Below are 118,669 nucleotides of genomic sequence, written 5' to 3'. Positions count from 1 at the left end.
ATTTTTTTAAAAAAAGTTCTCAGAAAATTTTAAAAAACCCAAAAGTGGGCTAAATGATGGGTTTTTTTTAATGGGTTTTTTCAAAAAAACCCATTGGGTCCAACCCAATTGGGTCCAATCCGGCCAACCCTGAAAGGGATGCAAGTGGCAAAAGTAAAAATTTGGAGATAACCAGTACAAATGGTAGGTGAACCTCTCCTCTGCCTTGGGGCAAGAGATGGTACTAATAGCCCTCGTAGCTGCTGCTGTACAGCATGATTTAGAAAAAAATTTCAATGAAAGCCTACTTGATCTGATCTTTAAATGCGTTTTACTTGAAACTTTAAAATAGTCCACTTACACCCCTTTGCTTCTCACTGCCCCCTATGACTTGTTCCCATTGCAGCTGTGTCCCATTAGGAGGTCTCTGCACCCACTGTAGTCTCTTCATAGATTTTTGAGCTAAAACTAATGGTTTTTGAACAGCTACTCTGCCAAGAATGTGCCCAACATGCAACTCCCGTTGAATAGTTTTCATTGATTGAGGGGCTCTGAGGTGGGTATTCATTTCGGACGTTATCTGCGGTAGTGCAATCTTGTGTTTTTGGGAGTCAATCCTCTTTAACACTCGTCTATCATGGCACTTGGATTTCGACTTTCGCCCATTGTTGTGCTTCGCAGAAGACACCTTACCCAAATTTGTAAAGGCTGTCATAACCATTGATACAGTGGTCCCTGAAACACATATGACAGATTGTTCTGGACACTGATGCTCCAGCGAGACGGGATGCCTCTTTTCAGGTCGGAGAGATCTGATCCCAGTAAGCAAAATATCTTGCGCCCGTGATGCATAAAGGTTGACATGCAAGAAAAATCTACTTGCATTAATGCTGCCTCGGTATTGTTATGTTACTATGTATGCTGTCAGCAGGCTGCCATGATATTGACTGACAATGTGTATACAGCATAATATCAGGAAAATAACAAGGTAGGCTGCTTTTGTAATCTTGCATACATATTGATATGACAGGATACTATCAAGATATTGTCATGAGAGCATAAAATCAAGGTTTAGGCAAGATGATCTTGATTTTGTAATCTTGCATACGTATTGATATGACAGGATAATATCAAGATGTTGTCATGAAAGCATGAAATCAAGGTCTAGACATCTTGCATACATATTGATTTGACAGGAAAATGTCAGGATAAATTGACATGACAGTATGAAATCAGTACGTTTGCAAGGTATTTTATTTATTTATTTGTATTATTCACTTCAAACTCGAGAATTAAATTTCATTTGTTAGTTGTTTTTGTTATTCTTTTAAGACTGAAGCCCAATTTAACTTAAAAAATGAAAATTTCTTCGTTTTGCGTAATACTTGAATTATTTTTTAAATTCATGCTTCTAATTGTATTCTAAAGACATAAAATGCCTAGTTAGGAATAATTGTGGAAGTTTTTATAGTACATTAAAGAGTAAAGATAGCAATAAATAAATAAATACAATAAAGGACAGTTCCGGATGGATGTCAACATTGAAAATATCCCCTGGACAATACATATGAATTTATCTTAAAGAATAACATAATCATTGAATAAAATTAATCTTACTCGTGAGATTGAAGTGATAATATGAAATTCTGGGCTGCATGTTCTTTGTTTCAAAGTCTAGGGTCGAAAAATCTTTTTTTCGGCCATTGTATCATTGATCGCACATCTTCTGCAATATGGCTTGTCTAGTACAACATTAATAAACAAATGCAGTTGTCATTCATAAGTTATTCTTAAAACAATCTTATTTCACATTAATAACTAAGAAACCAACTTAGCGAAGCCTAAAGAATGCAACGCAGCTTCTGGACTGACTGTATTGAATGTCAAAGGAAAAAGATAACATGCCAGCAATGCAAGGGATGCTGGGTATAAAGAACTGCGCATGCAAGTATCAACGAAGGTCCACCTGTTCTATTGTGTACTAATTACCTTGACAGCGACAGCATGAAATCAATACCATCTTGATGGCATCAACATGTATGTAATGCTGATATTATAAGGTGATATCAATATTGGTATTTTAAGATGAATGCAATGTTGCATACGTGTTGTTATTGCAATATTGCTTTTTAATCTTTATGCAGTATGAAACACGTCAATATTGATGCTGTCAATATAATATCAAGATCTGTCAAAGTTGATGCAAGAAATTTTGCTAATAGGGATATAATCATACTTTGCTAAATACAGAATTTTTCCATGCAACCCTCACACTGCAAAATGCTTGATCGATACCTTCACCACCATTGCCACTAGGTGGCAAACTCTTGCCACTCGTGGCGGTCGTTTATTGGACGGCCGAAGAAAGACTCAATTTAACTGGGTATTCCTATTAGTTTGTCCTGTACCTGTATATTACATTTGAACAAATTAAGTGGATTCTAAATTCCCCCCACCCTCTCCAGTTTCCTCAGCCCCTCCCGAAACGAAATCTTGGATTCGATGCTGGTTTGAATTAATTCATCTCTATTTCTACCTACTAAAAAAAAAGAGAAAGCTTTATTTTATTTTATTTTAATTACTTGAGGACAAAAGTTATATTTACAAAACAAGTATTAAGTATCTGTTTTTGAAAGAAGTAAGTACCCTGTACAATAAACAAGATGATGTTGTGGTAATGATCATACTTAGTTGAATGGTTTTGAGAATTAATGGATTTTTCTTTTCTTCACTCCGAGTCATCATCGGTCTCGGGTTGAACACATGTTGCAAGTTTCGTGGAGAATATAAGATCTTGACCACATCGCTTAACTGAAGGTTTCCAGTTGAGGCAGAAAATGAACAACCTGTTGCTGCTTGGATGCTCATAGGCTCCCATATCCTCTGGACACGTGAACCAGTTGTCTGGATCGCCAGTCTCTCTGACTATGCAGTCTACGTCGTCTTCGTTGCAGTCGGTCTCTGGTGGACCTGTTGGTTTTGTTGTCGTAGTTTCTATTGTTGTGGGTTCTTCCGTTTCGATTTCTGTCGTTGTCGGCTCTTCTGTTTCGATTTCTGTCGTTGTGGGCACTTCAGTTTCGATTTCTGTCGTTGTGGGCTCTTCTGTTTCAAGTTCTGTGGTTGTGGGCTCTTCTTTTTCGATTTCTGTCGTTGTCGGCTCTTCTGTTTCGATTTCTGTCGTTGTCGGTTCTTCCGTTTCGATTTCTGTTGTCGTTTCAAAGTCAGGCTCGGTCGACTCTGTCTCCTCAAATGTAGTTTCTTGTTCTGGAGTAGTAGAGGGCATAATTCGAGTTGTTTTCGAAACTGAAACATTTGAAAGTCATGTAAGTATAATCATAAACTTAATCAACCCAATGGCAATATTTTTCTGTTCTGTCTGTCTTTATTTGCATGTGTGTGTTACTGTCATGCAAACAGGAAAACTATTCTACAGAAGAAGATAGATAACTAACAGTTAATTTCACTTTTTTTCAATAAAAGCTACGAAAAGAAAGAAATGGGGTTTTTCACCTTTTCATGTGTTTTAAGTGCTTTTAATTTAACAATTGAAATATTGTTCCAATTCCACTCAACTTTTAAGTTCTTTCCTACCAGTTAATTTTGTTCACTGTTCCATAATCTTAAAAAAAATTTATAAAAAAAATAGGGGTTTTAGAAGAAGCCTTAACTTTTGCTCTGCAGGTTTTAATTTCAACAATTTACACGATCGTGTCAATAATTAATAATATTGAACACTTAAGCTTATTAAAACGCAATTCTAAAAATTTTTAACTTATAAAATTAGTTTATTTACATTTTTATTCTTTTGATATATTCACATTTTGAAAAATTCTAACTTATGCATCGGCTATGAATTCTATGTTTTCATTTTTGAAGCCTATTAAGCTTTTAAAAGCGCAGTTTGTAAAATTTCTTTTTATCTTTATGAAAACTTTAATTTTGAAATATTTTAAACAAAATTCCGTTTAGTGCATATTTTGAAGTTGAAATTTATTCTTTCAATTCCATGTTCTAATACATGCATAAACATCGTTTTAATAAAATAAAACATTGCGCAGTCATATTTGAAATTGTCTGTTTTGAAAAGTTTTTTTTTTTTTTTTTTTTTTTTTTTGTATATTGAGTGAATGGAATTGTTCATAAAAATGATAAAAAGCGAATTTGAGTGAAAAGTTTTCATTAAAAAAAGGCCTAAATTCCGTCAGAACATTGAAGTATTCCTACAGGTTGGAGACTGCTGAGTGGAAAAGTAAAGATGTTTAAAGTGGCCATATTGCAGAACTAAGTTGGTAATGAAACCGTAGAATTGTACAATGCAATTTCAACTTAATGAGGTCCAACAAAATACGTATAAAGGTGTATTAACTGCTTTTGAGAATTATGCAAGCCAGATGGAACGAAAAGAAGTTAATTTCGTAATGAAAAAACAGGAGAAAAAGGAAAGAATATGGAAATTATAAATGTGTTTCGTGAAGGAACGGGTTTCTTTTTGTTCATATTAGTTTGTAGCAAGATGTATTTCCTATCCTTTTGCAATGATAATTCATTTTCAAATACCATTCGGTGAAAGAAGTCTCAAGTCTTAAACAGTGGTGCCAGACCTACGTGCCAGCCAGGGCCGGATTTGGAAGTGTGGAGGCCCCAGGGCAATGAAGGAATGGAGGCCCCTAATCAGGGTTCAAAAAGATCATATTTTCGAAAATATCCGATACTTTGATATATATCCGAATATTTTGATTAGTGATGTGGATCGGGTAAATACCCAGCGGGTAGGTAAATATTTTTTGGGTATTTACCCAAGGCCAGGGTAGATACCCAAAAACTGGGTATTTTACAAAAAAAATGCAAGTGAATGGGATTTTTTTTTTAAAAAGCTAAATTGAAATAATTGGTAAAACTGATACATACATATGTATTACACAGTTTATAATATTTTTTATAGAAAGACTTGATGAAATTATGAAAGAAACATATTGTGAACCAAAGAATCTCTTTTCAATGTCATAATTGAAGAAGTATAAGCAACTCAATGATGAACTTCAGGATTTCAAAATCACAAACTAGGTTAGTCATATTCAAAATGGAAAAAAAAAGAAGCATGAGGGATGTTTAGAAGAGCAAACTGAGAAGTTATTAAGACTATGATGTTATTTATTTATTTTATTGCTGTTTAAGTGATAACGTGGCAAATATAGAAACAGTTTTCACATTAACATTCTGCAAAAGATATAGGTAAATAAATAGTGATAATAAATTGAGCAACATTTGGTTACATTTTGATGTCATGCATTGACTTATTACTGGGTTATAAAATACTAGGACTTTAAAAATTTGTTTGCTTTTTTTATAACCAGTTAAGCTTTTTATATCTGAAATTTGGCTATCAACATTGCTTAGGCATATCCAACACATTTAATGTGAATATCATATAAGATTGCCAAGTTGTTTCACACAATGATTCTTGAAATGTGATCAAAATACAACTTTTGGGCAAAAATTTATTGTTTTGTATATGGTTGGTTATATATATACATAGTGGAATACATACAGAAAAGTATTTTAGTTGAATATAAATTTTTGAAATAAATACCTGGGTAAATACCCATTTTGGGTATTTACCCCTAAAAATAAATACCTGGGTATTTTACATCACTAATTTTGATATATATTTATTTTTCCGATATTTTCGACCCGTGAAAGTTAGGATATTTTGTAAAAATATTATTGCGGGGGCCCCTCTGTTGTTGAGGCCCCGGGACAGTAGCCCCGCCTGCCCTCCCCTAAATCCGACCCTGGTGCCAGCTAAGTTGATCTGTTCCATATACAACAATGATAGCTACAATTTTTGCTTTGTAATTTTCTTTCCTTTCTGATTTTTCCCCATGTTATCTAAAAATATTTAAATTATATTTTAATTTTATATGTTTTCTGACCTGTTAGAATCATCTTAGTGTGAGGTGTGGCCCTTAGGGTGAAAAAAAAAGGTGAGGTACACTGGTCTAGAATGTTTGAATTCCCATCAAATCAAGGATGTTCAATCCTCCCCTTCCAACGCAGTTTCCAAATGCTTTCCTGGGGAATTTTTATGACAACCCAAAACATTTTCCCCCAATAAAATAGGGCTCTCGTTTCTAAAAGTTTATTAATTGGAGAACAATTAAGTCGACAGCCGTCCAAAACACTTGCGCCTGGGCTTTTCGTACTTAGGCTTCACTGTAGTTCTAGTACCCTGGTGAAAAAGCCACATTTACAGTAAGCGTTGTCGGCTATTTTGATTAGCGTAGTATACAGTGAAGCCAAGATTCAGTAAAGGTTAGATACTTTTTTAAAAAACAATTTGTGTCATAAACATATTGAATCAGCCATAAAATATGCTTCAATTGCTTCTCGATGCAATGATCTTACAAGGTCATTCTCAAGGCTGCAAATTGCTGTTTTTCAAGTTGAACGTCCGCAATATTTCTTTGTTTTTTTATCAAGCTTTTATTTTATTACTCAGTAATTAAGAATGAAATTAGTTTGCAGTTTTTTAATCCTGTAGGATAAATATGATAATAGCGAACTAAATATTACGCCAAATTAGAATAAACAGATTGGGTAAACACAAAGAAAAGAGTTTTTCCATTTTGTTGCCTTTGTATAGTAACAGAGTGAGCGAATTTCAGTGAGTAGTTTGGACAACTTTATTCAATTAAAGAGATTATTGCGCATTTAATAACTATTTATTATCACCTACCATGTAGTAAAATATTTTTTAATGTATATAATGAGTGTTGACAAGAGTGCATTATACTTTTTAATAAGCAATTAAGATGGAAGCCCATCTGGTTCATTAAGAAGTTTCAGAATATTATTCTTAGGGGGATTAAAAACCTTTTCTGTGCGCGCGCGCGTGTTTTTTTTTTTTTTTTTTTTTTGCTTTTAATGTTTGAATTTTATTTGCCAAGGGGAACTAAATAATTTAATTTTACAAAAGTAGGGTTTATATATATACTAGTGGTACCCGCACGGCTTTGCCCGTAGTAGAAAATGAAAGGGTCATTTGGTTCGCCTGTATATTAACAAATAATGGATAATGAATTTCTCCCAACTTGCTATATTCATTTGCTTGCCCATGTTACAGTTCCACGTTATGATAACTTGGTAATTTACTCGTCCATTTTATGATAATTTTGCTCGGGAAAATGTCCTTAAAATTGGAATGGAAAAAGAACAAAATCGATTTTTCAAAAAATCGCTTCGAGGTGCACACCCCCATGCTACGAACTAATTCTGTGCCAAATTTCATGAAAATCCGCCGAAGCGTCTAGGCGCTATGCACGTCACAGAGATCCTGAGAGAGACTTTCAGCTGTATTATTATTAACTAGTGGTACCCGCACGGCTTCGCCCGTAATAGAAAAATTAAAAGGTCTTTTGGTTCGCCTGTATTTACAAATATATGGTGAATTTTCTCGCCAATTGGCTTGTGCCCATGTTACGGTTCCACGTTATTATAATTTCGTAATTTACTCTTCCATCTTATGATATTTTTGTTCTTAAAATTGAAATAGAAAAAGAACCACATCGAATTTTCGAAAAATCGCTTCGAGGTGCGCACCCCCATGCTACAAACTAACCCTGTGCCAAATTTCATGAAAATTGGCGGAACGGTCTAGGCGCTATGCGCGTCACAGAGATCCAAACAACCATACAGAGAGACTTTCAGGTTTGTTATTTAAAAAGAAAAGAAAAGAAGAAAGGTAAAGAAAAGAAAGATAAAGAAAGAAAATTTTAGAACAAATTATTTCCCATTTTATTAAATTTCTGTGAAAAATGGGCTTAAAATTGGAATAGAAAAAGAACCACATCGAATTTTCGAAAAATCGCTTCGAGGTGCACACCCCCATGCTACAAACTTACTTTGTGCCAAATTTCATGAAAATCGGCCGAACGGTCTAGGCGCTATGCGCGTCACAGACATCCTCCGGACAGAGAGACTTTCAGCTTTATTATTAGTAAAGAAGATATATATAAATAATGAAAGAGTGATCAAAGTAAAAAAGGTCAACAAGCAAAATATTGCAGGGAGCGACATGCATATATTTCAGGGTTGAAGCACATCTGAGTTACATAGAAAGGATAATTGTGTAGTAAAGAACAAAACGTGATAAATAATGATAAAACCAAGATTTGTGCGTGGAAAATGTTTGGTTTAGTTAACTGCAGTATTTCTCCTCAGACCTCAAACCAAAGTTAAAGCGGACACCTTACTAAATAACAGAGGTTCTTTACTTTCAGGCACTACGACCGCCTTCAAACACTGGTGTAAGGGCCCCCTCGTCTTAATAAAGAGATATGCAATCGGAATTTTAAGCTGGTTAGTGAAAAAATACACATAACTTCGTACTTAGTTAACAATATTTAATATTAATGCTCTGCTGCACTTTATTTCGAACATGTTATAAGTTAGAACACGCAAAATCAAAGAACTAAATACGAATTAAATTGAAGTATTTAGATGGGCATTAAATACCAGTCACTGCATAACATTGATGGGAGGGCTGTTACTTTATCCTTGCCAAGTTTTCGAATGTTAGGTAATGATTGTAACTAAGCGCAACTCAGGCCACTTTGACTGTTCAGCCTTGCTCAATATTTTGAAGTTACGTATGCTAATGCTGGAAATCGAAATTCATACAGATATAAGGATGAAAACTTCACAAAAACCTCAAAAAAAAAAAAAAAAAAAGGAAAGAAAGAGACGCAGTAACGTCGAAAATGTTTATGTGTGACCATAAAATTAAGTAAATTACATTTTGTTTTACTGCTTTTCATGATTTTTTTCTATTCATTCACGATTCCTTTGACATACTTTGCCAATTCTACTGTTTTTAACGGGAGACTCCCGTTTTTTGCTTCCATCTCCCGATTTCCCGTTTGTTACTATTTTCTCCCGTTTTTGCAGTTTTTTCAGTCAATCATCAAAAAGTTTCACTTTCTTCTCAATAAATGGCGCCCTTTTCTAGTTGACCAATGTCAGGGAGCAAGAATTTTTCCAGTTAATACCTCATTTAGTAAAAACTAATTTTTTGGAAGCTTTCCACATTGCATGTTCAACAAAACACGTGGTTTGCCAAAAATTGCAGCAGATTTCAATCTTTTTGCATCTTGAAAATACTTTAATTATTTTGAAAGTTTGAAGTTATTTTAACATGTGCTACCCTTTACCTACTCATTTTATATTCATTACGTATTGATTTTTTTTTTTCGAATCGTAGTAATTAAATTTTTGTAGCTACTTTTTTGGTGGAGACTGAGGAATGTACAAAACGTAAAGCAAATTCACTCCTTACTATTTATTTTTTCATTTGCAGTATGTTTTTCTTGCTGCTACCAATTAGCTTATCAGCGAAAAATCCCCAATTTCACTTTAAATTTAGTATTTGTGTTATTTAAAAGCATAATTTAATAATTCTGTTGTGAAGATATGTCGCTGGTGAATCACCTATATACTTCTAATGGAATCTCCTGTTTTTTTTCTTCGAAGATTGGTAAGTAGGCTTTGAAATCCTTCTACCCCCCCCCCCCTCGGAAAGCAAGGTGGAAGTCCAGAGGGGAGGGGGTCATGACCCTTCCCCCCAAAGGGACCGAATATTGCCTAAAGTTGTATTTTGGTTTCCTATATTTAAAAAAAAAATCGCATCATACCCCAAAGCAGAGAGTGCAAAATTGACCCCTCCCTTTCCAATAACGACCCCCTCCAAAACCAGAAGCTGTATCCACCCCTGAGGGAGAAGTCCCCTCCCCCAGGTTAAGAATCACACTGTTTTACATTTCGTGACACTTTGTTCCATCAACGTTGTTAATTTTAACTCTCCTGTAAAGTTCAGAACTTCTACGCTGGCTTGACACCAGAAAGCAGTACTTACCAAAGGGTCTTTCTCTGTTTCCGCAATTCACTTTATCTTCGCTCATGCATTTCTTTTTCGCTACATCAAACAACTGATTTTTCGGGCAAGTCTGCAGAGTTGCCATATAGATGACACAAGTGTAGTACTTTTCGCATTTTGTGGGATGTGGGTACGATCCATACAAGCTGTTGCATTTAAAGTCTCCATCTGTGAAGTAAAATTAGATACAGAACACAATAATTCGGTTGTATCCTTAATACAATAGAGTCCTGAAAACTCGGCACGCGATAGCTTGGTTGAATCCAGAAAACTCGGCCACCCCCTGGCAGAACGAAAAACCATTTACTTCGCACTTCCGATAACCCAGTACAGTAAAACCTGTCAACAACGATACTGTTGGGACTTAAAAAAAATATCGTAATAGACAGGTTATCGTTATAGGCAGTTTGATCATTCATGCTGACATTTTGCTGGGGCAAAAAAAAAAAAATGTTATAGACATGTTATCGTTATAGACAGTATCGGTATACACAGGTTTTGCTGTATTTTCACAAAAATGGCCAGTTTTCGGTTCACATTAGGCCAAGTTTTCGGGACTGAACTGTATTATGGATAGCTTTTGGGGAAACAGTGTAGCGATTACAAACATTAAGATAACGTTTAAAATCCACAAGTAGGGATAAAATTGCCGACACGTGTTTCGAGGTTTAATGAAACCCCTTTATTTTACTGTAAAGAAATGAGTTTATGAATGAAATAATGATCCTGGGGAAAAAAAAGCTTTCATCGGATGTCTTTCCGTCCTTCAACTAATTTTGAAGAAAGGGTTACTTATAACCCTGAAACGTGTGTCTGCAATTTTATTGCAGCATCTGCATTTTTGACATTATTTTAAAGGTTGTTTTTCTTACAAAGGTAAATATTTCAATAGTATTTAACACAGTTCTACGAGGGCAAATCAAAAAGTCTTTGCGCCTTTTTTTAGCCAAAATACAGCTGTGAATACAAAGTAAACATATACATTCCCAACAGTGACAGTTCCTTGAACCGTATCTGCTTTTTGCTCGGAAGAGCGGAGCTGCTATCAGTCATTTAAGATGACGGTCCGTCTTCAGACGTCCACAGCTTATGAGCAGCGAAGTGTTGTTCGTTTTGTATGCAGCAATGGACAAAAGCCCATAGCAATTCACAGAGAAATGCATCTACAGACCTTGCTCTGGTGATTTTCACGTTTTCACTCCACTGCAAAAGTTTCTGGCTGGACCTATTCCTATTCAGAGTCACAACTGACTACAACTGTATTTATGTCGAGGACTGCATACTAAGTGCCTTGCCTCCATTATTTTATATACCGATAGATGGCAGCACCATCACCGGATCGAACAGTTAATGAGAATTTAGAACTAGTCCAAGAGCTAATAGCTACCTACCCTAGCACCCCCAGAGGTATCGTTTCACTTGGAGGACATTGAAACCACGAGCATATTTAACGTCGCCCAGTCCCCTTTAATGACGACGGTGGGTCTTCGACCATCGAGGTTCGAACCCAGGACCCTGCGGCCCCGAATCCGACACGCTACCGATAGGGCTACCACGGCCCCTCTGGTTGGACAGAGATTCACATGTGACGAAGAAGCCAAGAACGCGGTCCGACGATGATTCCACAGGCATCCGGAAGAATTTACCACAAAGGGATCTCTAATAGGGAAGTTGCAACCCATTAAATATTCCTAGTGGAGCCGTGGTAGCCCGATCGGTAGAGTGTCGGATTCGGGCCGGAGGGTCCTGGGTTCGAACCTCGATGGTCGAAGACCCACCGTCGTCATTAAAGGGGACTGGGCTACGTTAAATATGCTCGTGGTCTCAATGTCCTCCAAGTGAAACGATACCTCTGGGGGTGCTAGTACTAGGTAGCTATTAGCTCCTGGACTAGTTCTAAATTCTCATTAACTGTTCGATCCGGTGATGGTGCTGCCATCTATCGGTATATAAAATAATGGAGGCAAGGCACTTAGTATGCAGTCCTCGACATAAATACAGTTGTAGTCAGTTGTGACTCTGAATAGGAATAGGAAATATTCCTAGTTTGACTATTGGATATTCTTAATTGACCCCTAAAACTCAAAACTTCACCATCGCCGAATTTTAAAACACCATGATTGATTTTTAATGATTTTTTTAAAAAACCCACGCGCAAAAGTGCGCTCTTCTGAGATGTCACGAGCTTACGTCACAGGGCTCTAGGGGGCAGCCTTCCGCGGAAGATCCCCTGTTGTCGCTACGGACATTTTGAGCGTGCCGATATTTTTTATATTTTAGAAATTTAATAATCCTTTTCAACACACTATGGAAGCCGTATTCGTTAAATCACAGTCTAATAATCTTCCTCAAGTAACATCAATGATGGTGTTCGAATATTTCCGAGAGGATTAGAGATTTAATATTCCAGAAACACGATTTCGAGTGCGTCTTAAACGAAGCCAACTGTACTTTCGTCGGCTTCTCCTTGTCCGCTGAGCGTGGGGGAAGAGCGGATGACGTCACTTCCCGAGCCATTTGACGTCACATTCTCTTGAACTTAAAAAAATTATTTAAAAAAAAAACTACTTATCGTATCACAAAATTTTTTTTCCCCGATGATGTTCATGTGCATGTCATTCTACCATATAAAAATAAAATTGGAAAATCGAAAACTTCCCTATTTAATGCTACGATGAGACAAATGTCTGAACCGGTGTCGTGACTATGTGGAGAAGAAATGAAAGGGACGTAGTACACTACGTTAGAACCCCTATAACAGGAGAGGCCGACGCATCCGCCATTTTGGAGCAAGCGTACAACAGGGAAAGCTACTTTATTGGCAATTATTCGCCAAACAGGAAGCCAGAGAGTCGGAGAGCGGATGTGAACATTGGCGAAATTTTGGAAACATTTGGCGTCGTTTCCAGGCAGCCAGTCACCTTGCGAGATATTAATTATCCATTTCTTTTTTCTTTCTGCATCTGCTGGAAATCTGAAGAGCTGAAATCCTTTTTTGGAGCTGTTTACGCAATTAACAGCCGAACAACCACCTATTTGACTCAATAAAACACATGCTAAAGAAATGTAAACATCAGCAGCAATGCTATCGCTACGAAGCACTGGATCAAGTTTGCTCCAAAATGGCGGATGCGTCGGCTCCTCCACTATAGGGGCCTTACACTACGTATATTAGTAAATACCTGCATGTACCTATTTTTGGCGAATACAAACTACGCGCAAAGACTTTTTGATTTGCCTTCGTATAAAGTTGTTTGTTATTATTATTGCTGTATTTCTTACTATTATTTCAAATTTCATCACGTTTAGAGCACTACCAGTAGAGATAAAAAATATTAACTAGAAGATATACTATTACTATGGTTGTCATACCGTTATCACGAGGAGTACTTCCAAATCTAGTTGTCGAACGGGGATTTCTTGTGCTGTGACTTTCTGTGAACAAAAGATTAAAAATCATCAAAAATTCAAACATTAATTAATGGTGAGTAACAAAGATTAAGGTATACATGTGTAAAACAGAAAAAAAAAACTATATGGAACTCATAAGAAAACGAGCTGATGTGTGCATCACATGATTTCCTTTTACTCCAATTTAATGTCATTTCTCCATTATTGGCATTTTTAATGTCTCAATAGTTTGCTCTCTAAATATCACCAACAGTGGCCAAATTGAAACTGGATTTTAAAAAAATAATAAAATTTAAAAAAGTGTCAAATTTGTCGCCAAGTCAGCGTCAAAACTTGGCGATATATCGCCAAGTATCCGCCAAATTATTACACCACTTGAGTTTACTTCGAAATTAACAATAATTTCCCCCAAAAAGGGGCAAAAGACCCTTTTAAAAGCGCCCGAATGCAACCAAAAGGGAAGGTGCCCAACTAGACCCCACTAGGAGTCTACGTACTAAGTTTCAACTTTCTAGGACATACCGTTCTTGAGTTATGCGACATACATACTTAAGTACGCACATACAGACGTCACGAGGAAACTCGTTGTAATCAACTCGGGAATCGTCAAAATGGATATTTCGCGTGTGTATACGTTCTTAGGCACTTATCCACGTGTGGTCGGGTTGAAAAAAAAAACTCAACATTCATTCGGGGGTGAGCGAAATGGAAATTAAGGCCGATTTTTGAATGAAAAATTTTTCGCGAATGCAATACTTCCTTTTTTGTAAAAGGAAGTAAAAAGTGTCAAATATAGTCCGTTGTCTGTTATCGCTACAACAGTAAGAATTCTTCCTCTTTCTCCCCATAAAGAAATAAAATCCATCAAGGACAAGCGTCTTGCTATTAGAGCCATGCTATTCTACATACAAATGCTCCAATATTTTTACTTCCTTTTACAAAAAAGGAAGTATTATATTCGAAAAAATTTTCACTCAAAACTCTACCTTAATTTGCATTTTACTCACCCCCGAATGAATGTTGAGTTTTTTTTTTCGACTCGACGACACGTGGATAAGTGCCTAAGAACGTATAAACACCCGAAATATTCATTTTGACGATTCCCGAGTTAATTACAATGAGTTTTCTCGTGCCGTCTGTATGTGCGCATGTATGTCGTATAACTCAAGAACGGTAGTCCTAGAAAGTTGAAATTTGGTACGTAGACTCCTGGTAGGGTCTAGTTGTGCATTTCCCCTTTTGGTTGCATTCGGGTGTTTCTAAAGGGATCTTTGTTGCCAAAAGTTTGGCGATTTTTGAGCAATCACGATTGCTTATTGTTCTCACTTAACAGTTTTTGGCGTCCAATCATTTTATTTTCCCCACTTGCACCTTCCGGCTCCTCACGATGCTGCTCCTATAGCGAAAGCCGTCTCCAGGTTGCATCCATGTCCTACACTCACGCGCATACATACACAACTACACACACACACACGCACATACACTTGCACACACAAACACATACACACACGCATACATGCAGACACATACACATACACACAACTACCCACACATTCATGCCTGCACACAGACACAAACACATATGCCTACACACGCATTTACCCCCCCCCCCCACACATTCATACACACAACTACCCACACTTACACATACCCCCTACACACAAACACACATGCCTACACACACATACACATACCCCCTACACGCAAACACACATGCCTACACATACACATATCCCCTATACTCAAACACACATACCCCCACACACAAACACACACGCCTACATACACACACTCGTGATTGCGAAAAACATAATTTGAATTCCAAATGTCAAAATTCAAATTGTGTTTTTTTTTTTTCGTTTTTTTTTAATTTAATTTTTACTATTTTTTTAAAATCCGGTTTCAATTTGGCCACTGTTGGTGATATTTAGATTGTAAACTATTGAAACATTAAAATTGCCAGTAATGGGGAAATGACATTAAATTGGAGCAAAAGGAAGTCATGTGATGCACACATCAGTTCGTTCTAAGACAGTATCAATCTAATCCTACCTTTTCCGTCCCCGCAGACTGCCAACCACCTTGGCAGGCACGTCCTCCTATGCACGTCGAACAGCATGTTCCGTTGACACTTCTTATGACTACTCCTCCCGTTTTTGCAAACGTAATAACTGGAGCAGTCTTTAGGATCCGGAAAAGCTCCGTATTCGTTAGGACATTTGAAATTGTCCCGGTCACCACGCACTGCAATGAACTCATCTGCATCTGAAACAACAGAAAAAGCACATATACTTCATTTTCAAAAGAAAGCCATCTCTGTACATGAAATACACCCCTAGCTCAGTCAATTCCAGCCGAGGACTGCAGTATCCATATATATAAAAATGAATGTTTGTCTGTATGTCATCCATGAACTCAAAAACTACCCGGCAGATTTGGCTGAAACTTCCACCGTTTGTTATTTTTGGTACTGGGAATGTTTATAGACCGGTTCGAAAAAAATCCGATCCATAGTTCTTTTTTTATTCCAATTTAAGTCACAATCCATTGGATAAATACGAATGAAATGATCGGCTGCAGAAATTAATCTCATTGATAAGAAGTTAGCTGTTGCCATTTTTCTTGAGTTTGAACAAATAAATTCTTTCTTTATTATTTTATGGCTTTTCATGCAACGGGGGGATTTAAAACTTCTTCTATTTGATATTTTTAGCGATGGATTGATCTTGCAAACTGCGTGAGTACAAAATTTGAGTATAGTCACGGCTTCACTTGATACCTGGATTATTATGAAAATTGCTATATATATATACGTATTTTTCCACGGAGAAGGTGCATAATATGCTCATTGAAGCCACTCGCCACCAGGTGGTTCGAGTGGCTTCAAAAACGATACCAAACAAAAACGTTCACATTGAAAAATTTGAACCATTCCTAGACGATAGAAATGATCTTAGAGGTGGCACTGCAGAGTAGCAACTTCTGCCCCGTTCAATCGATTGTCATGAAAATCAGTATAATGATGTATTTTTTTGTTGGCGTAGCAACGCGCGTCGGGTACAGCTAGTATTAAATATATATATTTTTAAAAAATACCTGCGTTTATAGGTGCGATTTCCAACTCCACATTTTCGTCATCAAATTTGCTAAGAAACTGGATGCCCGTTGCCTTGCTCTCTACTAAGAAGCATGAAACTGCTAAAGAAAATAAAATGGAAATATTAAGTAAATATATTAATTTGTCTTGACTTAATATCATTTACGAATCATGAAAAAAATGAATAAATACGTAAATAAATGTAAAGAAAAATGCAACAAGCTCTAAAATTCGGTTGATCTCTAAAATTTCAATGTACTAAATTTTAGTACATAAGTTAATGTAAGGAAGAATATAGTATGGCGCTGATAAGTTCAGCTGTGACCTTGACAATGTTTACACCACTTTTTGGAGAAATTGTCAAAGAGTTGAGTTGGAGCAAGTATTTTCCCACCCAAAAGTTTAACCAAGGAAATTGCAATGCTGAAACTTTTTTTAAAAAATGAGAAAAGAATTAAATGTTTTGAGAAAGCAGATAAAAATTAGACAGTCGGATTTAAAAAAAAAAAAAAAAACGAATTATTGCTATACATAAATACAGTAGACCCTCGTTTTACGCGGGTTTATTTTACGCGGTTTCGATTATGCGCGGTTTAAGATTTGACACTTTTATTTTACGCGAATGAGTTTCGGTTTTACGCAGATGCGGTAGTGCAAACAGATAAAATCTTCCCCCTTCAAAACTAATTAAGATTATCTCACACAACACAAACTGGTGGAATAGACGTCGAAAAGTCGTCGAATCTGGTCCAAACACTCGTCTATAACTGATCTAAAAACCTTCCCTAACTCGTCGAAATGTCCCCTCAGAACAGTCGAAAGTCGTTTTGTACACGTCGAAAAGACGACTACAATGGATGAAAATTATTAAACTCACACTTCAGAGATCACTGGAAAAAGAGTTTTTAAAAGTGACAAAGGATAAAAAAAAAAACCAACGAGGATACCGACATCGATGACACAGAATCAAAAACGTTCACATTGAAAAATTTGAGCCATTCCTAGACAGTAGAAATGATCTTTCTGATTTGTTAGTGAAGGAAGATTCTGTCATGGAAATGACGCAAGTGATCACGGATGCGTTAATGCTCTGCAAAGAAGTACAGAGAAAAAATCTTAATGACTGCCAAAAGACCAGCTTCTTTATATAAACAGGATACGAAATTAATTTATGTTTTCATTATGCATGTTGTGCATAGAAATCGATATAAGTACACATTAAACTTATTATACAGGGTGTCCCAAAAGGTCGTTTACAAACTTAACATGCTGGTCTGCCATATCATGATGAACAAGATTTACATAGTAACATACGTTCACAAGCCCAATGCTGGCGCACTACGCACACCAAGTCAGGCACTAACGGATGCAGAACATGTCGCATATTTATTACACAAAGACGATTTTACACAACATTTTAGTTTTCAAGGAAGGCTTATAGCTGTTGTTGAAATTTGCTGCCTTTAACTGTCAGACACCGTCGCAACGAACGAAGTACCGACCGTCGTAATAACGATCCATTCTGACAAGATTTCTCTGATCGCTGCGTTGTCGTTGCAACGTGATTATGAGAGCTGGCAGGACTCAAATTTTAGCAACTGCTTTAAGCTTTCCTAAAAGACTAAAATGTTGTATAAAACCGTCTTTGTATAATAGATATGTGACATGTTGTGCATCCGTTAGTGTCTGACTTTGTGTGCATGGAGTGCGCCAGCATTGCGTTTGCGAACACATGTTCCTATGTCAATCTTGTTCATCATGATATGACAGACCAGCATGTTAAGTTTGTAAACGACCTTTTGAGACACCCTGTATGTACAATTAGTCATCTCTAAATGATTTTTTTTTTAAATCTACGAAACCTAATCCCTATTTTAACACTAATATTAGGTCTCCATTTACGTAGTTTTGGTTTACGCGGCACTTCCGTGGTCCGTAACCCCCCCCCCCTTAACGAGGGTCTACTAGGGTCTACTGTACATACAAAATGCCCGCTTCCCCTCCAACCTTTACCTTCTGTAAATTGCTCTTTCCAGTTCAGATCCTTCTCCATAAAGAAGCCCACTTTAAGTAAAAATGGTTTATTTTCGCCTCGATCAAGACTGTTAATTGAAATTCATATGGGCGATTGTTTTTTTTTTAATTGGGGGGGGGGTTACAATACGGAAAAATGAAACTGTTAAGTAGTTAATGCTTCTACCTTTCCCAAGCATAAACTAAAGCGGGGGTAGCTAACCTGCAGTGTGTGTTGGCACAGTTGAGTATTAACAGAAACAAGCTGATTTGTGCACAGCGGCGTAGCGTATGTTTCTGCCGCCCGGGGCAGGCACCAAATTTGCCGTCCCTCTTACATTGTCCTGCTATATGCCCCCCCCACCACCACACACACATACACAACAAGAAAAACGACATGATTAATGTTTTACAAAACGAAAACAAGATTTTATTATCTGAAACATGTTTTACATTTTAATATAATCTTACTTCAACAGGAAATACCGTTGATCGAAAAATTCTAATAAATATTTTTCAAAAATTATTGCATTATGAGAGAATATATTTTAACTAGATAAAAACATCTGTGTATACTGGTATAGTATTCCTTAAACCTTTTATTGAAAAGAAGAATAAGAAAAAAATATGATTATAAATTACCTGATCGATACATTTTCTTTTATTCTTGAAAAGATTTTTTCTTTTTAACCTAAAATTTTAATTTTCTACTTTTTATCAACGGAAATTCTTTAACAACACTATCAATATTGATTGTATCAGTCATTTCTGTGAAATATTGCATAAAATGTCGTTTTTTTAAATAACCCCCAGAATCCAAATGTGCTGGCCCGAATCTGCGTACCCGCAGTATCCGCAGTGCAGGGGGGGGGGGGGGCACGGCCTTAAGGGACCCGATGACCCAAGAAACTGAAAAAAAAAGAAAAAAAACAGCACTAAAACTTATCAACGCTGCTGGCCTCTAGGAAGAGGCCCCGCAGATTTAGTCGCAGGGGGTCCAAAAATTGCAAATATAACCACTTTTCCCCCTATTACCCACCCCGTTTTAGAGTTCTGGTGATAAACCTCCTCCCCCTTCAAATTTTTTCTATGGCAAAATTTTTATTTGGAGTGGGAAGGAGCATTATATTAATCGTTAACATTCCTCTGGGGGACTAGAGAAAAGAAAATTTTAAAAAGATGAGCATTTGTAGCAAGGAGGGACCCTCTCAGGGAGGTACTCCGCTCTAAAATATTTAAAAAATTATCATAAAAACTGGTTTTTCTTTTTTCCACAGTTTGTTTTCGATTGTACTTTTTGATGTACAATCATTTACTTTTCGATGTAAAATCCAAGCATTGGCTTCACTTCTATGAGCCCCATGTCCGGAAAAAAGTTCAGGTTGAAAAAAAATAATACTAAAAATTTATATAAATAAATAAATACCTAAAATGAAATAAAGATAAATTTAAAAAATACTAATTCTTGAAGCACCGTATGTTGCATATAAGTCGCATCACAAATCTTCAGTCATAAACCTTCCCGGATTATGTATATATTGAAGTTACGATCTTACTGAAGATTACAAATGAAATTAAGTGTGCCTATAATTTAGCATTAATATCTTCTTTACATTTACCTAACTTTTATGAGGTTTTGTTCGCTTCTGAGATTGTTCATAATAGGTCTAAATAAAAGTTTTTTGGAAAAAAAATAGAACCGACTTCACAAAATTGCTCTATAATTTTATTCTTCAAACACCATCGATAATACTCTTAAACATAATTTTTAAAGGTGGCGCAAAAACAAAAAATAAAATCCAGTGTAACCACGCTTCGTTCAGATTTTTTTCAGAAAATCATTCAAAGTTTAGAACGAAACATTTATATCGTTACTCAAACATGCTGTTATCAACGCATAATGTGTGTGGTAGTGAAAAAACTGAGGCTGCTTAAATTTATAGTTGTAGTTGAGTTATGACTGTGAATGTTTTTAATCTATCGTTTTTGCATCAACTTCAAAAATTATGTTCAAGAGTATTCTCGATGGTGTTTAAAGAATAAAATTGTTTTTTACTTTTTAGAACAATTTTGTAAAGTGTCGGTTCCGTTTTTTTTTTTTTTTTTTTTTTTTTTTTGAGCAATCACGATTGCTTATTGCTTTCACTTGACTGTTTTTGGCGTTCCTATAATTTTATTTTCCCGCCAGCACCCTCTGCAGCATCACCGTCGACCGGCTCCTCAGGATGCTGCTCCTATAGCGAAAGCCGTCTCGAGGTTGCGTCCATATCCTACACACACACGTATACATACACACACCTACACACTCACATATATATACATACATACACCTACACAAACACATACACACACACGCATATATACATACACCTACACATACACACACATGCATACAGACACATGCACACACCCACGAATACCCCCCCCCACACACACAAACACACATACACACAACTACCCGTACACTCATGCCTAGATACAAACACACATGCTTGCATACATATACACACTCGTGATTGCGAAAAACATAATTTGAATTCAAGATGTCAAAATTCAAATTAATTTTTTTTTTCAAAAATTTTTATTTCATTTTTTTTTTAATGTGAATGTATTTCAGAAATAGTAAGACGTTAACATCACGAAACTTCACCTTATTTTTTTCACAAAAATGCTCCATACTAAAAAAAATATATAAACAAGCCTAAAACTTTAAGCGATTGGCACTAAAGATTTTATAATTCTTATTTGTATTATTGTTTGTAAAATATTCTTTGTAGAGTAGCCAGTGAAATGTTGTTTATTGTTCTTCCTGGATGTCCTGTATCCAACGATACCAACAGTACATTGCCAGTCCAGAGGGGATAGGGTTGGCTATATAGGGTTTTGTCTGTGACACACACAACACAGACAAAAGTGCACAGAAATTAATGGTACAGATTACAGAAAGAAATCAATATTCAATATTTATATACAGTTTAAGTTTCAAAATTGCTGTCTAAAATCGTATTTTCACAAAAATAATAATAATAATAATAATGAAATTCACTTACCTAAAATACATAAAACATATGCTTTCATTGTTACTAATTTAATTCCAATTGCCAAAGTGTTTAGAAGGTTTGCATAAACACGTCAAGTATGATCAAAAAAGGAATGAGCTTTGTTTAGGGGTATGCTTTTTAATGCCTTATCTGCTCTGATAAGGGAAAACAATTCATTTTTACCCCTGACTCATTTCGAATCTGTTAAAAGATAATCATAAAATGTTCCGGATAGTTCCTGGACTTTTATGAATAAACAAGTTTGGGTGAAAGTTTCATTCGGACTTGTATTTTGTACACAATGGGGTTGTTTCCTTCAGTCAAAAGTAGTATTTTTTGTCACTGAAATTGATAGAATACGCAAAAAAAATAATAATAATAATAATTAAATTAATTTGAATTTTGTCATCTGGAATTCAAATTATGTTTTTCGCAATCACGAGTGTGTGTATGTAGGCGTGTGTGTGGGGGGGTATGTGTGTAGGAATGTGTGTTTGTGTCTGTGTGCAAGCATGAGTGTTGGTAGTTGTGTGTATGAGTGTTTGTGTGCGTGGGGGAGGGGTATGTGTATGTGTGTTTAGGCATATGTGTTTGTGTCTGTGTGCAGGCATGAATGTGTGGGTAGTTGTGTGTATGTGTTTGTGTATGTGTAGGTGTCTGTATGTATGCGTGTGTGTATGTGTTTGTGTGTGTGTATGTGTTTGTGTATGTGTGTAGGTGTATGTGTGTAAGCGTGTGTGTGTGTGTAGTTGTGTATGCATGCGCGTGTGTGTAGGATATGGATGCAACCTGGAGGCGGTTTTCGCTAGAGGAGCAGCATCGTGAGGAGCCGGTCGACGGTGATGCTGCAGAGGGTGCTGGGGAGAAAATAAAATGATAGCACATCAAAACAGTCAAGTGAGAACAATAAGCAATCGTGATTGCTCAAAAAAAAAAAAAATAATAATAATAATAATAATAATAACATGGACCCAGAAAATTCTTTCATTTTTCCATTTTTTTTTTAATTATTTTTTTTAAATGTCCGATTTTTGAAACAAAGCGTGGGCGTGGTCTTGATGACGTCACAAATGATGCACTTTGCCGCAGCATCTATCTATATGATAATCAAGAAGCGAATTAAAATTGTGCTCTACGCTTGTTTTCAACCATATCGTTGCAATACACGTGAGTAAAGAAGCGAATTAAATATTTTGCTCCGTGAGTGGCAACACAGAATGGCATTTCATCATTTGTGATGTCATCGGACAGAAGCATAAACATTGAAAGCGCGCCGATTTGAGTAATTTTTTTTTTAAATATTAAACTTAAGCAAATTATTTAATAAATGGTCAGATCCTATGTTTTTAAGCATGCTCTTTCAGAAAAAAATACTTTTAAAACTTTGGAAACGACCCCATTTTTTCTATAAAAATGTAATTTATTAATTATTAAACTTAAATTATGTTCTAATCATAATTGATAGAGTTTCAAGATGATTTGTTAAAAAAAAAATGTTGTAATGTACAGCTGAATAATATTTTCTAAAACATAATATTATTTTCTAAAAATGAATAGGCCAACTAGGCCTGGGCCTGGGGCCCCATCCTCCTAAGGGGCCCCGAGTTTTAAAAAAACTTATACATAGCACTAAAAAATCATGTATTTTTGGGAAAATAATAAAAAATCCTCTTTTAAGTAAATATTAAACATTATTTTGCATCGATTTAAAGTGATAAAATGGAGAGGGAGGCCTCTAAAGCATTGAGGGCCTAGGGCTTCACTTTTATTTAGTCGGGCCTTGCCCTTACATGCATATAAGCTGCAGTATTAGGATCGGTATGCATGTTGAAACTAAAGGCCCTGGAGGCAGGGCCGGATTTGGAAGTGTGGAGGCCCCGGGGCAACGAAGGAGTGGAGACCCTTAATCAGGGTTCGAAAAGATCATAGTTTCGAAAATATCCGATATATATATATATATATATATATATATATATATATATATATATATATATATATATATATATATATATATATATATATATATATATATATATCCGATATTTTGACTTGTGGAAGTTAGGATATTTTGTAAAAATTTTATTGTGGGGGCCTCTTTATTCTGGAGGCCCCGGGGCAGTAGCCCCGCTTGCCCTCCCCTAAATCCGGCCCTGCCTGGAGGGTTGGCACATAAAACCCCTTTGCTGTGCCACTGGTCACCTCACACGCATTCCGCCAATATGCTCAACACTAGAAGCAAAACTACCAGAAACAAAGCTGTTAATGAAATGGAACAGCCAAGAACAGTAACTGATTTCATTATGGTTGCAGCAAACGGTAAGTTTCACAGCTAATATAAAATGCGATTTCGTTTTTCGCAATCACGAGTGTGTGTGTAGGCGTGTGTGTTTGTGTGTGGGGTATGTGTGTTTGTGTGTAGGGGGTATGTGTATGTGTGTTTGTGTGCTGGTATAAGTGTGTGGGTAGTTGTGTGTATGAATGTGTATGTGGGGGGGAGGGATATGTGTAAGTGTTTGTGTCTGTGTGCAGGCATGAATGTGTGGGTAGTTGTGTGTGTGTATGTGTAGGTGTCTGTATGTGTGCATGAATGTGTAAGTAGTTGTGTGTATGTATGTGTGTATGTTTTTGTGTGTGTATGTATATGTGTGTGCAGGTGTATGTGTGTAGGTGTGTGTGTATGTGTGCGTGTGTGTGTGTAGTTTTGTATGTGTGCGTGTGTGTGTGTAGTTGTGTATGTATGCGCGTGTGTGTAGGACATGGACGCAACCTGGAGACGGCTTTCGCTATAGGAGCAGCATCGTGAGGACCCGGTGGACGGTGATGCTGCAGAGGGTGGCGGTGGGAAAATAAAATCAAAGGACATCAAAACAGTCAAGTGAGAACAATAAGCAATCGTGATTGCTCAAAAAACATATTAAACAATCAAGATTGCTCATTGACTTCCCTTTTCTGTGCCTTGTTGTTTTTCTTTCTATTGTCTTTGCGATTGACAGATGACGAACATGTGATCCATTCCGACTTGGTCAATGAAATTATTCTCTGGAATAATTATACATTAAAGTTTTATATAAAGGTCTTTTCATCGCATTTATAAATACAGTGTTTATTTTTATTGACCCTTTTTTTTTCAGTTTTAATTTATTTACTAGGGGTATCCGTCCTCTGCTCGCTTCACTCGTCAGCCCACGTTCGTAGGTTCAGAAGAGTTCGACAAGGCGGAATGGCTTTCCTTGGATGTCCTGTATCCAACAGTACCAGTACTGCCCTGGTAGACATTGACGGTCCGAAACACAAACACACACACACTGACGGGCACAGATTTTAATAGTATAGTTTAGGATTGATTGTAACTATTTTTTTGCTAGTAATGAATCTCATCTTCTTGATTCCATTTTTTATGTATAGATTTTTCTTTAGCAATCTCTTTCGGATAGGATTGGAAGTTCTCCGTATGTTTTTATTTTCTTATTCGACATTAAACGCTTTAGATAAGGTGCTTATGCATAATTACTTTTTAAATCATAATTTTCCAAAAATATGACCTCAAAATTTTCTTAAGCTATAGACACGTAAATGAACTCAATTAGACTTCGTTTTTCCATTTTTAATTTTTCTCCTTTAAGGGGTCTAAGGACCCTTAACCTTCAAAATTTTCGATTTTCTGGAAAAAATATATGTTATACATAGTTTAATTCTGAACAATTTAATACCTTATTTATTACCATATTCCAAAAACTTTTCAAGTTATCGTAAAAATGCGTAAACTTTCCCCATAGAGATTTATGTTAACAGCAGCTGTTTAAGCCTCTTTTTCTCAGGAGCCGGTATCTTCGGTTTTCTCGTTTTGCGCACATGATATCTCAGAAAGTTTCTTATGCAGGGTGTCCCAAAAGGTCGTTTACAAACTTAACATGCTGGTCTGCCATATCATGATGAACAAGATTTACATAGTAGCATACGTTCGCAAGCTCAATGCTGGCCCACTACGCGCACCAAGTCAGGCACTAACGGATGCAGAACATGTCGCATATTTATTACACAAACACGATTTTACACAACATTTCAGTTTTCAAGGAAGGCTTATAGCTGTTGTTGAAATTTGCTGCCTTTAACTGTCAGACACCGTCGCAACGAACGAAGCACCGACCGTCGTAATAACGATCCATTCTGACAAGATTTCTCTGATCGCTGCGTTGTCGTTGCAACGTGATTATGAGAGCTGGCAGGACTCAAATTTTAGCAACTGCTTTAAGCTTTCCTAAAAGACTAAAAGGTTGTATAAAACCGTCTTTGTATAATAGACATGTGACATGTTGTGCATCCGTTAGTGTCTGACTTTGTGTGCATGGAGTGCGCCAGCATTGCGTTTGCGAACACATGTTCCTATGTAAATCTTGTTCATCATGATATGACAGACCAGCATGTTAAGTTTGTAAACGACCTTTTGAGACACCCTGTATATTTCCGTAAAGCTTTTAATGTATGTTTATCTGGTTTATATTTATGACTTGAACATAAATTTAATTATATTTTTAAAATTTTTATTTATTTTTTTTATTTTATTTATTTATTTATTTATTTATTTTATTTTATTTTTCTTTTTTTTTTTTTTGAAATTTCATAAGTTAATATCAAAAATTTCCAAAATTTTGGGCAAAAATATTTTTTTTTTTGATTATTAACTTCGATTTTTAGTTGAAATCTAGGTTCAGATCATAAAAATATACCAGACAAACATGCATGAAAAGCTTTACGGAAATATATAAGAAACTTTTTGAGATATCATGCGCACAAAACGAGAAAACCGAAGATACCGGCACCTGAGAAAAAGAGGCTTAAAACAGCTGCTGTTAACATAAATCTCTATGGGGAAAGTTTACGCATTTTTACGATAACTTGAAAAGTTTTTTGCGTATGGTAATAAATAAGGTACTAAATTGTTCAGAATTAAACTATGTATAACATATATTTTTTTCCAGAAAATCGAAAATTTTGAAGGTTAAGGGTTCTTAGACCCCTTAAAATACCCTGTGGCACGACAGCCGGTGAAAGCCAAGGCCTACTGTGCCCAACTCACTTTTCCTGACCAGGGGCTCTGCGGTGGAAGTCAAATGCTCCGGTTAGGTGGTTAGCCTAACGCGGAACCCCCAGTGTTTGATTCCCAAGTACGCTTGGTGCTCATTCTATCGAGCCACTGAAGGGATGAACGGCTGAGTCAACCATGTCCAACCCGGGCTTGTGGCGTGCGAGCGTGAAGCGCACCGAGCCCCTGGGCTTCTCTCCTTCAAAATAAGTAGGTTTATTTTACTTTTTTTTTAACCTACTTTCCCAGTAAAAGTCAGAAAAAGAAGAGAAAAGCATGAAAGAAGGCTTAATGCATCTTTAAAATATCGCGAAAAAAAAAAAGTCAAAAATAAACAAAATAATTAAATAAATATCGAAAAATTAAAAATTGGAAAGTAGGGTATTGAGATGGGGGAAAATGTCTGTCGGTCTGTCTGTCTGTCCCCCCCCCCCCTAATAACTTTTGAATGAATAGTCTGATTCGAACAAACTTTTTTTGTTCGAAAGATCTCGGCGAGGACACCTCATTCCCATATTTCAATTTTTGATTTGAACTATTTTCTCTTCAATTTTGAACAGTTCAAAAAAACTTAACATTAGCGCCTACGGGGAAACTGAAAGTCAATGTAGATTCCGTACTTGAAGGCGGATTTATTTCAAACAAATTTTGTTGGAAATAGCTCTTGACGCCAAACTCCAGACTCCGACTCCGAGAATTTAGAGGCACGTGACTCCGACTCCGACTCCTGTGCCCGACAGTTAATCGGACTCCGACTTCGCGGCTTCGACTCTGATTTCGTAGCTTTGGCAAAAATTTATACACGGAGGACAAATGACTGACTCCGATTCTTGGATATTCGACTCCGACTCCTTTATCCCAAAATGAAATTGACTCCGACTCCGACGCTATGATTTTCACTGTGAAATAATTATTGTTGATATGATTTGTTTTTATTTTCACGCTAAAGTTTTAATTTAGGTATTCAGTTTTCGACGAATAAACTCGAAGTCATTTATGTTTCTACATAACGATATGCGCAGACGATTTTTTTTTTTTTTTTTTTTGACAATGAAAAGTATTTCTCTAAGTTGACATTTTATTGAGCAATCGCGATTGCTTATTGCTTTCATTTGACTGTCCTTGACGTTACGGTTCCTTTTCAGCTTGGACCAGGCTGCAGCACCACCGTCCACCGGCGGCGTCGCGGCTGCTCCTGACCACTCTCCCCCGCAATCCACTTTTGCTGGTCCATGTCCTACACACGCATGCGCATATACACCCCCCTACGTGCGCACGCCTTTACACACATACACACGCCTACGTGCACACACGTAAGCCTACACACACAACTATAACACACGTAACCACCCAATAGAAGGGACATGCTTGGGGGGGGGAGCCTTTTCTAGAAACAATAACTCTAATCAGTAGGGTCTTGTCGCAACTCGTGATTGCGAAAAACATAATTTGAATTCAAAGTTTCGGAATTCAAATTAGAATTAATTGGGGGAAGTAGGTCACAGATTTTACTTTTTCTCTATTAATTTCTTTTGTTTTTATTTATTTTGGTAAGTGCATTAATTCATTAAAAAAATTCTTTTTGGCAACAGGGGGAAAAGAAACGATTTTTTTTTTTTTTTTTTTTTGATATGATGTATTTATTTTAATAAGCTTATTAATTTTAAATATTTTTTCGTTTTGAAAGCTGTTAAAGATTTTTTTAATGTAAAAAAGTGTATTAGCTGCTTTGTTTAAAAGGTGCTGCTTTTTTTTTTAATGTGTATACGGGAAAGTAGGCTCGTGTAATTCTAGACGGAACTTCCTGTTTTAGTGTTACAATGTCTTAGCAGTGGCTTTTATGGAATAACAAACATCTTATACTGCACAGATAATTTATGATTTGATTATAACTTCATGTACCTTGGTATAACTTTTTGATTATTACGATTTATTTTTGTTTTTGTCTGATTTTTAGTATGAATAAAAAAACTGAATACCTAGACGGAAATTTAAGAAAATTCATGACTTTTAGAAACAAGGAATAATATCGCCTAACTGCAATCCTTGATTGTGAAGACATTAAGTGTTTAGAAATGAATTCAAATTATTATTAAATTAACTATTTTAATCAGTATTGTTTAAATATTTAACTAGGATTGCATTTCCTTTATCTTTATCTTATATTATACTAATAATAAAGCTGAAAGTCTGTTCGGAGGATGTCTGGATCTCTGTGACGAGCATAACGCCCAGAACGTTTGGCCGATTTTCATGAAATTTGGCACAAAGTTAGTTTGCAGCATGGGGGTGTGCACCTCGAAGCGGTTTTTTCGAAAATTCGATGTGGTTCTTTTTCTATTCCAATTTTAAGAACAAAAATATCATAAGATGGACGAGTAAATTACGAAAATATCATAACGTGGAACCGTAACATGGGTACAAGCCAATTGGCGAGAAAATTCACCACACATTATTTGTAAATATACAGGCGAACTAAAAGACCTTTTAATTTTTCTATTACGGGCAAAGCCGTGCAGATACCACTAGCATTAAATAAAATATGAAGTGCTATATTGTATTTAGAAAGAAACTCCTTTTCATCTGTTGCATACTTAGAATATTGATGTGAGAAAATGCAAAGAATTCTAACTCGTTACTTTGCTTCTTTTTTCTAGATGAAATAAATTTAATCTCCTCGAACAAAATACACAACACGATGCACTGTTAAACAACTTTGCAGACGAGTTGCGAATGTGAGAACGCAACAGCCGACTTATCATTGCTATCGAATTTGAAGGTTAAAAGTAGGAACTGATACTGAAACACTTAACAGCATTATCATCCGATGGAAATTTAATTGTCTGTCGATACTAATCACTATGTCTTATAAGGTATCTTGGTTCTCTCATACGTTTCATCATATCAGCATATTTTTTATTTATCAAACTCAGATCCGAAAAATGTTTGATATTATTTATCAAAAAGAGAAATTTAAGCATAGCGCATTGTAGCGGAAATCAAATGCTTGTTGAAGCGCAGAAGAATGTTGGAAATAATTTTTATCACATTTATCCTCCCCCCCCCCCAAAAAAAAAATGAGTTAGAAATACAAATTTCCACTGCTTTTTATTGTGCAAAAGAAAAAAGATGAATAAAAAACAGATGGGAAACTTCCGCTGGTGTCCAACCTTCGGAACACACGAGGCTTGAAAAACTGAGAAATATGGTCTTCATTTTTATAGTCAAGGTTACAAATCGAAAAATGTATTCCGAAAGCATCCAAAACAACTAATCGTCCTCATTTGTCAATAAGAACGATTGTTGCAAATTTAGAGCCAAATAGTAAAATTACTTTTAAATTTTTTTTAAAAAAAAGAAACCGCCTCCAAAAAAAAAACACCTACGAACTAAAAAGTAAAAAATAACTGATTACACTTACATACTATTTCCTACCCAAGCCTATAAATGAAATTCTTTTTTCAATTACAATACAAAAATCAACTAAACCAAACACCCAATATAAAATAAACACTGATTTTAATTTATATACGATGAATTATTTTAAATACACAACTAATTATATACGAAATCGGGGCCTCCTATAAACTACTATCTAACGTAACTCACAACCCACCGAATCCTGAATTAGACACTAATTTAACTAAACGCGAAATTAGTCTTTGAAACTAAACCTACTCAGTTACGCTAGGAAACGAGCTTGGATTTCTCCGAGACCCCTTATCAGATCCAGACCAAATTACCCTGGGACCATCTGGAAAGTATACCCTTCCCAACAAAAAAAGAATTTTTCAAATCGTTCCAGTATTCTTGGAGAAATGCGAAAACATACATAAAAAGCCGCAAGACGAAATCATAACTCCTTTTTTGAAGTCGGTTAAAAAGGGTTTCTAAAAGAAAGCTGAAAGCTTCGTATGGTTAAGATAAAAACTTAGTCGTGACAACAACGTTTCTTGGTTTGTCATTTTCTCTTTTTCCGTGTTTCCCCATGCTATTTAGAAAATTGTTTTCAATATACAGGGTGTTTCAAAATGAATAGCGGGGTTTTAACATGTTAAAATATTTATTACACCAAACTTACAGCCACAAGTGATATATCAAATGAAAGAGAAAATCAAACAGTTTTACATAATAGCTTACAAGAGTTCAATGTGAGCACCATTCGTCACTCGGCACACGACAAGACGATATGCGAGTTCTTCCCAAACTTTGATGAGTGCCTCATTAGTAATTGCTGCAACAGTTGTTTCAATCCTGTTCCTTAATTCGGGAAGGTCGGCTGGCAGTGGAGGCACATACACACGGTCCTTAATAAACCCCCAAAGATAGAAATCACACGACGTTAAGTCGGGTGACCGTGGAGGCCATAGGAAACAAGCCCTGTCATTAGGCCCCTTACGGCCAATCCAGCGGTCGGGTACAGTTAGGTTAAGCCAATCGCGTACCTCATTATGCCAGTGAGGCGGCGCACCATCTTGCTGAAAGATAAAACACAAAAAGCTTTCTGTTCTTTAGTCGCCATCTTTGCTACAAACGCTTTCTAGCGGATTGCAGCAGAAACATTCCACGCGCATGCGCACTGATGCCAACAAACAAAAAAAAAACTGTTTGAGTTTCTCTTTCATTTGATATATCACTTGTGACTGTAAGTTTAGTGTAATAAATATTATAACATGTTAAAACCCCGCTATTCATTTTGAAACGTATATTTGAATTTTATTTGTGCTTTGGCCCGAGAGATTCGACTTAACATGAGATGCAACCCTCTGCTGAAACAAGTTGGGCACCACTGTGTTCTTCAAGGTATTTTTAAAGTTTTTAATGTAATATTAGTTCTTATTATCTTAAAGAAAATACAAGCATTTGATATTTTTATTGCATAATGTACTATTTAGCATTTCAAGGGTTAAAACCTCGATATAACAACACTTAAAATACTTAAATGCATCACTGGTGACAAAGAGCTGTCCACTATTCAATCTTTTAGAGAACTGTACTTGATGGACATTGATCAGTCGTCCTGAAATTCGTAATCTGGATTCACGCAGGCGAGAAGTTCCTTAGAAAATATCAAATCCTGGCCGCATCTTTTGACGGACGGGATCCAGTTCAGACAGAAAATGAACAGTCTGTCGCTGCTGGGGTGGACGTGATATCCGATGTCTTCGGGACACGTGAACCACTTGTCTGGATCGCCAGTCTCCTTGACGATGCAGTCGACGTCGTCTTCGTCGCAGTCTGTCTCTGGAGGTCCTGTTGGCTTCGGGGTGGTCGTTATTTTGATCGTGGTTGGCTCCTCTGTGGTCGTCGCCTCTTCGGTGGTCACTTGCACTGTCGTCGGTTCTGGAGTAGTGACTTCCTCTGTTTGGGTCGTCGTGGGTGTTCTGGTGGTCACTGCTTCGGTGACCTCTGTTGTTGTGGTTGGCTCGGTGATGGGTCTGGTTGGCTTAATGTCGGTTGTTGAACCTGAAACATGGTGGGAAGATTTGTTTTTTGAATTTCGTAATAATAAACGCGTGGAATCTTTGCGAAGTTTGCACAGGCAAGTTGACAACCAAAATCAACCAGATCAGTTATAGTGTTGGACGATTGAACTTAATACATATACATGGGATACTCGAACGGGTTGAATAATCTTCCCCTGTCGTTTTAGATCAGTCACGTGGGTGAAACCGCATCCGATTCACCAATCAAATGTCGAATTCTGCTCGTGACTGAGTCGAAAACGATATCGAAGGTAAGCCAAAGCGTACGACAGTCAGACTGATTGTCATTACAAAGTTCCAAAAGTTCAAATACTTAGTATTCTAGGTCCTTAGAAATTAACGCTACGAAGGAGGTAACGGGTTCGATTCCTGCCTTCCTTCTCATTAGGGTCGTTTCCATGGACACTTTCGACCCCGGAAAAAAACCTGCTTTTCACCGCATTCCGGTTATTTGCGGGGTATATGTGGAATATTTCTCCTCCTGCTTGCTTCTGGAGGGAAAGCGTAGTTTCGTCTACTTGCTGGGTGTAGCCGCTAAGGATGCTGAGTAAAAACCGCTTTCTCTGGTACCATAGAAAACCTCTTTATGCATCGAAACGGAGAATTTTTCAATCGTTTTTTGCGAAGCCGGGGCGGGGATTTACGGGGTCGAAAAGTGTGTTGTGAACGCGGCTTTTGTGATATAAATTTCATTCTGACTTGAACTACTTGTGCCGCGTAGTGTAGTACTCGCAGTGCAACACGTTGAAATGCCTGAAATACAGTCGACTCCCGCTACAACGCGATTCGACTTACGCGAAATGGCTATAACGCGAGTTTTCCACGAGTTACGAATTTTAGAGATAACGCTAATTTTTCGTCTATAATACGAATTTTTTAGAAGGAAGTATCGGCTTCGTTATTAGCCGCTAAATATTGATTTCGTGATTACTATTACATACCTTTAGGCATCATTTACAGCGAAAGTTTCCACATCAAACTAGTCTATGCATCGCGTTGTTAGTCACTCAGCATCATTCATTTATTTATTAAGCAATCACGATTGCTTATTGTTCTCATTTGACTGTTTTGATGTGCTATCCTTTTATTTTCCCACCGCCACCCTCCGCACCCTGTCGCCGTCCACCGGCTCCTCACGATGCTGCTCCTCTAGCGAAAGCCGTCTCCATCCATGTCCTACACACATGCGCATACATACACAATTACACACGCACACACATATACACACACACAAACACATACACACATGCATACATACAGACACCTACACATACACACACACATACACACAACTACCCACGCATTCATACCTGCACACTGACACAAACACATATGCCTACACACACATACACATACCCTCTCCCCACACACATACACACATTCATATACACAACTACCCACACACTTATGCCAGCACACAGACAAACACACATGCCTACACACACATACACATACCCCTACACACAAACACACATACCCCCACACACAAACACACACGCCTACATACACACACTTGTGATTGCGAAAAACATAATTTGAATTCAAGATGTCAAAATTCAAATTAATTATTTTTTTTTTTCATTTGAAATATTAAAGTTGATGAAATATAATGGTACCTTAGTGGTACCTTCATCTAAACTTTGTGAAAATGGGAAGAAAAACAAAGTTTCTGATTAAAAAAAAGGGGGCGGAGGGAGCTAACATTCTCGGAGATGCTTGAACAACTACAAAACGTCGACGGTAGCGCGACAATAAATATGAGTGAATCTTCCATGCGTGCTAATAAATATTGTTACAAATCCTGTAAATAGTAAATATTGTAGTAACGTAACCTGTAAATAGTTTCCCGTAATGAATATACAACCCCTTAACATATGGCTAAAGTATACGATCCCCCTATTTCTTTTTTTGTTCATTGATAAAATTTGATAACGGTCTACTATTTTCCAGAAGCGTGTGGAATATTTGAGAGATTTCTTTTCGCTGTGTATATAAACCGTTACGCTGGATAAAGAGGGGAGTTTCGATTGAGATTTCGAACTGAGAGCGTATTTGCTCTGTTTATAGCGAGGCATTTCGCTGTGTTGTTTTCGTATTTGGAAGTAAATACGTGTGTAAACGTTGAGTTTACGGTGTTGTGTGATAATTGCTTAATTGCTGATGAATAATTTAGCAGTTGTTGACGATCTTTCCTGTACATAGTGTAAATAAATTTCCTGTGTTTTGATCAAGAACTGTGTCTTCATTTCAAGAAAGTGGAAGTCGCACCGGATCCGTTACAATATGTTACTGTATACTGTATAGTACTATTATCGTGCAACATTTTATTATTGCTACATACTGTGCATACTGTGTTGTTTCATTTTATATCTTTCCCTTCCGTTGTTTCATTTTGCGATCTTAGTATTTCATCTTGAATAAAACAGTTTTTTTATTTTTTAAATACAGCAAAAGTTCAGTTTTTTATGTAAGAAACAGTAGAGTATAGTTGAGGAATGCTTTAAAGCAGTTTGAGAGTGTTCATAAGTGTCTAAAAGAATTTGGTATGCTTCAAAAAATTTGTATCACGTATTTTTTTACAACGCGAAATTTCGACTTACGCGAGGAGTCTTGGAACGCATCCCTCGCGTAAGTCGGGACTCGACTGTAATAACAACAACACTAATAATTATACTGTACCTCCGGGTCTGTGCCTGTTCCCACAGTTGACATCCTTCGCTGGCAAACACTTCTTCTTCGCAGCGTCGAACAGTTCCGAATCCGGGCATGTTTTGAGGCTCGGCATGAAAACAGTACACCGGTAGTATTTATTGCATTCAGTCGGATGTGGGAACGAACCAATTATGGTGGGACAGTTAAACTTATCGTCTGAAAAGAAGCAAAATGAGCACATTAATATTATTCTAAGAAATCATGTTTTGATTACTTTGCTTTTTCTTTATTCTGCCCTCTACATATTATCATTATTATTTTATTATCATTACTACTATTATTGTTGTATTTGCATTTTGTGCCCTTTAGCTCCACTTTGTTATTTTTACTGGTTCAATTTGACTTTTGTATGTTGACGCATTCACTCTTATTTACTCTTTGGTTGCTGTTGTTGTTTGTTAGTAATGGTACTTTGGAGACTCCTAAGCCCCATTCGCGTATCGGGTATGAATTTGAATCTGAAGGGTGCGGCTCCTGAGAAAATGAGCCGCCCAAATTGGGTAAGAGTCCGACTTGGCGTCAATAGATGGCAGCACAGCCTCCGCAGCTCAGGCATACCTAGGAAGGGGAGAGGGAACTCTGCACTCAGGGTAACTGCTAACGACCAGCCATGGGACTTTCGGACTCACGGATTCATCCAGCGTGTACCCTACATGTACGACGTCGGGCTTCGAACCCACAGGGGTGCCCATCCCCCCCAAGTTCAATGGCGCAAATTCTCCCCCCCCCCCCCCCCCCCAAATTTTCTCAACACTCTTTTTCTTTTTTATTTTTAATTTTCTAATTTATTTTCAATGTTTTATTTATTTACTTATTTTTTTTAATATTTTTTATTCATTTGTTTATTTATTTTTTTTTAAATTATTGTTATTATTATTTTATTAGAAAATTCTGTGCTACACGAACGACATACACACACACACACGAATTAAATAAATAAATGATATAAAATATAAACAGAATAAGATAAATTAAAATAAAATAAATAACTTAAATTAAAAATAAATCAATAAATAAAATCAATATATAAAAAATCACCCCCCTCCCAAATTTTGATGGCGCAACTTGCGCCATAATCCCCCCCCCCCCACAGGCATAAAAGGCGGTTGGTCTTTTAATGAAACTATAAAGTTAGTTCTTTTTCCTTAAAAAGGTCTCAAAGAATAAGTTAATAAATTTTTCAAATGCAGGGTGCACTAGAAACACATAGAAACTTGACAAATTTATACAAATGGGGAAAATAGAAGAAAGGAAAATTGGTCTGCAGGGTTCAGCCACGGGAATATTTTTGATTGGAGCAAAGATAACTTAATTCCGTGATATCCAGTCTGTGAGACCCTATAAAATCAAAGAATTATCGTAAGGAGAGGGGGGGGGGCAAGCAGCTGTACAAAAGAATTTCAGTAATGGAAAAAAAAGTAAAATTGGTGTCGGAAAATAAGAATCGGCGAAACGTAATCCATATGGCATTTGGATCGGCCAACCAATCACATATAGTTTCATATTCATTGAATTACTAAAATGGAAAAAAAAATGACACTAAAATACCACACTGACGTTATATACTCTTGTGTAAAACACATGATGAAAAGAAAGATAAGTTTCTGACCTTTAGTTGTTGGTGTCATCGTACTTGATTTGGAAGGTGCTCCAGTTGTCTTTTCTGTAAAATATGGAAACATAAATATAAGGAAAAATATCATCGAAAAATGTGGGGAAGATAAAATTAATATGAATAAATAAAATACTAGATAAATGAATAAAATTCCTAAAAAATTAGAACTGAACAAAAAGGTTTAAATTTAAATATGCGATTCTTTTGTTCAAAAACAGCGAAAATCACTCCCACGTACATTAGAGATGAGACTGGCTCGGACTCGAGCAAAGATATTCAATCGTGAATCTCCAAACAAATTCACAGGAAATAAACATTTTCCTACTGTGAGAAAATGAAAGGAACATTTAAATCAGTTCAATCATTGTGAACATTTATTCCCCCTCCTCCCCCCCCCCAAAAAAAAATTAACGCTAATTTATATTGTTTTTTTTTTTTTAACGGTTACTATTGCAGTATGTCATAGAGTAATGCATTTGAAGTGGAGCATTTTGAGAAAATTTAAATTTCTGCTAATAAAGAACATTTGACTTAACATTTTTCATTAATAGAGAGATCATGTCAGACTGTAGAAGACTCTGTTTTTGATACAAGAAAGTTTCCTTCGGTCTCGGGGGGGGGGGGGTCGGATTTTGGTCCGAGACAATATTACCCGGGCTCGGGCGGGCTCGGTCACAAGTTTGCGTGCTCGGGCGGGCCCGGGCTCTCAAAAATGAGCCCGAACTCATCTCTAACGTACATGTAAATGTGTTGCGTTTTCAAAGCAGAGGGGGAGGGGGGAGTCAGTTACACCCTCCTGATTCTCATACATGAAAGCACTGAATGAGTGTAAAACTGGACCACACACGCCCCAGTACGATAAACTATCAAATTAAGGGTAGATCAAACTGTTTTAAACTAAATCCTGGACGAGCTGATGTCATCACATGACTTCCTATTATTCCAATTTAATGTCATTTCCCCATTTCTGACAATTTTAATTTGATTCAAAAGTTTACTCTCTAAATATCACCAACAGTGGCCAAATTAAAACCAAATTAAAAAAAAAAAAAATCGCCAAATTTGTCGCCAAGTTGGCGACCAAAATACTGGCGGTACATCGCCAAGTGTCCGCCAAATTATAACACGACTTGAGTTTACATCGAAATTAAGAATGATTTCCCCCCCCAAAAGGGGCAAAAGACCCCTTTAGAAACACCCGAAGGCAACCAAAAGGGGAGGTGCACAAGTAGACCCCACTAGGAGTCTACGTACCAAATTTCAACGTCCTAGGACATACCGTTCTTGAGTTATGCGACATACATACGCACATACAGACATCACGAGAAAACTCGTTGTAGTTAACTTTGGAATCGTCAAAATTGATATTTCACGTGTCTATACGTTCTTAGGCACTTATCCACGTGTGTTAGAGACGAAAAAAAAAAAAACTCAACATTCATTCGGGGGAGAACAAAATGGAAATTAAGGCTGATTTTTGAGTGCAAATATTTTCGCGAATACAATACTTCCTTTTTGTAAAAGGAAATAAAAATGAAAAAAATGCAGTTACTGCCCTTTACCTGCCCACAGCAGTGTACAAGTTCACACTAAAATATTGTGTCACTTTTGTTTTAGTTTTTAAAAAAATTTCAAAAATTATTTCTTCATACCTAACAACTAACTCTACTGGTTTTTCTGGGAGGTTCCTTCATTTTGAGCATTTCTCTCGATTGTGTATGTAATGTAAAGAATTTGCACTTAGTTGTACTTTGGTGGATAGTAAAAAAGATCTATTTTTCTCTAACTAACAAATGAAAAATGTGATATTGCTGTACGTCTCAATCATCTACAGGATTTTTTTTCCAGATGTTGGCAGGGATGTATTTTTCTTCAAACTTTTAAAATTACAACAATTAATAACTTAATAATCATGTAAAAAATCAAACTGATACAACAATTACCTGGATCCAATTTACCCTACCCTCGAGTTTTGAGTGAAAATTTTTTTCGTGAAAACAATACTTCCTTTTTTTGTAAAAGGAAGTAAAAATAGTGAAAAGATTGTGGCAACGCATAGTGCGAAATAGAATATTTAATAAACAAACTTACCTTGACCCCAACAAATGGCTATTGGTATCGGCAAGCAAACTCTCCGGAGAACGTCGAATCTCCTCAAAAATCCACACTTCTTCCTGCTGGAATAGCCAGCCACACATATGTAATAGTACGAACAGTCGGTGGGATCCGAGTAGGTGCCGAAGGGCAAAGGGCATTTGAAGGTGGCTTTTGCAAGTTGTGTGTCATCGTCAGACCCTAAAGTGCAAAAGCCGCTTTATAAGGCAGAATTGTCAGAACGTCGAATCAAATAAGAAAATGTAATTGTATGCACAAACGAAAAATATTATAAGAGACGTACAATAGGGAAGTTGTAACCTATTAAATGTTCATACTTTGACTATTGGGTATTGTTAATTGACCCTCAAAACTAAAAAATTCACCATCGCTGAATTTTAAAACACCGTGATTGATTTTTAATTAATTTTAAAAATCCACGCGCAAAAGTGCGCGCTTCTGAAACGTCACGAGCTTACGTCACAGGGCACTAATGGGCAGCCTTCCGCCGAAGATCCCTTGTCTTCGCTAGGGACATTTTGAGTGCGCTGATATTTTTATTTTTTAGAAATTCAATAATCCTTTTGAACACACTATGGAGACCGGATTCGTTAAAGCACAATCTAAATAATCTTCCTCGTGTAACATCAATAATTTTATTCGAATATTTCCGAGAGGATGAGAGGTTTAATGTTCCAGAAACGCGAGGAGTTAAATGCGAGGAGATAAGCCTTTTGCGTTTCGTCTTCGAAGTCGAATGCGTGACCTTCGCTTCTCCCCTATCGGAAGAGGGCATGACGCCACTTCCTATGCCATTTGACGTCACAAGCACTCGAACTTTAAAAATTAATTTTTAAAAAAATACTTATCGTATCGCAAAAATTTTTTCACCTATGATGTTCATACATGTTACTCTATCATATAAAAATAAAATTGAAAAATCGAAAATTTCCCTATTGGCAAACAAAGTACGCCTTTTTTCATCAGTGCAGAATGGAAAATATTACAGAACCCACGAGAAAAAACTAGTGAACAGAGCAATACTACAGGAGAGGGAATAGGAAAAGGCGGAGAATACAGGTAGTTATCAAAATAATGGAAACACTCTGTGACAAGTGTGTTATGAAAAGCTACTCTGCCATAAATATTCTGTTGATAAAGTAGCCTTTTGACTCTAATCACTCACACTGGTGAATCCAGATGGTGACAGAGTTCTCTGGTCATTTTTGCTGATATTGTTCGCTTTTTAGACATTACAATCCTCTTCAATACCCGTCCGTCTCTTTCACTGAGCTTCTCTTTCCGCCCACTATTTTGCTTTGCCGAGCTTGTCTTACCGCGCTGCGTGTCTGCTGTCATGACTTTAGATACTGTACCTCTAGAAACACCAAAAAGTTGAGATGTTTCAGTTACATTTGCTTCAGCTAGACGCGCTCCAACAGATTGGCCTCTTTTAAAATTTGAGAGGTCCGATATTTCACGCGCTTGAACAAAATCCAAGACGTCCAGAACTTCAATTAATCCACCATATACTACAAGAATATGTACATTGCTATTTATTTAAAAAAAAAAAAAAAACAGATATTTAGTTTTATTCTTTATTACGTACGAAGCTCATTCCAAAATTTTACTTTTATAAACAGGTGTGTCCATTATTTTGATAACTACCTGTATATTGTCTCTCAGGAAAAATAGCAAGTGAACAGTTCAAGTGAAAAAAAAATTACAAGAGAGTAAAAATCTTACTACTATTATACATGCGAAAGTTTGTCTGTATGGATGGATGTTTGTTACTCTTTCACGCAAAAACTACTGAATATATATATTGTATGAATAAATATTTCTGACGCTTCTTATAATATTTTTTTTATTAACTTCTTGATATTTTTTTAATTTAAAATAAATGTAATATTATTTATTAACTTGTTGCCATGCTATCACGTAAAATTTAAAAATACAACAATACAGAGAATGTATTCTTTCTCGCAAAAGCGGGCTGGTGAAAAGGAAAAACAGAAGAAAGTGAATAGAAAAGTAAAACAAGAGAGAGAATTTTAAAATACAGCAAGAGAGACAATGTATCACCTCTACAAAAACGGGCAATTTATCTTTTCTCTTTAAAATTTATCTTTCTGGCACTAAGCCGCCCCGTTGTATAGGTCGTAGAGTATGACTCTGGTAAAAAGTCACTTGACGTTGAGAGAGTTTATTTCTCCTCGGAGAGAAAGAAGATAAATTACCCATTTTAAAAAATAAATTAATTGTTTAAAAAACTAAAAAAAAAAAATACGCTTTTGTAGCAAAATGAACTAAAAAGTTTAAAATAATTTTTGGATGGTGAGTATATAAAGTAATTGACCAAACACTTAATTTTAATGTAATACAAAAAACCGCGGGGTGCTGTCTATTTACATTGCATGGACAACAAATGGAAAGAATTCAAGACAACTGATAAGACGCCCCCCACGCTTTTTTATACTACATCAATGTTAAGTGTTTGGTCAATTACTTTATATACTTATCATCTAAAGATTATTTTTTACTTTTTTGTTCATTTTGCTACGAAAGTGTGTTTATTATTATTATTATTAGTTTTTTGAACTATTAAGTTAATTTATTAAATTTTTTTTTCTGTTTAGTTTAACTTGTTTCACGAAAAAATATTCATTTCAACATAATTCAAAACCTTTTATATTCATGAAATCCCGCCCCCTAAAAAACCATTAAAGGTCTCGGGAGGCATTCGAAACGCGGTCTCTCGAACTCCAAAAAGAATAATTGTACTCCTTGTGTGTAACAGCCGAGCTCCAAAAACATTCAACTGGGCCGATAAATTGCCTGTCGAGAAATTGTCTACTCCAGCTAATCCATCTCAGTCATCGATGCTTGTGTGCGGAAATCATATCTATATTACTTTGAAAATTTGAGATTCATTGTTCTCAACAATGGACCGATAAACCCTGAATTGACAATTGAAGGCTCGCCTAAATTTTGGGCAGGAAATTAGTTAAAAATAATTATAACTCATCTTCTAATTACCTTGGAACATTGGAACAAATTTTCCTTGTGGGTCATATCTTTCTAGTAATATTTTATACTTTATTGAAAAAAGTCAAAGTTTTGATCTGTGTGTAAACATAGCAGTTTTTAAACTTCTTCAAACCAACTTAGGACACCTTAAATTTTCAAATTTAATCAATTATTCAAGCATTGAATTGTTGCCGCGATATTATAATACAAATTTACCGACGAGAAACAATATTTTAGTTTGTTCGTATATCCAGGTTCAATGGAGTTGTTTCCTTCAGTCAAAAGTACCATTTTTAGTCACTGAAGTTGAGAGAATGAGTAAAAAAATAATAATAATAACATGGACCCGGAAAATACTATCATTTTCCCAACAGTTTTTTTAATTAGTTTTTTTTAAATGTCCTTTTTTTTCAAACAAGGTGCGGTCTTTACATCACAAATGATGTACTTTGGCACATTCCACTGGTGCGCTGAATGTTTACGCTTGCTGTCTACTGCATTTTCAGGGTATGATAATTCAGAAGCGAATTAAATATTGAGCTCTACTCTTGCTATCAACCATATCGGTGCCATTACATATGAGTAAAGAAGTGAATTAAATATTGCGCTCTGCGCTAATGGCACCAGTGAATGGCAGTACATCATTTGTGATGTTATGAGCTGAAGCGTAAAAAAATAAATTGAGTCTGCGCACCGATTTAAATATTTTTTAAAAATAGTAAACTTTATCAAGTTATTTTTAAAAAAATCAAACCCTATGTTTTTAAAAGCATGCTCTTTCAGAAAAAAATACTTTTAAAATTTCGGAAACGATCCCATTATATTTCACTAATTACCTTGCTCTAATATCAAATAACGTAAATACTTTTAATGGTTTTGAAATTGATTGATTGATTGATCTATAGCGCATAAGAATATTGGACTGATCTTTAATTTAAGCTGCAATAAAAATGTTTTTGACGTAAAATAAGTTTGAGTGGAAATAGATTTTGTGGCCATTCGTACCTCTTTTAGGGGAAAAGGTAAATGCGATTAAAGGATTTGAAACAAACTACTACTGATTTTAAACATTTTTAAGTCACTCACCTTGACTTTGTTCTTCGGCTCCCTTTGCCAACAACGCCAATAATAATAACGCACAAATGGCTATATGAATAGAAATATTTAATATTATTTTTCAGCATACATAGTTAGTCTGTTCAGTTACAGTAAGGCCACTATAAAAGGGTAGCCGACTTATCTGACATTTTGGTTTCAAAAGTGTCGGGGGACAAAATGGATGCTTGTACAAAAGCCTCGTTACAAAAAAACTGGTCCCAAGCTTTAGATTTGTTGCCTCATTGATGTTTGATTATTTTATTCTGTAAATGGATGAAGGTTTAATTAATAAAATTAAAAACAAAAAAAAAAGAAAATTAATTTGAATTTTGACACTTTGAATTCAAATTATGTTTTTCGCAATCACGAGTGTGTGTATGTAGGCGTGTGTGTTTGTGTGTGGGGGTATGTGTGTTTGTGTGTAGAGGGTATGTGTTTGTGTGTGCAGGCATGTGTGTTTGTGTCTGTGAGCTGGTATAAATGTGTGGGTAGTTGTGTGCATGAATGTGTGTGTGGGGGGTATGTGTATGTGTGTGTAGGCATATGTGTCTGTGTGCAGGCATGAATGTGTGTATGTGTGTATGGTATATGTTTTGTGTGTGTGTGTGTGTGTGTATGTGTAGGTGTCTCTATGTATGTATGCATGAATGTGTGAGTAGTTATGTGTATGTATGTGTGTATGTTTTTGTGTGTGTATGTGTAGGTGTCTGTATATATGCGTGTGTGTATGTGTATGTGTGTATAGGTGTATGTGTTTGTGTGTGTGTGTGTGCGTGTGTTTGTGTAGTTGTGTATGTATGCTCTTGTGTGTAGGACATGGATGCAACCTGGAGACAGTTTTCGCAAGAGGAGCAGCATCGTGAGGTCGGTCAACGGTGGTGCTGGGGGGGAGGGGAGGCGGCGGGAAAATAAAATCATAGGAATTCAAAACAGTCAAGTGAGAACAATAAGCAATCGTGATTGCTCAATAAGTTGTGAAAATGTGGTTCATTGCAGTAAACATTTCCCGATACACTTTTGTTGAATTTGTGAACTAAGTTATTTTTCTAGATTTACTTTAAGTGGCATTTTACTCAATTTATCATCAATTGCTTGACGACATAGCAACCGGCGAATAGTGTAGCTTAATTATAAATACTAGAACTAAGGTTGGATTCAAAGCTGTCTTGGAACCAAAATGTCGGATAAGTCGGTCTGTCCTTTTCAAGGGGTTCTAAGTTACACTGTAAGAGAATTCCGAAGCGTCACAGATTATTTCCGAGCAACGTTTTATGATTTCACCAGTTTTCTGTGAAAATCAAATATCTTTGCAAATACGTTTCCAGGCTCGCTTTAAGTTGTATGTATGCAGATGTCACACTGTTGTGAAAAACATTTTTAGCTACCACTGTGAATATGTATTCAACTTTTTGTTAGGTGTTTAGTTTTCAGCTCCGTTTAGCTTCAGCTGACCATTCCAGATTGACTGAGGCCCAAGCAAGGGAAAAGGCAGTCTCTGGATAGTGTAACTTGGAAAGGATTGCAGGCAAGTACAGTACTGTTAAAAAAAAAATTGCATCACCCTCGCATCTTCACAACAATGGGATTATGTGAGAAGTTTTGGTCGACCGATTAACGATGAATGTATGCGAAATTCTGCAAAACTTATGAAATAAACATTTAACAGCAGGAATCCGATCATTGTCTACGTGGATCGGGGCTGTTTCCAGGCCAAGGCAAACTGCTGACCCCATGCTCATTTTTCCATTTCTGAACCTGCGTGTGAGTTTAGAGAGAAAAAATTACTTAACCCCACGCCAATTTAAGTCTAATGGCAGAATAAAGGTTTTGGAGTTGTTACTTACCAGTTTTGCCCTGTGGCACGGAGCAGAATCATCCTGGCAAATGACGTTTGGAACTGATGCAAAGGGATCCCGGATAGTAGGAAGCAATTTCTCCTCCAAAATACCAATATACACCTAAGCGTTTACTGTTCCTTGCACAAAGGGAAACCCACCAACTCCTTGATCAGAAATCCATCCCCAAATCAGCTGGGATACGGGTTGCTTGACTGTGTGTTGAATGCAGTCAGGATGATATGCCTCTCCTTTGCGGCGCGGGTGATGCAATTTTTTTTACCACTACTGTATGTTGTTTTGTATCTGCTTGCAATTCTGCCTTAGCTTCTGCCATTTTTGCTGCAAGAGCTTTTCCGATAAATCAGGAAGGTACCAAGCTATTGCTGTTAGCACTTCTAGTTTTCAATGAAAGCTCGCGATTTCTTCCAGAAACAGGATTTATTTGGACGGTTTCTGGATTTTCTAGATATATTCCAAGTTAATTTTAAGAATGTTGCTGACTTTTAGCGGGGAACATTCGTGTTTTTTGCCAGATATGTTACTGGCAGAAATCTGGTACATAGGCTGCCCATTTTTTCCCAGGAACTTTTTGGATTTTTTTTTACCGAGCACAGAAAAAATAATATTAAATTGAAAACTAAAAAAAAAAAAAAAACGACTCGAATGAATGATAGCTAAAAACTGGTGCCCAAATATTTTTACGCGCGGTCCTTCATCAATAAGCAGTTTCCATCTGTTTGGGGTCAAAATGTCACCGCCGAAATGTCGCGGGGCAAAATGTTGCGGCCAAAATATCGCCGGAAGTTAATGCAAAATTGAGCATCGTACTATTACAAAATGTAAATACGCATTAAAAAGACATTTTCTCCTTAAAATTTTGATATTTTCGCAAATCGCAAAGACGTTTCAGGCTTAGCTTAGCTATTATTACATTCAAAAGTTACATAGTAGAAAATTTTCGTATTTGCATCTTATTGCTATCAGGCAAAACATTTGACGCGTCACTAATGAATAATTATGATATATCGCTTGAAAATATTTATCGTCACCAAACTTTTCGTGGGGTTTTTAAATGCGTTGGTATCATAATATTTTATTACTTCTCGTGGTGGTGGCAGGGGGAGGAGGTACCGAATAAATATCGGGGCAAATCTGCTCACAAGCAATTGTCAGGCCCTGCTAATATTCCACGATGGAAAGTATGAGTGTGTCTCTATATTCTCTTTCTTAAAAACTTGTGATTTTATTCAAAAGTTGAAAATGATCACAGCCATGTACAATTCTTGTAGTTATAATATTTTATTACCAGTTCTACTCACTGAGAAAATCGTTTTTGGTGAAACGCTTTAATATCGAGTGCGTATATACCCATTTATTATTGCTCATTACTACGTAAACTCAAAGATTTGTTCCTTTTATCTATGTTTTTGAGATAGATATAGGGGGTAGTCTGACCAGTAAATGAACAAGTGCACAAATTAAGAGAACACATTTTAAGAAGCTCATAATGATTTTAACAACTGTAACATTTAGCACATGACAAATTAAATACAGTGGAACTCGGTTAATACGGACTGTCAAAAATCCACGAATTTGTTCATATTAGCCGTTATTCGTAACAACCGTGAATATGTAATATGTGAAAGAAAAAATGCATACATATAATTTTACTACGTATGTATTAGTTATCTATACTAATAATATAAAGTAGAAAAGTTTGTTTGTTTGTTTGAACGCGGTAATCTCAGGAACTATTCGTTCGAACTGAAAAATTGTATGTTTATTGATACGTGATGTAATTATTGAGAAATACAACTTGAAATATTTTGAGGTTCTACTACAGGATTTTTTTTTGGGGGGGGGGAGGGGGGGAAGTATGAAAAAAAAGGGGAAATGTGCGGCAATCCAGTAAATAAACACGTCTAAAATAGTGTATGAACAAAAATATTTCTAATCATTTCCCTTTTAGTAACTTTCCCGTAAAAGTAAAAGAAAGAAAAAAATAAAAATCATTTGAACTTTGACGCCTTGAATTCAAATGAACTGGATACAATTTTAACTAATTGTTTGGCCCAAAGAGGTTTTTGAGATGGATATAATTTTTACGAATTATTCAGCAAAACATGAGAAGAATTAGTTTTGACTGCGAATGAACGGTGTACTAAAAGGGGTAAACTTACCGTACAGCCACTTTCGAGTGTACTCCATTGTATATGCTATTTGTCAGAAAGATTGCCGCGATGGTAAAATATCAATATGTAGCAATCCTGTGAGAAAGAACAGAAGGGTGTTGAGTGCTCAGACGGATTTGATAAAGCAACTCCATTTATCTTCAAAAAGGAAATTCCGCTTACATGAGATACAAGTTGTTGTGGCTTGTATTTTAAGCGATGTCAATAACAATATTTTGATAACTTCTGTTTTATTGGTGTTCTGATGAGATATTTTTGTCATATTGAGAGAAAAGACAGTTCTTACAGTGAAGGAAAAGTAAAAGCTGGGCAATAAAGAAGTGACTTTCAAATAATAATAATAATAATAATAATTAGAGACGTACCGAGTACTCGGTAACTACTCGGTACTCGGCCAATTTGCCGAGTACTCGGTACTCGGCCAAATTCTGATCAGATACTCGGCCAATACCGAGTAGTTGCAAAAAGTTGAATGATGTCCAAGACAGATACTAAAATTTATTAAAAAAAAGAGCAAGCATTATATTCTGCAATCATTTACAATTAAAATTTATAAGTCAAATTTAAATTTTGAGATAAATGAAGTTTGTAATGCTTCAATGGAATAAATCTTTATTTTAATGTCCCCAAAGTTAATAAAACTTATTTATTAAAAATTATGCAAAAAAGGTAAGTATAGAAAATATGGAATTTTTATATTAAGAATGAATTTTTGCTACAAACAAAAATTAGTTATAAAAAATATAAAAATACCTTTGCTGAAAAAATAAAAGGAAATAAAACAACGTTAAAAGCACAGTGCAGGAACACTGCAGACACGTATTTAGTGTTACAAGGAATTTCTTTTTCAATGCACAAAATGGGAGCTCGTGGATTTAAAGACAAAACTCGGATTTTTTTGTCGTATGTCTTTACATTCTTTAGCTCACATGTTATGCACTGAAAAAGACGTTCCTTGTAATGGGGGGTCAGAAACACGTGTCAGCAGTGTTCCTGCACATTTGTTTTATCTGTTTTTAAAAATTATTTATGTTGACTAGAACTGTAATTGATTGGTATACAGTGAAACCCCTCCTAACGGACATCCCTCTTATGCGGACAATTTTCAATTCCCCAGTTCCAATGCGAATAACATTATTAACCCCTGTCCTGCGGACACCTCTCTATTGCGGACAAAAAAAAATTGTCCTGTTAGTGTCTGCATTAGAGGGATTTCACTGTAATTTGTTTTAATTCCAACTTGATAAATCATACTTTTTATTTATTTTTAATTTTAAAAATATTTTTTTTTTTTTTGTAAAATTTTTGACAAACAAAATTGTTTATATAATGCGTAATTAAATTTCAGCAGGAATTTAGTTTTAAAAACTATTATATGGACAAGGAGGTCTATACTACTATTCCAATAAGTTCAAAATTCATCACATGTGTGTCGGTGGTTCTTCTTAAAACATAATTGGTACTTGGTAACTCGGCCGAGTAGTGAAAAGCCGAGTACTCGGTAACTCGGTACTCGGCCGAGTAGTGAAAGGCCGAGTACTCGGTACTCGGCTACTCGGCCAAAGTGCTACTCGGTACGTCTTTAATAATAATAATTGAAGGTTTGTTCCTCTTAAAACAGTTCAAAACTTCAATACAGACAAAAAACAAATTCATTTAAAATCGCTCGAACAAAATAAAGTTTGCTGAAAAAGATTATTCCATTTCAGTTTTCAAACAAAAAGCACCCATTTCTCAATGTCTATACAGACATAGTTGAGATTAGTGCAGTATGCAGATCTGCATTATATGCAGATTTTTTTGTTAGCTGCAAGAAAAAGTTGTTTTGCTTTTCATCTTTTAGTTTATTATAGTAAATAATAGTTCAAAATAGTAGCACCGTAAAAATAGTTTACTTCATTTTAAGTTTAATAAAATAGAATAATTAATTCCAATCTAATAGTAACTAGTTGATTAAAAGCTACTTATTCCAAAATTAAAGGTGACAAGAGCTCTGACGAGTGTGTTAATTCTTTGCATGAATAAAAATCATACTGAAGATAACGAAGATGATTAGAGGTTAGAGGTTTCAAACGGTTCCAGTGGATGGAGCTGAGTGTCCACTAAAGGGCAGTTTACATATCGGCCGGCCGTCCCGTCCATCTCGTTTTTTGACGTGACGGACTGCCGACGAAAACAGAGTAGCATTCACATACGGTCGCCGCACATCAATCACGTGGCTGAAATCACCCACCAGAGCGCGCTGCTTGGCGGAATCCGGTGAAATGCTGTCCTACTTTTGACGGCCGTCAGATATCAAGGTTTTTCTGATCGAATCCGGTCCCGTCCAAGATGGCTTGCTGTCATGGCAACCAGCAAAGAAAACCTGTTTCATCAGGAGGAGAAAAACGGGACGGACGGCCGATAAGTGAACAGCCCTTAACAGGGTAAAATGTTTTAAAATGTTGCATTGACGGAAGTATGTCCCGAGTATGAAACAAAAAGTGTAATATGGTTTTTGCGTTGGGAGGTATTGGACCACTTTCCTTACTGTACCGACCTCGCACCAAGTGATTTTCATCTCTTTGAACCTTAAAAGAAACGCTTGGAGGATCAGCAGTTCAGAACCGATGCCGTGGTTCAGCAAGGCATCTTGACGTGCTTTCACATTCTTGACGATTTCATTGACATTCTTCAGCAAACAAAAATGCTTTTATTCAAAATATGCTGTGTCTATTTTGTGTTCTTTTTGATGAACTTCGTAAAAAAAAAAAAAATGCAAAAGAAAGGTCAATTAAAAAGTAATAAAAAAATCATGAAATTAATTCATCCTTTGGGGGAGGGGGCACAGGCCCCCTGGGCCCTCCCTAAAATCCGCTACTGAAGAACAATCTATCCCAACTCTTTGCTCCAAAAGAGCTGTGGATCCAGCTTTGTTTCAAGCATTGAGAAGAGATAAAATGGAGGGAGTTAAAACTTTCATTCGTGCGACAACCATTCGTCGTTGTTAAGTCACGTGACTTGAGATCTTTGTCCAAGCTTTTGCTAAGCCAATGATTAGAATGGCTCCCTCCATTTATAATTCCTGCTGTAAGGTTTCAAGTCACGCTAGTCATGTCGCTAAAATAACTGATGAGAGGTTGAGTAAAACGCCATTTGGAGCACAAATCTTGTATTAACCGATTTTTTAAATTTAATACTAATGGCATACAATTTTATACCAGAATTGAATTAGCTTAACGATTCAAATCCGCTAGATACAATTCTTAAGCTTCAGAATTTTGTGAAGTATCGTTTGCATAACAGAGTTAGAGATTTTTTGAAATATTTGTTTTTAAGAGAGTTATCTATTTCGTACAAGTCTGTTTCAAAGTATCAACTATCAAAGGGACCTCTGGCCCTCAAACTATGAAGGACTGCGTGCCAGGCGCTTTGCCTTCAGAAGACAACACAATAGATGGTGGTGCCATCTGTAGACAGTTCGAGAATTTAGGACCAGGTCAGGAGCCAAATAACTTTCTGGTTTGGCACCCCCACAGGTATCGTTTCACTTGGAGGACAGTGTGACCACCAGGGGCGGACTGGCTCGCAGGCCCGCGGGCCGATGCGCCCTCCCGCCTATGCGCCCTCAAGCCTAAAAACCTTTTTTTATTTTAAAAAAATTATAATTTTTATTTTTGGTGTAGCTTCTTTATTTTTATTTGTTTATTTATTTTTTCTGCTAAAACAAACCTGTGCAACTTCACTTCGTTTTTTTTCTTTTCTTTAAACCCGTACACCTGTGTACCATCGTTTTATTTATTTATTTATTATTTGTTTATTTATTTATTTTAATTATTGCATCTTTTTTTTTTTTCTTTTTGCACTTTTTTTTTTTTGCGCCCTTTGGAAGCCAAGGTTGGCGCCCTCTTTCGGGACCCAGTCCGCCCCTGGTGAGCACAAGCATTTTTAACGTCGCCGAGTCACCATTAATGACGACGGTGGATCTTCGACCAGCGAGAATCGAACCCGAGACCCTCCGGCCTCAAGTCCAATGCCTTACCAATTAGGCCACCACGGCCCGTTTCAAAGTAACTTCGTGAAAGGTCCGGAAATGTGAGAGACTTCCCTTCTTCTAAAGAAAACCCTTAATGTTATATACAACTTCTCAACTAAAAATATGTTCTAATAAAAAATAAAGGAAAATAAACTTTCAAATGACAGACGGAATCCCTCTGGACAGAAAAGTGGCACTCATGAACCTGTGTCATTCTGGAAGAATGACAGTGGTCATAACCACCGAAGAGCTTTAAGACTTTAAATTGGATATACTGCAGCATATTTCGTGATTTTACTGACGAGAGAAGTTGCTTTCCCGAATACTTCTATGGATAACTGCCTTGAATTTCAGTGTCGTCGATTACGACAAAACCAGAAAAAACTTAACAAGAAAATGTGAATGTAAAGTTAACCATGGCCTACAACTGCGTTTAAAAAGCTGAGGGGCAGTTCCTGAAACTCTATATCTCTTCACTTAAAGCTACCTATGAGGAACGGCTAACAATCGCGTTTTTAAGACAATTTCTGGTTAAATACACCCAAATTTCCTGGAACCAAAAATTGTCCAAAATTTCGTTTTTGGACCCTCAATGTCGAAAACTTTTCGGGAGACAGTTCCGAACCTCGTTCGCTTTTTTATTTCGGAACATTTCCGGAGAAGAGCCCTTTAAGCCGTTCTTCCTCTATCTTCGAACATCATTGAAGGTTTTCTAAACTAAAGTTGCGTTTGTGGAACTTCAATTTCGAAACATTTTTGGGGAGGAGTTCTGAATCCCATGCCTTCTCCCAACGTTATCATGGATGGCCACAGTTGATTGTTTATGACTTCAATTCCGAAATTTTCCGGAGGACCGCCCCCCCCCCCCCTTTTCTATTCCTTAGTATAACTAAATATCGAAAAGTGACTGGGGAGAGTTCCTGAATCCCATCCCTTCCTTTCACACCAACAAAGATCGCCAACAGTCGCGTTTTTAAGCCTTCGATTTCGAAACATTTCTGGAGAAGATCCTTCAAAAGTTCCTCCCCTTAATACCACCAAAAAGATCGCTCAATCAAATTTGCGTTTTTTGAACAAAATTTTCGGGGGAGAACTCGCGAACACTTGTGTATCAAATAGCTCAATCGACTAACGAATCCATAGCTATCTTCAAATTTTATTTATAACTCCCGTTTTTGCAATACTCATTCTTCTGGCTTAAATCTTTATGTCCAGTACTAAAATTGAAAAAAGAAAAAAAACAGATGCCATCTTGATACTGCTATCTTTCTTTTACAACGAAAAAAAGTACAATTTAGGACCTGAACTATTGAAAATTGCTTCCTAGTCCTCAAACGAATCATAGGGTTGGAATCAAAGAAATCTAGCATACAGGTAGAAATTCATTTTCCTTTTTTTTTCTTTTCTTTAAAATAGAAATACTTAAAAACTATTAACTTTCATAATTTAAACTATTTTAACCACACTAAAAATAAATAAATAAAAATAAACGATATGCTTCAGTTCTTTGCCTTGTTTTTTTTTAATGCTCATAAGTGCCGCCTCCCCCCAATATATATGGCATTAACCATTCGCCCCTCCCAAAATAATCGTCTGGATCCGCCACTGATTTTAAAAAAAAATTAAAAAAAAAAAATAATAATACATCTAGGCTTTTGAAGCAAACTCTAGGTAGGTTCAAACTATTCAAACAGAATAATTTCAACCTTGTAGTTTTAATTAAAATGACTAATGGTACCAGATTCATCTAAGTGCAGACTAATGTAACTACTGTCAATAGTTCATAAATAAATGAGGCGCGCTAAAGTAGAGAGAATCCAAAATTAAAAAAAAAAAAAAAAATTATTTCCTGCAGATTAATAATATTTAATTGTAAATTTTCAAATCAAAAGTGAATCAAGCCCTAGTTATTGTGATTTACGACTATAGTTACTATAGCTACACGATCTAAGTAAATCAAGTCCAGTAAATTTTGATTTAAAAGTTGAACTGACACCAAAATTATTATTTTTGAGCTACAAAAATTTCAACCAATTTTTAAGTTAATCGTTATACAACAATGAAATCATTCTATAATGCAAAAAATATACAGGGTGTTCCGTTTTAACCTGCAAGACCTTTACTTTGGTAACCGTTAGATGTATTCTTTCAATTGCAAAAATGTTCAAAATCAGATGCAGTGTTAAGATATTGAAAGTTTGAAGCAAAAATTAAAATGAGTCAAAGAATACAAAATTTTACTTTTTATATGGCCCCAGGTCCCCTAACATATTTAGGGAAATAATCTCTATTGAAAAATTATTCCAACACAAAAAGTTTGAAATTAGTACGACCAATCTTCACCAGATATTAAACGCAGCGTTTTGTGACTTACACCACTTTTTTTGGGGGAAAATATAGTGGTTAACAAGTGTTTAAAATCACATGTGTGCATAGAGTAATTTTTAAAATTATTCGAGGTTTTCTAGTATGTTTTTGCGTATCACGGCATAACATTTTCATTTATTTTTGAATGGCAATGAAAAATATAAATACCTTGTTTTTCTTACTTTGATAACCTGTCATTCTTCTGAAAGTGCGAAAAGTTCCAAACTCATCTTCAGTATGGTAGCTTAAAACTTTAAATTTGAATATCTCCTGAGTTTTGGTCGCACAAATGTCAAGTTTTTGTGTCAGTAATAGTTTTCAAAGGAGATTATTTCTCTAAATATTAGTTAGGGGACACAGGGGCAGTATAAAAAGTTAAATTTCGTATTTTTTGACACATTTTTATTCTTGCTTCAAACTTTCAATATCTTAACTCTGAATCTGATTTTGATCAATTTTGCAATTGTAAGTATACATCTAGGACTAATGGTGGGGAAAATCTTGCAGGTTAAAACGGAACACCCTGTATATATATACTTTTAGTGATTATATCTCTTAAAGATAACAGAGGCAATAAACTTTTACCTAGATTATCTCAAAACTGTCATTTATCAACTTGATCCACTTTAGCTCTGAGTGCCACAATTATACTGCATAGATTTGCTTTGGAAATACCACAGAACACAACAATGATAAAAATAATGAGTTTATTGCAACAAGTAAATAAAAACTTACAAAATATAACTGGAAATGTACTCATGAATACATATTTTTCAGTTAATCAAAATAAGGTTCTTTTTACATTCTATACAATAAATATGATCTGCATAAATATTTGTACATTTATGTATTTTCATACAAAAATATATTAGATAGTTTTAAAAATAGTAAAATTAACTTTCAAGACCTAGAGCTTGACTAATCTGAAGCATGTATTTTGGCTTTAAAGGCAACAAAAATTGTCTTTCATCAGGTATTCTTTCACACTGAAAATAAATAAATATAAAATTTTTGTGATTCAACTTCTGAAAATATCATAATTATAAATTATGAAATGAAGAATGAATTAGATATACATTACAAGATTTTCCCTTAAAGCTTTCAAAGACTAAAGTATTGGCATGTCCACCCCCCGCCCCCCAATATTTCCTAGGATCATGATAAGTCGCATTTGTCATTGAAAAGACATTAATGTATTGGAAAGGGTTCAAAGGCGGGCTACAAGGCTAATAAGTGGACTTTCTCACTTAGACTATGATTCCAGGCTTAGAAGGCTAAAAATGTAGTCTTGAGCAAAGAAGAGACCGAGGGGACATGATTCAGCTGTTTAAATTTATTAAAACGAAAGATGTTCCGGGGCTGAAGTTTAGCACTGAAAACAGGACAAGGGGTCATTGTTTTAAGCTATTTAAATCTCAGGCTAACATGGATATTAGGAAAATGTATTATTTTAGCAGGGTAGTGGAACCTTGGAACAGCTTACCGGAAGAGGTGGTAATGAGCACGGGAGTAGACAGTTTCAAGAGGGCCATTGGTCTTCACTGGGGATTGTAAATTGACTAGGACCAGTCTAGCTGAGCCCAGAGCCTGTTGCTGGTCATCGTATTTGTATTTGTAAAATATATAAAATACTCTGGCACACATAAAAAAAAACTTTTCCTTAGGTCCATTGAGCTTGAGCCCTGATCAGTGTTACAGTACTCAATTTCAGAAACAAAATGAAGGAATATTGGAGGAGTTTTGAAGGAGTAAAATGAGAATTTTGTAAGGAGTACTAATGGGCTGTCCTTAAATGATGTCGCAGTTTTTTTTTTCAACGTATTTGACCCTATTCCCCCTTTGTCACACTTCGCCTTACTCCTCCTCTTGTCACATGCCATATTTTTTAAAAACATATTGTAAAAATAACTGTGTCAGGGTTCGTACTCAATTTCAGAAATAAAATGAAGGAGTTTTGGAGGAGTTTTGAAGGAGTACTAATGGGCTGTCCTTAAATGATGTCACACTTTTTTTCAAAATATGATCTCCTTCCCCTTTTATCACCAAGTGTCATACTTCACCCAACTCCTCTTCTTGTCACGTCGTATTTTTTATAAACACATTGTTACAATAACTGTGTGATGTCACTTTTTGTCACCCTCTCTCTTCCCCTTGTTACAATTTTATAAGCCCGTCTCCTCCTCAAGGCATGACATCATTTGTAGATGACCCTTTTTACAATATCAAAACTGTGATTTACTAAACAATTGTTTTTTTAACACAATCACTTAATGTAGCACATCTACATATAGCAAGCACAATTTAAGCATGTTTTACTTCACTTATGAAATGTTTTAGTCTTTTAATAAAATTCTCACCTTCAACTTTTATGACTTAACTATGATCAATTTGTAAATCGAAAAAAATAAATGCACGAAATTACTACATTAAAATCGCCCTTGTGACGGAGTTAGTTGTCGATCAAAGTAGCATAAGTTACTGTCACAGAGGAGGATTATGTAGTCTTGAAGTAAAAAAGAAGGAGTTTTGAAGGAGTTAAAACCAAAATGAAGGAGTTTGAAGGGCCCCTTAAAAAATTTCCTGAATGAAGGAGTATTGAAGGAGCGTACGAACCCTGTGTGTGATGCCACTTTTTGTCACCCTCTCTCTTCCCCTTGTCACAATTTCATGAAACCCGTCTACCCGCTCAAGGAATGACAACACTTGTGAATGACCCTTTGTACAATATCATAACTCTGATTTACTAAACAATTGTTTTTTAAAACAATCACTTAATATAGTATAGCTACTTATGTATTTTTTAATATTTAAATAATAATTAGACAAACTGACTTTTGCTTCTAAGAGTGTGGTGGAGGGAAAAGCAATAACCATAAGACTTGAAGAAAAAAAAACAGCCGAGCACCATTTAAGCATAAATACATGGAATACACCGCCAGCTCAGTCATTTCCAGCCAAAGACTGCAGTTTCGTGCTTATTAGCACTCATCAGCCTGACATAGGAAAGTGACTGAGCTGGAGATGGAAAAACTCTTAAGGAAGCCAAGAGTGCCAAACAAACTGGTAGCTAATAGAGAATCAGCACTGACCAGACGACTGACCGAAGCAATAGTTTGGTTCAACTCAAATATAAATTAGCTACCAGTTTGTTTGGCACTCTTGGCTTCCTTAAGAGGTTTTCCATCTCCGGCTCAGTCACTTTCCTATGCCGGGCTGATGAGTGCTAATAAGCACAAAACTGCAGTCCTCGGCTGGAAATGACTGAGCTGGCGGTGTATTCCATGTATTTATGCTTTAGTCCATGGCTAATGGGAGGTAATTTACTGAATATACCATTTAAGCATGTTTTACTTCAGTTATGAAATGTCTTAGTCATCTAAATAATATTCTCACCTTCAGCTTTTATGACTTCTATGATTAATTTGTAAATCACATCTATATAAATATAAATATATATATATATATATATGTATATATATATATATATATATATATATATATATATATATATATATATACGAAATTACTAAATTAAAATTGTGCTTATACCATCGCACTTGTGACGAAGTTAAGTTGTCGATCGAAGGATTTTAAGTTACTGTCATAGAGGAAGATCATGCAGTCATGAACTAAAAAAAGAAGGAGTTTTTAAGGAGTTAAACAAAAATGATGGAGTTTGAAGGGCCCTTCAAAAATTTTCCCTAAATGAAGGAGCATTGGAGGAGTTTAGAAGGAGCGTACGAACCCTGTACGTATTGCTTTTATCACGCTTAATTCATGGCTTGATGTTGGGGGTGGGAGGGGGTATTCTTCACAGAAAATAGATTGAACTTAAACAGTACCACTGTGTAAAATTACTATTCATTAACAGTACTTTCAACGTTGACCAGGGGCCAATCCAGGATATTTTTCTCGCTACCTATTTTTGTGAAAATATTGCATCATTCTATTTTTGTAAAAGTTTTTTTTTTTATCAGCACTGTTTTTGTGAACTTTTAGAGGCATCCTAATTTTTGTAAAAGAGAAGTAGAACAAGTGAAATTTTAGTTTGAAAAGTGTAAATGTCATTTAGTATTATTTGTTTTTTGGGGAGGGGGGGGGGATCCACAAACCTAAGAAGTACCAAAAATACCATCGTAATTTCAGCTTAATGGGCTATGTACTGTGTACAATATTGGAAATTATGAGAAAAACGGTTCCCCAAAACATGTTAAAAGATTGCGATAATATTGCATAAATACACTTTGGCGAGAAACAGCTAAAAATTAGTTAAAATACCACAAAAAGGTTGCTATTTAAGCGATTGTTCATATAAACCTGCTTAGAATTTTATGTTATAAGTAAATTTTGTTTTAAACAGAGAAACAAATTTTATATTTTAAAATGCGAATTTTTGTGAAATTTTCCATGTTTTTGTGAAGCTACCTGATTTTATTACTTGATTTTTGTGAAAGTACCTATTTCAAAACAAGATTTTTGTGAAGGTACCGAAAAACGGTAGCAAAATCAGCCTATATTGGGCCCTGTTGACACACATAAAATTATGTAGCTATTTGTTGGTTAGCAATGAAATAGAAAATGCCGACAAATACGATGAGTAGCTTAATGAGACACCCCTTCTTTTGTCCTGCACTAATTTACGCTTCACACCTTTAAATAAATTCTCTATTATCTGATTTTAAACTAATTTTTCTGTAATGTCCATTTTAAAAAGGATTCAGATTTAAACACAGTCTGATGTGTCCATTTTACAAAAATATTGGATTTTTCAAACAAAATGAAAATAAGAAATACAGTGGACCCAGCCGCGTAAATTGTCACTTAATACTAGTGTTAAAACAGGGGTTTGGTTCCGCAGATAACAAAATACTTCATTCTAGTGATGACTAATTGTATATTAAGTTTAATGTGTACACTTATATCGACTTTTATGCAGAACATGCATAAAGAAAACATAAATGAATTTCGTGTTCTGTTCATAAAGAGGAGCTGGCTGTGATAGTCTTTTGGCAGTCATTAAGAATTTTTCGCTGTCATTCTTTGCAGAGCATTAACGAATCCATGACCACTTTGAGCCATTTCCATGACAGAATCTTCCTTCACTAACAAATCAGAAAGATCATTTCTATGGCTCAAAATTTTCAATGTGAACGTTTTTGGTTGCGTGTCATCGAAGTCAGTTTCCCCGTTGCTTTTGGCCTCCTTTGTCAGTCCTAAAAGCTCTTCTTCCAGTGAGTTCTGAACTGCGTGAGTTTAATAACTTTACTTCTGGAAAGAGCTTTGGAAACAATTGCAAAAAATGTTTCTAGTGGCCAAAGCTCGATGATTAGCACGCCAAAATGCAATCTATTACGCGTAATCTGCAATGTTTAGGAGTTAGGATTTTGAAAGAGGGGAGAATTTTATCTGTTTGCATTGCCGCATACGTGTAAAACCGAAACTCATCCGCGTAAAATAAAATAAAGGTGTGAAATCTAAAACCGTGCATAATCAAAACCGCGTAAAATAAACCCACGTAAAACGGTCTACTATACTTGAAATGATATTCCGTGTGAAACGTGATTACCCATAGTAGAAGAGTACCCAAAAGTCATACCAGCACATTTTGGCCCAATTACGCCCCTGGCTCAAAATTGAGAGGCACAGTCATACTTGAACAATGCACTAAATAAATTCTTACATTTGAATGAGTTTTATTTTTCGACTTCAGTGGAGGAATATTTGGAACAGGAACATGAAATTCCACATCTCCTATTTTAGACGTGAACTCCCACGGCTTTTGTCTCGATTTCCATAGCAGGGGGAACAAATGTCCTTCCGTCGTAAAAACGTAATGACTGGCCATTTTATTTACAGGATTCTCCACATCAAAAAGCTGAAAAATACAAAACTTTTTCTGAGCACATCTCTATTTCTGATAGATTTCAAATTGTTTTACTTTGATTTATTAAAAAATATTTTTATCAAATCATAAAATATGTACGTATTTAGGAATAAAATTTTACCGAAACAATAATAATTATTTGCTAAAAAGCAGTGGTATTTTATTGTTAAACCATCAGACAGGAGTAATATTTAGCTCTTAATCTCAGAATCTTGTAAAATGAAATATTGTGTACGTAACTAACAATGGCAAACAATAAACTGAGATTCATAGTACCAAAGCACTGAAGATTGTAATAGTGATTAATTGAATTTAAAAAAAAAAAAAAATCAGAATATGAAATGGAATATGGCAAGGAAAGAAAATATATTTCTTATTTTATATTTTAAGATTTATAAGGTTTGACATTTTGTATTTAAAAAGACAACAAATCGTTCAAAAGTAATATTTTAAACATTCCAATAGGTATTTTTTCATTCTCCACGATGTTGAAAATGCTAAGTGTAGAAACATTAAATTTCTGAGACTCATTTCTGATTTTTAATGCATGAAATACATAGGCTTTTACGAAATCTCCAATTATCGACATATATTTATTATAAGAAATCTGCCATAAAATATGAATTTGGTTTGCAGCAACAAAAACTTTCTTACAAGGTATTATTTATGTTTTGCAGCCTTCTGTAATGAAGTTTATTATGTCTGTGTGAACTGAATGGTATCTTAAAAATACTTTTTTCTACAAATGCAATATGGTAAAAACTTTTTTAACCAGAAAAAAAATGATTTGAAAATTTACAACAAATAGCATTTACAGAAAACAATAATTTGAATATGTATAGTAAACATCATCTTTAAAATAGTTCTATTTGCTTTATATTAGTAAACATTCCTAATTTACCTTTTAAAAGCTACAAGACATCAAAACATATTAAGAAAAAAGAATTAGTTATTGAATTCGGTACCAGGTCTTTGACATACAAATATTTCAAATTGAATAATCATTTAACTGTATCAAACACTAAATTTAAAATATTTATTTTGCTGTAATGTACTTGTGTCATTTTGTTGAAGAGTGTGTTCTTAAATAGAAGCTTTTTAAATATATACAGTCAATTTGCGATAACTCAAATCTAAAGGGACAGACAAAAAACTTTGACATATCGGAAATTCAACTTACTGCTAATTTTGGTTTTCGACATTTTGATATTAAAAACCATCGAATATTTTAATAATTATGTACATGCAACAGACAAAATTATAGAAGTTAACATAAAAAATATAGAACATAACTTTTTCTATTTGTCATTTAAATATCATTAACAGAGTACTTGCTATGACATTTTAATAGTAAAGGAAGCTCACTCCGTCTCTCAGGAACTTATCAGCAAATGATCTAACTAAAGAATGAAGGGGAATGCATCTTAACTAGGGGGACATTACTAGTATATTATTATTCCAGACTTTGAATGCTTAATACAGTCAATTCGTGATAACTCGAATCTAAAGGGACCAACAAAAAAACTTCGACTTATCGGAAGTTCGACTCGCCGCTAATTTCGGTTTTGGACATTTTAATATTAAAAGCCATTGAATATTTTAACTAAATATGTACATACAAGAGATAAAATTATAAAACTTAAAAGTTTTTAAGCGCACTATGCACAGTTTAATAAAAAATATTGAGAGAAAAAAATCAAAAGCATGGTCTTGATTTCGATACTGCTTGAATAGAGCTGATTCTTCTTAAGGAAAGATGCACATCTTCATTCGTTTCAAATTCGTATTCATGTTTTCTACTGCTTTAGAAGTTTATCTTTTTCTTTTAATATGATTGACAGAGTGTATTTGCTTAGACATCTTTAATAGTAAAGAAAACTCACTCTGTCGTTCAAGAACTTATCAGCAAATGATCAAACTAAAGAATGAAGGGGAACGCATCTTAACTCAGGTCAGCCTTTGAATAAAGGTACAATCAGTTGACTTGACAAATTGACAGATTAAATGCAAATTGGTAGACCAGCAACATGTCAAAGTGTAAACAGTACAGTACAACTAAAGAAAACAAGCTAACCTATTTCTGCACGTGTAACTTCTTTATCGCACATTGGCTCAACAGGTGATCTTCTTGCTTTAGAGGTCAATTGTGCAGAAATTGCAAGCAAAGGTGAATTCATTTTTCTTTTTCAAGTCATTTCAAGTCATCTTTGAAAAAACTTTGAGTTAAAGGAAGTAAACTTCAAGATATTGAGAATAATTAGCATGGATTTAAAGCCAAAGGGGTCGGGACTTGATAATATTCGAGTTATCGGACTTCGAGTTACCGCGCATTCACTGTATATGGTTAATATTTTAGGATACCTCTAATTGGGATTAGAATTACATTTTATGTTACAAAAGTGAATATTCAGCTCAGATAGATGATTTTGGTGCTAGATTGAAAATTCAGATCTTTTATGTAGTTTGCATTTTGTTGGCACTGCATGTTGATAAAAACCCATTTTGTAATTAAACATATCATTTGGCAAACAGTGTTTTGCTTATAAAGGTAGCAGATAAAGATTACAGCACTACATAAAAAGATTTACATTGAAGAAGATCTTTTGAAGAATGAAAGGTTTGCTTTACAAATTGAATTTAATCTTCTTGATAGACAAATGAGGCTAACAATAAACTTAATTTTTCAAACCTAGTCCATTTATCTTAATCAATGCAAACTGTTGTCATGTGTTGCCATGGAACCGACCATAATGCAGCGGCGGTATAATAAATAAAAGAACCTCCATTACTTTAATAAATATAAATGGCTCCCACATTAATTATTATGGCTGGTACTAAGGAAAGCTATGTTTTGAAAAAAAAAATTGTTTTTTTAAATTTTGTAATTTTAAGTAGTTATTTTAACTTATTTATTTGCTGTTTTATTCAGACTTGAGGAAAAAAATCACCTTACCAAATATAAATATTTACAGGTTTCACTAAGAAAGAAACTTTCCATTCTGTCTTCTAGTGTTTTGTCTTGCACATTATGTATTGTTGCATATCCGCACCTATTTGTAAAATCAATATAACATACAGAGTAAATAAATAACTAGAAATCAAAAAGAAAAATAAAATGTTAAGTTAAAAATCAAAATTTGCTTTCACAAACACAGAAATAGAATGGATTTAGAGAACTTTATGATTCATTTTTTAAATTAATTAAAAAAAACAGATACTATTCAAGAACAAAATAAATAATTTCATCCTCTACCACTAAAACAGGTTGGCAAAAGAAAAAATCCTGGTTATTGCCAAGGGAATTGAATAAATAGTGAACACACACTAGGAAATAGTCTCTACAGTATGAAGGCTGTGCTTTCTCATTATATTTCACCTCAGAATAGGGCAGAAAGACACATATTAAATACTGTATGAGTATCTACATAAATGAAACAAATATATATATATATATCTGTGTGTATGTTCCCTAACCAAATCCATAGTTTTCGTCGGATCCGGACCAAATTTGGCAGGGAATTACTTGGGCACATGAGATGGAACCTGGGGGGGGGGGGGGGTCGAACATCAAAAAAAAAACCGAACTGTTCGAATTTCAATTTTAAGGCCCGAAAATGGCATTAAATGGCTCTTTCCATCAGAAATAATTACCCGATTTCTTTGATTTTGGCGCCATTCGAAAGAGCGCAAAAAACACCCATATAGTTTCTTCACTTCCTTCGAGTTAAAAAAAAAGGCTGTAACATCATCCTGGAAAAATTAAAAAGCACTGCTAAGCCAGGAACAGAAATTTTAAATCGAAAAATTATCGTTTGCACGATCACATTTTAAATTAGCTTTCAGAAGGTTGCCACTTTTTTTCCTTGGGTGTGACTAAATGAAATTTTGTTTTTAGGCAAAAATTTCTCCTTTTGATTATTATATATTTGGCGATTAATCTTTTTTAATTTTTAGGATTTTAGTTATATTTATGGAGTGCTGCGTTTAATTTTTTCGGGAACTTTTGATTTGCCATTTTCTTTCTTTGAGAACGATTATTTTGATGGGAAATTTTGTTGTGCTGTTTTTTTTCTTCTCTCTAATTGAAGCCTGATGAACATACGTCACTTAACATGACTTTTATTTTCGAGGTAGACCGTGCAAAGCCGGGCAATGCAGTTAGTCAGAAATACATCCTTAACCCCATTATTTATTTATTTATTATTATTATTATTTCCAATGACAAGGTACATTACAAATATAAGAAGAAAAGAGTAACAAAAACTAAAACAAAAAAGTCATAAAGCCATTTTCACCCTAACAATAAATTAATTTTCACACAAAGGCTTGTTTCACAGGTACTGAAAAGTTTTCTCATTTGCAATGACTTTTAACTTACAAATTGAGTTTAATATAAGAACTAATGAGACACGCCATGAATCATTAATTTCAAAAAAAAAAAAAAAGTTTTAGAACATCATAAATAAATAGCCTATCTGCACTAAAATCAATTTTCAAATATAGTGTTTGTTCAACATTGAACCTATGCTCTGAATTTTATAAGATTCCAGTCTTACAAGCACTTTTTGCCTCAAATAGCAATAAAAGAATCTGCCACAAGCTGTCAAAATTTACCTTTTTCTCATAATATTGATAGAAAATAATTTTATAACAAACCAAAGAAAAAGTTAAATGAATCAATAAAGGAAAAAAATAAGCAAACAAAGTGAACTGTTCTAGTGTCCCTATCAACAAAAGGATAAGAGGAAATGAAAAATTAAAAGTTTGAGAATAAATGCAAGAGTACAGGGAAAAACTTATCAAATAATGCTCACATGTTTTAATTGATATTTTTTTAAAAACGTTGTATACATTTATTAATCTTAAATAAAATACATCATTATAAAAATAATTTATTTTGTACTCTCCACAATTAAGGTATACTTACTCTGCTTTGGAATATTTGTTTATACTCTCAATAATTTCCTGGCCTACGTGAAGATAAAAAGGATTTTTAGTAGCTTGATACAGCAGATAGGTTGACTCAATAAGCTCGGGGCGCAAAGGATAAAAGGCTAAATCGGGACTTATCCTCTGCCAATTGAATCTTTCAGGCAAGGCACCGAAACGTCGCCATATCGAATAATATAAAGCGTGAGCACAGATAGCTTCTTCAATGTCTCCAGTCAACACCTGGAAATATTACAAAAATGAGACTGTTAGACAATTGCAGACCCTTTACAGGTAGTCAATTAGCACCGAATTAAGATGGCTCTTAACAAACCTCAAGATTTGATGGGGAAATTATTCTGCTAAACCATGGGGAAAATTTTTGAGCCCCCCTTAAAATTTTGCATATTATTTATCTCTCAAATTCAATTTATCTTGATTGTTTGATTATATTCAATTTATTACAATTAATTGTATCATACAATCAATTGTATTATACAATTAATTGTATTCAATTAATTGTATGATACAATTAATTGTATCAATTAAGTGTATACTACAATTAATTGTATATTACAATTAATTGTATCATACAATTAATTGTATTTTCAATTAATTGTATTCAATTTATATTGATTGTTTAGTTATAGTTTGGTTGAAAGGCAGTTATTATTGCACAGTAAATTTTATGAACATTGGGGTGGGCCCTTTTTTTTTCTTTTCAAATTGATTATGGCATAGTGTGCAAAAGTTGTGTAAGGGGCTAGCTAAAACTCGGAAAAAAATTCTTTAATATTAATATTGCTTGACGTTTAGACATTGAAAAACAGAAGAAAAAAAAATCCAATGTGGACCCCACACCACTTCCTTTTACGTCTATTAAGGGGGTCCGGGACACATTTTGAAAATTTTTTTATTATGTACTTTAGAGTTTTGAAATTTTTTGAACTGATTCATCATTTATTTAATAAGCAAAATCATAACATAAATATGAAAAAAAAATTATTTTTTTATTTAAATTTAATTAGTTTTTTTTCAAAAAAATGGGGTTGCTTTAAATTGCTATAACTCAAAATATTGTTGGTCAATTTTCAATTTTTTTCAAAAAAGTATGCACAAATATCTAAGCTTCAATTTTTATTCGGCGATTTTAAAAATATTGATTCAATAAAAAATAAAAAATATTTTAAGAAAAATTTCGAAAAATTCGAAGATACTTTTTAAAAAAAAAATCATAATTTTTGCAGTAAACGTTTTTTTTTTTTTCAAATTTGCCGAATAAAAATTAAAGTCAACTCTTTGAAAAAGATATGCTCCAAGTTTCATTACTTTATCTCTATCGGTTCCTGACTTATAAGAGTTTGAATGCAAGAAATCGGGAAAAATTGCATCATGGAGAAAAACGCGTTTAAAGTTTTAAAGTTATGTACACATTCGTTAGATGCAAGCAACAGAAATAACTATAACTTTCGTTCTATTTAAGGTAGAAACAAGATTCAAACGTCCTCTAAAGCTTGTGTCCCGGACCCCCTTAAACAAAAGATGCTTCTCAATAACTTAAAAAAAGAAAAAGGTGTGTGTACTCAAGTAAGGATTTTAGAAGCAATACTTCTAAACTGAATAACCTTTTAGACATTTTCTTATACATATAAAAGTATTGTTACGAGTTCAGCCACTTCAAGAAATTCTTTAAATGACAACACAGTCCTTGAGAAAAAAAAATCAAGAGATTTATTTGCAGCTATGCACAGGAAATGTAGTTATAACTGCTAAATCAACCATAGCAATTAGGCAAATATCAATTAACACCGTAAACTCAACGGCTACACACGTATTAACATCCAAATACGCGAAAACACAGCGCAAAGGCTAATACACACAATAACAGAGCTAACAGCTCAGACAGTTTAAAAAGCAAAACTAACTCTCTCATCCAAATGCTATACGCCTTTTATACTGCTTTGGAAAGCTCGACAAAATTCAAAATTCTTCTCGATGTTTTCTTTTTGTTCCATTCACAAATCTCATCTTTCAGAAATGGAGGGACCATATACTTCATTCGAATGTAAGGGGGCTGTATATTCATTACAAAAAACTATTTACAGGTTAAGTTACTACAATAATTTTAGATGAAAGATAATGGAATAAATGCCAAATTTAGCCAGATTACAACAAATTAATCATAAAAATAATTACTATCTACAGAATTTAACAGTATAGTGAACATAGAGCATTGGTACATGGAATACACCGCCAGCTCAGTCATTTCCAGCCGAGGACTGCAGTTTCTTGCTTAATAGCACTCATCAGCCCGGCATAGGAATGACTGAACTGGAGATGGAAAACTTCTTATGGAAGCCAAGAGCTGGCGGTGTATTTCATGTATTTCTGCTTTAGCTCTGGCTAATGGGCGGTAATTTACTGACTATACCATGCCTTGCCTTCAATATTCAAGTTGAACCGAACCATTGCTTCGGTCACTCGTCTGGTCTGCGCTAATTCTACTTCAGCTACCAGTTTGTTTGGCACTCTTGGCTTCCTTAAGAGGTTTTCCACCTCCAGCTCAGTCACTTTCCTATGCCGGGTTGATGAGTGCTAATAAGCACGAAACTGCAGTCCTCGGCTGGAAATGACTGAGCAGGCGGTGTATTTCATGTATTTCTGCCTTAGCCCTGCTATTGGGCGGTAATTTACTGACTATAGAGCATTGGGTTATTTCCCATGGTACGCCACTGGGCTCATTTTAAATCTAGGTGATCGTTGTTCACTTTGTTCTTTGATGTCATGCTTGGTCAAAGACAGTTAGGTAGAAACTATTTGTTAAGTGATGTCACACGTTATTTTGCCTTTTTAATGGACTTTCAAACAGAACAAGCCTTTAAACAAGACTAAAAGTTTTGTTTTAATGAGAAAAAAATCCACTAAATAATTAAAGAAATATATAAAAATGTAAAAAAGCCATCAAGTAATGAATAAGAACAACAAGCTGATGTGTGCATCACATGACTCCCTTTTACTCCAATTTAATGTCATTTTCCCATTACTGGCAATTTTAATGTGATTTGATAGTTTACTCTCTAAATATCACCAACAGTGGCCAAATTGAAACCAGATTAAAAAAAAAAAAAAAAAAAAAAATTAAACTCGCCAAATTTTTTGCCAAATTGGTGACAAAACTTGGTGACTAAAAGACTGGGATATAACGCCAAGTGCCTGCCAGATTATAACACCACTTGAGTTTACATCGAAATTAACAATGATTTCCTTGCAAAAAGGGGCAAAAGACCCCTTTAGAAACACCCAAATGCAACCAAAAAGGGAGGTGCACAACTAGACCCCACTAGAAGGCTATGTACCAAATTTCAACTTTCTAGGACATACCGTTCTTGAGTTATGCGACATACATATGCACATCTGCACATACATACGCCAAGAGAAAACTCGTTGTAATTAACTCGGGAATCGTCAAAATGGATATTTCGCGTTTCTATACGTTCTTAGGCACTTATCCTTTGTGTGGTCGAGTCGGAAAAAAACTCAACATTCGTTCGGGGGTGAGCAAAATGTCAATTAAGGTAGTTTTTTTAGTGAAAATTTTTTTCGCGAATACAATACTTCCTTTTTTGTAAAAGGAAGTAAAAAAAAGGTCAGTGCATCACACCAAAGCGCTAAACTGCAAAAGCAGGTCTTTGTCTATTGAGGACTTTATTTCAAAGTAAAACCTGTGCCTTTTTTATTCTTCTTAGTTGCAGTTTAGGATTGACATTTGTATCGTTTACTTATTAACAGCATTTAAATCACTTTTTGAATTAAGAGGAGTTAGTACCAGGGCTGCGGAGTCGGAAGGAAAATGACCGACTCCGACCCCGACTCCGACTCCTGGATTTTGAAACGCCCGACTCCGACTCCAACTCCGACTCCGACTCCGGATTAAAAAAAAATAATTGTATTTCTTCAACTCCCTCGCTCTCTTCAGGGGAAGGGGGAAAACCTCTAAACAGAGATTGAAATATTAATTCCTTTTTATGAAAATTTCGCATTTTGTTTTTTATTGTAAACCTAAGACGCGTACAACGTTAGAAATTCAATTTAAAGATCAAATTTTCCAATAGTTACGAGTTAAAAAGTGAGATGACTTAAAAATCCCTTTTAAAAAATTTGAAAAGGATTATCTGTAATTTGCCCCCCTTTAATGTTTAGCAAATAGATATTGATCAAATCGTGTGCTTTCAATTTTTTAAAGCTGTAACTTGAGAGAAAAAAAGCTTTTTTTCTAAATCCAAGTTCTTGAGAGGGGGTGGTTGCCCCGGGTGACACCCATCTGGTAGATGACACCACAAGTTAATTTCAGAGTTTATAAAAAATACAAATACTTTAATTCTGAAAATTTTAGCGAATATATTTTAAATTATATTTTATCAATAAAATTTCAACGAAAATAGGGCACATATACGTCAGGAGCTAATTTTACGCAAAATGCGGCGGTATATAAATTTGTACGAATAGCGGTTACTATACCTATATTTCTTCTTCACTAAATTTTTAATTTAAATTTTATTGGCTGCTTTGAATTAACCTTAATATGAAGATTTTAAGATTAACTGCAATTATTGAGTGTTGCAATCAAGAAATCATTTACACTTATTTTGTTCCATACTTTTTAGTGAGAACCAAGCTTATAGAAATAGTCTTAATAAAGAAAAAAACATTAGATTATTTCATCGAATCTTTTGGATTCGTACTTTCGCGCCAGAACTTCTTTGAATTTGCCGTTTACCCTTAAACGCTTCAACCTTAGCAACTGGCCTCAATTTACTAATTTGTTACGTTTCTTTTACTATTTTATAATTGAGATCGAACAAAACACTATATTTCTATTTGTATTTGAAAGTGATTACTTGAAAATGTTAGGCAACAAAACCGTTTGCTGACAGTTGCTATTAGTTAAGTTAAAAAGCAAGCAAACTAGGGGACAGCTACAGAAAGTTCGATAAGCACTCAAGCTAGCTGATTGCCATAATGGCAGTTATTTCCTTATTAGTATCTTTTTATACATGTAATCGAACCAATTGGTAGTCCGTTTTTAAAAAATGCAAGGAGAGTCAGGGAAAAGGAAAGAAAAAAAGAAACCCGGAGTCGGAGTCGGAGTCGGCATGTTTTCTAACGACTCCGACTCCAACTCCTTTACCCCAAAATCAGTCCGACTCCGACTCTTCGACTCCGACTCCGACTCCACAGCCCTGGTTAGTACCCTAAATACTTTCCAAAATTTGATTTTTTGATTTTTATATATTTTGAAACTCCATTTCAATACCTTTTTAAAGTACAAATTTCTTGATCGAGCTCATATTACAAGTAAGTTAAAATAAGCTTCAAAAAAATGTAAACCTACAGGGTTGCCACTCAATTTTGGAAAAAAAAAATCCCTGTGTTTTCCCTGTATGAAAATAAAACATTACAAATGAGCGAGCACTGATTATTTGGAAAAGAACATTAATATCTTGATAATTTCACCACAGGGTAAAAAAACGAAACACAAATTTCTAAATAAAAAAGAGAAAATAAATACGAATTCATAATAACTGAAATAATAGCATGGTGGTTGAATATATTCAACTTTTTATTCAAAAAAAAAAAAACTTCTCTTAGCCATGGACCTAAAAGTGTATAAGTGACCCAGAACAATGATTATTGACGACTAACTTCATACACCCTAAATTATCATGAAATTCAAGATTCTATTTTTATGATAAATATTTTAATATTTACTTTTAAAAAAAAAACTTTCAAGCAAAATTACCATTTTTTATTTTACTTTATTTCTGAACTTTATTAATATTCTTATTATAATTATTACTATTTATTTAATTTTTGGTAGTTTATATATTTGGGAATTGATTTTTGTAACTTTAATTTGAGAAGGAAAAAAAATTCCCTGTATTTTCCAGGTTTTTGAGGAAATTTTCGAAACTCCCTGGATTTTCCCTGTTTTTTTGTTGATTTTTGAATTCCCTGTGTTTTTCCCGTTTCTTCAGGTTTCCCTGTGGCATGGCAACCCTGACTTATTTTGATGCGGTATGATTTTCCCCTTTAAATTGCAATATCTCCAAATGGCATTTTTGAAACTAAATGTTCCTTTTTCTCAGAAACTTGAAATTTTTACCACCTATTCCATACATCTAACTGCATATACTGAAGTAAATTTTTTCTCATATTCGAAAAATATTTTTTTTTATAGAGCTGATTTCGTGTTGCAAAATGGCATTTTTTTTTTGTAAAAAATACAGTGACTTATGAATTAGAATAATTTTTAAAAAAACCAAGCTTTGTTTCTGTAAAATTTTACTTCAGTATAGAGAAAAGAGTCTACTTAAGGTACAGAAAAATTTTCATAATTGTATATTTAATAGATTTTCAGAAAAATGTACATGAACTGTGCAAATTAACATTGACACTATAGGAGCTATTGACTCCCCTTAATCAATTATCTTAACATCTGCTTTTAATTTTTATAGAAGAGGGGGGAGTTAGAAGCCTGTCTTATCTACCTTTTTTGTTATTCTTCTGTCACATGAGACTGGATAGTCAAGAGTCCTCTGTGTAAAAGTAATTTTTTTGATAATTTCAGTTGTTTATTTTCATTTTATCATCACGTTTGCTTTTATGTCTATTTTATTTATATACTAGTGGTACCCGCACGGCTTTGCCCGTAATAGAAAAATTAAAAGGTTTTTTGGTTTGCCTGTATATTTACAATAGTGTATGGTGAATTTTCTCGCCAATTGGCTTGTACCCATGTTACGGTTCCACATTATGATAATTTTGTAATTTAATGATCAATGGCTAAAACATTCATTCAAAATATTATTTAATAAGGAACTAATGTTTTGAACTTTGAATTGCCCCTGGTTCAATACCTTCACAACATACAAAAAATTCAAAAAATAAAAAAAAAACACACACACAAAGTAGCACAACAGGAATTCGAATAGACTAATCACTATATAAATCTACAGAAATCTTTCAAAGTATGATGAAATAACAATTTAAAATACTTGAAGAATTTTGCATAAAATCAAATAAAAAAAAAGAAAAAAAAAATACAAGCACAATTCTTACAAAAAGTTTACATAAGTAGTAGGACAATAAACAATGATATTTTCAAGAAAAACAATACTTAACACTGCCTATAGTAACTAAAAGAAAACTGCAGAGAGAATGATTAGAACAAAAAGATTTTGGAGACTAAATATCAAAATATTACATCTTTTGATATTTTTGTTCTTAAAATTGGAATAGAAAAAGAACCACATCGAATTGTCGAAAAATCACTTTGAGGTGCACACCCCCATGCTACAAACTAACTTTGTGCCAAATTTCATGAAAATCTGTCGAATGGTCTAGGCGCTATGAGCGTCACAGAGATCCTGACAGAGAGAGAGATCCAGACAGAGACTTTAAGCTTTATTATTAGTAAAGATGATCCAATATCAAATGAAAAAAGTGATAAATCTTATTTTTTGAGCTAAAACTCTTCGTGACAGAAATAAAAATGAAATATACACTATTATTCAAGGGCGCCAATATGGGGGCCCTTGAATAATAGTGTATATTTCACACTATTATTCAAGGGCCCCCACACTATTATTCAAGGGTGTATATTTCACACTATTATTCGAGGGGGGCTCAAGCCCCCCCCCCCTTTGAAATGAGAGCTTCCTTGCTTTTAGTGCTTTTTTCTTTGCAAAAATGTATAAAAATTTCTTATCAATCCATTAATGAATAAGTTATTAAAAATGTTAAATTTTAATATCTCTAATCTGTACTGAAATCCGTTTCCATGGGGAAAATTTTTGAGCCCCCCCTTAAAATTTTGCATATGGGCACTCTTGCTATCTCTTAAATTCAATTTATCTTGATTCCAACCAACAAAATTAATATAAATGATAAATAAAGTTCGTAATCCAATTTGTTTACCAAAATATCAGAATATATTTTAATGATTTAATTTTTTTAATAAAAAATACCCTATTTATTCTCGAAAAAAAAATAACAAAAAAAAATAATACTTGTATGCCAGCAAAAGCAGCTTGCAGGGAATCAATCCATAAAGTTAGCGTAGTGCCATCTATCATATTTACATTGACATAAAGAGGATGTTCACCATAACCTTGGTTACAATGAGGTCTCCTAAAAAGTAAACAAATCTTAAATTTTTCTGTTGAATACATAGGTCATATTTTTAATTAAACAAAATGAACACAAAACAATAATAATAATAGAAAGAGATTTTACATTTGTTGAAAATAAACTAATAACTTTAATGATCAATGGCTAAAACATTCATTCAAAATATTATTTAATAAGGAACTAATGTTTTGAACTTTGAATTGCCTCTGGTTCAATACCTTCACAACATACAAAAAATTCAAAAAATAAAAAAAAACACACACACACAAAGTAGCACAACAGGAATTCGAATAGACTAATCAATATATAAATCTACAGAAATCTTTCAAAGTATGATGAAATAACAATTTAAAATACTTGAAGAATTTTGCATAAAATCAAATAAAAAAAAGAAAAAAAAATACAAGCACAATTCTTACAAAAAGTTTACTTAAGTAGTAGGACAATAAACAATGATATTTTCGAGAAAAACAATACTTAACACTGCCTATAGTAACTAAAAGAAAACTGCAGAGAGAACGATTAGAACAAAAAGATTTTGGAGACTAGTTGAACAAGCCAGCAAATTATATACAAATACAAATACAAATGTGACGACCAGCAACAGGCTCTGGGCCCAGCTAGGCTGGTCCTAGTCAATTAATTAGTCCCCAATGAAGATCAATGGCCCTCTTAAAGCTATCCACTCCCTTGCTCATTACCGCCTCTTCCGGTAAGCTATTCCAAGTGCCCACGACCCTACTAAAGTAGTAGTGTTTTCCTTATTTCCAGGTTAGCCCGAGATTTGAATAGCTTAAAACAATGACCCCTTGTCCTGCTTTCCCCGCAAAAATTTAATCCATTTACATCTTTCATTTTGATAATTTTAAATAACTGAATCATGTCCCCTCTGGCTCTCCTTTGCTCCAGGCTATACATGTTAAGCCTATTAAGTCTGGTATCATAATCTAAATCTGAGAGTCCCCTTACTAATTTAGTTACCCTCCTTTGAACCCTTTCCAATACAAAAATATCTTTCTTCAGATAAGGCGACCAAAACTGAACAGCATACTCCAAATGAGGTCTTACTAAACTCCTATATAAAGGCAGAAGAACTTTCTTAGATTTGTTTGAAATAGATCTATTGATGAACCCAAGCATTTTGTTGGCTTTGTTACTAGCAATACTGCACTGTTGACTAAACTTGAAGTCCTGATTTATAAAGACACCCAGATCCATAACATTTTCTGCCTGATTTATGACTGAACCCTGTAAACGATATCTCATACGCTTATTTCCATGACCTAAGTGTAGCACTTGACATTTCCCTACATTAACTGCCATACCCCATTTATCTGCCCACTTAGTAATGTGATCTAAATCCTCATGCAGCTGTTTTACTTGTTCTTCATTTTCGACAATCCCCATAACTTTTACATCGTCAGCAAAACAATTCATGCTTCCAGAAATATTTTCATTGATGTCATTCATAAATATAATAAACAAAAGAGGCCCTAAAACTGATCCCTGAGGAACCCCTTAACTAGAAAGTTGCCCGTCATGGTATGACGGGTGAAAATTTGCCTCTACATTTGAACGCAGCAATTGCCTGATTCGTGATATTTTGGTAGTTTAAGTTTTAACCCTAGCTCCAGTGGATTAATCCCATAGAGTAAAGAAATGAAGTAGAGAGGCCCTGTTATACTAAGAAATTGAAGCCGGAAGTTGCACCACTGTATATCCCAAGATCCTTAGCTTCCTGCTAGAGCCCCTACATATACCCGGTCGAACTGTCCGCCATTTTGGATCAAAAGTCGGAGAAATATTACCACACTGGATGTGTTTTCGCTTCCTTTCAGCTTCATTTTATGTTAGGGTAATGCATTCGTTTTTGTCCCAAATTGACATTAGAACAACAGCGTATCGTATTTTGAAAAAATAAACAAACCAACAAGCATTAAGAAATCGAAAACATTTCAATTGGTGAAATATTACATATATTATTATTATTATTCGGTTATTTGCATGATTAATTAACTTGCTAATCAATTATGAAACTAGTATTACTTTACATTATTAATGCTCTTATGTGCTAATACTATATACTTGAATTTCCAATAAAGTGAATTAGTCCTATTTTTGGCAGCATTGCATTTTTGGATGTTAGCAATTAATTTATCAACTGATTTAAAAATGTAACAGTTGTATATAAAAAAAAAGCATATTTCTTCTTCAAACTAAATTACTCCATAGCAATAAAAATAGCACTGAGAATTTACATAACGTTTACTGCTTTCGCACTGCTGAGTTTTAGCTTCAGATTTCCAGCAAATCGTCAATAAAATTTATTTTTTATCTCGGGTTATTAATTTTGAAAATTAAAGAAACAAAATCCTTTCTGTGAACCATTAGCACAGTACACTGCGGCACATTCCCTTAGTTTTACGATCTTAACATTCTTTCTTGAGTCTTTTTATAATTCACCCTATGGCAATGGCTCAAGAACAGACGGTCACTTTGATCCAAAATGGTGACTGCGTCAGCTCCCTAGTTAGTAGTCCTAGTCGGCTAGGGCCTTACTTCTTGCTAAATATCTTGAGATGCATTTTGATCCAAAACACTCCATTACTGAATCTCAATTGGTTGTCAATTTAAATTTAGATAATGTTGCAAGTTTATGAAGCACATTTTTGAAATTGCATAAAACATGAATTAAAATGCAAAAAAATTTGCCAACTACTTTATTCGGTGTCTTTGCGAGATTGGTGAAAACTATTCTCGCGAAGCGATCATGTTATCATAACCCCGCCCATCATTGCACCGCTGTATCCCATAATTCTGGCTTCAATTTCATCTCCTTCTCACCATAGACGGGGCCTCTCTATGTGAATTTCTTTACTCTATGATTAATCCTTAACTCTAGTAGATAGCAGTCATTGTTGACCATTTTATGTTTCTCCTAAAATGAGTCTTACCAGTGAAACAGTTAAGTCAACGGATCGAGTTCAGCCTTGTCACAATAAAGAATTTCCCTGCATGTTAAACTCTACCAAATCTTTACTAATATTACAAAGAGAGAGGACAGATTTTTGTGTGTTTATATGTTCGAGGTAATCTCCGGAACCACTGCACCTATTTGAAATTTCTTTCACTACATGAAAGGGGTTTTCTTACTGAGTAACATAGGCTATAATTTGGAAAAATCCGATATATAGTTCTTTTTTTATTCCAATTTAGGCCCAAAATTTCATGTAAATTGCCTATAATTGGCTATTAAAGGGGTGAAAAATTACTTGCACATATTAATATTTTATATCGTTGAAAAGGGTAGAATTTTCCGCATTCTAAGCAATTTGTTTCAATGCTCTAACTTCATTACGACGGGAGCAATTTGCATTTTAATCTCGAACTTTTTTAGGCTTAGCTGAAATTTTGGCAATACTTTCTTCATTAAATCTATCAATAAAAAGTGAAGGAATTGTCCCAGAGTTTTCTTTTTGACACCATTGGAAAAAGCGACATTTTTTACTCCAGAAATATCTCGACCTTCGGTCGAAAAAGTAACCTTCTATCTCCAAAGGAAAAAAGTTACAAGCTGTTAAAAATAAAGTTTGAATAAATCTAATCTCCATTAAAATTACTGATGTTTTGTTTCGAATTGCCATGGTTACGTCTTTTAGCTTCGCTTCATTTTAATAACTTAAAGGTCCACCAACTTGGCCCCAAGGAATTTAAGCAATGGGGAAATGTTTTCACCAATTCTGCATATTTTACGATCTACGTTACGATAATTCCCGCAGGCAATGTAGAAATTGCGGGAAGAGTTTGAAAACTAAGAGTCTTAGCAATTTCCCCAATTGTCGCCAAATTTGTGGACGCCAAAGACTAAGGGCCAAAGGTTTTCGGCCATGGCCTTGCTGATAGTGGCAGAAGCAAACAAAATGGGGTTGTTTCCTTCAGTCAAAAGAAGTACTTTTAGTCACTGAAATTTTTTTTAGCAGAACGGTTCAAACACTTGATAGTTTATCGAATTTTTTTAACTTTTCAATTTACAAAGTTTGAACAGAACAACGTCTGTCGGGTCCTCTAGTCATATTATAAAACCATCATGCTGTGGCGTGAGTTTCATTGTTGAAACATGCGAGTTACTTTATCATCAGCTATTATTTATATGAGGATTACTATCTAAGACTTTGAATAAAATAAACATCATATTTTTACACTTACTATGAGAGGTTTTGGTAATATTTTTCCTTACTAATATGAACACATTGAATTATTTTTCTACGCATTCATCATTTAATGAATAACAATAGAATTGAGCCTGATATTTTATTAACAAAAATTTGTAATAAAACAAGAGGTATGAAGTTTTTATCATTAAAAACAAATCACAGAAATTTTCTAGGACACTGGTTTTAAAACTTTACTTTTTTTTTAAAAAAATTAAATGAATTACATTGTAATAAAAAAATAATCAATCAATCCAAAAATGATAAAACATACACACCCTTTTCTCATGTATCTTTTGATCGTGTGATATGTCTCATTAAACATATTAAAATCATCTTTTTCTCCAAACAATATATAAGACTACGAAAAAAAAACATATTTGTAGAAAAAGACATCACAAGCAAATAGTTAAAACAATTTTAAATTACATATAATTATTATTTTGTTAATTAACACACAACCAATATTAATTAAACAAAGAATTAGCTAAGCATTAAAACAGCAACATGTTTTAACAAAGCTAATTTAAAAATGTATTTTAACATTTGTAAATACTTCCAGAAACGGTTTTTGGATTTAAAACTGCAGTTCTCTCTTCTATTTCTATTGAACTTCTAATACATCCTTTATTGATGTCAAATAAAAATCAATTTATGATTCAATTGAAAAACCAACGTATATAAAGCACGAATTCCGAAGAAAACACAGCAAATAGCTATTTCAAGGTTACAATGGAGCCTCTTCCTCAGTGCAAAAAACTCAGCACACAACCAGAAAGTCATGAGAGAACTGAATGTTAACCACCAGTAGTTATACCAAATGAGTCAACAAATAGGAATTCACAACAAGAGACGACAACCAATTACTAACTAACTACAAGTCAACTCCGGGGCTGTAATTCGCTGATTGGTTGGTTGTCTTCTTTTGTATTGAATTCCTATTGGTTGACCCATTCAGTATGAATACCAGTGTTCACGTGTTTGACGTTCAGTTCTCTCACAACTTTCTGGTTGTGTCTGAGCTTTTCGCACTGATGAAGAGGTCCCATTGCAGCCTTGAAATAGCTATACAGTGAAACCTGTGTATAACAATACTGCCTATAACAATAAACCTGTCTACACAACGATATTATCCTTGGTCCCAGCAAAATTTCAGCATAAATAATCAAACTGTCCATAACGACAACCTGCCCATAATAATATTTTTTTAGGTCCCAACAGTATCGTTGTAGACAGGTTTTACTGTATGCTGTATTTTCTTCAGAATTTACACTTATTTAGGTTGGTTTTTTATTTTAATCATATTGCAGCACAAAGCTTATTTGATCATTTTTACTTCCTTTTACAAAAAATGAAGTATTGTATTTGCGAAAAAAATTTCACTCAAAAATCGGCCTTAATTTCTATTTTGCTCAACCCTGAAAGAATGTTGGGGTTTTTTTTCGACTCGACCACACTTGGATAGGTGCCTAGGAATGTACAGACACCCGAAATATCCATTTTGACGATCCTCGAGTTAATTACAACGATTTTTCTCGTGACGTCTGTATGTAGGTGTGTATGTATCTTGCATAACTTAAAAATGATATGTCCTAGAAAGTTTAAATTTGGTACGTAGACTTCTAGTAGGGTCTAGTTGTGCACCTCCCTTTTTGGTTGCATTCGGATGTTCCTAAGGGGGTCTTTTGCCCTTTTTTGGAGGGGAAATCATTGTTAATTTCGATGTAAACTCAAGTGGTGTTATAATTTGGCGGACACTTGGTGATATATTGTCAGTCCTTTGGTCACCAAGTTTTGTCGCCAACTTGGCGACAAATTTGGCGTCTTTATTTTTTTTTTAATTGGTTTCGATTTGGCCACTGTTGGTGATATTTAGAGAGTAAACTATTGAATCACATTAAAACTGCCAATGATTGGGAAATGACATTAAATTGGAGTAAAAGGAAGTCATGTGATGCACACATCAGCTCGTTTACTTAAAAATTTATTTACTTTTCATTGATTTTGCATCAAATACATATCTCATCTCTGAATGTAATTCTACAGAAAAGAGGAGGTTTTAAATTAACTCATTCAACATATGAGCCGCTCAGAAGCCAATGCGGTTAAGTCCAAAACACAAAAATTAAGAAAATTAATGTTTTTTGATGCATTAGTTTTTAAAATTCTTAGTTTATTAATTTAATTAGAAAAGTGTATAAAGTCTTTTCTCAAGGTATAAACTCTGCAAAAAAGCAAGATATATACAGGATGTATTAAAAAAAACGTAAGTATTTATTGAAATAATGACAGCATCTTAAAAATTTCAGGACTTATACCTTTTGGCAGCTGAAAAAAATAAGAAATTTATGTTAAAATAATAAAATAACATTTATTGTCATAAGTTTTATGCTTATTCATCATAACAAAACATCATCTTCTTCCGAGTTATTTAAATATAAACCTTGATCTCCACGTGTTGTCCTTAATGTTCTGTAAAAGTCGTGTTTAATTGGAGGTATATACTTTAATAAACATATGATGTCTTTTTTTGTTTCTCTTGAAATTGTGCTGTTATTATGATATAATATAGGTTGAGTTATATTTTTAAAATTTACTGGCCTACCTTTTTTTTAATATTAATTACATGAAAAGTATCATCCTCATCAAAATTTTGATATTGTTTAACTTGTATCCTGTTTTGTTTCTCAACATTTCTCGACCATTTCCCAGGATTCCTGCTGCCTTTTCTACCAACATTTCCGTTGCTTTGATTATTTTCTATATCTTCGTTATCTGACGATGTTTTAGAATCCATACAATTAACTCTCCTTGAATTAGAATGAAATATCGTATCACTTTCGCTATGTTCTATTTCCATTGACATTTTTAGTTTTCATACCCTTACAATAAATATTTTTTATTTTAAAAAGTCAGAGTTTTTACAGTTATTAAAGAAAATTTTCGCAAACACTTCAACGTAATATTTTTGTGTTCTGACGCACATGCATAAAACTCAAACAATTCTAATTAGAAGGTAACGGTTACAGTTACTAAGAATTTCTTGTTTTTCAGTGTTGCTAACAAATATCGAAAGAAGAAGAAGAATTTAATTTTTATTTCAAAGTTTATGTAAAAAAATATTGAGAAAAGGTGGACTTATTTACAGTGGCTTCTGAAATTATTATATAATATATTCAGAAGCTATTAAAAAACAGGCTGTCTGACCTAGAAAAAAGTAACCAACGAGTAAATCCTTTAATAACTAAGAAGATTATTATTTATTTCATCAAAATTTCCAAAAATCAGAAAATATCAAAAAATGGACTTAACCGCATTGGCTTCTGAGCGTCTCATATGTTGCTGTGAAAATACTTATGTAAATGGAGTCTGAGCAGCACACATAACTGATTGATTTAAGGTACAAAAATGTGACTTGTTTTTTCATGCATAATTAGGGTGGAAGCAGGGCCGAATTTAGGGGAGGGCAGGCGGGGCTACTGCCCCGGGGTCTCCACAACAAAGGGGTCCCCGCAATAACATTTTTTAAAAATATCCTAACTTTCACGGATCAAAAATATCGGATATATACATATATATCAAAATATTCGGATATATATCAAAGTATCAGATATTTTCGACAATATGATGATCTTTTCAAACCCTGATTAGGGGCCTCCACTCCTTCATTGCCCCGGGGCCCCCACACTTCCAAATCTGGCCCTCTAAATCACAGTCTAAACTTTCATCTCTTATTTCTTGTCCCCATGATATTTTTGTTCGCGTGTGTACAAAGTTCAAGCTAAAAAGATATTATAAAGATAAAAAGTGAATACATACTGTAGAAGCACTTTATTTCCATAACTTTCTAGAATTAAAAAAATTGGCATTTTTATCAGTTTTCTTGAAAATAAAAGACCGTTAGGGGGTTGACTTAATATGAAGATCAATAAAAATGTTCAACTTAGCACACAAATTTATTGAAGTATTACAAAACAACAAAGCATTTTTCAACTGTTAAAATTATTTCCTTGAAACAAAGTAAAATGTAAGAACAACAGCAAAAACATCAATCTTAGAAGATCTAAAAATTTAAATATTAAAAAAAAAACTGAGATAGAAAAAAAAACATACTTTCAATAAGTATTCGTAAAAAGAATCTAAACCTGCACCAATGCCACTCATCTGGCCAACCCATTCTCCAGATTGAACATCAATAACATTTCCTGTAAACGAGAAAGTGAATTTGTAAGCAAGAAAAAGAAAGTATATATAAAAAGATAATTATCAGATACATCTTCAATTACAATACCATATATACGAACATACTCATTCAAGACAAGTAATAAAATGATTAATTTGTTGTAATCTGGCTAAATTAGATTTTCATTCCATTATTTTTCACCTAAAATTATCTTAGTAACGTAACCTGTAAATATCTTCTTGTAATGTACATACAACCCCCAACATTCGGCTGAAGTATACGGTCCCCCCATTTCTGAAGGATAAGATTTGTGAATAGAATAAAAAGAAAATACGAGAAAATGATAGAACGGTCTAGGATTTTCTGGAATATTTGAGAGCTCTCTTTCGGGTTTTTTATAAATAGCCATGCAGCGAGTTCAAATTTAGTCTCGTTTTAGTTCTTGCTTTGAAAAGTGTGTATTAGCCTTTGAGCTGTGTTTTTGCATATTTTGATGTAAATACGTGTGTGACCATTGAGTGTACGGTGTTAATTGATATTTGCCTAATTGCTATGGTTAATTTAGCAGTTGCTAACGATATTCAGGGCCGGATTTGGAAGTATGGAAGCCCCGGGGCAAAGAAGGAGTGGAGGCCCCTAATCAGGGTTCAAAAAGATCATATTTTCGAAAATATCCCATACTTTGATATATATCTGAATATTTTGATCTATATGTATATATCCGATATTTTTGATCAACACCTTAATTATAAATACATCCCGAAGTTACGGCTATTTAATTTTTTATATTATTATTATTATTATTTATAGGGTAGAAAAAAACGTAAAATTTGCTGACCTGTGAAAGTAAGGATACTTTGTAAAAATTTTATTTTGGGGGCCCCTTTGTTGTGGAGGCCCCGGGGCAGTAGCCCCGCCTGCACTCCCCTAAATCCGGCCCTAATGATATTTCTTGTACATAGTTGTAAATAAATCTCCAATGTTTTTCTCTAGAACTCATTAATGTATTGGAAAGGGTTCAAAGGCGGGCCACAAGGCTAATAAGTGGACTTTCCCACTTAGATTATGATTCCAGGCTTAGAAGGCTAAAAATGTACAGTCTTGAGCAAAGAAGAGACCGAGGGGATATGATTCAGCTGTTTAAACTTATTAAAACGAAAGATGTTACGGGGCTAAAGTTTAGCACTGAAAACAGGACAAGGGGTCATTGTTTTAAGCTATTTAAATCTCAGGCTAACATGGATATTAGGAAAAATTATTATTTTAGCAGGGTAGTGGAACCTCGGAACAGCTTACCGGAAGAAGTGGTAATGAGCAAGGGAGTAGATAGTTTTAAGAGGGCCATTGATCTTCACTGGGGATTGTAAATTGACTAGGACCAGTCTAGCTGGGCCCAGAGCCTGTTGCTGGTCGTCACTTTTGTATTTGTATTTGTATTTGAACTGTGTCATCATTTAAAGAAAGTTTGAAGCTGCATCGAATGCGTAACAATATTAACTCTTCAAGCATACCTAACAGACCAGTATTTTCGGATCGAAGCTCCCACAGTGCTTTCACAGCTCGCCTAGCTACACCCTCATAAACTGGATCATGAAGAAGCCTGCTCAGCATTCCAAATTCCAGTAACATCGAGCCTGCTCCGGCAGTGCAAGTATGAGTTGAGACGTCAGATGGAACACCATAGCGAAGATTAACCTAATGAAAAAAATATTATTATGGTTGTAGTACTTCAGTTTGAAACAAAAGCAGCAGAAGTCAATTTTTACATGCATCAACAAGGGGGATATTTCGATAATTGGGAATCTGGCGCGGTCGTTTCATTTTTGGCGTAAATAATTTTATTTTGGTAACCCTGCTGATTTTTAGTAACCCTATGTGAATAGATGTTTCCGATCTCTTTGTTTAGATTTGCAAAAAAAAAAAAAAAACCTCTCGCGCAGGCGTTGGAGCCAAAAATTGATGCCAATGAAGAAAGATTGCCAGATTCCCAATTATCGAAATATCCCCTCAACAAGAATTATAAAGGAGCAGATTTTGATGCATTCATTAAAACTACGAATCTTTATACATAAAGGGCTATTTCTGTCCGGATGTCCGGGGTAAACTTCAAAACTACTGGACGGATTTTAACCATTTTTTCACCATAGATAGCTACATAATCGGGGAATAACTTAGGCTATAATTTATTGCTGAAAAACTTATTTTAAAAAGAGTTATGGTGGAAAACAATAAATTTCCTGTAATTTCCACATCAAATGTTTAAAGATTAAACCCATTGTTTCGAAAATTTGTTGCCTAACAACAGCAATATTAAAAGTAATCATAATGTAAATTCTGAATCAAGGCCTCTCTGGAGCAAGCATGACATTGCTTTCTTAGGAATTGCATCCTCATCTTTATACATAAAGGGCTACTTCTGTCCGGGGTAAACTTCAAAACTACTGGACGGATTTTAACCATTTTTTCACCATAGAACAAATACATATACAAATACAAATGTGACGACCAGCAACAGGCTCTGGGTCCAGCTAGGCTGGTCCTAGTCAATTTATTAGTCCTCAATGAAGATCAATTGCCCTCTTAAAACTATCTACTCCCTTGCTCATTACCACCTCTTCCGGTAAGCTGTTCCAAGGTTCCACTACCCTGCTAAAATAATAATTTTTCCTATGATCCATGTTAGCCAGAGATTAAAATAGCTTAAAACAATGACCCCTTGTCCTGTTTTCAATGCTAAACTTTAGCCCCGCAACATCTTTCATTTTAATAAATTTGAACAACCAGGGCCGGATTTAAGGGAGGGCAGGCGGGGCTACTACCCCGGGGCCTCCACAACAAAGGGGCCCCCACAATAAAAATTTTACAAAATATCCTAACTTTTACGGGTCAGGGGATGTATTTACTATTAAAGTGCTACTTGAAAATATCGGATATATACATATATATCAAATTATTCGGATATATATCAAAGTATTGGGTATTTTCGAAAATATGATGATCTTTTCGAACCCTGATTAGGGGCCTCCACTCCTTAGTTGCCCCGGGGCCTCCACACTTCCAAATCCGGCCCTGGGAACAACTTAATCATGTCCCCTCGGTCTCTTCTTTGCTCAAGACTGTACATTTTTAGCATTCTAAGCCTGGAATCCTAGTCTAAGTGAGGAAGTCCATTTATTAGCCTTGTAGCCCGCCTTTGAACCCTTTCCAATACGTTAATGTCTTTCTTGAGATAAGGAGACCAAAACTGAACAGCATACTCCAAATGAGGTCTTACCAAACTTCTACATAAGGGCAGAAGAACTTCTTTAGATTTGTTTGAAATAGATCTATTGATAAACCCAAGCATCTTATTGGCCTTGTTACTAGCAATGCTGCACTGTTGACTAAACTTTAAATCCTGATTTATAAAGATGACAAGATCAGTAACTTTTTCTGCCTGACTAAATCGTGATGAAATAGCAGGAAGTTCGTACAGAACTAAATTAGTCTACTTTCTTGTATGTCAACAGCATCCTGATTGGATGAGGCCCTAATATACCTCTGCCCCGATACATCTTTTTAAGAGTGAAAGCAAAGCAAACTACGAAAAAAACAAAAAACAACTTATGTGGAAAAAGGAAAAAATTAATGTTAATATGCTATCAAATGCATTCACTTCAGGATAATTTAAAACTAAATGGCAAGACAGTTACCGAAAACCATCTAACGTTAAACATATTTTGCTAAAATGTTGCTCTTTTCCCCCTTAACAAAGCCTCAAACTAAAATCATTACTTTTCCACATTGATCAATATAAAGTTTGACCATGTATCCAATTTACAGCATAAGAAACTTTTATGAAAAATAAAATTCAGTGCACTTGGCTTGGCGACTTGCTTGCAAAATGCTCATTTATGTCGCCACCCATTCATTTAAACGATTATTTTATAGGTTAATGGAGCCTTTTAAGTTGAATTGGCAAATTATTTTGATCGGATTTTTCAAGTTACATAATAACTTGTTTTGTTGATCAAACTTGACAACAGTAAACAAAACGAAAAATAATTGCTAAGAATAAAAATGCATAGTTGTATGCCGAAAATAAAGAAATACCCAATTCAGTACTGAAATATAGAATACAATGAAGAACCATTTACATGTTTTTACCAATTATACGTTTTTTAAATTTGTCCCTGCAGAGTCTAATACACATTAATCTATAATACCTATAAAACTTTTTTCATACACTTCCTTCAAAAATGTATAAACAGTGCTTCACTAGGGGTAATACATGGAATTTCGAGTCAGAAAATCTGATGAATTGTTATAATGTAAAATGTTAATTCCCAGATGAATTAAATCATAAGTACCCGAGGAAACGGAAGACCTGTCTTCGTGTTTTCGAACGCTGGAAGTAAGCGACTGGCCAACTCATGAGCTAGATTGAGCAATTCGTTATTATATCTAGGGGGCCTCAAGTCTCCAAACGGTTGCTTCGTGTCATTTATTAAAAGGTGAGCAGACAGCAAGGAACCTAATATTCTGAAAAAAGAAAAGAGCAATTTGTTAGGCACTTGCATTAAAATCATGTATATGTTACCGTTAAAGTATATAATGCAGTTATTTTATAGAATACCTAGTTATTCCATGAAATAACTGACTGTGTTCGTTTAAGTGTGTAATATGTTATTAATTTGACACTTTAACTAGTTATTCTATGAAATAACTAGGTATTCTATAAATTAACTAATCAGAGACAGTTTAAGTGCAAAATAAACAATTTATCTAAAATGAAATAACTAGGTATTCTATAATAAACTAATGATAAACAATTAAAATGAAAAAGAAGCAATTTATCTAATTTATGTAGCGTATAAATGGTATTTATGGAAACGTACCATAAAATCAATTGTTAAAACACGGATTATTAAAACGACAATTGAAATTACAAAGAACATTATTTCTAAAACAAAAACATTTTTTGTTGACACTGTGTTTTACACAAACATTTTTTAAATGTACTTCTCGTGCAAGATATATGATATAGATTATTTTACGCTTTAACGGACTGCAGATTGTTTTTCTATGAAATAACTAGTTAAACCATGGAATACAAGGAAGTTTTACACTTTAACGGACACGATCAGTTATTCCATGAAATAACTAGGTATTCTATAAAATAACAGATTTTATACTTTAACGGTAACAGATACATTAACTAAAACACAATAAATCAAATCTAATTTGATTAAGGGTTGGTGAATAATTTCAGTTGAATTCAATAAAATTTAAATATATACGGTACTTTTCCGTTAGCCGGCCGCAAGCGAAAGTCGCCAAATGATTGCGACTAACGCCAAGCGAATATGCCAAACAAGGGTTGTAAGAAAATTGGCAGATTTCTACATCAATTTGGCGAATAATTGCTTGCAGTTGGGCGTAATCATTTGGCAATTTTCGCTTGCGGCCGGCTAACGGAAAAGTATCATATATACATATATCAAACCTGATATTTGCTTCAAAGACTTGAACAGTGTTGTCTGTATCAAAAGTAACATTATCTATGATTAAATCTACAGCTCTTTTAAACTCTGAAGCATTTCCCATAACCTAAGTAAAAAGAAAGAGAGTTAATTTACTACTGAATTAATAAAAATTCCAATAAATAAATAAGAAGAAGAATTCACAATTAGGGTTTATTTATGATTTCAAAACTTCTTTTAAGATTTATTGAAATAACAAATTAAATAAAATGTACTACTTACCGCAAGAGTGTCTAAAGAATCAATTAAAGTCAAAGAATAATCTCCTAGAACATCATTGATGTTTATATTTGAGCTAAAGAGAACAAAATCAAAAATTAGAACAGTGAATTTAAAAAAAATTCAACAGCGTTTTCCTAACAAACAAAATAAAAATATTTTTGCTTCACTAGCCAGGGTTGGCAAGTTTCTGCCGAGGCGGTTAAAACCACTGGTAGAAACCGGTTAAAACCAGCATGGCAAAAACCACTTTCTGCCACATTTGTGGCAGAAACTGGCAAAAACTCACAAAATGAAAAAAAAAAATTAAATTATTGACATGCAATAGGAAGCGAATGGAAAAAATAATTATTAACCAAAGCACAATTTAATTACGATATTACCACAATTTAAAACCAAATGTTACATTGTTTGGACCCTGCAGTTGCTTCTTAGAAAAGGTGGTTCATAAATCTAAACAGATTCTCAATCTAATATGTACAAATGAGAAACTTTAGAATATTCTTGCAACAGAAGAGCTAGCAGGCAAAGCATGAAGGAACAAGCAATGTTCGTGAAACTTTCATCTATTGTATATTTTTTTTAAACTGGTCCACCATGTAGTAACTGGGGTAGTGAGAGAAATTCAATGGGAAAAATTAGTTTCAAAAAATAGGGCCAATTTGTTTTGCAAAGCTGTGACATTAGGTACAAAATCTATGTTAATACAGTAGAAGACCATTATAACGCACACCTTGGGACCAGAGCTTTTGAGTTATACAGGTTTTTGCGTTATATAGATCATTTCACAAATTTTGAAACTAATATTCAGAATATATCTATATGTTAGCACTTCAGAATGAGTTTTATCTGCAATGAGTAGTAAAGCACCAATATTACAATGAGTTATTCACAAATAAGTATGTTCCACAATCAAAAGAAAGTGCATTATCCTGCAATTCTGCTAGCTTCATGGTTTGCAAAACAGCTGCATTTTCAAGAGCCATCTGGTATTTTCTATTTACTGTAAGTACTAATTTTCCTTTAAAAGCTTTGAATTAAGATGGATAGATGAGAAACTATTTCAAAATGTGATTTGCCTTACAATTTTAAAGCTTGCAAAGCAAAACAGAGGGATTTTTAAAACTTCAAAACATATTGTTTACTTCTGAAAAGTTGTATGTTTTATAGAGAATTGCGTTACATAGGTCGGCGTTATAACGGTCTTCTACTGTATTGGCAAGTAAATTCTGGCACTTTCTTCTTGATGCATGTGATAATTGCGATCACAAAAAATTTAGAATTCGAACCATATAAGTGAGCAAATTAAAATCAGAAATGCCTTTTAGTTTTGTATGTCGCTTGTCTTTCATGAGCACCTATATGATTTTTCTTCCTTTGTTAGATTAATCCAAACATGACAAGCATCTGCAATTGAAAAGTTCCCTTCTCGAACTAATCCAAGGGCATTAGCATAGGATTTTATTTTTTTAAATGATGAAATGAAGTTTAATTTTTTAGTTTACTTAAATGAATATCATATAGCAATCACTTAAGTAATTAAAGATGCTTTTAAGTTTTTGCCAGTTTCTGCCGGTTTTTACCGGTTATAACCAGTTTCTGCCACTGGCACGGCAAAAACTAGTTTCTGCCGGCAAAAAGCCAACCCTGTCACTAGCAGAATAGGAGTATGCACAAAAATTTTTATCTTACGGATTTTCGTAATCTGGACCCCTTCCTGTGCAATAGATGGGATTTAACTCGTCTTTCGGGAATGCATATTTTAAATAATTATCATATCCAAACTGGAACATTTTACGAGCTTCTTCTTTCATCTCCAAGCGCAAATCCTCACTGAAGCTTCCATATTTTTTGCTATATCTCCCTGGAGTTTGTAGGAAAATGCTGTAATTATCAATGGCCTTTTTTAGCAGTGCAGTGGTTTGGAAATTCACTTTATGGTCAAGACTGCAGGAAAAATGGGAACCAAGAAACTGGGGAAGCAGGGATGTGCACAGGAATATCCAAAACGAAAAGTAAAATTTCATAGTGGTGCAACATTTCGCCAAAAAGCTCCAATACCTGAAAAATAAAATGCATATTTTAATTATAAATAGACATGAATTAAGGTTGAGATGTTTACAAAATTATGTATTAGATTGATTTGAATGCTAAAAATATTTAAAATTCATTATTTAAATTAATTTTTGCTAGGAATAGTGCAAAATTTGAATTACACTTAAAAACATTTTGCTAAAAGCTGAAATTTATGAATAAAAAAGTCTTGTACATTAACGATTTAAATTTTTTGTAAATTTCATAAAATAATAATCAATTTGATTACAGGTAGTAGTTACAAGTTAGGTTTTATTATGTAAATGATATCATCATAAGAGCTGAATATATTTTCAATATTTCATCCTTCAAGTGAAAAAAAAAATTTTTAAAAAATTTTTTTTTTTAAAGGAATTTCTCTGCCTAAAATTTTTCTCGGTAATTGACTTGTAGTGTAACATAAGCATCATCAGAAGCAAACAAACACAAAAAATATACATTGTATTTTCTTTAACCATCACTGTTACTATTACAGTTGGCTCGACTTTCAAGTGACCACAAAAAATCATCTTTAAATAGAACGCTTCTAACACTACAGTGGACCATCTGGGACCATGAAAAGCTGTCGTTAAATTGAGAAAGTCGTTAAATAGAGCGTCGTTAAACAGAGAGTCAACTGTATTAACCTAACATTGTAAATATTAATGTATCCATCTTAAAATTTCAATTTCATTTTTAAAACCAGTTCTTAGTGCAATTACAGCTTTCACAGTCCTAGAATATGATTATTGAATGTTTGAACATTTGGATGCAGCAGTGAATACATACATAATTGGCAAAGAAGTGGGTAGCCATAGGAAGACGGTATGGTTGGGGCAAACCTAACCTGGCAGCATTGGGGCAGCTGTGCAAATTCTAATCACAGCATTACTACGCTGTCAGGTTAGGTTTACCCCAACTACAGTTTGAAATTAAAAAACTCTTCACCGAAAAATACATTTTGCTTGGGAAAAAAATTAGTGGGGGAGGAGCTTAAAAAGTGCCACATTGTATCTCCGCTTCGCATGCCTAGAAGAAGAAACTCTTTTCAGGTCGCAACATACAACAGCAAAAACTTTTCATCAGTGAAAACTCACCAAAATTGCTTTAGATGACTTCATGAAGAATAATTAATGTATTGGAAAAGGTTCAAAGGCGGGCTACAAGGCTAATAAATGGACTTTCTCATTTAGACTATGATTCCAGGTTTAGAAGGCTAAAAATGTAGTCTTGAGCAAAGAAGAGACCGAGGGGACATGATTCAGTTGTTTAAATTTATTAAAATGGAAGATGTTACGGGGCTGAAGTTTAGCACTGAAAACAGGACAAGGGGTCATTGTTTTAAGCTATTTAAATCTCAGGCTAACATGGATATTAGGAAAAATTATTATTATAGCAGGGTAGTGGAACCTTGGAACAGCTTACCGGAAGAGGTGGTAATGAGCAAGGGAGTAGATAGTTTTAAAAGGGCCATTGATCTTCACTAGGGATTGTAAATTGACTAGGACCAGTCTAGCTGGGCCCAGAGCCAGTTGCTGGTCGTCACTTTTGTATTTATATTTGCATTTGTATAAATTATAATAAAGAGAATATTTTACGAATTGTTGTCCATATTAATTTCTGCAACAGAGGTAAATTCCATAAAAATGCGACATAGACATCATTTTTTAAATTTAAGCTAAATCAACTGTTTTTTGTTCTAGTTGATAGAAAATAAGTCAAATTTTAAGAAAATAACAAAATATGATAAAATAATTGCATAAATAACTATTCAGAACTAATCACTTGAAGACTTACTTAGAAACTGAAAATCTGTTATTTTAACCTCTAGTTTCATGTTCCTTGATGCATATAAATACCACATAGATTTTTTAACAAGCATATTTATTTGAAAGATTGGTTCATTTTCTTCTCAAAAATACCAAAATTTTAACAGGATACTGTTTAATTAATTTGCTTTCACCCCCAAACTTGGTATCTGTCTTCATGTCATGTCTGTCACAGAAAATGTAGATTTTTTTGTTTTAAAAAACAAAACCTATTTGATAAAAATCAATAATACTTTATTTTCTCTTTCTAAATGCCAAAAGAAACAATTCATAAAAAGATTGAAAAATAAATTTGAGATTTGAGTGAAATATAGCACATTAAAGTTTGTCATGTCTGTCACACCAGTAATGTCTGTTACAATAAGTTTTTTAGCAACTTTGCATTAATGCTTTGCTTTTAAGGTTACTATTATTGTTATTTAGCTTTGTATTGGTTGTAGCTGTATTTTTTACTACTAAACTGAATAAAAAGCTTTTTGAGAATACTTGGGATGGACAGCAGATCCTATGTGTGGCTACAGCCAAGGGACAGCACCCTAAATGGGTCATTTTGACCAAGTTTGTTTTAACTGCTTGTACACCTGCTTTACTAATAAGAAGGTAGATGATGTTGCAGCATAAATGAATGGTTATATTTTTAAGCTATATGAGTTAAACTTTGTTGCTTTAGCAGTTATATGGGTTAACTTGAATTAGTTTTCAAACTTCGACAAAATATGATTTTTACGTATGGAAATAATTTTGATCATCTATGTTGACTGAGCAGTATTTTGAATTGAATTTTTGTTACACTTCTTGGCTTACTAGTGCATTATTTGTGCACATCCATCTTCAATTAACTATACTAATTCAGTTTCACTTATTTATTTATATATTTAAAAAAAGGCAAATACACTCAAATTTTGGGACACAATTCTAATTTTGGGTAAGGTTATACATACTTCAGAGTCTAAAAGTCTACTTTCTTCAATTTCAATACTTGTGGTGATGACAAAAACTCGGTTGGAAAAAGCAACATACCACAATATGCAATATAGCAAATGTACTATATACGATGATATTTTTCGTGGAATAATAATCCTAATTTGGGAAGAACAGGTAAATAAAATTAATGCTTAGTACCAATTAAAATAAACGACGTCTTTAAATGAAAACCTGAAGATCATGTTCGCTGGTATGAGAGGCAACAAATATTAGCAATTATTACTGCTACCACACTACTCAATTCCAAGTTTTTTTTCCCCCCAAGTTTTGAAATTTTTTTTTCATTTATTTTGCCTCTCATATGACATAATACATCACTATGTGACCATATATAACCCCTAGGTTGTAGTGAAAAATAAACAGTGGTATTTAAAGAATAAATAGATAAGTTTATATAAAAATGCCCACGCATCATGTCTGTCACAAAACCTTGTCATGTCTGTCACGCTGATAAGTATTTAATATTATTTTACTAATTACAAATTTCATAATATTTTTCTTTCTGCTTCACACATCCAAGTCTAACCTTGATTCCCAAAAACATTTAAGACTTGACATGCATACCAATTAAGAGCAAATGGTAATAACATATGGTCACTCAAAATCTATGTCGCAGTTTTGTCATGTCTGTCACAACAGGTTTTAACCCAATAAATTTCAAATACTTTTTATTAGGTCAAAATTTTAGTGTTTATTACTACTGAGGTCAATATTCACATCACCCCATGGGGCAAGTTTTTCCTTCTCTATTAATATTTACTACTTGAAAATCAACAAACAACATAGGCGGATTTAGGACCGAGTTCCTGGGGAGCAGGATTTTTTTTTTTAGCAACATTTTTAAATTGTCCCCCCCCCCCCATGTTTTTGGTCTGTTTTCCTGCGATGCATAAGGCCATGCTTTTACTCTTTTTTTCTTTGGTGTGTCGTTTTCATTAATGTGTGTTTTCTTACTGTCCTTTTTGAATTGACCTTAAGAGAGGTGACTGGTATCAAGAGTGACGCAGGGCTCCCTTCTAAGTGGGATAAAGAATATCTAAAAATTTAGGGGGTCCGGGGGTTTCTCCCCCGGAGTAAATTTTGTAAAATGGATGTAAAATTGTGCATTTTGAAGCCTAATAAGGGTTAATTGGAAAAACAAAAATCTCGGGGAAAAATAGATATTTTTTTTTTTTAAGTTTTATGATTTAAATGTGCTTTGTGATGTAAGTTAATACTTTAAAAGAAATGCTGTACAGGATTAGAAAATATGTAACATACTACTTATTAGAACAATTCATAATTTATACACTTGATAAGAAATAAAATCGAAGCACACTTTGCTTAGGAGTTTCAAAGACTTGTCTAATTATTTTCAAGGTTTGGTTGGTTAGATTGGATGTTTTAGCCCAAGAGCCCTAGTAGGTTATACTGTGTCAATTTTTTTCAAGGATTTTAGAACATTTAATAATTTAAGGCACTTCATTTGCACTTTCCAATCTCTGAAATTAAGCACTAGATTATACAGTTGTACAGTGTTATTCAAACTTTGTAAAAAAATAGCTATTTTAAGTTTAAAAGAAAAAATAAACTATAGAATTCTCTCATCACAACAACCTTTTTTTTAAATTATAAGCAGTGCAGAAAACGAAAAGGAATAGGTGTAGTGTATCATTTTTTTCGGGCTAAACGGATTAACAATATGCAGTAGAAGCAAGATAAAAGCAATCAATACAAAAGAATTTCCAAAATACTGCATTCGGGATTAAATAAATAGCAAGATATGAAACATGTGAGTCACAAAAATTTATTTCAAGTAATATGTTACATACGTAAGAACCATGATTTTTACACTTTTGATGCACGATGTAGCAAGGAGCTAAATTTGACATATTTTGGCATTCCTCCCCCTACCATTTGTTAGAAATTTAAAATTTAAGGTTTGTAGCCACGCTTTTCCAAATATTCAAGGTTTTCAAGCACTTGAAAATGAAATTAGTTTTTTCAAGCACTTTCCATTTTTCAAGGAACAAATCATGCACAATTTTTTACAAGTTACGGACCCACTTCAAAGCAGTGGCCCGAAGCTATAGCTTGTTTATCTTATAGGTAAATCCGGCCTTATTACCTGCAGATTTTTGTAATTTTTACGAAAGTTCGTCAGTTTTTATGGTTAAAGGATTTTTACAGTTTTACCAATCTGAACGTGTGAATCCAGAAGGTTCTTCAAAATCTTTCGTCTGTAACAACACAAAATATCTAGTTTTTGAAATCACGCAAATTGAAAATAAACATTCTGAAAAGAAAGAAAACAAATCATAACGAGCAGATCGTTCTGTTAGCACAAATGGGGAAGGGGGGGTTCCCTTTGTTTTAGGTTCTAATTTAAAAATAATCGTCAATTATTATAAGTGTTGCAGCTGAATGCATAGCTCGTTTTGACTATATTTTCATTTGTATACTTGCCCAAATGGTTTTCAGTCCAAAATAGTGAATTTAGGCATATTTTCAGCACCCCAGTGACAGTTGTACTATTTGTATTTAATGTTCTTCTTTTTCTGTTCTCCCATCAGAAAAGGACATTCACTATCCTCTTCATTTTCACTGAACTATTCAAAAAAATAAAAAATAATAATGATTTTTTGTTTTAAGATTTTGGAAGATGTGTTGTTACTATTTAAAGTCCTCCCAAAACTGGGGGGCATTGCCCCTATGGCCCCCTCCTATAAATTCACCCATGCCCTTCTGAACTAGTCAAAAAAGAAAAAAATAATGTTAAAAATTTTTTGGAAGATATGTTGTTACTACATAAAGTCCTCCCAAAACTGGGGGGGCATTGCCCCCCTCTGCCCCTCCATAAATCCGCCCATGACAAACAAGTTGTCTCGTGTCATGTCTATCACAAATGGAATTTACTTATATGAAAATTTGGAATCATGCTTAAAAAGAGATTAATTAAACTAAGATTGAAATAGAAAGAGGGGGGAAAAAAGGGAAGAAAATTATCATTCTTTTCAAAAGCTAAATTCATCCAACCCTATATTAAAATGCAAAATTTTGTTTTTACAACTGTATTTGGGCCTAAAACAAAAAACTTTCATCTCTGGAAGTTTTAGATCACAAATCAGTGAGGAATTTTTCGCTCGTTATTCCTTTTCCAACGGAGAACACTTAATCAGAAAGTTTGTTTTCCTTTCAATCAAAACAATTTAAATTACCAATACATAAATAGGCAAAAAAAATATTATAAATCATACTTATAACTTACAAGGCATTTAAATCACCATATCAATATTAAGCCACGTCTACCAGTATTATCAAGTAAACTTTAGAAGAAATGTAATATGACATAAAAAAAAGAAATCAGCACTATTTGCTACGTTTGGCTCATTTGTTTTCTAATCTCATATGACATGACATTTGTGGACAAACCTGGAGCAATCGCGTTTCGTGGAGTAACAATTTCAGGAGGGTATAAACTTTTTTTCTTTTAATACAAAGTTGGGGGGGGGGGATTGTTTAACAGTTGAATCCATTAAGTTAAAAATTGATCATTAGAGACTTTGTCTTTTACAAAACTTGTCGACTTGTCCATAACGAAACCTGATGTCTTTGGGGGGAAAAGTCACTTTTGTAAGAGGGACTGTCCCTACGTCGAATCTAGAGTCCCTATAGGGACTCTAGTCGAATCGCACCCGCGATCTGTAAATTGTGTAGTCTATTTATCTCCAGTTGTAATATGTAGATTAATGATTGCTTTAATTGAGTTAAAATTGTGATAGATATTAAGAATTAAAGCGTTTGAAATTTCTAACGATTGCTAGATAAAAACCCAAAATTTTGAGCACACTGCACAAACATTTTCTTCATTTTGAAAAATATTCAACTATGTTTAACAGTTGAATCCATTAAGTTAAAAATTGATTATTAGGGATCATTAGAGTCTCTGTCTTTTACAAAAGTTGTCGACTTGTCTATAACGAAACCTGATGTTTTGGGGGCAAAAGTCACTTCCGCAAGAGAAACTGTCCCTACGTCGAATCGCATCCGCGATCTGTAAATTGTGTAATCTATTTATCTCCAGTTGTAATATGTAGATTAATGATTGCTTTCATTTAAGTAATTGAGTTAAAATTGTGATAGATATTAAGAATTAAAGCGTTTGAAATTTCTAACGACTGCCAGATAAAACCCCAAAATTTTGAGCACACTGCACAAACATTTCTTCATATTGAAAAATATTCAACTATGTATTTCTCCTGTAGAAATTTTCTGTTTAACAGTTGAATCCATTAAGTTAAAAATTGATTATTAGGGATCATTAGAGTCTCTGTCTTTTACAAAAGTTGTCGACTTGTCTATAACGAAACCTGATGTTTTGGGGGCAAAAGTCACTTTTGTAAGAGGGACTGTCCCTACGTCTAATCGCACCCGCGATCTGTAAATTGTGTAGTCTATTTATCTCCAGTTGTAATATGTAGATTAATGATTGCTTTCATTTAAGTAATTGAGTTAAAATTGTGATAGATATTAAGAATTAAAGCGTTTGAAATTTCTAACGACTGCCAGATAAAACCCCAAAATTTTGAGCACACTGCACAAACATTTCTTCATTTTGAAAAATATTCAACTATGTATTTCTCCTGTAGAAATTTTCTGTTTAACAGTTGAATCCATTAAGTTAAAAATTGATTATTAGAGATCATTAGAGTCTCTGTCTTTTACAAAAGTTGTCGACTTGTCTATAACGAAACCTGATGTTTTGGGGGCAAAAGTCACTTTTGTAAGAGGGACTGTCCCTACGTCTAATCGCACCCGCGATCTGTAAATTGTGTAGTCTATTTATCTCCAGTTGTAATATGTAGATTAATGATTGCTTTCATTTAAGTAATTGAGTTAAAATTGTGATTGATATTAAGAATTAAAGCGTTTGAAATTTCTAACGACTGCCAGATAAAACCCCAAAATTTTGAGCACACTGCACAAACATTTCTTCATTTTGAAAAATATTCAACTATGTATTTCTCCTGTAGAAATTTTCTGTTTAACAGTTGAATCCATTAAGTTAAAAATTGATTATTAGGGATCATTAGAGTCTCTGTCTTTTACAAAAGTTGTCGACTTGTCTATAACGAAACCTGATGTTTTGGGGGCAAAAGTCACTTTTGTAAGAGGGACTGTTCCTACGTCTAATCGCACCCGCGATCTGTAAATTGTGTAGTCTATTTATCTCCAGTTGTAATATGTAGATTAATGATTGCTTTCATTTAAGTAATTGAGTTAAAATTGTGATAGATATTAAGAATTAAAGCGTTTGAAATTTCTAACGACTGCCAGATAAAACCCCAAAATTTTGAGCACACTGCACAAACATTTTCTTCATTTTGAAAAATATTCAACTATGTATTTCTCCTGTAGAAATTTTCTGTTTAACAGTTGAATCCATTAAGTTAAAAATTGATTATTAGGGATCATTAGAGTCTCTGTCTTTTACAAAAGTTGTCGACTTGTCTATAACGAAACCTGATGTTTTGGGGGCAAAAGTCACTTTTGTAAGAGGGACTGTCCCTACGTCTAATCGCACCCGCGATCTGTAAATTGTGTAGTCTATTTATCTCCAGTTGTAATATGTAGATTAATGATTGCTTTCATTTAAGTAATTGAGTTAAAATTGTGATTGATATTAAGAATTAAAGCGTTTGAAATTTCTAACGACTGCCAGATAAAACCCCAAAATTTTGAGCACACTGCACAAACATTTCTTCATTTTGAAAAATATTCAACTATGTATTTCTCCTGTAGAAATTTTCTGTTTAACAGTTGAATCCATTAAGTTAAAAATTGATTATTAGGGATCATTAGAGTCTCTGTCTTTTACAAAAGTTGTCGACTTGTCTATAACGAAACCTGATGTTTTGGGGGCAAAAGTCACTTTTGTAAGAGGGACTGTCCCTACGTCTAATCGCACCTGCGATCTGTAAATTGTGCAGTCTATTTATCTCCAGTTGTAATATGTAGATTCATGATTGCTTTCATTTAAGTAATTGAGTTAAAATTGTGATAGATATTAAGAATTAAAGCGTTTGAAATTTCTAACGACTGCCAGATAAAACCCCAAAATTTTGAGCACACTGCACAAACATTTTCTTCATTTTGAAAAATATTCAACTATGTATTTCTCCTGTAGAAATTTTCGTATATTTGTGCAATGCAGAACTTGGTTTATCACGACCAAACTTTTCAATTTTTTTAGAGATTTAAAAAACTTTTAAAGGATTTTGACAAATGAATCGGCAACACCTAATAGTGCCATCTGTGTTTGGCATTATTACTACGTCCTGTACTCTTGCTTGTAAAGTACGATCTGATATATTTTAGTGTTGGTGCGTGATTTAAAATAAAATCGAGAGTTAATCTTTTCAAGTTTTTGCTCATAATCGTTTGTCCTCTTGTATATTTTTGAATTGTTTTGTTTGAAAAATAAGTTTCATTCTTGTGTTTATGGCGGTTACTAGCTTGAATAGCTTCACACCTTGTTGTGTACATTCGTCTGTTGTTTACCTGAAATCTGCATTCTAAATTAGTGTAGTGAATCATAGAGTATTTTTAATTACCTTGTGTTTTATTGTGTGTGTTTTGTGTATTTTAATCATTGATTTATGTTGTTCCCAAAACAACACCATGTTTGGATAGTTACATTGTTTTCATACTCAAATATCATTACAAACGATTTGCAGTGTTGTTATGATCTGTGATTTTTGTGTATAAATATATGTGTACATATTCAACGTGACGAGTATTTTAGTAAAATGAAAAGACAACAAGACAGAGATTCCCCTGTTAAAATAAAACGTTCTCACTCGTCTGTGTCGCGTTATGACGATAGCCCTAGAGATCGATCGTCTCCCGATCGCAGAGATAGACGTGTTGCCAATAAATCGCCTAATGATCAAAGAAGGGGAAGGACGAGGGATTCATCTGCGGAACGTGGTGTGACCATTAACCGATCTGGGAATGCTATGGGTCGGGATTCGTACGACGATTACTCCCGGAACATCAAATCGGAACGTGGGCCACCTCCGATGTCCAAAGTTCTGTGTGTTTCAAACTTAAACCACAAAGTGGGTGACGCACCTGTTCGTGATGCGTTGCTTCGTGAATTCAACAGATTCGGTGATGTAAATGTAAAAATATTTCACAGTGGAAACGAGCGTGTCGCGTATGTGTATTTCAGAACCTTCGAAGATGCTCGTGATGCCCGCCACGCTAAAGCAAGGCTTGTGTTGTTCGATAAACCCGTGCAAATGGAGCCCATGTTTGACAGGGGATTGTCCAATAGGAGGAACAGGAGCATCAGCCCTGATTACGGTGGAATACGTGGCGTTTCACCGGCTCATTCTTCGGCTAGTAATAACAGCATGGGGCGTCATGCCCTGGGTTCTGCTAGACAAAATGCCGTAGACAGGAATCCGGGCTATTCTCATCCTCGCGATGGGATGAGGCGAGACATGCACAATGATTTCCATCATCATAACATTCATCGCCGAGACGATTCTAAGAAAGAAAAATTCCCCAATTACTTACATCACGTGCCTCCCGAAGAAGATGACAAAGCCACGAGAACGTTATTTGTCGGAAACTTGGAAGTTACCATATCCGAGGCCGAACTCAGGAGGATATTTGAAAGATACGGTGTCGTTGAAGACATTGACGTCAAAAGGCCCGCTCCGGGCCTGGGCAATGCTTATGCTTTCATTAAGTTTTTGAACCTGGATATGGCTCACAGGGGAAAAGTCGAAATGTCGGGTCAATACATCGGGAAATTTCAGTGTAAAATTGGTTATGGAAAAGCTACTCCAACTACTCGCATTTGGGTTGGTGGTTTAGGCCCGTGGACATCATTGTCACATTTGGAGAGAGAGTTCGATCGCTTCGGTGCCATCCGTAAAATCGATTTTGTTAAAGGTGAAAATCACGCTTACATTCAATATGACAGCATTGATGCTGCCCAGGCGGCCTGCCAAGAAATGAGAGGATTTCCTCTTGGTGGTCAAGACAAAAGATTGCGTGTGGATTTCGCTGACCCCGGGCCGTACAACAGCAATTATCGATCTCCATCTCGGACCGGTTTTCCTGAGGAGGAGGGATACGTCCTCCCCTCTGCCGGCAAAAGACAAAATTTCAGAACCGAGGTGCCGCCTGCCACTGACGATTATTACGGAACCCTCGATAATAGTTGGTCCAGAAATAGTTTGTACGATAATCAATCTTACGATCCGCTGTACGATAGGTCACCAAAGTTTCAAGGACGAGAGCCTTGGGGTGTGTCGGAACACGAGGAGCGTCATGATTATCGCGGATGGAACAACCGTAATCATCAAGGATGGTGGGATGACCATCCTAGAGGAGCTAGAAATGAAAACCAGGACAGAAGGAAGCGTGGTAGATCGCCTGAAATGGATGATCCAACACGTGTTGGTCATGATATGTATTATAAAAGACCCCGCTCCCGTAGTCCGGAGAGAAACGAATTCGAACGCTCCTCTCTAAACAAAGAAACACTCTCGCCTCGCCGTAATCGAAGTAACGGCGGCATCAATCGTCGCATGTCTCGGGAAAGTCACCTGAACGCGGAAGGCAGGAGTGACTTTCGCAAAGATTACGATTACGATTCGGGAAAAGGTGACCGAAACCGCAGACAAGAGTTTGACAAGAAAAGAATCCACGATAATCTTAAAGATGGTGTCATTGTTGCTGAAAGTGTTGATAATTTGCAAGATTTAGCTAAGTGTTGTCCTGTTGCCTGGCAGGGGGGACTGGTCCTGAAGAACAGTGCTTTTCCTACGAGGATGCATGTGTGTAGTGGCGATCCTTCGTTAGTCGATTACATGATGAAGGATTTGGAAGTTCCAATGTTGAGGATTACACAACGATTACGATTAGATCCACCAAAACTCGACGATGTGTCGCGCAGGATATCTTGTGCAGGGTCTCACGGTTACTGTCTGCTTTTGACATTTCCGGGCCCTATCCAACCTGGTGAAGATCAGTCTGCTGCGGTTCAAACCCGCCCCCTCAGAAACCTTGTGTCATACCTTAAGCAAAAAGAGGCAGCTGGTGTGATATCGTTGCCCTGTAACAGCAAAAAAGACGGGAAGGACGCCAATGGCGTCATGTATGCATTTCCACCTTGTTCATTCGCATTGGATTTGTTGCGTCGTATCGCCCCCAATATTTCATCCGACTCCTCCAAGGAGGATCACCTCGTAGTGGTGGTAGTTAAAGGATCATCATAAAAATTAAAAAAAAAATACTCGCAGTGTTTTAGCCATGCATAATAAGTGAGTGGTGTTTGTTTCAAATCAAGTGTTATGTGATCTGCATAATAAATAATTATGAAGTGCTTAGTTTTACATTTGCAAACATTCAGTGCCACAGATGTGAAGGATCGATGATTTTTTGATAAATTTAAGTGCTTGTGATTTGTCGTTGAATCAACCTGTGCATAATTCACCGAGGAATTTGCTTATATCATTTCTTTCCATAGCTGCATCAGCTACAGTGACTTGTTGCCACTGCCTCTTTTGCTTTCGATGCATTTTCATATTCGAGCAAGGTTCTTCGTAATTTATCATGTTCAACCGATTGAGTCGTTCGATATGAAACGGGCTTTAAAAATAACCCTTACTTAAAGAATGTTCTTTATTGCAATAAGTATTTTTTCAAAACATATTTGATTGAATGAAAATAATTCTATTTTTAATGGACAGGAGAAGAAGAAACGGCTTTTATTATTATGTCTTTCATTCTTGTATGGTGAAAATATATGATGTTACATAGCTATGAACTGTTTTTTGTCACATAATTATAAATACGATTAAAGTAAATGTTTGCTAATTCATCACACAAAAGTCAGGTTTAGGTAATAAAAATGAAAGCAAATGGCAAAAAAGAAGCCTAGAAAGTTTAGTTCCATTTTTTATGCCATCAGTGCATTTTTCTTAATTTATGCCCATTTTTCCACTCATCCTGTGTATATTTTTAAATATCTTTCATTATTTTGTCTTAAAATATAAGTGTATGTCCTAAATTTCTTAAAACAAATGAAACTACTTCATTCTGCATTAAAACAAGAAAATATCTCCTGAAACAGTTTTTCAAGGGGAGGAACATCCCCTGTACCCCTTCTGAAAATGGCCAACTGTTACACTCTCCCTTATTCTGTTAGCATTATACACACGTTGTTATTATGCTATATAACAGTGGAACCTCACTATTCGTACGTCATCCAACCAGGAGACGGTTTGAATGGCAAATTGTTTTTTCATCTAAGATATAATGAAAATTGGAATGATCCATTCCAGACCACAGATTATTTATTCCTATGTAAACAATAAAAAAACGGTACTGTTCATGACATACTTAAATAAAAATCAAACAGCCCTTTGCTTGTACTGCAAAATAAGCTGACGGCATGAGTGGAGAGGGAGGTTGATGTTGCTGTTTGGACGTTGAGTCTCCTTCCATTAAAACATTAAATAACATTCCTTCGAGTGTTTTCTGTTTTTCAGGCATTATTTCTTGAATTTGTCTCTTTTACAATAGGAGAATCTTTGGTTCTGTTTCTAAGAACCTATTCCAAGTTGTTTGCCTTTGACGAATAACGTTGTTTAACAAGTTGATGCCCCTGTTGACCAGACCACAGCAGTGTTATGATGCCATTTTCTCACCACCCTGTCAGACCTAGATAAAATTTAACACTGTCTGAACTCGAATAAGTGCTTAAAAATTTTCTACCAAAAAACCTGGTACTATTCTTGCCTCTTATCGCGGCCACCAGAAAAAATGAGTAGAGTACTACTATGCAAGCAAAATGTTTTTTTAACTATATTTACTCCTTTTACAATATTATTAATTGGGGTACCTCAAAATTTGAGATCAACATTTGTTGCTCATCAACAAAAAAAAAAGAAAGAAAACTAATATTACAGAAATTTGTTTTAAAAACATCAAAATTTTCTGCGAACTGTGTTTGCGTGTTTGTCTCGTTACTCCTTCTTATGCAGTTCATAGAGTTCAATTTTCAGCTCATTTCTGGTTTTTGACCAACTTCTTTAAGTGATGTTGTCCAAATAGCAAAGAAACGTACAAATGTGAATACTATAATGTGACTAGATTTTTCAAGCTAAAAATCAGGACACATGACGGGGAGGGGGGGGGGGGGGGTAGAGTAGGTTTTTTTTACTCACAGGCTTAATTTTTTTCGTAACAGAAAAATGCCAAGAAATACTCAAATGGTACCAATAAAGAACTCAAGTTGAAAATAATTGAATACATATAACATATATAAAATAATTTAATACATAATATAAAGAATAATATTTTACATGAGGTTCTTACGTTTACTGACAGCAAAAAATCCAAAAAGTGTTTAAGAAATCTAAATTGTATGTTATATTTCTTGTGTGAGGGAATTTAAACAAAAAAAGCGGGACTTTTTCGACAAGGCGGGACAGTAAGACAAAAAGCGGGACGTCTGGTCACATTATACTAGTTTAATTTTACTTGAACTAGTGGGATGAATGATCATTAGTATGAATAGAGGGGCGGACGAATAGCAGGGCTCCACTGTATATATGGAAATGTAGTCTTGACATTTTCGTGTTCTTATATGGCTGTATTTTGCAATAACATATTTATGATTCATGCTTATGTTATTTGTGCCTGAGAAGTAGCATCACATATTAAATTATTGTTATCAATATAATTGAAATACATTTTGTTTTTTGATGTTACTTCACCTGTAAAAATGAAAACAATTCATTTTTTGAAATAGATTCTAATGCAAAAAGTATTGCATTTAAACATTTGGGTTATTAGTTATGTTTTGTTTTCATAGTTATTGGATTTTCCCCCTCAAATGGAAGATCAAATGGCAAAATGCTTTCTTAAAAATAGCATTGAGGAATGTTTGTCATTTATTGCTATTTTCATCATTTATTTAAAGCTCAGGTGTGGAATTTTAGTTGTAACGTGTCATTTTTTAAAAAGAAATTTATTAATCATTAATAAGTCTATGTGAACTTAATAACTTCATGGATTTTTTTCCCTAAAAATGACATTTTTTTAATCTCTCAATTTTCTAAAAATTTATTTTTGTTCGTCGAATTCTCCCTGACAAAGATCTTTTAAACATCTCTACAGCAAACGTCTTTCATGTATTACAAATTCAATGTACCCCTGAAAAATTTTATCAAGCTTATTTTCATGTTCGATATTTTAACTGGAAACCTAGCCTTGAGGAAAATTTAAAAAAGCAAGTGTAACTTTTTAATTATTCAATTTGATGTTTTTTTTTTCTTTCTTTTCAATTTCAAAGTATCAAACATTCTAAATGTTCAAAATGAAAGTAGAACGCCACTTCTTCTTTTGCTACCATCTTCCTTGTCGTTCTTTAAAAAAATGTATGGAATTGATCACTCCAATTATCCTTTACTGCTTTTGGAAATTTTACTCTTTCAAAATGAATCTCACTCTGATAAATGTCATGGGGTATTTTTTTGCCTTGAAAAAATTTCTAACTATATTTTTGCTTGATGGAAAAATTGCTACATTAAATCGTCTTGTTTTGTTGAAATTAATTGATCCGTCAAACTCATGAATAATGATAACTTTGGCAAATAGAACAAATTTCTATTTTAATAATGCCTTGTCAAGAAGACTGCTTTTATGAAATTTTGCTTAATAAGACATGTTTTGGAAGTTAGTCTGTGTTATTATCTCCTCTCGTGGCAGATCTTTCTTACTGCCTCAATGTATTTCATCTCCAGCGGAAAGCTAAACTCAAAATTCATCCATGATATCTTTAAAGAAATAAATACACAGTAGCTAAAATATATTTTTTTGATTCGAAATAAAAATTTAAATTTGAAATTAGCACTGAGGGTAATTAAGTTTGGTTTTTAAACTCCCAATAAGGCATTCATTGTTTGGGGGAACATAATGCGCAATAAGACTACTGACTTGCTGATTTTAACAGTAGTTTTAACATGTTCGCTAAGATTTATAATAAGATTAGGTTTGAATGCACCGTTCTTCAGTAGCGTACAAAGACTTTGGTGCATCCCCCCCCCCTGCAAGATTCATAAATGCCCATAAGAATTTTTTTTTAAATTTTAACCTAGTGTTATTTTTTCAGAGCATGTGCCCTCATACCTCTCCCCCCCCCCACACCCACAACGCTATAATGAGGGGTTGATATGTATGCCTTGCTTGCTTCCTTTCTCAGATCATACATCTTTTCCTTTTCTTATTTGAGCAAAAAAAGAAACATGCCCTGCTTCATTTTCATAATCGATTCTACTTTGTTGTTAAATGTATTCATGCAAAGTCTCCCTGCTTTTTATTTTTCAGTGTTGGCAGCTGTTGGTATGGTATCAAATAGTTTAATTTATGATTTAATTTTTAAAAAAATTAAGTATGGTAGAACCTTGTTTAACTGGGACCAAAAGTAATGTAGATGATCAAAAATCTGGGCAGTGAGGGTGATAAGCAAAGCAATTTTTTTAATAACTGACTTTTTGTTCATGATGACAAAAACATAGTTTGCTTCAAAATGACATAGAATTGTTTTAAAAAAATCTTTACATAATTTCTCAACAAAAAAGTGGCCCCCTGTCTATTCGTTCAAAAACATGTGTCGTTAGAATAAATAAAGGTCAATCCAAGGCTTTATCAATATAGTTCAGCAGCAGTGGTGTTTTTCATTTGTTACATAACAATAATTTACTGTACAATCTAAGCAGGAGCTGTACATTTAATCAATATAAAAAGCGAATGTTCAGTGTACTTATAGCTATGTTCTTGCTATCATAATATGCAATTACAGTCGGACCTCCATATATTGAAGTAGCAAACTGCTGGAAAAAAAATTTTATACATAGAAACAATTTTATTTTATCATTAAAAATCTCCTAAAACATTATAAAGCTAATTTTCGTGTGAAACCCAATTTCTAATTTATGGGACCTTCGGATTAAATTAAAGTTGATAATTAAAAAATTAAATGTAAAACACTTACTGAGCACTGCATAGTTGCTAAAAAAAACAAACTGTAACGCCGTTTTATGTTTTTGAGTGAAAGTTTCTGTACTTTTAATATGGCTTTCCGATTGCTCATGATAACTGGCACTCTGCTTGCGGAAATACTAAATTACCAGAAGTGACATTTTTACACCTTCATACATTTTCATTCTTCGGCAATTCAACTTGATCCGCAACATTATAGAATTTTCGTTTTGACAATGTAATCAAAAGAAAAGTAAAAAATCAATCTACTTAACTTAAATGGTTTTTACTGAATCTAAAAAGACTGGGAATGATAATGAACAGACAATAGGGCTAACTGATTTTACTGTATTGCTAGTCAGAACTAAGATTTGAAATAAACTTGTGGGAATTTAAGAACTCCAGAAGAAAAAAAAAAAGACTATCTACACACCCCTCAACCCCAGATTCCTTCTGAGGTTTGTAGCAACCTTTAGTGAACATAATTTCTCCCCTAACCTTCATTTTTCATGAGACAAAAGTGGGAAAAAAATCTACGAATGTCCTGAAACATTTTTCGATGTATAGAAACAATTTTTCTATGTAATGGACATGGAAATTTGCAGGGATTTCGATATATAGAAAATTTTGATTTGTGGAAGTTCGATATATGGATGTTCGACTGTATCTATGTAAACATTTTTTTTTCAAAAGCTACAAATTTGATCCGGATAAACAAGGATCTACTGTATTCAGAAAACATTATTTAAAAAAAAAAAAAAAAAAATGACCAGTTCAAAAAATAGCTTCTGCGTCGTGTGAAATTTTATTTTTGCTTTGAAATTTAAGTTCTTCTAATTGACTAAGGAAGCAATATGTAATATTTCTTTAACAATTTGTCTCTTTTATTTACAATTGATGGTGTGGGTTGATATGCTTCATAATATATACCAGATATATCTGTTAAAAACAAGATGAAAAAAAAAGATCCCTGTAAAACATAACGATGAGAAAAACAAACATTTTGATTGTCTAAACCAGGTCCCCAATCTGTGCTAGTACTTTTCTTTTGAGCCACACATATTGTTATTACATTATAGATAGAAAAGACTCTTGCATGTTAAAAAATAGTAAAAATTTGATAGGTCTTATAAATGGTGATTAAAACATCATAAAGCTATTTATAGAACATTTCATGAATAAATTGCTCTGTTATGTACTGTCGAGAGTAGAATGTTTGCTGATTTTCTTAATTTGTGCCTGTATACAAAAAAAAAAAAAAAAAAATACAGTGAAGCATAGTTTATACGTTTTAGAAAGAACTGTGAAAAAACATATAAATGGTGCTTCACTGCATTATAATAATAAATAAATAAATAAAATTCTGGACCAAACTGATTTTAATATCCAAAAATGCTCTGTAAATGGCAGTTAATTTCATTATTTGTTAATGAGAGTCACAAAAAAAAAAAAAAAAAAAATCATGCTCATGCATTTTAGTTTTGATTCAGTTTAGGAGTGGCTCCTTTTCATTATTGCACTGTATGAATTTTCAATAGTGGTTTCAATTTAATAAGTAAGAAAATGTAAAAAGTAATAATATGAATCACTATTTTGTAACTGTTCAGTTATTTTCCAAAACATTGGTAATGCCCAAAAATGGCTTGTTTTGTTTCTATTATTCAGTATTTTTCAGTTGAAGCCAACAGTGCCACTATAAAATTTATCTAGCCGATACAAAAATGAACTTTTGATTTTCATCCCTGTGCTACTTTTCAAACAAATGTTTTCAAAATATGTATTAAAGAATATAGAAGTGTCAGTAATATAACAGATTTTTTTTTTTTTCAAAGTTCAAAATAGTTAGTCAAAAAAAATGGATTTTTTTCCCTAACACTTACAATATATTTTGCTACTTTGGGGAGAGCATTTTGCTGGATCATATTTGTTTTGTATGTTTTAAGAATTCAGATTAGAAAATTTGCTGCTGGTGTAATTTTGTCAACATCTTATAATTTTGAACTAAAAACCATTGTCAATGGTTTTCAATCTTCTATCTGGAATGGAACAATATACCATGAAAAACCATCAAGATTCCAAACCTTAACTTACCGACCATGTACCGAATGCTGCAATGTTAAATTTTTGTTGATGATTGATTTTTTACTAAACTTTAACTAGTGTTAATTTTAAGAAATGACAATTTTTCCTTTGTGAATATTATCTATTAAGATGCTTGCTACTTTTAAATACCGATTTATTGTATTGTTCTCTTTTAAGATAAATATATTTCATATGAATTTTTTATGCATGGATGTTTACGCTTTTATTTTAGCAATAATATTCTGGATTTATATCCTTTTTTTTTTTTTTGAAAAACTTTTCTACTCTTATGTATTTTTTTCTAAAAAAATTTTCCTAGCGCTATGGCATGTTGTAAAATACAATGAATTTAAATTCATCAAGTCCTTTTCAACTTCAACTTTGTACATCCCCCCTCCCCTAAATGAATGTTAGACTATGCAATAATTTGATTCAAAAATATATGATATCTTTTCACATACAAATATCTTTTTCTATCAATCATTTCTTTGTTCTGTAATGTTGTTAGCTTACTTTCTTTTTTGTTTTTGTTTATTTTTTTGCTACATAATGTTCTTTCCGTTTGAATGCACTTTAACTAGAAGCCTCTCTCTCTCTTAAAATGAAAAATGTTTGTCAAATAAATTATTGCCTATTACAGCCCATGCAGCAGCTGATGAAAATATGTAGTTTACAAAAGATAGTTTTTGTTACGTTTTTGAACACTTGTATTTATAGTTTATCATTTTCACAACAGTCGGCTTTTATGAAATTAGCTTCTAAGATGCAAGCAGTAGAATGTTGCTAAAATCAATAGATCAAAGAAATTAATGCTTTATTTTGATTTTTCTAAAATTAGCAATTCTTTATTTTTCACTAACATTTAACACTTTAAGGTCTATGCCCGAGCGTCACTCGGGTTGCCATTTTCGGCGAAGTGAACTAAGCCCGAGATCCTCTCGGGGTCATATTTCAACTGTCTTAGCTATAAAAGTACGAGTTATATACGTTTCTAGCCTTTTTGGATATTTTCTACAAATGTTTGCAAAGTTTGCAGCAATAAATTAAAAGTACAAACTGAAAAAAGAATAAGGAAAGAAACTCGGAACTTATTGTGAGCCTTGTGGTATTGCTCTTTGTGCTAACCCGTGCTTTGAAATGTATCATACTAAAGCAAGTTTTACCAAATAATGTTTTTTCGCAAATAAAACCTTTTCTTAGATATTTGTTCAAGATTTAGGTAAGTTTTTAAATTAAGTCTATGCAAACTTTTATGGTTAAAAATGATGTTTTCCTATGTGGAACTTTTTTTTAAAGTTTCAAACATGGTTTTTTCGATAATTTCTTATTAATAATTGATTGTCATTTCATTCAAATAGTTCCTTTATTATGAAAGGAAACATCTGGAAGTATGTAATAAAAAAAAAATTACTTAAATACACATCTTCCAAGTATTTTTAAAAAATTCAAGCAAAACGCCAAAAACCCCCAGTTCGGAGGGAGATGCGCGGACGAAATAGCTCAGACCTGAAAGTGTTAAATGAGTTTCAAAAATTGTTGTATTAATGTATGTTTCCATTTTTATCAAAATACAAGATGTCAATCAGTCAAAAAAGATATCACAGTATTTGAAAAAAAAAACAGACATTATGTTTATCATATGAAATGGACTTGTAGCTAAATGAAAATATATCTCATTTGTAAACATGGGCAATGTTGTTCTCTTTAAAGGTCCACTCATCAAAGGATTGTTCTTACTTTAAAACCTGTACTTTGAACTCGTTCATTAACAATTTTGCTCGTTTAAAAAGTTTCAGGTGATCTCTCTGTGAGAATACTCATGTACATTTCATTGTGTCAGTTTTATTCTTATAAAGAAAGACATTTTAAATAGCCTACAAGTAAGAAAATATGCCAATGAAATTTTAATTCAAAAGTAATTTTATTTAAGTTCAGATCAATACAATGTCAAAAACTTGAAACCATTCACCGTTCCATGGAACGGTCGTTCATTTTTTAAGAGAACGTGCAGCACCGTTCAGTTTACTGAGTTGGTCTGCTATTAGTTTAAGAACCAATACGATATATTCACATTTAGCCAGTGGCGTAGCCATGGGGGGGATAGGGGGGTCAGGACCCCCCCCATGAGAGCCAAAACAATATATATGCATATATGTATGTATATATATATATATATACAGTATAAGTGTATAAACTTGAGGGCATGGCTTTACTTTAAACTTCAGAAAAAATTAACCCTCCCCAAGGATTTTTTCTCGCTACGCCACTGCATTTAGCTGTAAGGCAATTTGTAGAACTCTTTAGTTTAGTAAACTTTTCAAGAATAAAATGTCAATATTAAAGTATATTTTATTTAAAAATTATGTTTACAACTTAAAGTTTGAACATCGTTGCTTTCTGTTCGAATAATTTTACTGTTATGAAATTGAGTTATCGTTATAAACATAATAGAATATTCTGTCTTCATTTTATCTGACTTTGCATTATTAACTCATCATTTGTAAATTATTTTTTCATCTGGCTGATATATTTATTGAAAACAAACATATTTATTAAGATCAAAGTATATTTTATGTAAAAATCATATTTACAACCTTACATCGAAATATTTTTGGCTTCTGTTTAAAATAATTGTGTTGTCATGAAATTAAGTAATTATTTTAAACATAATAACTCTGTCTTCACTTTTGGCTTGAAATACATTACATTCTACTTTAGCTGCTAAAAGAAATTACACTTATCATATGGCTTGTGTCTCTATTGCTCCGTAGTTTTACTATGTTATATTTTTTGCTGGATCTGGATCTGTTCTTGGTCAAACCGTTCTTATAAATTACTAATAACTTTTCTGTTGATCAGAAATTGATTTTTCACAAGGGGTGGATGGTGCTGTTTTTTAAATTTTCTTTGCATATTTTTTTCATATAAATAAATACTGTATGATGCTTTCACCTGCTAAGACAAGTTTTGTTAGCTTTACGTCTAATCTATGGTTGTGCTGATTTGGACATGTTCATATGCAAATGAAAATTTAATTTTTTCTACTAATTCACTGTATTTTAGCAAGGTTTTTAGTTATCTTTTCAAATTTTAGTTTTCTAGAACCAAAACATAGTAGCAATCACACCTAATCAAGCAAATTTCATATTTCAAAAAATGCATCTAAAGAAGTTGCATCTTTAGCAAGAATGCAAATAGCAGTGCAGCATAATCAGCAATAAACATAGTTGTTAAAAATTTGCTTGCAAAGATTGAAGTTTAATTCTATTGATGTATATTTTGCATTTAAAATGTTTCATGATTTTTTTTTTTTTTTTTTTTTTGATGTTGGAAAGATTATGTATAGACATGGAAACTATGCAAACAATAATGTCTAATTTTGCTATTTGTGTCTAAAATTATTACCATTTATGTATTGCTCAATGATCATCCATTTTTAATACATTTAAATTTATATGATTGTTTTCATTTATCATCACTTGTTTTCCTGTTACAATCTTAAAGCTATGCAATCCAGGAAAAAAATCAGCAATAGCTTGTAAACATTTTCTATTCTGAGATTGTTGTAATGACTTATTTTCACATTTTAATTGTAAGTTATACATGTGAAATGGTCCTAATGTCCCACTATTTATTATTAAACGTATTGTTGACACCTTCACTCCTGTAAGGCACTAAATGCTCATTAGTAAAGTGTTATCTTAATCTTTTGGTCTTGTATTTTTATTTCAACTGGTGTTTGTTTTTGCAAGTAAAATCTCATTTTTAAAACACTACCCATCAGGGGCGGATCCAGAAATTTTCGTAAGGGGGGTCAAGTTTCAATGGGACCTCCATCGTGAAAAAGTATCAGTTAAGCAGGTGCACTCATCCCTCCTAGGGTTATTGAGCACCTCTTATAAAGCTACCAAGCATCTCCTCCACCCTAAATGAGACAAAAACCCTTTCAAATTGCCCCCCCCCCCCCTCCTTCTAAAACTGCCAATGGCGCAACCTGCATCATGTGGAACATATTTCCTCATATTTTCATCAAAAGTCACATTTGGTTAGGCAGACAAGTTAGTTATGATGGAAAAAGCACGGAGCACGTACATGTGGTTTGAGATGGAAGAGTACTCTGAAAAAATGTTAAACGCATTAGAGATGATTATTCTTTAGAAAATTAACAAAAAATTCAAAATAGCAATAGCTGAGAAAACGAACCCAGTCCATCCTTTTAACTATGATGCGCTGAGAAAAAATACCTTGCAGAATCAAGTAAAAAAGGTTAACATTGTTTCCACGTAATATTTTTTCAAACCTAAAAGAATTAACTTCAAACATGATCATAATAAAATTTTTGTCACAGGGGGGGCAGCTGACTATTTGACCCTCCCCTGAATCCGCCCCTGCTATCCATACATACTCGCAGTGGGTTCAGGGAGAATTGACTGTGGAAGTAAACAAAGCAATGTGACACTTTTTTGGTACCATTGCCCGCTTGGCACTAGAGATGAGTTCGGGCTCATTTTTGAGAGCCTAAGCCTGAAAATTTGTAACCAAGCCCGTTTGATATTGTTTTGGACCAAAATCCGAGGCCAAAGGAAACTTTCTTGTATCAAAAACCGAGCCTTCTACTGTCTGACATGATCTCTCTATTAATGAAAAATGTTGTGTCAAATGTTCTTCATTAACAGAAGTTTCTAAATTTTCTCAAAATACACCACTTCAAATGCATTACTGTATGACATATTGCAATAGTAATCTCAAAGAAAAAAAAACTATAAATAAGCGTTAATTTATTTTCTGTTTTTTTTTTTTTTGGGGTTAAATTTTCGTATTGATTAAATTGATTTCCTTTCATTTCCTCACAGTAGGAAAATGTTTATTTGCTTTGAATTTGTTTGGAGATTGATGATTGAATATCTATGCTTGAGTCCGAGCCCGAAACCTATTTTCGGTTCTAGAGCCCGAGCCCACTTAGGGCTCGGGCCCGTGCTGAGCCCGTCTCATCTCTACTTGGCACTGGAATGATTGAAAACCTTGCCAATCAGTTAAGTGAAATGTTCATGATTTGAATCGCCAATCCAACAAGTAAATCATTAATGTTGCCACCCTCTTTACTTCCGTTGTGGCATCTCCCTGAATTCACTATGTCTCTGTATCATGGTTTTTATTTTTAAAATCTGTGGCAGATCTTGAGGGAAATAAACACATTTTTCAAGTTTTGAAATATTTAAAATTTTTGTTATAGTCCTTGGATTAAAAAAATTATATTTATTTCAAAGGTGAAAAATGTGCAAAATTTCATTTTCTTTCATTCGGTGGCAACCCCTCCCCCCTCCCCCACACACACACACAACAAGAAACTTATATGGCTCAGGTCATAAAAGTTTCTAGTTGAGCCCGTCATTTCAAATTTTTCCAGGAAGGGGGAGGGCAGATGGTAATACCTAATGCAAATTATATCAAAAACTGCGAACACCACTCCCACTTACATATAAAAACATCATGTATAAAGCCGGAAGCAGCAGGAATTGATCCCCCATAAATGATGAGACTATTTCAAATGTATGTAAAATTTTAAAGTTCTTACTTCCCATTTGTTTCACAATAAACAAAAATTGGCAGTCAAGTTCTCTGTTACATAAATTGCTATCTGGTAATAAGTTTTAAAATTTCAATCTAGTTCCATCCAAGTTTTCAAAGTCTCAGAGTTTAAATTAAATGTAGATTCGCTGGAATCGAGTAACAAAATTTGTTTTTGTTGCATTATGTTTGAAAATATCAAGTATTTTTCGTTGCTTATCTGTAAAGAATACAAGCAAATTTGTTTGGTGCTTGAAAACTTAAAAAGGCAGTCCTCCTATCCCATACTGCTGTAATATGTTGTTATCAATATTTTATTTTTATTTATTATTATTATTATTCATTTATTTATTTATTTATTTATTTTTGGCATTGTCATTACTTTGTGTTTTACCTAAAAGTATTCTGTATCAAAATTTGAAGCGTATTTAAAATAGCCTATTTGTAAGAATTTCAAAAGATAAACTTTTATTTTTGGGCCCCTTTAATGACCGATGCATCTATTTTAAAATGAAAGTCGATTGTATTATTTATATTGTATTATTATTTTAGTTGATTTTATTTATTTTCAAAATTTTATTTCTATTTTTGATCAATCTGTTCTTTCCTTTTTGGCACATTACATAAGATTCATTTTTGTAGGCAGCTGGGGAAGAATGGAGGTACAAGCTCCCACATAAAGCGTTAAAAGAATATTTTGTTTTGTAGGTTATGTTGCAATGCTATGCACTAAAGCAGGGCTGTCCAACTGGCAGTCCGCCAACACATATTGTGCGCATTTATGTTGACATTCCTGCCCTAGTAAAGAAGGCAGATTGGCCTCAGTTTTCTCATTAAAATTTAAGCAAATTGTTTTATAATCCTTCTGTTACATTGTTTTATAATTAATAATTCAAATATTAATTGTTATTGTATAAGAGGTAATAGGTTATTGTTCAACTTTTTTCAAACTGCGGCCCGCCAGTTGATCAGCGACCGGAATTCTGGCCCGTGGGCTCTTTGCAGTTGGACAGTCCTGCACTAAAGGATCCAAGTGGATGCACATAAGATATGCCCTTAGATATTCTGCATTCACTTGCCTATGTAAAAAAAGCAGTCGGAAACTTTCATCCACTTACTTGTTCAGCAATTTGCTTGGGGCCCAATCAAAACCTCATCCTTTTTGGAAGAAATTGAGGCAGTGAGAAGCAAAGGAATGTAAGTGGACTTTTATAAATTTTGGGAAAACCGCATGCAAAGTTCTGGCTCTAGGTAGGCCTTCATTGAAACGTTTTTTCTAAATCAAGCTGCTTAGCAGCATCTGTATTGGGGTTACTAGCATCATCTCTTGCCCAACACAGGAGAATTTTTCTAGCATTTGTTCTAGTTTTCTCTATTTTTTTTAATTTTGCCACTTGCACCTCTTGGCCTGTAAGTGCTTCCATTCATTCAAGGGCATATATAGTTCAAAATGGATGCGTGGGGGAGCAGGCCTGGTTTTGCGAAACCGTAGTGTGAGGGGCCCAACAGCCGAAGAAATCGGAAAAACAATATTGAAAAAAGCTAGCACTAAGACTTATTAAGGTTTCGAATATATACTGTTGTCCTCTGGGGAGAGACCTTAAAGATTTTATTGCAGAGGGGTGGAGGAGGGGAAAATGTTTAGATCTGGGCCTTAGGAACAAGACCCGTCATTAGAGTATCAATTTTTTAGAGAAAATTTCTATTGCTGAAACTTAAGAAATCTGTTCACGTCATTTTCAAAGAAGCACCAGTAGCGTATTGAGCGATAAATGATCAAATGAGGCAGTGAGAAGCAAAGGGATGCAAGTGGACATTTTCAAGTTTTGAGTAAAACGCGTTTAAAGATTAGCTCCAAGGTAGGCTTTCATTGATTTTTTTTTCTAAATCATGCTGTACAGCAGCACCTACCAGGGCTACTAGTACCATCTCTAGCCCCAAGACAGAGGGGAGGTTCACCTACCATGTGTACTGGTTATCTCCAAATATTTAATTTTGCCACTTCCCTTTGCTTCTCACTGCCTCAAATATGCTTTGTGCTAAAATGTGAATAAAATAATTTTAAAAAAAATAATTTGAATTTTGACATCTTGAATTCAAATTATGTTTTTCGCAATCACGAGTGTGTGTATGTAGGCGTGTGTGTTTGTGTGTGGGGTATGTGTATGTGTGTGTAGGGGTATGTGTATGTGTGTGTAGGGGGTATGTGTGTGTAGGCATGTGTGTTTGTGTCTGTGTGCTGGCATAAGTGTGTGGGTAGTTGTGTGTATGAATGTGTGGGGGGATGGGAGTATGTGTATGTGTGTGTAGGCAATATGTGTTTGTGTCTGTGTGCAGGCATGAATGTGTGGGTAGTTGTGCGTATGTTTTTGTGTGTAGGTGTGTTCGCAAGAGGAGCAGCATCGTGAGGTCGGTCGACGCGACGGTGGTGCTGGCAGAGGGTGCTGGTGGGAAAATAAAATGATAGGACGCCAAAAACAGTCAAATAAAAGCAATAAGCAATCGTAATTGCTCAAAAAAAAAAACGTAAATAATTTATGTACTGCATTTTCTTGACAATTTGTGCTTTATTTATGCTGTTTTTTCACTTCAATCATACAACAGAAACGTCACAACGGGGGGGGGGGGGGGGTTGACACCAGAAGCGGATTTAACAGTTAGTAAAATAATAAGTACTTTAACCAGGGGTGTTTGTGATCCGAAAATTTTGAGTTGCCATTTCCGAAAGTTTTGAGTTGACAACACATTTTAAAACAGCTTGTACGATGGGGTTTTTTTTTCAATGATTCTTTCCTTTTATGCATATTAGAAGAGTTGTTACCATGGGGGGGGGGGGGAGGGGTGTCGAACCTCCTAATGGTTTCCGAAAATTTCATTGTTTTCAGAAAATTTTACTTGAATTCACTACTACCCCTGATTTTAACTGAGAAATTTCCCTCCAATATATCTTAAATTATAGTTTATCTATCAAATCTGAAAATACAGCACAATATATCGTAGAGGGCTGTTATACATGCATTTATATTAGGGAAAACTTGTCCTAGCAACGTCGTAAAGCTGTTATTAGGTTCTGCGTAACCTCCACAATGCTGCCATGTTAGGTTTGCCCCAGCTATATAGCAAAGTTTAACTGAATTTCACCCATACTTTATTATTCTCTTTTTTAATTTAAATTTTCGATGCACCTCAAAAAAGTTGCTTCTGAAAATGGTGCGAATTTTATATTTATGCTAAACATTAAAAGCTTTTTTTCCCTTCATAACGGGGGGGGGGGGTGCAAATTACCATTACCGCCCCGGTTTACATTGATGCTAGGAATGCCACTGTATACAAGAATATTTTTTGAAAATTGTATTTGATGGGGCTCATGCAGTGGCGCACACAAGGGAGGGGTCCAGGGGGTCCGGACCCCTCCCATAGGTCTTGCTCCTCCTCCCCCGATTGATTACGATTCTATGTATTTTGTACGTAGAATAATTTCAAACAAAGCTATCAATAACTTCAGTTCAAATGAGTGAAAAAATAAAACCCACATGTTAAAAGATTTTTAAAAATTGTACTGTGCTCTTTTCCTATAACGAATTGCCTGTAAGAAGCAGAATGGTGATTATACGAGTAAATGAATGTGCTGTAATAACCATGATTTTAGTTTTGAAATTACAGACTAAAATGAGATTCTATGAACTTGAATTCATTTTTTAAATTATGATACAAGTAAAAGCATAAATTATTTTGATTTCTGTTTATTTATTTAAGTATATTTCATTAAATAATGAGAATTATCTATTCATTAGAGTATTTTTTACTGTTCTTCGTTCTCGTGAATCGATAAAATCAAGTCAATAGGAATGGGACTTTCGATCTTGGACCCTCCCCATGTAAAATTCCTGTGTGCGCCACTGGGCTCATGTTATGCAGAAAATGCAAAATACTTGAATCATTTCTTTTAACGATTCTCAATATGAATAAAAACTATTGTTTTCGAATTTTTAAAAGCCACAACTCGTTAGAGATCGTTATGTTATTTCAGTGTGTCCTTAAATCGGTCATGATAGTAGTAACCAGAAATACAGCTAGGATCCCTTTCTTTCTTTCTTTTTTTTCAAGAAATAAAAAATACTCCTTGACATTTTTATAGGCGTTAATTCATTTTGGTGAAGTGAAACATAGGAAAATCGTAAAGACCATGACAAGAGATCAATCTCATAAGTAAAAATTAATTTTATAAGCAGGGGCGGATTCAGAAATTTTTGTAATGGGGTCAAGTTCCAATGGCCAATGTGTTAGCCCTTGTTTAATCAGGGGTGCCAGTTCCCTTCACAGATGATGTCACACCCCCTCATATGCTAAAGAGTACCCCCCCCCCCTCCGCCGCTAAATTTTTTAATGGCGCAACTTGCATCATGTTTCCCCAAATTTTCATAAAAAACATCTCTTAAAGGAAGACAGGCCGGTCACATTAACCTAAGCTTTGAGTATTTTAGATTACAACTTATAAAATAGTTGGGAACAACACACACCATGTTGTTAAGGGGGAACAGAGATTTGAAGAAACATTAAGCTCATTGTTACTCGTTAGAAATGATTGTTTTTTTTTTTTTTTTTTTGAAATGGAAAAAAAAAAAAAATCAAAAGAGCAACAATTCAGTAAGCGTAACCAGTCAATCCTTCGAATTATGGCGTGCTGAGAAGAAATGCTATACAGAATCATGAGGAAAAAAAGGTGAACATTGATTTCAAATTCAATTTTTTCGGATCTGAAAAATTGAAGTTTAATAATAATCATAATAAAATTCTTGTCACAGGGGGGTCAGCTGACCCTCACCTGAATCCGCCCCTGTTTATAAGTATGAAATAGAAGATTGTTATAGACAAAGATGAGATTTTAACATTTAGAATGTTAGACATCTTGAATACAAAACAATTCTAACATCATGTTTTAAAAACTCTTAATTCTTTTTTATTTCCAGCGAAACTAAATTTTTATTCAAAACAAAGTATGAAAACACGATTGGCTAAATTTTTGAGACATTCCGAGCATTACCGAATGATAGAATACAAATATGCACAAGCACTTGCATCTAATGAGAAGATACATCAGAAATTTGTAATATTATACAGTTACTGTCTTGAAATTTGCCGAGTAAGTAAACTTTTCGGGAAGTCAGAGTGACCTCCCATTGGGTATCCCTGTTTTTGAGCAATCACATTGCTTATTGTTCTCATTTGACTGTTTTGAATTCCTACGATTTTATTTTCCCCCGTCTCTCTCTGCAGCACCACCGTCAACCGGCCTCCCGATGCTGCTAATCTGCCGAAAACCGTCTCCAGGCTGCGTCCATATCCTACACACACACACGCATACATATACACACCTACACACTCTCTCACACACACACACCTACACACATGATTGGGAGAAACATAATTTGAATTCCAGATGTCAAAATTTAAATTTTTTTTTTTATTTATTTATTTTTTTTATTTTTTATTTATTTATTTTTTTTTTTTTTTTTTTGCCAAAGCAGTGCTTTGATGCGTCAAATGTCTTAAGGTTTTTCAGGCATTTCAGAGTTTAAAGCTATTGTAATCTTCAGAAAACAATGTGATTTAATTTTATTTTCGAATAGCTTTATACATTGGAACAAACCCACGTTTCCTTAAAATAAAATAACAAAAACTGATAGTAAATTAAACATTTTAAAAGAATTCGACCCTGAGAGCCGCACCTCATACTAAGATGGATCCCTCGGATCACAAAACATATAACAACCTTTTATTGAAAAATTCCAATTATTTACTACTTTCGGATTATAAGTTTGGTAGGAAAAAATATATAATATTGATGCATTTGAAAGATTACAATATAATTTTTAATTTTCAATGCGTGAATTTGAAAAAAAAAAAAAAAACTCGAAACTGCGAAAACTAACAGAATAACTACAAC

At 34.4% G+C, this 118,669-nt stretch overlaps 3 protein-coding genes and 1 long non-coding RNA gene across 4 annotated transcripts; 1 reads left to right on the top strand and 3 right to left on the bottom strand.

The window, feature by feature from the left end:
• Window positions 1-2,542: 2,542 nt before the first annotated feature.
• Window positions 2,543-46,690, bottom strand: LOC129220406 (uncharacterized). Its single transcript, XM_054854827.1, has 11 exons — window positions 46,609-46,690; window positions 42,579-42,638; window positions 38,460-38,663; window positions 36,363-36,416; window positions 34,721-34,909; window positions 31,572-32,021; window positions 16,418-16,516; window positions 15,374-15,586; window positions 13,283-13,345; window positions 9,890-10,078; window positions 2,543-3,282 (listed from the first exon to the last, which is right to left on the bottom strand). The coding sequence occupies exons 1-11, from the start codon at window positions 46,634-46,636 to the stop codon at window positions 2,708-2,710; spliced, it is 2,124 nt and encodes a 707-aa protein (XP_054710802.1). The 5' UTR covers window positions 46,637-46,690; the 3' UTR covers window positions 2,543-2,707.
• On the bottom strand, window positions 15,567-21,583 carry LOC129234254 (uncharacterized). Its single transcript, XR_008581537.1, has 3 exons — window positions 21,482-21,583; window positions 16,418-16,519; window positions 15,567-15,586 (listed from the first exon to the last, which is right to left on the bottom strand). It is a non-coding gene; the product is annotated as an uncharacterized LOC129234254 (long non-coding RNA).
• A 7,001-nt stretch (window positions 46,691-53,691) lies between the features above and the next one.
• LOC129234252 (ER degradation-enhancing alpha-mannosidase-like protein 1) lies at window positions 53,692-94,424 on the bottom strand. Its single transcript, XM_054868233.1, has 13 exons — window positions 94,274-94,424; window positions 87,833-88,201; window positions 86,144-86,216; window positions 85,885-85,988; window positions 84,749-84,920; window positions 81,911-82,094; window positions 80,330-80,421; window positions 76,495-76,577; window positions 71,885-72,005; window positions 63,814-64,058; window positions 61,840-61,936; window positions 58,683-58,877; window positions 53,692-53,988 (listed from the first exon to the last, which is right to left on the bottom strand). Exons 2-13 carry the CDS (start codon window positions 88,165-88,167, stop codon window positions 53,896-53,898), a joined length of 1,794 nt encoding a protein of 597 aa, XP_054724208.1. The 5' UTR covers window positions 88,168-88,201; window positions 94,274-94,424; the 3' UTR covers window positions 53,692-53,895.
• A 3,390-nt stretch (window positions 94,425-97,814) lies between these two features.
• On the top strand, window positions 97,815-100,317 carry LOC129234250 (RNA-binding protein spenito-like). The gene has a single exon (XM_054868230.1). It carries the CDS (start codon window positions 97,815-97,817, stop codon window positions 100,299-100,301), a length of 2,487 nt encoding a protein of 828 aa, XP_054724205.1. The 3' UTR covers window positions 100,302-100,317.
• The last annotated feature ends 18,352 nt before the right edge of the window (window positions 100,318-118,669 follow it).

This window comes from Uloborus diversus, chromosome 1, assembly GCF_026930045.1.
Source record: "Uloborus diversus isolate 005 chromosome 1, Udiv.v.3.1, whole genome shotgun sequence".
NCBI classification, from domain to species: Eukaryota; Metazoa; Arthropoda; class Arachnida; order Araneae; family Uloboridae; genus Uloborus; species Uloborus diversus.
This window is presented reverse-complemented; position numbering and strand designations above follow the sequence as displayed.

Excerpts from the sequence above, each read along its gene's own strand:
- LOC129220406 (XM_054854827.1), bottom strand. The coding sequence starts at position 46,636 with ATGGAGTACACTCGAAAGTGGCTGTACG. Across the intron at positions 34,910-36,362 it reads GATGACACCAACAACTAAAG|ACGATAAGTTTAACTGTCCC; the intron begins GTCAGAAACTTA and ends GCTTCTTTTCAG. Across the intron at positions 32,022-34,720 it reads GAACAGGCACAGACCCGGAG|GTTCAACAACCGACATTAAG; the intron begins GTACAGTATAAT and ends ACCATGTTTCAG.
- LOC129234252 (XM_054868233.1), bottom strand. The coding sequence starts at position 88,167 with ATGAAATTTTACTTTTCGTTTTGGATATTCCTGTGCACATCCCTGCTT. Across the intron at positions 86,217-87,832 it reads GGTCCAGATTACGAAAATCC|CTCAAATATAAACATCAATG; the intron begins GTAAGATAAAAA and ends TGTTCTCTTTAG. Across the intron at positions 76,578-80,329 it reads TTTACGAATACTTATTGAAA|TCTTATATATTGTTTGGAGA; the intron begins GTATGTTTTTTT and ends TTTTTTTCGTAG.
- LOC129234250 (XM_054868230.1), top strand. The coding sequence starts at position 97,815 with ATGAAAAGACAACAAGACAGAGATTCCCCTGTTAAAATAAAACGTTCT.